The 117,495-nt window shown below is 44.5% G+C and overlaps 4 protein-coding genes across 4 annotated transcripts; 2 read left to right on the forward strand and 2 right to left on the reverse strand.

Annotated features, from left to right (window-relative positions):
- Positions 1–9,393: 9,393 nt before the first annotated feature.
- LOC311132028 (uncharacterized protein) lies at positions 9,394–22,817 on the forward strand (the record flags this gene model as incomplete). Its single annotated transcript, XM_084165194.1, has 6 exons — positions 9,394–9,490; positions 10,639–10,863; positions 12,396–12,536; positions 20,249–20,574; positions 20,951–21,199; positions 22,602–22,817. The coding sequence occupies 6 exons, from the start codon at positions 9,394–9,396 to the stop codon at positions 22,815–22,817; spliced, it is 1,254 nt and encodes a 417-aa protein (XP_084021320.1).
- Positions 22,818–25,105: 2,288 nt separating this feature from the next.
- LOC311132789 (chloride channel protein-like) lies at positions 25,106–77,588 on the reverse strand (the record flags this gene model as incomplete). Its single annotated transcript, XM_084166127.1, has 23 exons — positions 77,520–77,588; positions 56,049–56,352; positions 55,631–55,762; positions 51,997–52,125; positions 51,543–51,676; positions 51,360–51,437; positions 50,710–50,788; positions 50,336–50,461; positions 50,023–50,107; positions 48,037–48,138; positions 35,033–35,117; positions 33,574–33,729; positions 33,015–33,084; positions 32,693–32,803; positions 31,839–32,052; positions 31,506–31,639; positions 31,241–31,425; positions 30,776–30,857; positions 30,500–30,582; positions 26,435–26,482; positions 26,054–26,158; positions 25,805–25,891; positions 25,106–25,567 (listed from the first exon to the last, which is right to left on the reverse strand). The coding sequence occupies exons 1-23, from the start codon at positions 77,568–77,570 to the stop codon at positions 25,106–25,108; spliced, it is 3,042 nt and encodes a 1,013-aa protein (XP_084022253.1). The 5' UTR covers positions 77,571–77,588.
- Positions 77,589–86,104: 8,516 nt separating this feature from the next.
- Positions 86,105–98,118, forward strand: LOC311132791 (tyrosine-protein kinase STYK1-like; the record flags this gene model as incomplete). The annotated part of the gene is made up of 9 exons (XM_084166129.1): positions 86,105–86,159; positions 88,297–88,500; positions 95,186–95,419; positions 95,849–96,030; positions 96,725–96,802; positions 97,165–97,379; positions 97,482–97,522; positions 97,668–97,764; positions 97,923–98,118. The coding sequence occupies 9 exons, from the start codon at positions 86,105–86,107 to the stop codon at positions 98,116–98,118; spliced, it is 1,302 nt and encodes a 433-aa protein (XP_084022255.1).
- A 2,258-nt stretch (positions 98,119–100,376) lies between these two features.
- Positions 100,377–115,818, reverse strand: LOC311132788 (polyhomeotic-like protein 1). The gene is made up of 15 exons (XM_084166126.1): positions 115,753–115,818; positions 114,579–114,697; positions 114,244–114,354; positions 113,921–113,998; positions 113,553–113,690; positions 113,149–113,313; positions 112,774–112,855; positions 110,032–111,056; positions 109,805–109,928; positions 109,352–109,527; positions 108,454–108,544; positions 108,254–108,341; positions 106,653–106,806; positions 104,038–104,248; positions 100,377–103,696 (listed from the first exon to the last, which is right to left on the reverse strand). The coding sequence occupies exons 1-15, from the start codon at positions 115,769–115,771 to the stop codon at positions 103,545–103,547; spliced, it is 2,733 nt and encodes a 910-aa protein (XP_084022252.1). The 5' UTR covers positions 115,772–115,818; the 3' UTR covers positions 100,377–103,544.
- Between the last annotated feature and the right edge of the window lie 1,677 nt (positions 115,819–117,495).

The raw sequence follows: 117,495 nt of genomic DNA on the forward strand, positions 1-117,495 counted from the left end.
AATGGGAAATAGCTGAATTAGCTAAGCCTACACATAGAATCATTATGGTGTTGTTTATTTATATTACTATAATGTAAATGATACAGTGTGAAACGGAACTACTAGGAAATAAACCAACGGGAACATGAAAATGACAATGTCATGACATGAGTGTGAATATATCAGGAGAGAAGGAAAGGTCTACACTGAAAGGGTCTGTTTCTGTTTCTGTGTACTGAAGGTGTTTATGTTTCTGTATACTGAAGGTGTTTATGTTTCTGTTTACTGAAGGTGTTTATGTTTCTGTGTACTGAAGGTGTTTATGTTTCTGTATACTGAAGGTGTTTGTGTTTCTGTTTACTGAAGGTGTTTGTGTTTCTGTATACTGAAGGTGTTTATGTTTCTGTGTACTGAATGTGTTTATGTTTCTGTGTACTGAAGGTGTTTATGTTTCTGTGTACTGAAGGTGTTTATGTCTCTGTATACTGAATGTGTTTATGTTTCTGTGTACTGAAGGTGTTTATGTTTCTGTATACTGAAGGTGTTTATGTCTCTGTATACTGAAGGTGTTTATGTTTCTGTGTACTGAAAGTGTTTATGTCTCTGTATACTGAATGTGTTTATGTTTCTGTGTACTGAAGGTGTTTATGTTTCTGTATACTGAAGGTGTTTATGTTTCTGTGTACTGAAGGTGTTTATGTTTCTGTGTACTGAAGGTGTTTATGTTTCTGTATACTAAAGGTGTTTATGTTTCTGTGTACTGAAGGTGTTTATGTCTCTGTATACTGAAGGTGTTTATGTTTCTGTATACTGAAGATGTTTATGTTTCTGTATACTGAAGGTGTTTATGTCTCTGTATACTGAAGGTGTTTATGTTTCTGTGTACTGAAGGTGTTTATGTCTCTGTATACTGAATGTGTTTATGTCTCTGTATACTGAAGGTGTTTATGTTTCTGTATACTGAAGGTGTTTCTGTATACTAAAGGTGTTTCTGTTTCTGTTTACTGAAGGTGTTTATGTTTCTGTGTGCTGAAGGTGTTTGTGTTTATGTATACTGAAGGTGTTTCTGTATACTGAAGGTGTGTATGTTTCTGTATAATGAATGTGTTTATGTCTCTGTATACTGCATGTGTTTATGTTTCTGTATACTAAAGGTGTTTCTGTTTCTGTTTACTGAAGGTGTTTATGTTTCTGTATACTGAAGGTGTTTATGTTTCTGTGTACTGAAGGTGTTTATGTCTCTGTATACTGAAGGTGTTTATGTCTCTGTATACTGAAGGTGTTTATGTTTCTGTGTACTGAAGGTGTTTATGTCTCTGTATACTGAAGGTGTTTATGTCTCTGTATACTGAAGGTGTTTATGTTTCTGAATACTAAAGGTGTTTATGTTTCTGTTTACTGAAGGTGTTTATGTTTCTGTATACTGAAGGTGTTTATGTTTCTGTATACTGAAGGTGTTTATGTTTCTGTATACTGAAGGTGTTTATGTTTATGTATACTGAAGGGGTTTATGTTTCTGTGTACTGAAGGTGTTTATGTCTCTGTATACTGAATGTGTTTATGTTTCTGTATACTGAAGGTGTTTCTGTATACTAAAGGTGTTTCTGTTTCTGTATACTGAAGGTGTTTATGTTTCTGTATACTGAAGGTGTTTATGTTTCTGTATACTGAAGGTGTTTATGTTTATGTATACTGAAGGTGTTTATGTTTCTGTGTACTGAAGGTGTTTATGTCTCTGTATACTGAATGTGTTTATGTTTCTGTATACTGAAGGTGTTTCTGTATACTAAAGGTGTTTCTGTTTCTGTATACTGAAGGTGTTTATGTTTCTGTATACTGAAGGTGTTTTGTTTCTTTATACTGAAGGTGTTTATGTTTCTGTATACTGAAGATGTTTCTGTTTACTGAAGGTGTTTATGTTTCTGTGTGCGGAAGGTGTTTGTGTTTATGTATACTGAAGGTGTTTCTGTATACTGAAGGTGTTTGTGTTTCTGTGTACTGAAGGTGTTTGTGTTTCTGTATACTGAAGGTGTTTATGTTTCTGTATACTGAAGGTGTTTATGTTTCTGTATACTGAAGGTGTTTATGTTTCTGTATACTGAAGGTGTTTATGTGTACTGAAGGTGTTTATGTTTCTGTATACTGAAGGTGTTTATGTTTCTGTATACTGAAGGTGTTTATGTTTCTGTGTACTGAAGGTGTTTATGTTTCTGTATACTGAAGGTGTTTCTGTGTACTGAAGGTGTTTATGTTTCTGTATACTGAAGGTGTTTGTGTTTCTGTATACTGAAGGTGTTTATGTTTATGTTTACTGAAGGTGTTTATGTTTCTGTGTACTGAAGGTGTTTGTGTTTCTGTATACTGAAGGTGTTTATGTTTCTGAATACTGAAGGTGTTTCTGTTTCTAATCTGTACTGAAAGTGTGTGTTCATGTGTTTGGTGAAACTGCCACTCGCTTATGTAGGCCTCCTTCAATTTCCCATATACAAACACACTGCTCAACAGCCTGTTGAAGGCTTGACCTGTTCTGCTTTTGGCCAGAGTCCTGCCGTAGCTTGTTGTGCACTATTTAGCACTGCTCATCTTGTTTGTTGTTCTGTTCTATTGAGTGTCTTTGAGATATTGCATTACACAGGAATGACCCCCAATATTGATTTCATTAATAGTGCTGACTGACTGACTGACGGATGCTCGGTATTGAGCGGAACATGCTCGCTATGTCACAACACCGTATGGCTGATGACACGAGTTGACAGACGACTCGCAAGGTGACGGACATGGGGCCAAGGTGACTAGTCGATGGAGTTTGCTTGACAGGTGGTCATGGTTGAGCTGCTGCTGACCATTAGAGTGGAAGACTGCTAGTGGGCATACTGTAGGTGAAGAGGGGAGAGAGAGGGGCTCAGAGAGAGAGAAGAGGATGGGAGGAATGGAGAAAAGAAGACTAGAGAGAAGCATGGGTTGTGTTATAGTTGGGCATCAATGGTTTAGGGTGGCTAAGTGTTAACTTCGTCTCTGAGACATATCATTTGAATTAGTAGCATGATGTTTTGGTGGTTGTTCTTCCATTAATAGTTTGGAAAAGTTATCCAACTCTCTTTTTACCCAGAAGTTACCCACTGGGAACACACTGGTTGAATAAACGTTGTTTCCACTTCGTTTCAATGAAATTACGTTGAACCAATGTGGAATAGGCGTTGAATTGATATCTGTGCCCAGTGGGTATGTATTCCAGGTCCAATGTAAGGTTGACAGTATTTGTGGTAGCTCAACAGTTTTTATCAGAAAAGACAGTCCCCTCATATAGGCTACAGAAATCGATGCTGAAAGGTCAAGGGGCCATTTCCACAGGTTGTCACTTTGATTTCAAGCCCTGGTCTTACCGTGGCCATACCTTACCATGATAATAGCTGCATATGCGCTCAGAATAATATTTTTTCAGTACCTTGTCCCGCTAGAACTCCCTTCGGCACCAGTACTAGAGCTGAGATGAGTCAGACTTTGGCCTTCACCCTGAATCAGTGTCAGGGCGCACGTCACCCACCGTGTGTCACCACCAAGACGCCCCACTTGGCCCCAAGCGATCGCAAAAGACAGATGATGGTGGTCCCTAACATTCTGAACCACGAGATCTGTCAGGAGTGATCGCGGCAGTGGCCGACGATTCTCCCTTCCCCCGCTGTTTGCTATGACGGCCCGCGCAGCTTTTGGCTTCTGCTAGGTTGGTCACAGCAGGCTAATGCACCCGTAAGGAACTCGCTCAGTGCAGCGCGAGTGGCTAGCCCCTGCTATTTGGCCCACTGTGTGAACATAGTCCTACCCTTCCCCAGCTCAAACAATTGCTCGGAACAAAGCTTTTTTCCCCAACTTTGTAATTATACAGTTGTATCATAAAACTGCTGTGACGGTTGAGGCCATACCTCTCCTCTTAAAAGGTTCAATATCTGACTCAGATGTTTTGGATCATCAATGAATGAGGGAAAGAAAATTCTCTACAACGAGACAAATTCTACAGCAAAGTGGAGGAGGCTTAGTTCTCTATGAGGTCAAGAGGTCTGTCTGTCTAGTTTACTACACGCTGTTAGATTTCAGTGGTGCCTATGTGTGACGCGTACTGAGTATACGAAGAGGCAGGACGCAGACGCAGGAATTAACAAGGTCAAGGTTTACTTAACAATGAGCAAGAGAAATAACAAAGAATAAACAACAAGAAGCTTAACAATCACACACAACATCATCCAGAACAGTCCAAAGCTAAATAGAGGTGGTGATGAGATGATGAGGTGCAGGTGCGCTGGAGGTGATTAGGGTGCGTTGGGTTTCCATTCCGGTGTTGCCGAGGTGGTGCGCTCAGACCTGTGGCTCAGTAGACTGGCAAATCAGAGCGCCGGAGGGGAGCAATGGGAGGAGACGTGACACTATGAAGATTGAAGACCTCTTGACAGGCCAGGGTGACAAGTGTGAGGTTAAGATAAATGTGTTTGGGTCTGGGGGGTTTTGTGCATGTTTTACAGATGGATGGACCTTACACATGAGGTGGTGAGATGTGGCTATTTTTTAAAATGTCTAATCAACTGTGTACACAATTCACTGTTAGAAATATTGACCGTTCCTATGTGAAGATTCTTTTAACACCAACAATAAAACATTCACCACCTTCTCATTCCATTGGTTGAGATGCAGGCTTGATAACACACCATAGACATCAATTGATACCATTCATATATTGGCCTACTGGAACGTTCCACTCTCCTCCTCCTCATAGTTTTCTCATTTTTTCTCTGCCCCATCTCGGTATACCCTTGGTTTTCTTTTCCCCATTCCCCAACCCTCCCTGTCCTCCTTTCTCTTGTTTCTTTGAGTGCTACTACCTCTTACTCGCCCTCATTCTCCTCGGTTATCTTGGAGTTCCATCAGCTTTAGAGGTCTCTGGTGTGTGAGTGTCTGATGGAGGAAAATGGCCTCCAGGTTCCCCTGGGTGTCAACTCAGCTGTAGTTAAAGTGTTTCAATTCAGATTTTAGAACTCATTTGACTTTCTTTTATGTTTTTTGCCTGTTTAAAGGACACATTCAAGTGTTAAACGTGTTCAAATTTAGATGGGGCCCTTAGATAGTCATGAAGATGTGTTTCAATTTAGAACTCGGTTCGACTCCCCTTTTAACTGTTAAAATGTTAAAGTGAGATGTTAGGATATAAAACATTACAGACAAGTGTTTTAAGGATTTTGAATTCAATTAATGACTTTTTTCAGCTTATATCTGTGTGGAGAAGAGGGCACGCAATGCAGTGTCAATTTACAGTATGTGCCAATATAATATTACTTTACTATATTTTCTGTATTTTGGGTATAATAATACAGTATGCCTTACTAATAGTTTAATAATAATGAAAACATAACAGATTAGCATTTATTATGTATTTCACTGCATGTAGGCCTACTATCAAATGCATCCTAATGATCATGCAGCTGAAATATGACATACAAAGCTGTCATTCGAGGCCGTTTTTAACATAATCAGTATAGGAATCTAAAGATCTTGGCCCATAATGACACAGACTAGTTTTTCCTAATGTGCTAACAGTTGGTGCAAATAATAATCACATTTTAGTGCTTTGTGTGAATGTCAGCGTAAATGTTGGAGAGTGCTGTCAGCTCTACTCAGTAAAGGTTGCATAAGGCTGGCTTCATCTTTCTCTATCTGCTTTTCCTTTCTTTTTTTCTAGCAGCGGACGCTGTTCCCGTACGGAAAGATGGGGAGCAGGTATGAATGACATTTCGATATACAGTACATTTTATCCCGCTGAAGTGAAATATAATTTGTCTGGATTTTATACCATTCCAGCTCTACTCTCGAGTGCATTTCTCATTTATGTCAAATGGATCCTTGAGCCAAGATGGCCATCGAGGAAAAGTGTCATTTCATGGTTTCTCATATCTAGTAGTGAAACTGAGCTTGACTCGCTCACACTGCATCACTGAGAGTGCCATGACATAATGTTGCTCAGAGATGGTTTGTATTGAATTTCTCACAAAGGTCACTGGAGCCGGTCTCGAGAGCACAAACCATTACTGTACTATATATAATCTCTCACTCCAGGGACATAGCATATGATCCATTTTACTCCTTTACCACTGTTGCTGTTTTGTTTTTCTCTCTTTAAAGAGGCTATAAGGTTGAGTTCCAATACACAATGGGGCCTTTTTAAACAGAAAAAATACCCTACACAATGACAACCAACAAGACCACTGCAGATGTTTAAATACAAAGAAAGCATATTCTACTACACTTAATATGCTATTTTATATTTTATGGGACCCCCATCCCCATCTCTGTTAGATGTCCGACAAGCAACAAAACCCAATTTAATTTAGACGTTGTGATATTTTGTTTTTACCCCATATATGTCTGGATATGGATTGGCCAGTGGCCACCTATCTTTCGGAAATCCATCCACTTACTGATGCATGATTTTGCGATTCAAAGATGCCACAGTATGATGTCAACACAGCAGTGTCAGCTGACCTGAGGTTGATGCAGCCAGCAGCCTCGTAACACACAAGGTTAGAGAGACAGTATGCACTCCTCTGGACTGGCCAGAGTTTGATGGCAACAACACGACCACCGATGTCTGATTGACCGATTGAGACAAAAGTGCTTCACCGGGGGAAACCTGTTCCCAGAAATCACTGGGCCTGTTGCTAGGAAGAAGAAGTTCCAAGGACGCTGACGCCCAACTGCTCCTTGCTCGCCCTTCCTGTTAATGCACATTTTAACCATGATAAATCATTTCTAGTGACACCCCTACACCGCAAGCCCTCATAAATAAAGAGTAAGCACTGACCCCGGTCACTTTTTTTCAGTGAATAATTCAACATTTTGTGGGATTGGTTTATCACCATCCCAACTAAAGCAGACATCCTCTGGGCGGCTATCTTGGACTTCATGGGGCTTGCTAAATCACTCTGACAACTCATGAGGTGTTTTGTAAGAAGGTATTACAATCCAAGATTCACTTGCTGTTGCAATACATATTCCTATAGAAACAAACAAGAAACGGCAATACAGTGGAAAATGTTTAATGTTGACATTTCAGGCCTTTCTCCATAATACATATTCCTAGCAAGAATTTACACCAGGCCCCTGAGTATGTGGGAACGGAATCTAAAATGTATCTGTAAATCTCAAATCTACTCTGTTCAACTAGGTTGGACTGAGCAGTACTCATTATATCCAACCAACTCTCAACACCTCTCTAAGGCCAGCCTAATTCTTTATGACAAAATGCAATGGCCAATGGGCATTCTCCAGTAGGGCCACTTATCTGCCTGCAGAAGTTGCTGTTGGCCCTGGCAACTAGGTCAGAGTTGACCTCAAGCCTTTCCTTGTTATCATAACACTGGAGTACGATAGCCTGATGATGAGTTAGATTCCACAATTCTATGACTAGTGTATACTCCCAGTCGGTATTAGATAGAATGTCGCCAGCCTTGGGGGAAACAACCCATGGTTACCTTTGTGACCCTATTGGCTCACAGAAAACACTTGACCTTTTTCAAACGCAATTTTCTTGTTGTGTTCTTGTTTTAGCCAATTACAAAACTACATTTAAGAAAAGTACTTTTCAACATTGCCTGCTCCTGAGAGTTCTCACTACTTAGAAAAACGTAATATTGTAGGGCTTCCCTCATGCCCCTTTTTAATGATGGCGCTAGCAGCCATGTGAGTGAGTTCTAGCTACCGACCGGAACATTAAGCTAACCAAGACCAACAACACAAACATACAGACTATACTAAACAAGTTAAATGTCTTACCTGTGAGGAAATGTTTTCCACACACATAGCTGTGTGTAGCATACTTGGACCCCACAATTTCCCTCTCCCATACCGAGTAGCCTGAAGCCACAGGGCTGTTCTCGCATGCTCTATTTCCCTACGTGGGAGCACTGTGAACTGTATGTCGGGATTTTTGACCTGGTTACATGTATATTGAACAACACGCTAGCTCTTCGGCATGTTTTGTTATTTCTGTATAACAAAAAATATATGACGAAGTTGGCTCTTTTACAACGGGGGTCAATGGAAAAAATGTTTGTTTTCCCTAATTTGTGGCTGTGGTTGAGGGGAATTCCTTATGACGTGAATATTGACTTGGAGTATAGTAGGAGAATGACATCACACGGGGCACCATTTTATGTAGGGGATTTTCCTCACAAGGGGCACCATTTAGTCCTATTTATAAGAATGTGTTATGATAATATAAGATATTATTCAATTATGAATAATTAGTTGTATCCTATTATTGGGAGGGAATCACTACAAACACCAACACTGACTTCAATGGCAATACAACCGTTTTTTGTTTTGTTTTCCAATTTACAAAGCAGATGGTCAAGCTGATATGAGAGAATCTATTCCCTCACAGACAGTGAATTCTCATCTCTATTCTATCCTCAATTTATCAGTATTTAAATGCTCCCCGCCCGCCTCGTCCAAATCGCTCTTGCATTTTTTATATTACATCATTCATATTCTTTCTCTTCCTTCCTCCACCCACATCTTTAGTACTTTACTACTACTGGTTTCGTCCTGCGTATCTTTTACACACCTTATTTGTCAGTTTTGTTGTTGTTGTTGTTGTTGTTGTTGTTGTATTAAGTGTTCTTCTTTTAATCCTCCTCTCTGTTGCGTTCCCTTTCCCGCCTCCTCTACACACATACCTACTGTATATCTCTCCTGGCTTTCTTCCTCTCCCTCCCTCTCTCAGCATGGGCGTGCCGAGTTTTCCTGGGAAGGAATCAATGTAAGTCCTATGCTAATCTCTTCCTTTTCTTCTTCCTCCGCCCCGCCGCGTGGTTTGGCTCACTCTGTCTGTAGAGAAGCCAACGTTTTTGTCCTTCACGCTCTCCCCATCCCACATCCATCCCTCTCTCTCCCCGTCTCTCTAGCTTAGCGCTGCTACTAATCTACTGTACTGCCTGGGTTACATAGTATCTCCGGCTGGGAGATAACAAGCTGTAATAACCTTACCTTATCTACGGTAGCTAACTCTAGCTACTAGCATGATGCTCCTTTATGTATGAAGCATATGAATCACAGGCCCTACAGGTACAGTACACTGACTGCACAGTGACCTACTACACTACTGTGCTGGCGATCGCTGGTTTGACCAAAGTGTCGATATGATTTGGTATGTGTTGGATAATGTAATGTATCTTTTGCTTAATATAATGGTAGTTGAATTTGACGGTTAAGTAGGATTTTCCCCTAATTTCTTAATTTAATTTAATTGCATATCTAATCCTCAATCAACAATATTGTTTTACCCCCTCACAACAATCGGCCATTCCTCTCGCTTTTCCCCTCCACAATTCTTTCTTTCTTTCCTCCCCTCATCCCTTTCTACAGCTCTCTATGGAGGACACCACCTCCATCCTGCCTCGTCTGAAGAGGAACTCCAACGCCTACGGGATCGGCGCTCTGGCTAAGTCGTCACTGACAGGTGTGTCAGGTGTGTGTCTGTCCTGGTAGATGGTAAACCAACCCCATGTTGGCTCTGGACAGGAGGAGGAGATGGAGCCAACATGGTCGCCCCTGTGGGTGCCCTTTCTGTTTCACTCCCAGCCTCCCCATTGATATTTAATGCACACATCAATTTGCCGCTTATGGACAATTGATGGAATCCAATTACATTTGTTAAAATAAAACCACAATGCATATCCACAGGCGTGTTGGGAAATGTAGTGTTTTGTAGTGTGGCGTTTGTGGTGGTGGTGTGTGTTTATTGTGGTGGCAAGGCAGTTTTATGGCTCTGTGCTTGTCTGTGCCTTGTCTGTTGTGGTCGTGTCTGGTGCAGTTGAAGTACATTTGATTTGATATCGTGTGTATTTAACAGTCAGACTATATCGACCTTGGAATGATAAAGACCCCAAAACCATTACTTTCCTTACTCCCAAAATAACTGCATAACATTGAATACAAATCTACAATTAGCATTTTACCACTTCAAATAAATCAACAAAGCTTCAGCCCAGCATATCTGCTGTTGCTCAATGTATTCAGTTCACACTCAATTGATTTAATTAGATTTGTATTGTTCCGCCAAACACTTTCACTGAATGAATACGTCCCTCGTTATCGTCAGATATTTGCACTTTAATTAAGGATTTGTAGTGGTGCCTTTTCAGAATTATGTTTACAGCAAAGGTAACTTTTTTCACATTTTAATTACAAACAAATGCTTAAAGTCTAATGAATCTCATCTTCTTGATTAATTTCACGAGTAAAGACTCTGAATATTAATATGGTTCATAGAGTTCTGTAGTTCACCCTCGTTGCTCACCACAGACGACTGAGAGATTGATCAAGTCAACAAGCCATGACGAATAAAACAGACAGCTTTTAATAATGCAGTAAGCCCCATCTACATCCACTTCAATCTCCAACCACCCAGAGTTGCTGAGAGACATGCATGAAAGAGGAAGAAGCCATTTTGCACCGAATTCATTGCCTCCCAGAAAGAATACATAACCCATTAAGCATTTTCCACAGTTCCTAGCCCCTTTCACTTCCTGAGCCCAAATCCGTCATGGGAGGTGCCATATTCAGAAATGGAATGTGTTGTGAAGGAATGTCCCCCCCCCTCTATTCTTTATTTAGGCGTGTCCCGTTCCATGAAGGACAAAGTGACTAAGCCCACTGCCATGGCTTCGGGCAAAGTGGCTCACATGATCGAATGGCAGAGCTGGAACACACCATCCACTGGGACTGAGGGGACTGTGGTTGCCAAAATCCCAACCTCGCAACGTGAAAAGGATAGGCGGAGGGAGAGCGAAATGTACAGTGAACTCAGTGAAGGAGAAAAGGAGGCCCGCTTCACTGCAGGTAAGAGTGAAAATAAGAACCAATGAAATAAATCAACACGTACAGTGCATTCGGAAAGTATTCAGACCTCTTGACCTTTTCCACATTTTGTTACGTTACAGCTTTATTATAAAATGGATGAAATATCACATTTATTACAAATAAAAAATGGAAATATCAAATGTACATAAGTATTCAGACGCTTTACTCAGTACTTTGTTGAACCACCTTGGGCAGCGATTACAGTCTTGAGTCTTCTTGGGTATGATGCTACAAGCTTGGCACACCTGTATTTGGTTTCTCCCATTCTTCTCTGCAGATCCTCTCAAGCTCTGTCAGGTTGGATGGGGAGCGTCGCTGCACAGCTATTTTCAGGTCTCTCCAGAGATGTTCGATCGGTTACAGGTCCGGGCTCTGGCTGGGCCACTCAAGGACATTCAGAGACTTGTCCCGAAGCCACTCCTGCGTTGTCTTGGCTGTGTGCTTAGGGTTGTTGTCCTGTTGGAAGGTGAGCCTTCGCCCCAGTCTGAGGTCCTGAGCACTCTGGAGCAGGTTTTCATCAAGGATCTCTCTGTACTTTGCTCCATTCATCTTTCCCTCAATCCTGACTAGTCTCCCAGTCCCTGCTGCTGAAAAACATCCCCACAGCATGATGCTGCCACCACCATGCTTCACCGTAGGGATTGTGGCAGGTTTCCTCCAGACGTGACACTTGGCATCCAAAGAGTTAAATCTTGGATTAATCAGACCAGAGAATCAAGCGGTCTGGCCACTCTACCATAAAGCCTGATTGGTGGAGTGCTGCAGAGATAGTTGTCCTTCTGGAAGGTTCTCCCATCTCCACAGAGGAACTCTGGAGCTATGTCAGAGTGACCACCGGGTTCTTGGTCACCTCCCTGACCAAGGCCCTTCTCCCCCGATTGCTCAGTTTGGCCAGGCGGCCAGCGCTAGGAAGAGTCTTGGAGGTTCCAAGAATGATGGAGGCCACTGTGTTCTTGGGAACCTTCAATGCTGCAGACATTTTTTGGTATCCTTCCCCAGATCTGTGCCTCGACACAATCCTATCTCGGAGCTCTACAGACAATTCCTTCGACCTCATGGCTTGGTTTTTGCTCTGACATGCACTGTCAACTGTGGGACCTTATATAGACAAGTGTGTGCGTTTCCAAATCATGTCCAATCAATTGAATTTACCACAGGTGGACTCCAATCAAGTTGTAGAAACATCTCAAGGAAACAGAATGCACCTGAGCTCAATTTCAAGTCTCATAGCAAAGGGTCTGAATACTTATGTAAATAAGGTATTTCTGTTTTTTATTTTTATACATTTGCTAAAATGTCTAAAAACCAGTTTTCGCTTTGTCATTATGGGGTATTGTGTGTACATTGATGAGGATTTTATTTATTTAATCCATTTTAGAATAAGACTGTAACGTAACAAAATGTGGAAAAAGTCAAGGGGTCTGAATACGTTCCGAATGCACTGTAAATAAATGAGATTTGGAACCATGTATTTTACATTGTTTACAAATGTATCCCCTTGTTTCTCCCAGGATTAATGGCACAATTTGCCTTATCGGAGGCTACTTTGCTGGGCTGGAGATCTATGGAGGAAGACAGCCTTCGTGCTGGCTCCAACCAAGGCAGTGTGGCACACCTCAGTGAGACCAACCAGGAGAGCATCACCAGCAGAGGTACAGGACTACAAACATGGCTGCCACACTCTAGAAATAGGGCAGCCATTTTATAGTACAAACTACATTTCATTGAACAGCACTCATTGAATCTGTTCATCCAATGCCATAGTGCTATATTTAAGCAATAAGGCCCGAGGGGGGTGTGGTATATGGCCAATATACCACGGCTAAGGGCTGTTCTTAGGCATGACGCAATGCGTGGTATATTGGCCATATACAGTGGCTTGCGAAAGTATTCACCCCCATTGGCATTTTTCCTATTTTGTTGCCTTACAACCTGGAATTAAAATGGATTTTGGGGGGGTTTGTATTAATTGATTTACACAACATGCCTACCACTTTGAAGATGCAAAATATTTTTTATTGTGAAACAAACAAGAAATAAGACAAAAAAACAGAAAACTTGAGCGTGCATAACTATTCACCCCCCCCGAAGTCAATACTTTGTAGAGCCACCTTTTGCAGCAATTACAGCTGCAAGTCTCTTGGGGTATGTCTCTATAAGCATGGCACATCTAGCCACTGGGATTTTTGCCCATTCTTCAAGGCAAAACTGCTCCAGCTCCTTCAAGTTGAATGGGTCATACCACAGATTCTCAATTGGATTGAGGTCTGGGCTTTGACTAGGCCATTCCAAGACATTTAAATGTTTCCCCTTAAACCACTCAAGTGTTGCTTTAGCAGAATGCTTAGGGTCATTGTCCTGCTGGAAGGTGAACCTCCGTCCCAGTCTCAAATCTCTGGAAGACTGAAACAGGTTTCCCTCAAGAATTTCCCTGTATTTAGCGCCATCCATCATTCCTTCAATTCTGACCAGTTTCCTAGTCCCTGCCTATGAAAAACATCCCAACAGCATGATGCTGCCACCACCATGCTTCACTGCGGGGATGGTGTTCTCGGGGTGATGAGAGGTGTTGGGGTTGCGCCAGACATAGCGTTTTCCTTGATGGCCAAAAAGCTCAGTTTTAGTCTCATCTGACCAGAGTACCTTCTTCCGTATGTTTGGGGAGTCTCCCACATGCCTTTTGGCGAACACCAAACGTGTTTGCTTATTTTTTTCTTTAAGCAATGGTGTTTTTCTGGCCACTCTTCTGTAAAGCCCAGCTCCGTGGAGTAGCGGAGCTATGGACAGATACTCCAATCTCCGCTGTGGAGCTTTGCAGCTCCTTCAGGGTTATCTTTGGTCTCTTTGTTGCCTCTCTGATTAATGCCCTCCTTGCCTGGTCCGTGAGTTTTGGTGGGTGGCCCTCTCTTGGCAGGTTTGTTGTTGTGCCATATTCTTTCCATTTTTTAATAATGGATTTAATGGTGCTCCATGGGATGTTCAAAGTTTCTGATATTTTTTTGAAACAAGTAATTTTTTTCATTTCACTTCACCAATTTGGACTATTTTGTGTATGTCCATTACATTAAATCCAAATAAAAATCCATTTAAATTGCAGGTTGTAATGCAACAAAATAGGAAAAACGCTAAGGGGGATGAATACTTTTGCAAGGCACTGTATCAAAAACCCCCGAAGTGCCTTATTGCTATTATAAACTGGTTACCAACATAATTAAAAATAAATGTTTTGTCATAACCATGGTATACGGTCTGATATACCACAGCTTTCAGTCAATCAGCAATCAGCATTCTCCCAGTTTATAATGTGAAATTGAGAAAGGATGTACAAGTAACATTTGATAGCACATAGCTTTTAAAGCTGAGATCCACGATAGGCGCAACAGCGCCACTGGTTGCCCCAGGAGCATTTGTTATAGTTTTTTTGTTGTTGAGGAAATGAGCATCCAGCATCGTGGTCAAAATAAATTGTAGTACATACTCTGCTGTTCTATTGCGCGTGCAATGGTTTGCAATGATGTCTGAGGGGAAAAAACTGTGTTTGCTGTTAAAATTAACGTCTTTGTTGTTGGAATATCGCAAATGGATGTGGCAATATCAGCTTTAATGAATGAATTCCAGCTTTAATTAATGAATAAAACATTTTTTTTTATACTAAATTAAGCATTTACCTTTCCACAACAATATTAGTGCCAAATGCAAATACACATAATTTTGTTTATTTACACTACCGTTTAACAGTTTGGGGTCACTTAGAAATGTCCTTGTTTTCGAAAGAAAATAAAAAAATGTGTCCATTAAAATAACATCAAATTGATCAGAAATACAGTGTAGACATTGTTAATGTTGTAAATGGCTATTGTAGCTGGAAACGGCTGATTTTTAATGGAATATCTACATAGGCATACAGAGGCCCATTATCAGCAACCATCAGTCCTGTGTTCCAATGGCATGTTGTGTTTGCTAATCCAAGTGTATCATTTTAAAAGGCTAATTGATCATTAGAAAACCCATTTGCAATTATGTTAGCACAGCTGAAAACTGTTGTGCTGATTAAAGAAGCAATAAAACTGGCCTTCTTGAGACTAGTTCATTATCTGGAGCATCAGCAATTGTGGGTTCGATTACAGGCTGAAAAGGGACAGAAACAAATAACTTTCTTCTGAAACTCGTCAGTCTATTCTTGTTCTGAGAAATGAAGGCTATTCCATGCGAGAAATTCCCAAGAAACTGAAGATCTCGTACAACGCTTTGTACTACTCCTTTCACAGAACAGCGCAAACTGGCTCTAACCAGAATAGAAAGAGGAGTGGGAGGCCCCGGTGCACAACTGAGCAAGAGGACAAATACATTAGAGTGTCTAGTTTGAGAAACAGACGCCTCACAGGTCCTCAACTGGCAGCTTCATTAAATAGTACCCACAAAACACCAGTCTCAACGCCAACAGTGAAAAAGCGACTCCGGGATGCTGACCTTCTAGGCAAAGTTGCAAAGAAAGAGCCATATCTCAGACTGGCCAATAAAAATAAAACATTAAGATGGGCAGTCTGAGATATGGCTTTTTGTGCACCGGGGGCTCCTACTCCTCTTTCTATTCTGGTTAGAGCCAGTTTGCGTGTAATCGAACCCACAATTGCTGATGCTCCAGATACTCAACTAGTCTCAAGAAGGCCAGTTTTCAGCTGTGCTAACATAATTGCAAAAGGGTTTTCTAATGATCAATTAGCCTTTTAAAATGATACACTTGGATTAGCAAACACACCGTGCCATTGGAACACAGGACTGATGGTTGCTGATAATGGGCCTCTGTACGCCTATGTAGATATTCCATTAGAAATCAGCCATTTCCAGCTACAATAGCCATTTACAACATTAACAATGTCTACACTGTATTTCTGATCAATTTGATGTTATTTTAATGGACAAAAAATTGCTTTTCTTTCGAAAACAAGGACATTTCTAAGTGACCCCAAACATTTGAACGGTAGTGTATATGTCGTTTTGAAGAGGGATCATAATTGACTTGTGAGCTCCACATCCACTCTGTATTGGACTGTGCTCCTCCATATTTTACTGTGGAAGGCTTCCAGCCACTTTGATTAATCTTGTTTACTCCGGTTTGATTGATGTCATTTCCACTCCATTTGACAGGCTGGCTAGAGGTGCATCAGGGCTTTATGAAGAAATGTTTTGGAGAAACTCAAAATGGCAGCTGTGGCCCTGGGGTGTTTGGTTTGGTAGTGTAGTGTTGTAGCAGAAAACCCTGGGGGAGCTTGTAGGTTAACACAAGGACTTAGCCTGGCTCTCATTAACAGCACCATATGGGCCTATTCTCTGCCTAGACCAGGGGTGTCAAAGTCAAATGGACGGAGGGCCAAATAAAAAATTTAGCTACAAGCCGAGGGCCGGACTGTTCGAATGTTCATTGAAAAATTTTTAAATGACGCATATAGTCTAGTGAACCTAATTGAACCTACTGAAAACCTAACAAATATATTCCAATATGATCAGATAAATAAAGCAATATTTTCTTATGGCTCTGTCAGTAATCTTTAATTTTCAACAGACACAAAAGACAAATTTCCTTTATATAAAAATCCCCATAACATGAACATTAAATGAAAGAAACCGGTATTCAAGGCACCATCAGTAGCCTATATTTTCTATTTTAGCAAAAGTGGGCTAAATTTACTTCAAAGAAAAAAACAATAATAGCAATTTTCTATCATCCACTCAACTGAAATATTTTTAAAATATAATTGGATTGAAATACAATAAAATAAAGTGCAAAAATCTATTAATCAAAAACAACACTTTGTTTAAGGAGAAGTAACATGCAGTGAAAACAAATATTAAACTTTAACTTTTAAACTTGAACTGAGTAAAAACTCTAAATATGTGATTGCACAGTAATGTTCACTTGTTTGAGGTTGAGGGTGATACTTGGTGGTGTCCCATCTTTTCCACAAGTTCATCAATGTTCGGGGTAAGGCTCTGAGCTGAGGAAATCCTCAGAATTGAGTGGAGGTGTTCAGCAGTAAGTCGACTTCTGTGTGATGTTTTGTTCAGGTTCATCAAAGAAAACAGTTGTTCACACAGGTATGTGCTGCCAAACATAGACAACGTTTGAGCAGCCTGGATGCGCAGCTGGGGCATTGTGTCGGGGAGGAAACGGGCGAACTCCGCAGCACCCACTGCCGCATATTTTGCCCTCAGTGCATCATTGCATTGGAGGTCAATCAACTCCATTTGGAGGTTTGGTGGTGAGCTTTCCACGTCAACAGCAAATGGGTTACCGAGCAGTTCCAACCTGCTTTTTTGTGCTTCAAAGTCAGCAAATCGGCGTCGAAAGTCAGCGGCAAGCATACCTATTTTATCAGCCAACTGTGCGCTCGGGAACGCACTGGTAGAGAGCTTCTCTTTCATGGTCTGGCAGCTGGGAAAGTGGCTCAAATTTTCTTTCCGCATCTGCGTCTCCCACAGAGTCAGTTTGGTTTTAAATGCCTTCACTGTACTGTACATATCAGAGATGACATGATCCCGACCCTGCAGCTGCAAGTTCATTGCATTCAGATGACTCGTAATGTCACACAGAAAAGCCATTTCACACAGAAACATTTCGTCTCGGAGTTGTGTTGTGTCTTTCCCTTTGCTGTCCAAGAACAGACAAATCTCCTCACGAAGCTCGAAACATCTTTGAAGCACCTTTCCCTGGCTTAGCCATCGCACCTCTGTGTGATAAGGCAAATCACCATGCTCCGTTTCTAACTCCGTCAGAAATGCCTTGAACTGGCGGTGATTCAAACCTTTGGCTCTGATAAAGTTAACTGTGCGCGTGATGATGCTCATTACATGCTCCATTTTCAAGGCTTTACCGCACAACGCTTCCTGGTGTATGATACAATGATAAGCTGTCAGCTCACCTGTCGCGTTTTCCTCTTGCATCTTTTCCCGTATCTTCGCCACCAGTCCGCTCCTGTGTTCACACATCGCAGGTGCTCCGTCGGTTGTCAAACCCACGAGTACTCTTTCAGTACCGCCACACTTTCTCCACACAGAAGACACACAGGTTTTCCAGCTACCTCCGTGAACATATACTCCGACTCCCACCTTGTTTGAAACCCCCGGTTCTCAGTGTCCACCTTCCGTTTTGCCATTTTTGATGGGTATCTGAAAGTTAATTTTACTGTGATGCTGACGACTGCTGTGCCAATAAATATTGAAATGAAGCAGCCTACTGCTCGGTGCGTCACCGTTGCATTGTGGGAAATGTAGTATTGGTGCGTGTAAAAGATCTGCGGGCTGCCGGCTTGCTGCGGTCTGCGGGCCGGTTCTAATAATAAATCAAGATCATCCCAGGGGCCGTAAAAAACCTTCTCGCGGGCCGGATGTGGCCCGCGGGCCTTGACTCTGACATATGTGGCCTAGACCAATTAAAATCTGCTTATTATAGGCATTATGATAACTAAGGCACGGTTTGCCCATCGTCAAGCAAGCTTTAATTTTCTCCTTTAGATATGTTGAGCTTTAAATAAGTTGCCGGTGTATTTCTTGTCAAAATGGTGACACTGCTGTAAATATCTTCTGATATCTGGTGATACCGCTGCTTCAAGGGCCTTTGAACCCAACTAGTGTAAACCATTGTTATGGAAACTAAAGGCCACGTTTACCTATATCTACTGCCTTCTGTGATACATCAAAAAATCTCTGCTTTGTGCTCTGAGATTACAGTTTATAGCTTGTATCTAATCCAAAATGTAAACATATATATGTACAGTCGTGGTCAAAAGTTTAGAGAATGACACAAATATTAATTTTCACAAAGTCTGCTGCCTCAGTTTTTATGATGGCAATTTGTATATACTCCAGAATGTTATGAAGAGTGATCAGATGAATTGCAATTAATTGCAAAGTCCCTCTTTGCCATGAAAATGAACTTAATCCCCCCAAAAAACATTTCCACTGCATTTCAGCCCTGCCACAAAAGGACCAGCTGACATCATGTCAGTGATTATCTCGTTAACACAGGTGAAAGTGTTGACGAGGACAAGGCTGGAGATCACTCTGTCATGCTGATTGAGTTAGAATAACAGACTTGAAGCTTTAAAAGGAGGGTGGTGCTTGAAATCATTGTTCTTCCTCTGTTAACCATGGTTACCTGCAAGGAAACACATGCCGTCATCATTGCTTTGCACAAAAAGGGCTTCACAGGCAAGGATATTGCTGCTAGTAAGATTGCACCTAAATCAACCATGTATCGGATCATCAAGAACTTCAAGGAGAGAGGTTCAATTGTTGTGAAGAAGGCTTCAGGGCGCCCAAGAAAGTCCAGCAAGCGCCAGGACCGTCTCCTAAAGTTGATTCAGCTGCGGGATCGGGGCACCACCAGTGCAGAGCTTGCTCAGGAATGGCAGCATGCAGGTGTGAGTGCATCTGCACGCACAGTGAGGCGAAGACTTTTGGAGGATGGCCTAGTGTCAAGAAGGGCAGCGAGGAAGCCACTTCTCTCCAGGAAAAACATCAGGGACAGACTGATATTCTGCAAAAGGTACAGGGATTGGACTGCTGAGGACTGGGGTAAAGTCATTTTATCTGATGAATCCCCTTTCCGATTGTTTGGGGCATCCGGAAAAAAGCTTGTCCCGGAGAAGACAAGGTGAGCGCTACCATCAGTCCTGTGTCAAGCCAACAGTAAAGCATCCTGAGACCATTCATGTGTGGGGTTGCTTCTCAGCCAAGGGAGTGGGCTCACTCACAATTTTCCCAAGAACACAGCCATAAAGAATGGTACCAACACATCCTCCGAGATCTTCTCCCAACCATCCAAGAACAGTTTGGTGACGAACAATGCCTTTTCCAGCATGATGGAGCACCTTGCCATAAGGCAAAAGTGATAACTAAGTGGCTCTGGGAACAAAACATCGACATTTTGGGTCCATGGCCAGGAAACTCCCCAGACCTTAATCCCATTGAGAACTTGTGTTCAATCCTCAAGAGGCGGGTGGACAAACAAAAACCCACAAATTCTGACAAACACCAAGCATTGGTTATGCAAGAATGGGCTGCCATCAGTCAGGATGTGGCCCAGAAGTTAATTGACAGCATGCCAGGGTGGATTGCAGAGGTCTTGAAAAAGAAGGGTCAACACTGCAAATATTGACTCTTTGCATAAACTTAATGTAATTCTCAATAAAAGCCTTTGACACTTATGGAATGCTTGTAATTATACTTCAGTATACCATAGTAACATCTGACAAAAATATCTAAAAACACTGAAGCAGCATACTTTGTGAAGACCAATACTTGTCATTCTCAAAACTTTTGACCACGACTGTACTTCTCCCTTCATCCCTCCCTAACACAACAGACCAGGCGATGCATCACTCCTCGGCCGACATGTGGCCCAACACCTACGTCGCCCAGGGCCTCTATTGCCTCTCCTCCTCCGACGCCTGGGAGCCAATCAGTAACGATCCCTCGGGCGTGGCCTCGCCGGCCGCCTACATCATGGCGGGTGGGGGCGGAGGGACGCCCGGTGAGGGCTACGGCGAGGTGGACAACGTGGGGGGCTACATCCAGCAGCAGCAGCCCCAACAACTCACCCTGCAGCAGCAGAGCCAGTTGCAGCTCCAGCAGCTGCAGCAGATTCAGCTGTACCAGCACCAGCAGCTAATGCTCTACCAACAGCAACAGGTGAGACAGACTGGACTGGACTGCTTCATAGAGGACTGTCACCTGGTGGAGTTAGTGTTTCAATAACAACATGGAACTGTCTAACTGACAACCATTGTAAGACAGCAGTATGCTAGCAGTTTGTTAGTGTTATTAGCAAAAAATGTATCACATTTTTTAATCCTTCTTACTGTTAATGTAATGCTACCAATGCTATAGCGTTAATAACAACATGTGAGACCTACTAATTACATACAGAAATACTCATTGTCAAGAGCAACAGATGACTCATTTCCTCCCATTAGCCAAGAGCTATCGACTCATGGGGAGGTTTCTTGATAATGTAATTGTTTGTGTCATGAGAAAATTTGAATGAACTGTGTTCCCTTATCTACAGGCAATGGAACACAGGCTACACAGTGCAAACCACTCCCTCCAAGCCACGCCCAACAGCACTATCCACAGTCTGGGCCTGCCCACTCACCCTCGCCTGGCTGACCTATGGGGCTCTGCGCAGGTGGAGAGTGTCGGACAGATGAGCGGGCCAATGGGTGACATGGTTGGGGTTGTGGTCGAGACATTGGGGGAGGAGCCAGAGGAGGAGAGTGAATGCATTTCAGAGCAACAGGAAGAGGAGGAGACTAAGGTGAGCCATGTGGTTGAAGAAAAACGTGTTGATTTTCTGACTAGCGTTTTGTATTGCTTTAGATATTATCACACACATTGTTGCCTAAGCAGATTGAGCCAATCTGATATTGGCACTATTAACAGCAGGCCCAACAAGTAGCCAAGTCAAACGTTCAGCCTGCTGCACAGACCCTATGGGACACTCGAGCTCCTGGTTAAATAGTGCTTAGGAGTATTTTTAAACTCTCTCCATGATTAGAGTAGGAAGAAACAGATGTCATTGTTGTAAGAATTTGTGAGTGTACGACATTTACTATAGTAATATGTTCAAATATTGAATTACTTTGATATATTTAATTATGTTTTATTACGCTAAATTCCCTATGGTGTTACTACATTACACAGACTAACGTTTTCACCACAGAAGAATGACAGGAAATACACATCCTTTTTACCTCAGATTGGTGATGTTAGTTTTAAAGTTTATAGTCTTTGGTTTAGTACCAGTGTTTTTGCCATATGCGCCAGTCCAAAGTGGGACATAGAACGCAGCTGTCATTTTCAGAACCACGGTGGCTAGAAAACAATTGGCGCTCTTCCCATAAACGTCTCTTGCCTCACATGAATTCATGGATTTAAGGGTTAAGCTATCATTCAAATGAAAGCCAACCCCTGTCTCTATTTATTAACCGGTGTGAGGTGGTGATTCGTTGAAATTATCCAGCCAGAAAAGTGTTGTGTTTCCTTTTCTGTGTTGGCCATCTACCGAAATAATTTTCTCACAGAGTTATAAGTTGATAAAGGTCTACGATAGGTTGTCATCTATCGATAGATATATGTAGCATACCCAAGTTCATTGAGGTTTGTCTGTTAGAGTGCAAATGGTACATGTTGCAGTGGTTATTGTCCCAGTTCCAATGATTGAAATACAATATCGATGTGAGTGATTAATTTGCACTTGCTATTGATACGGTAGAACAAGCTAATCAATTCCAGTCTTGAGTGACCGCTTGGTAAATAGTGTGTAAGGAGTAACTTATGTATTGGTCTTCAAAATATCACAACTTATTTCAGCATATTGATCTAAAACCGGGGTTTTGACACTTGGCCAATGTATATTTTAGCAATATAAATGGTACTTTTAACATTATTTTCCAACAGGATTCTACCACTGAATGAGCCCAAAAAAGTGTTATGATTTATTGATTTTGATGATATTAGTGAAATCTTGAAAATATGTTTGTCATGGCTACCAAAAGTGTTTTACTTCAGTCTTACATCAAAGTCAGTCCTCCAGCCACAAGATGGCGTGCAAGGCTAATAAATGGGTTACGATGTACCCACAGGTAGAGATTTGACTAATCCTCACAGTTTGGTAAGTACAGTATAGTTGGTAAACCATCCATTTACTGTTTTCACAGGAAGATGAAGTTACGTTAACCTTGGAGCCAACTTTGACCCCGTCCCCGCTTAGAGAAGACGCCACCCCAATTGGAGGCACCAGTCCACAACTAGCACGCCCAGAACCAATGGCAGAGCGCATACCCTTTGTGGTCACACCCTGCATTGTCCAGTCGTTGGAGGAGAAGGACGAAGAGGTGGCGGAGGGGTCTATTGTTACCGTGGCAACCAATTGAGGGGGGCAGTCAGAGAGAGACTGACAAACAGGATACACTTATCAAGAATCAACCAGCTATACTACCCCCCTTACAGCTATTTACCCACTCTAAGACAGAAAAAACAGAAAGACTTTTCCTGGAGGAGAAAGTGTTGGTTATGACAATGATGAAAGAGCCACAGAGAACTTTAAAGACAACTCATTGACTGCTCAAATCTGTCGGTTTGCAGAAACGTAAGGATTTGTTTTGCAGTGATATTGAACTAAGGAAAGGAAATCGAAAGAATGGAGTTAAAGAGAGAAATAAAAAAGACACTGTGATAAATATCAGTGCAATATAGAGAATCACGAGACAACCAAAAGGAAGTGCATGCTTTTGAAAGTAATTTAACGATAATAGTAAACCGTATCCAAAGTAATAATATACAATAAGGATTTTTTATAAAACAAAAAAGGAAATAAAGTAATATGTATTATTGTGTGTTTGTTTGTGTATGTGTGCTTGCTTGCATGTATGTGTGTGTGAGTGTTCAAATGTATGAATGTATGTATGTACAGTATGTATGTATGTAAAAATATATATATATATTCTCGAAAAACATTCTTGTTGGCAGTGGTATTGTGTGTGGTGTTCAATAGTTTTACACACAAACTAATCTCTCGTGGACAGACGCACATAACATAATTTGATGCTATGGAATCTGGAGCGTTACAATCCTGTCAACAATATGGCTTTTCTGGTTCTGTTACTGGCGTCTTACAGTAGGCTTCACTACCCTCTGTCTGTCTCTTTATAACTGACTTATTGCTCTGTTGGAGGATATTGTTTTACTGCCTGTAATGTTGATGGCAATAGAAGTGAGAGACAGAAAAAGACTGGCGTGTGGGAGTGGAGCTGGGAACCACTCATTTGTTCACCAATTCATCAATATGACAAAGATGCCTCTATTGCTTTAAATGAACCGGCATGTTGCTTAGTACAAAGTTAACTCCAAAAGCCCATGGTCATTTAATATAATTTTAGTAGCATTAACTTTCATAGTAATAGTTTTATAATAGTTGTATTAGTTTTAATTTAATCATTTTATATTAGTTATTATGCTCTTCCAAATCCATATGCCATGAATAATCACAATAAAGAATTTGGCAGATAAGTTATTCACCTTTATTAACTACATTATTCATTGTTTATACATTCGGAGAAAGATCGGCTCTACGAAAAGATAAATAAATAAATACACGACTAAAGACAGACAGAGAAACGTAAACACGTGTGCTCACACATACTAGCGTACTGTACATACATACTGTACATTCATACATTAAAAAACAGATTAACAAAATACAATCAAAATCCTTTTCATTTAACAGACAGGAAGATTCATCTGTCCAACATCTGCAGGTTTAAAGACATAGGGAACAACCTGAGAAACTGTTTGAAGAAGAGAAAAATAGAGAGGGAGAAAGAAAAAGGGAAAGAAAGAAAAGTTCATTCATAATTCAACGACTTTTCAAATAAAACGCTGCGTCATTCTGTTTAGTTTTTCTTCTGTGCTCAGTGGTGTCAGAAGAACATCAGGGTTTTGTTTATTAGGACATGCAAAGGGTAACGTTTTACAATGTTTTGCCACGTAAATGAAAATGAGCCTTTCTTATTGGCCAAGGTCGAGGTAGTCCCCCCTGTTTCAGTCCGTTTTCCTACATCTGGTGCCTAATGACACAACCCTGTTTTTTTTGGGAGGTAGGAAAAGTCACCATCGTAAAAGTCACCAAGTTTCATCATCATGTCCTCAGTATGTGTTTGTTTTGTGTTATCATCAAGTGAGCGAGTAATCTAAATTACAGAGGGGGATGGCGGTTGTTCAGCTGGAGCCATAGCATCATTAAGTAAAAAACCTCTAGCATCATTACATCTGAGTTGGCTGTCATCAGTCTGATTTAACACGGTCATCTATCAACCCAGCATGGTGATCATAAAACTCCCTCACAAGTTGAGGATGGGTTTATTAAAGGTCGTTTTGGGGCCTTGTAGATTGTTTTGCTCATGGAGCACCACTGGTAGCCATTGTCTCCTGTTTAAAACCAATCTTAAAAGTCCTACTATCGAGCCCAGATTATTTCTCCTCATGGATTCACAGACATCATTCATCGAGAGAAGAAAGAGGGAGCGAGAGGGAACAGCGAGAGAGTTAAAAGAGGGAAAGAGCAATAGGGAGAGAGAGAAAATGGAGGGATAGAGAAAGACTAAAAGAGAAATTCACACCATTAAAAAAAACGTTATAAAAAAAACAGCATTCGTCTATAAGGCTAGATGGGCTCCTCATCACTCTCCTCTTCCACTTGCTGCTCTGCGACAGGCCGGAGGGTGGTGAGGGGGGTGGAGAAGGCGGCGAGGGGGATGGAGAGGGCGACGGTGAGGGGCATGGAGAGGGGCGAGGTGAGGGGGATGGAGAGGGGCAAGGAGTGGGGTAGCGAGGGGCTACTGTTGCTACTGCTGCTGCTGCCCGTTCCGCTGCTGCTACCACTGCTGTTCACCTCCACCACCTCCCGCTTCGTGCCCTCGATCCACACCTCCATCTCCTCCTCCTCCTGTGTCGTGGGAGGTGGCGGGGCAGGGGCGCTGGGGACGACGGGAGCGGGGGAGAGAGGGGAGGAGGGGGCTGAGGTTGCCTGGTGTTTGGATGACTTTCGGCTGATGTTGCGGAAGCTGGCCAGAGGGGGACGTAGCCGGACCCCGCTACGGGTTGAGCCCTCAATGGCCTTTTGGAGCTGGGAGAGAATGTGGTAGTGGGGACAGGGAAAGAAGAACACATTAGAAGAACACAACGTTGAATTACATGAAAATAGCATGATGAGTAGACTCATAAGGCAATATGACTCAACCCTTACTAAATTCTCAGATTGTCACAAGCATAAGATAATTAAATCCTGTAAAATAGAAATAGAGAGAGAAAGAGAGAGAGAGAGAGAGAGAGAGAGATAAAAGAGAAAATTACATTTTCTTACCTCTTTAAGTGCCACAACACCCACCAGTTTTCCGATACTGGTGACATAGGCATGACTCAGGCCCAGTAATGAGAAGAGAGTGTGGGTCTGGGACAGGCAGAAAAGGTCAGACGTCAAATTAGGCCTCAACATTTTGGTATGGCTTCTGTTCTGAGCAAATCTACTATCGGTTGTATTTCAGGTGTGTCTAGACATGATGTCAGATACTGTACCTCCAAATTGGTATGAATTGGCAGCACTTCAACCAACCTTGTGTAATGATGTCCTCTCTACCAGCTGGAAAGGGGAGGGATCTATTCGGATCTGATCAATTTCCATTGGCTTGTCCATCTCGGCCTCCTCCCATTCTTTGATCTGCACCAGCCAACCAGACACAAGGTCAACCAACACTGTAATTGGCTAAAAACACTCTAAAACGCAACCTTCAATGTCAACTGCCTCCATAAGAGATTTAGGGTTGTTGACACCTTTTAACCCTCTTATGGATTTCAACATTAGCCCAGACCCTTTTGACAAGGACAAAAGTGTAGGAAAATGTACAAGGCAGTCTACTTTAATAATTTGGTATGGCATCAGGAGAAGTACAGTTCTTGGGACTACACTTAAATGGACATGAATGAGATCAGTTACCTCTTCTGGTGTCATCGTATCAGACAGGGGAGGGTTGGCGCAAGATTCCTGATGAGATAGCGAGAAAATAGAGGGGGGTAAGACAAGACACTTCCTGAGTAACGTCATGCACACATTTTTAGTTGCCCCCATTTTCTTTGAAGCGTTTCAAGGAGAGGTGATGACAGTCTCTTCACTTCTGCTTCCCATAACTTAGCTGATTGCCGCTGTTCTTGAAACCAATTACTCATATTTGTCTCTTCAAAATATATAGAATCATGTACCCTATTTGGCTGAATGCAGTGTCAAGAATCATTTTGTGTGGGCTGCATGTTCATCGATGTACTCTTGTTGATTTTTTAAGCCAGGTGTTTATGTGAAATATAATGACAACTTAGCTTATCAGAATGAAATAGTCATGAGTTTGGGGTGTACAATTCAACCCCAAAGCTGTGCTAGCCAGTGGAAGACTCTACAACAACGATGGTCTTGGTGGGAAAATGTACAAATCAACATTGAAAAGAGAGATAGGACAGTCATTTGTGCAGCTAGGAAAAGTATGAATCCAATTCAAATCCCATACTTACAAGCACATCCTTGAGTATAAAATAGGAATGGACTTGGCTTTTCAGAATGAAATAGTCATGAGTTTTGGGTGTACAATTCAAATCAAAGGCTGGCTTATCCAATAGAAAACTGTAAAACTACGATGAGTGGCAAAATATTATGATCAACATTGAATAGGGAGATACAGTAGGTTGGTACTTACAAGTACATCCTTGAGTATCATTAACATACATTGTTTTTCATAATTTGCAGTATACATTGGTAATATGAAAAGCCAACCAGCCAGCCATACCAGGCAAATAATAACCATATTTCATATGCTGATTTCCATATTGTCACAATCGTTGACACGTGATGAAGCGGACCAAGGCGCAGCGTGATATGCGTACATACTTTTATTAGTGTACACACAACGAACCAAAACAATAAACGATACGTGAAGTCCTAGGTTAAATACACAAACCTTCCGGAACAAGATCCCACAATAAACGAGTGCCAAAAGACTGCCTAAGTATGGTTCCCAATCAGAGACAACGAGAATCAGCTGCCTCTGATTGGGAACCACCCTGGCCAACATAGAAAACACGAACTAGAACACAACATAGAAAATAACACATAGAAACTCCACACCCTGGCTCAACATATAAGAGTCCCCAGAGCCAGGGCGTGATACATATAGAACTCAGAGGGAATATGCGCCAACCAAACCTAACAGGGGAGGGGCCGGGTGGGCATTCCGCCTCGGAGGCGGATCCGGCTCCGGGCGTGACCACCACTCTCTCGCTACCCACCCGTAGCGCCCCTGGTCTGGCCCCGCTGGCCGGAGCTGGACTCGACACCGGTGGAGCGGATTGCTCAGGCTCCGGTGTGGAGCTGTGCCGGACTGACGACGCGCACCACTGCCTTGGTGCGGGGAGCAGGAACGGGCCGGACCGGGCTGACGACGCGCACCACTGGCTTGGTGCGGGGAGCAGGCACGGGCTGTGCCGGACTGACGACGCGCACCACTGGCTTGGTGCGGGGAGCAGGAACAGGCCGGACCGGGCTGGCGACGCGCACCACAGGCTTGGTGCGGGGAGCAGGAACAGGCCGGACCGGGCTGGCGACGCGCACCACAGGCTTGGTGCGAGGGACAGGAACAGGCCGGACCGTACTGGGAACAAACACCACTGGCCTTGTGCGGGGATCAGGAACGGGCCGGACCAGACTGGTAACACACCCCAGTACCTCTCGCCGTGCCTCTACACTCTCCTTCTCCCTCGTGACCAGTGGCCCCCGTAACCTGGCGGCCTCCTCTGCAAACCTGCCGAACCGCTCTATCGCGGCCTCCCGCTGCCTCGCCGTCCACGGTGTGAGCCCCCCCCTAAAAAATGTTTGGGCTTGTCTCTCCCCCGTGAACATGGCCTCCATGGCTCTCGCCAGACTCTCACTCTTCTCCTCCCACGTCCATGCTCTCTTCTCGTCACGCTGCTTGATCCAGTCGAGGTGGGATCTTCTGTCACGATCGTTGACACATGATGAAGCGGACCAAGGCGCAGCGTGATAGGCGTACATACTTTTATTAGTGTACACACAACGAACCAAAACAATAAACGATACGTGAAGTCCTAGGTTAAATACACAAACCTTCCGGAACAAGATCCCACAATAAACTAGTGCAAAAAGGCTGCCTAAGTATGGTTCCCAATCAGAGACAACGAGATTCAGCTGCCTCTGATTGGGAACCACCCTGGCCAACATAGAAAACATGAACTAGAACACAACATAGAAAATAACACATAGAAACTCCACACCCTGGCTCAACATATAAGAGTCCCCAGAGCCAGGGCGTGACACATATAGAACTCAGAGGGAATATGTTTGACTATGGAGCCTCTCTGAACAATATCCATTTGCAACTCATGTGAATTCAAGTCACACTCAATTAGATAAAGGAGTGGGTACATAGAGAGCAGAGCCCAGTAATGAGGTTCATCCCACGCAAATAGAATGGCTAAATATTTATATTTTACATTTGAAATATGGTTTTCAATCGAACCGCCAAGGATAGAAGCTATCTACATCTCAACAGCTCATTATCCCAGTAATTTATTTGCTGCTCAATTCTCTGCTCCAGAAATACTTTAGTGATCGTTAGGGAGACATTGTTGTGCGTACAGTAGTGCTGAGCGATTAGTGTTTTTTGAGGTTGGTTGGGTTTCGATTCGATGCTGAAAACAATTTGTTGTCCGTGCTACAGACGGCTATATCGGTCCGCTAATATAGGACTAGTAAAGGCCCAGTGCACTACTTTGGTGAATGTTTTTTTTAAATCCATTTTTTATATTTTGATTATTATAATTGTTTTGATTCAGATTTTTCAGGGTGTGGTGCGGCACCTTCAGCACCCCTATTTCCAACAGCCTCAATTTGTCGGGGTATGGACTCTACAAGGTGTCAAAAGCGTTCCACAGAGAGGCTGGCCCATGTTGATTCCAATGCTTCCCACAGTTGTGTCAAGTTGGCTGGATGTCCTTTGGGTGGTGGACCATTCTTTATATAAAGGCGAAAGAAACGCACACCTATTTAGGCGAGGTGCTGGCTGACGGCGTAAAACACTTGAAAACTAAAAGGAAAGCCACACACTCTAGGAGCTCAGATGCAATAATTTAATATCCTAATAACCAACGGTTCGACAGACAAGCTGTCTTCATCAGGGTATACCTTTATTTTTCAAGGACCATTCTTTATACACACGGAAAACTGTTGAGCGTGAAAAACCCAGCAGCGTTGCAGTTCTTGACACACTCAAACTGGTGCGTCTGGCACCTGCTACCATACCCCGTTCAAAGGCACTTAAATCTTTTGTCTTGCCCATTGAATGGCACACATACTGTACACAATCCATGCCTCAATTGTCTCAAGGCTTAAAAATACTTATTTAACCTGTCTGGTCAGTCTATGTCATGGAAAGAGCATGTTTTGTACACAGTGTATATTACATTTGTATTATTTGATGACTTTATTTCATTCCAAGTCATCATCTCATCTTTATAGAGCTGCTGCCTATGCCATCTGACAAAATCCCTATTTTAGTAGTTCTTCAAAGTAAATAAGGCATACTTTTATGACCGCTGAAAACAAATTACCAATCACTTAGATCATGTATTTTCAGGTAGAGATACTGCTCTCTGTCCCTCTCCGCAGACACTCAGACCGGACAAGTAGATACACAATGGATTATGTTTGTAGTTAATTGCCATGTTTTATGCGCTAAATTAAGTAGAATATTGGCCTGTTGGAAACTACAACTCCCTTCTCCATCGCACAGTTCGGGCTTGATCTGATTTATCTCTAGAGAAAATGTGCATTGACCTCACAGAAAAAAACTAAATGGAATTCAAATAATTGAACCAACGTTGGTCAATTAGTTGTTTAATAAAACCAAAAAATTACCAAAATGTTGGTTAATCGCTCAGCACTAGCGTAGAGTCACAGACACAGGCACAGACACTCTGCACACACACAGTTATAGACTACCTGTGACTGTCCCTCTGCCTGTCTGTCTCGGGAGGTGAAGATATTCCGTAGAGTTCTCCTAACAGACTGAAGATGGCCCTTTTCTGAAAAGGACAGATGATAAAATATGGATGAGGGTCAAAGTCTTCTACAAAGGTGTCTTGATGTTGAGATTGATAACTAAATAATTCAAAGCTGTATAATAATATGAATATACAATAAGCTGTATAATAATATGTGACATTCTGTTTCCAGGAACCCATAGAAGTATTGTTCCAGAGAGATGGTTCAACTCACCAGGAGCTGTGTGATTGGACGAGGGATCCTGTGGTTTAGGAGATGGCAGGGGGCCATTTCTCTCTTCCTGAACTGGGGTACTCTGGGAAATTTAACAAAACAGTCATTGTAAATTCATCACATTGACAGCTTAAATAATGACACAATACAATAAGTTCCTTGCCGCAAGGCGCTTCAGTAAGCGTTTTCCAGCTTGTCCCTGTAGAAGAACACTTTCTGGTTCCAGGTTGTCACCAAACAAAGAATCGTTTTAGAACCCTCCGAAGAACCTTCTTGGATGAAAACAGTTGCATGTAGACCCATTTAGAACCCTGTCCCTGTAGAACAACCCTTTTAGAACCCTTTTTCGCTGTACCTGCGAAAACATCTGCATATCTGTGTACGCAACCAATAAACTTTGATTGATTTTCTAAGAGTGTGTTTTTGATTCCTTATGAACATTTACCCTCGGTCTCTCTGACAAACCTTATCGCCACTCTCTTCATCCTCTTCATCCACAAAGGCAAAGGATTCCCAGCTGTCTTTGGCATACTGGTTCTGTTCCTGTAAACACTGTTCCTGCCTGAGGACCCGCCTCTCTGCAGAGAGCCACCAATCACAGAGAGCGTGGAGCTCTGACCGCTCGATGGAGCCCAATAGGATCATAGAATCTACAGGGAAGATAGTCACATGATGGAAATGAAGACACTGAAATGTATCCTCACGTTCATGAAAAACTCATTAATTTTACCTGTTGAATCCACTAGTGGTATCGTTTTGAGAGAAGTGGAATCCAGGAGGTGTATCAACTCCCTACAGGTGGACTGTAACGAGAGAAACTTCACTTTCCTAACCATGATGTCCTCCACAAAGATGTTATACTGGCTGTAAGTCAGAAGGAAATGGCAATCATTAATTCATGCTCAACACATGTGTACTACTGGTGTGTCTATGTTGAGGAATCAAGCATGCTGAGGCGGCCATATTGACTCAAACAACTCATTGTTTTAGCATGGGACCCTCAATGCAACTGGGCCCCCTTAGAGCCAACATGTCACCTTGGTTGCATGTTCTCTTTGCACACCTGATGTGTCCAAAGCCCAGCTCAGGGAGGTAAGGCAGTTTCTTGATCTGGATGATGGAGTCATAGAGCGAGGGCTGCAGGCCCTGGGCCACCATGTTGGCCAGGATCACCGCCACCATCATTGGCAGGATGTGGGAGATCTGGCCCGTCAGCTCGAAGCAGATCACTGCTGTGGACACCGTGTGGGTCACCGCCCCGGTCAGTGCCGCCGCTCCTGGGAGAGAGGAGGGAGAAGAGGAGGGAAAGGGTTGACGGAGGGAGAAATGGAAGACAGAGGAAGGGAGAGAGGGATGGGTAGAAAGAGAAAAGGGGAGAAAGAAGGCATTTGGAAGGGATGTGTAGATGGATGATCCACAGGAGAGGGGGATATAAAAGAGGGGGGAAGTGATGGGTGGATGGGCAAAAGATGGGAGTGATTCATGGAAAGAGGCAACACAGTACTCATAGTCGGTGAACAAGTACAGGAGGGATGGGAGGAGGGAAAGAAGGGATGAGGCATGGGGTGAAAAACAAGGGATGAGGGGTGAGGAAGAGAAACATTATATCAGGGACCCAGGGTTGAAAATCAGGGGGATGATTGATGTACAGAACGGCACGTGGGAATAGCGAAGGAAGAAAGGGTAAAAGGGGATGGAATGAAAGGAGCAGAGGAAAAGAGGAGGGGAGGGGGGTTTGTAGGGCAAGAGAGGGAAGATGAAGAAGATTAATGGAAGCATATAGGTTTATGGGTCACTGAGACAGCAGAGGACAGGAGAGGGGGAACAGACAGTGACATTTCGCCATCACACCAAAGGGGGATGACAGGCAGGCACTGACTGAGAGAGGGAGAGGAGGAGGTGGAAAGGGAGACTGACCAATGACTGCGTACCCTCCTGGGATGATGCGATACAAGATTCCATCAAACAGAATCCCGTGGGGGAAGAGGGCAGCCATGATCTCCCCCACCAGTCGGCCGAAAGAGGCTCCTGGGGAAAAAAAGACGATGGTATGGGAGGTGGAATGTCTACATTGCATGTTGGCTATCTGACATGTATCCTTTATGCAATGGTCATGTTCTGTAGTCCTACACTGGATCGCTCTCTGTCAATTTACATGAAAGAATAAATATAAAAAACTGATATGGAATTTGTGTTCATATTACAACTAATAACATGATAATGTTGTGCTTCTGTTTACCGAGTATGAACACAGGCATGAAGGCTCCAGAAGGGATGGGCATCGTCGTCGAAACAGCAGACATCCAAAACTGAGACATGGGTGGAATTCAATTAGTAACTGTGCAGAATTAATGCATCTTAGTACTTCCACAATAGCTTAGAGGTTTGACTGGACTTGAAAGGCATTTTTCACATAATAGACTACATTCCCGACTAGTCTTTTCGATTACATTTCTCCAATCCAATAATACCATTGTGACAAGATACAAATCAATTTCTTCTCAATGGGAAACGCTAATCATACTGATGCTAACACTCACAGTATTACCCCCTTATCCTCTAGTACACAGTGGAAATCTCTAGACAACTGTGTAAAGTGTGATACTGATGGAGCGTTAAGGATGACATCTCCACTACAGTCTCTCTGCAGAAGATTCTTATTCTACTGAGATGAGTGAATCAACCAGGAGTCTGTCATTGCACTGAGTGGCGCTATGTGCAATGTGTGACTATACCGACAAACGCTACGGGGTGGAAAAGAAAGAGAGAGGAGGGAGCGGGGGAATGAGGTAGGGTACCTTCATGACGAAGAAGAGGAGGAGGATGACGAAGACGCTGACGTCGGGGTGCAGCCAGGCAGAGGAGCGCCCCAGGCCGGGGGGAGGGGGGGAGCCCCAGATTTTGGTCCAGGTGAAGTTGTCAAACAGGGAGTTGATGCATTCTCTGGGCATCAGCTGGAGGTGGTATGAAAGAAGGGAAAGGAAGAGGGAAAAGTAATGGCAAATACTGTTAAAAAGTGTGAAGGAAAAATGGTGTTAAAAAGTGTTTATGAAAAATAGTGTTAAAAAGTGGTACTGAAAAAATAGTGTTAAAAGATTGAATGAAAAATAGTGTTAAAAAGAGTTTGGGATAAATTGTGTCAAAATGTGTAATGAATAGTTTAATATGTATCTAAATATAGAGTTATATTATGACAAAACCAACTGTACTGTAGTCAGAACTTGATCCAAATATTGCAGATGAAGATTGCTTTGTGTGCATCACATATGTCAACCCATAGGCCTATTCAATATATTGCCAAAAGAGAGGTTTTGAAATAAATACTGTACTGTGAGCAAAATGGTCAGTTTTGGAAACACCGCTGCATTTTAGCACCGTAGAAATGGGGCACAAGTACCGTCTTCAAAAGGTGCTAAACACCGTAGCTTGAGGGTGAAGATCCCACCACACACAGGTGTTTCTGGCTGCTTTAAACACACCTCATTCGCACTAACTAAGCAGTCTATTTTAAGGGGTCACAAAACACATGATTAACCTAGGGCTATTTCTGCATGGCTGAGCAAAGAGGCTTCTTCAATGAATATCCAGCTAATATTGAACATCTAGATTACTCAGTCCAGGGTTAGCCTGGGTACCAGAATTCTCATGAGAGCAGAAATATAACTGGTACTGGCAGCCAGCCCACTGGGCACAGACGTCAGTGCAAAGTCTAGTTTTGATTTACATTTGGTTGAGTTGTTAACTAACGTGAATTCAACAAAAAATGCCACCATGTCATTGGATTTAAGTTAAAAGTTGGGTGACAAAAAATACGAAATGCCCTTACGTTGATGACTTTTTTCAAATAATCCAATCAGTTTTCCACGTTGATTCGTTTTCCACATTGATTCAACGTCATCACATAGTTTTTTGGGTTGAAATTACGTGGAAACCACGTTGATTCAACCAGTTTGTGCCTAGTGGGTATTTCGAGTTATGAGAAAGCAAAGAATTCACAATTTATATATTTTGGTAAATAGTTGTACTCGTTAGATGATCCTATGAATGTTGCTCTGCAGGGATGTTTTTCATGATTGAGAATGGTAGATAACAGTCGCATTTTAGCCAAACAAAACAATATTGGTAACACTTTATAATAACTTATGCTTATTCAGTGTTATAAAGTGTTACTAACATGTTTTCAAGTCCCAATAAACAGGGACTTCTACAGAGCATGTTCATAGTGACAGATAAATACAATTGTATTTGAACTCTGACCTCTCCAGCCATGAACTGTCCAAATCCAGGGGGAAAGGTCAAGCTGGCTATCACTAAGGTCACAACACCGGGGAAAATCAGTCGGCTGGGGAAAGAAAAAGGATTAAAAAAACTCTGTTCCAACCCTATGTCCCTGTCGTTCTCTGTAGCTCGGCTAGTAGAGCACTCTTCGGCGCTTGCAATGCCAGGATAGTGGGTTCGATTCCTGGGACCACCCTATGTAAAATGTATGCACACATGACTCTAAATAGCATTGGATAAAAGTGTCTGCTAAATGGCATGCCTTCAGAAAGTTCACACCCCTTTACTTTTTCCACATTTTGTTGTGTTACAGCCTGAATTTAAAATGGATTACATTTAGATTTTGTGTCACTGATCTACACACAATACCCCATGTTAGAGGAGGGGGTCGCAGTTCCGGAGTGACACACTTGGTGTCATCCTCCGACAACCTTAGGCACCTCCTCACTCACAGTCTGGACTAATCAGTATCCTATTGGTGTCACCTGTGTCTACCTGTTCACCTGTGTATTTATGCCCTCACTTCCCTGTGTTCCCTTGCTCAGTTTTCTCTGTTAGTTTCTCTATGTCCAGCAGTATTACTCAGTGTCTGATCGGGGTGTTCTCCCTGTTTTGTTATTCGTTTCAGTCGTAGGTAGTATTTCGTGTTTTGGCTGTCAGACGGTTTTTGGAGACTTATTTGCTCCGACTTTCTTTTATTGTGGCTTCGGGACCACCAGTAAAGATCCTTGTTTCACCATCTCTGCCTACTGCCTACTGTATATCCTGCACCGCACCTGTGTCACACCTCACACCAACCCTTACAGAAAACTGAGCCAATATGGACCCAGTGGAGGCAGCACAGTATCGGAGCGCATTGGCAACACAGGGAGATATGCTGAACCAACACGACCGCAGCCTGCAGCAGATCATCGAGAATCTCCGCCAGCTGACGATCGCCGTGCAGAGCCAGGTGGACACCCGACCAGCCCCGGCAGCCAGCGGAGCGGAAGCAGCGGCAGCGGCGTCTCCAGTCTCGCCTACCACCTCCGGAGAGGTATGATGGACGTCCAGAGGGCTGCAGGGAATTCCTCACCCAGTGTTCCCTGGTATTCAGCCTACAACCCTCCTCCTCCCCGACGAAGCAGGGCTGGGTGGCTTACATCATCACTCTGTTGACAGGTCGGGCCCTTTCCTGGGCTACCGCGGAGTGGGAGAGCCAAACTCCGGCGTGCTCCGACTCCTACCAATTCACCCAGGAGCTACGCAAGATGTTCGACACCTCTCAGGTGGTGTCAGGGCACGAGGCCGGGAGGTGGCTCACGGCCTGTCGGCAGGGTGACCAGTAGGTGGCGGACTACTCTGTGGAGTTCTGGACCCGGGCTCGAGAGGCAGGATGGGAGGAGGCCGATCTGGTCGTCCTTTACGCGCAGGGGCAATCGGAGGGGATGAAGGACGAACTCTCCTTCAGGGAGCTGCCTGAGCTACTGGACGGCCTCGTCAAACTCTCGGTGTGGGTAGACAATCGGCGTCGTGAGAGGGCGCATGAGAGAGGGATGACGCAAGGCACGCCTCCGCGTCCCCCTATCAACCTGGAGGCTTTCCGCTGATTCAGGGAGGAGATACCTCAGGAGGAAACTATGCAGCTCGGGGCGGCGCACTTGTCCAGGATGGAGAGGCAGAGGCGTATGCGCCAGGGACGTTGCCTGTACTGCGGCCAGGCAGGTCACCACTGCGACTCATGCCCGGAGAAGCTGGGAAACGGGAGGGCTCGCTAGTATCGGGAGGGGTGCTAGCGAGCCGGAACCGAAACCCCAACTCCAGACACTCCCGGACTTTCAGTGGGCCCGCGCTGCGCGTGGGCGCATGCAATGGTGGATTCTGACACTGCGGGAAACCTGATGAACGCGGGCTGGCCCAAGGGTAGAGCGTTCCGTTACTCTCCCTCTCCAAGCAGTTTCGGTCATGGGCCTGGACGGCTGGCCGTTGGGGTCGGGCTTCATCACTAAGCGCAATGTCACCGTGCGTGTCCGGGTGGCGGGGGGGGCTATGGGAGGATATCCAGTTTTTCATTGTGGACTCTCCGGAGTGTCCCTCGTCCTCGGGCGCCCCTGGCTGGTCGCCCACAAACCCCGGATAGACTGGTTCACGGGGCGGCTCATCCTGGAAGGAGGCTCCGCCCCCATCCTGTGCCGGTCTCCACCGACCACTCATCAGCCCAAACCACCGTCCCAGACCACCTACCAGTCCTCACCTCTTCCCCAGGTCCCACACTCCGAACCGCCTACCGCCCTAGCGGCGGTTGCCACCGGGAGGACGGCGACTACAGACTCCGTCACCGGCCCAGACCTGGAAGGCGTTCCCTGGGAGTATTGGGATCTGGGGGAGGTGTTTAGTAAGAGGCGTGCCAAGGGCCTACCTCCTCACAGGCCATACGACTAAGCTATCGATCTCCTGCCGGGCGCCATGCCCACACGAGGTCGATTGTTTTCCTTGTCCCGGCCGGAGACGCTGGCCATGAGGGAGTATATCGACGAGGCACTCATTGAGGGGCACATCCATCCCTCTACCTCACCCGTGGGCGCGGGCTTCTTCTTCATGGGGAGAAAGGATGGTGGGCAGCGGCCGTGCATTGATTACCGGGCGCTCAACGACATCACGACTAAGAACCGCTATACACTCCCACTGATGACGACGGCATTCGAGTCGTTGCAGGGAGCCTGGGTCTTCACCAAGCTGCACTTACACAATGCCTACAGTGGCTTGCGAAAGTATTCACCCCCCTTAGCATTTTTCCTATGTTGTTGTCTTACAACCTGGAATTAAAATGGATTTTGGGGGGGGGTTGTATCATTTGATTTACACAACATGCATACCACTTTGAAGATGCTAAATATGTTTTATTGTGAAACAAACAAGAAATAAGAAAAAAAAAACAGAACACTTGAGCGTGCATAACTATTCACCCCCCCAAAGTCAATACTTTGTAGAGCCACCTTTTTCAGCAATTACAGCTGCAAGTCTCTTGGGGTATGTCTCTATAAACTTGGCACATCTAGCCACTGGGATTTTTGCCCATTCTTCAAGGCAAAACTGCTCCAGCTCCTTCAAGTTGGATGGGTTCCGCTGGTGTACAGCAATCTTTAAGTCATACCACAGATTCTCAATTGGATTGAGAAGTGGTCCTCTGTAGCTCAGCTGGTAGAGCACGGCGCTTGTAACGCCAAGGTAGTGGGTTCGATCCCCGGGACCACCCATACACAAAAAAAATATATATATATATATATATATATATATGTATGCACGCATGACTGTAAGTCGCTTTGGATAAAAGCGTCTGCTAAATGCCATATTAAAATTAAATTAAATTATTAAAATTGAGGTCTGGGCTTTGACTAGGCCATTCCAAGACATTTAAATGTTTCCCCTTAAACCACTCGAGTGTTGCTTTAGCAGTATGCTTAGGGTCATTGTCCTGCTGGAAGGTGAACCTCCGTCCCAGTCTCAAATCTTGGGAAGACTGAAACACGTTTCCCTCAAGAATTTCCCTGTATTTAGCGCCATCCATCATTCCTTCAATTCTGACCAGCTTCCCAGTCCATGCCGATGAAAAACACCCCCACAGCATGATACTGCCACCACCATGGTGATGAGAGGTGTTGGGTTTGTGCCAGACACAGCATTTTTCTTAATAGCCAATAAGCTCAATTTTTGTCTCATCTGACCAGAGTACCTTCTTCCATATGTTTGGGGAGTCTCCCACATGGCTTATGGCGAACACCAAACATGTTTGCTTATTTTTTTCTTTAAGCAATGGCTTTTTTCTGGCCACTCTTCAGTAAAGCCCAGCTCTGTGGAGTGTACGGCTTAAAGTGGTCCTATGGACAGATACTCCAATCTCCGCTGTGGAGCTTTGCAGTTCCTTCAGGGTTATCTTTTGTCTCTTTGTTGCCTCTCTGATTAATGCCCTCCTTGCCTGGTCCGTGAGTTTTGGTGGGCAGCCCTCTCTTGGCAGGTTTGTTGTGGTGCCATATTCTTTCCATTTTTTAATAATGGATTTAATGGTGCTCCGTGGGATGTTCAAAGTTTCTGATATTTTTTTATAACCCAACCCTGATCTGTACTTCTCCACAACTTTGTCCCTGACCTGTTTGGCGAGCTCCTCGGTCTTCATGGTGCCGCTTGCTTGGTGGTGCCCCTTGCTTAGTGGTGTTGCAGACTCTGGGGCCTTTCAGAACAGGTGTATATATACTGAGATAATGTGACAGATCATGTGACACAGGTACACTTTATTTAACTAATTATGTGACTTCTGAAGGTAATTGGTTGCACCAGATCTTATTTAGGGGCTTCATAGCAAAGGGGGTGAATACATATGCACGCACCACTTTTCCATTATTTATTTGTAAGAATTATTTGAAACAAGTTATTTTTTTCATTTCACTTCACCAATTTGGACTATTTTGTGTATGTCCATTACATGAAATCCAAAAAAAATTCCATTTAAATTACAGGTTGTAATGCAACAAAATAGGAAAAACGCTAAGGGGGCTGAACACTTTTGCAAGGCACTGTACAACCTGGTGAGGATTCGGGAGGGGGACGAGTGGAAGACGACTTTTAACACACCCAGTGGGCATTACGAGTACCAAGTCATGCCGTTCGGTCTAGCCAACGCACCTGCGGTGTTCCAGTCGTTGGTCAACGGCGTCTTCGTGTATTTGGATGACATCCTAATATTCTCAAAGGACATGAGTGAACACCAGCAGCACGTTCGGCAGGTCCTCCAACACCTTCTCCGTCACCAGCTCTACGTCAAGGCGGAGAAGTGCGTGTTCTACACAGAGACAGTATCCTTCCATGGGGTTCATCGTCACACAGGGACCTACAGATGGACCCAGCCAAGGTCAGCACGGTACTGGATTGGCCCCAGCCCTCATCCCTCAAGCAACTACAGCAGTTTTTAGGGTTCGCTAATTTTTATAGCCGATTTATTCGCAATTTTAGCTCCCTAGCTGCTCCCCTGACAGCCCTCACCCAGACGAGCATGTGCTCCTTCGCCTGGACCCTGGAAGTGGGGGAACGCATTTGATGCGCTTAAGCGGCGCTTTACATCAGCCCCGTTTCTAGGGCATCCTGATCCGTCCCTGCCGTTCATTGTGGAGGTGGATGCTTCAGACGTTGCGGTGGGAGCAATCCTGTCCCAGAGGTTCCTCGCGGATGGTAAGACTCACCTCTGCGTGTTTGTCTCCCGCCGGCTGTCCCCGGCGGAGCGGAATTACGACATTGGGAACCGTGAGTTGCTAGCAGTAAACCTTGCCCTGGGGGAGTGGAGGCATTGGCTAGAGGGGGCCGCCCATCCATTCGTCATATGGACGGACCATAAGAACTTAGCCTACATTCAGGGGCCAAGAGGCTGAACTCGCACGAGACCAGGTGGGCGTTGTTCTGCACCAGGTTCCGGTTCACCATCTCATACCGTCCGGGGTCGACGAACACCAAGCCTGACACGCTCTCCCGGCAGTTCGACCCCGTGGACCTGGTGGAGAGGGACGACCCCATTGTCCCCAATGCCCTGATTGCTGCACCAGTTTCATGTGGAATCGATAGGCTGGTCAGAGCAGCGCTACGGCGGGAGCCCGATCCGGGCAGAGGTCCATCGGGGAGGATGTACGTACCCAAGGCTGCGCGCTCGCGACTGCTTCAGTGGGCGCACGTGTCCGACCTCACCAGCCATCCGGGGGGTGCCAGGACATTGGAGTTCCTGCGTAGGAGGTTCTGGTGGCCATTGGCTGAGGGGGATACGCACGCCTTCGTGGCTCCTTGCCTAGTGTGCGCGCGCATGAAGAGCTCACATCAGCCCGCGGCAGCACTGCTCCGACCCCTGCCTATCCCCAAGTGTCCCTGGTCCCACATCTCTCTGGATGTCATTTCCGCCCTACCCCCTTCTGATGGATACACAGTCATCCTGGTCGTTGTGGACCGGTTCTCGAAGGCTGCCGACTTCATTCCCCTTCCAAAACTCCCATCGGCCCGGGAGACGGCTAAGTTGGTGGTGCAGCACGTTTTCCGGGTCCATGGCCTTCCCCTAGATGTGGTGTCGGATCGGGGCCCTCAGTTCACCTCCAGGTTCTGGAAGGCGTTCACCACCTGCCTCGGCGCTTCCGTCAGCTTGTCTGCCCGTTCGACTGGGGATGGAAGCCGGAAGACAAGCTGACGGAGGCGCCGAGGTAGGTGGTGAACACCTTCCAGAACCTGGAGGCGAACTGAGCACGTCAACCATGATCTGGAGGGGTTGCTGAGGTGCTACACCTCCAGCAATGTGGAGTCAGCGACTGGCGTTGGCGGAGTACACCCACAACACCCTTCTCTGCTCATCCACCTGCCTGTCCCCCTTCAAGTGCCAATACGGGTACCAACCACTCCTATTTCCTGAGCAAGAGGAGGAGGCGGCGGTCCTGTCGGTCCAGGCCCACATCAGTCGCTGTCGCCGCATCTGCAGGCAGGTACGGGCGGCGCTTAAGCGGGCCTCGGTCAGGTCTCAACATCAGGCCAACCGCAGGTGTCGCCCGGCCCCGGTTTTTCGCCCGGGACAGAGGGTGTGGCTCTCCACGCGGGATCTTCCCCTCCCAAGGGCATACCACCTGCAACTTTCCCCCACCATGCGGGTGCATCCCACATTCCATGTGTCCCTCCTCAAGCCTGTCGCCACCTGTCCCCTGGCTCCCCCGGCTCCCCCGCCTCGTCCTGTTCCCCCACTGTGCTTCGTCGGAGGACAGCCGGCTTTTACTGTGGACCGGATCCTGGACTGCCGAAGGGTGGGGAGGGGTCTCCAATTTCTAGTGGACTGGGAGGGTTATGGGCCGGAGGAGCGGTCCTGGGTGCCCAGGAGGGACATTCTGGACCCAGGGCTGATAACAACATTCCGTCACTCGGAGGCGCCGAAGTGAACGGCTGGGGCCATTACAAGAGGGGGTTGCAGTTCCGGAGCGACCCACTAGGTGTCATCCTCTGACAACCTTAGGCACCTCCTCACTCACAGTCTGGACTAATCAGTATCCTATTGGTGTCACCTGTGTCTACCTGTTCACCTGTGTATTTATGCCCTCACTTCCCTGTGTTCCCTTGCTCAGTTTTCTGTTAGTTTCTCTATGTCCAGCAAGTACCTGTACATCGGTGTCTAATCGGAGACCTATGCACAGGTACTTGAGAAGTGTTCTCCCTGTTTCGTTATTTGTTTCAGTCGTAGGTAGTATTTCGGATTTTGGCTGTCAGCCGGTTTTTGGAGACTTATTTGCTCCGACTTTCTTTTGTCGTGATAAGTCTGTTATTTTGTATTTTGGCTTCGGGACCACCAGTAAAGATCCTGCTGTATATACTGCACGACAACCTGGGTCACACCTCACACCAACCCTTACAACCCCATAATGTAAAAGTGGAGTAATGTTTTAAGAATCTTGTACAAAATGAAAAGCTGAAATGTCTTAAGACAGTAAGTATTCAACCCCTTTGTTATGGCAAGCCTAAATAACTTCAGGAGTAAAAATGTGCTTAACAAGTCAGATAAGTTGCATGGACTAATTCTCTGTGCAATAATGGTGTTTAACATATATTTTTTTCTGACTACCCCATCTCTGTACCCCACACATACAATTATCTGTTACATCCCTTAGTCGAGCAATGAATTTCAAGCACAGATTCAACGACAAAGACCAGTGAGGTTTTCCAATGCCTCACAAAGAAGGACACCTATTAGTAGATGGGTAAAAAAAATAAAAGAAACAGACATTGAGTACCCCTTTGAGCATGGATAAGTTATTAATTACACTTTGGATGGTGTATCACTACACCCAGTCACTACAAAGATACCTTTGGTGGCTCCTCAGAGGAGGAAGGGGAGGACCATCCTCCTCAGTGAATTTCAGAAAAATTAAAAAATATATATTTTTAAAACGTTATCCTTTTTAGATAAAACTATATAAATATAATCACGTCACAAAATAATTGATTATAAAACACTATTTTGCAATGAACATCTACAGTAGCTTCAACAGCACTCTGTAGGGTATCACCATGGTGTAGCCAGAAGACAGCTAGCTTCCGTCATCCTCTGGGTATATTAACTTCAATACAAAACCTAGAAGGCTCATGGTTCTCACCCCATTCCATAGACTTACACAATAATTATGACAACATACGGAGGACATCCTCCAACCTATCAGAGCTCTTGCAGCATGAACTGACATGTTGTCCACCCAAACAAAGGATCAGAGAATGAATCTAGTACTGAAAGCATAAGCTACAGTTAGCTAGCACTGCAGTGCATAAAATGTGGTGAGTAGTTTACATTTAAGTCATTTAGCAGACACTCTTATCCAGAGCGACTTACAAATTGGTGCATTCAACTTAGGATAGCCAGTTGACTCAAAGTTGACTCAAAGAGAGAGAAAGACAATAGTTGAACAGTTTTAAACAAATTCATTTCTTCCAAAATGAAGGAGAAGAGAGAGAGATAGCGAGATTTCGAAAACGTTTTTCACTTTCAGTTTAACTTACTTAGCTAGCAAATGCAGCTAGCTAGGTTAGCCTACTCAAATACCCTGCTCAAACAGAGGGATGCTATGTTAGCTAGCTGGCTATGACTATCCAACACAACACTGGAACTCTTCCAAGTCAAGGAAAGCTTTTGGTTTTACAAATGTATTGCCATCGGGACCCGCCGGTGTAAGTGCTAAACTGCTTACTGACTGTACACTAATGTTACTGTAGCAGTTTTACTAACGCATTAGTTCTATTAGCTATGTTGACTATGATGTTACTTTAGCTAATATGGTGACAGCTAATAGGCTGTGTGTAGCAGTTATGATATGGTTTGGCTTGGAAAAGTTTTTTCGCCTGGTCACATACAGCTGATTCGTTGTGCATTGAAGTTCACAAGCGAAGGGAAAAGTTGAGAGGAGGAGAGTGCATAGATGCGAGAAGGAATACAACGTGGCTGCTATGAAAGTGAACTGTGTTTACGCATGATCAGAGTTTTATTCATTCCACTAATTCTGTTGAAAAACATTTCTTAAACGAAAGCAAACGGAACAAAACGGGGAAAAGGCTTCTTAACAGCTTCTACCCCCAAGCCAGCTAATCATGGCTACCTGGACTATTTGCATTGTCCCCCCCACCCCACCCCCTCTTTTACGCTGCTGCTACTCTGTTTATTATCTATGCATAGTCACTTTAACTCTACCCACATGTACATACAGTGGGGGAAAAAAGTATTTAGTCAGCCACCAATTGTGCAAATTCTCCCACTTAAAAAGATGAGAGAGGCCTGTAATTTTCATCATAGGTACACGTCAACTATGACAGACAAATTGAGAAATTCTTTTCCAGAAAATCACATTGTAGGATTTTTAATGAATTTATTTGCAAATTATGGTGGAAAATAAGTATTTGGTCACCTACAAACAAGCAAGATTTCTGGCTCTCACAGACCTGTAACTTCTTCTTTAAGAGGCTTCTCTGACCTCCACTCGTTACCTGTATTAATGGCACCTGTTTGAACTTGTTATCAGTATAAAAGACACCTGTCCACAACCTCAAACAGTCACACTCCAAACTCCACTATGGCCAAGACCAAAGAGCTGTCAAAGGACACCAGAAACAAAATTGTAGACCTGTACCAGGCTGGGAAGACTGAATCTGCAATAGGTAAGCAGCTTGGTTTGAAGAAATCAACTGTGGGAGCAATTATTAGGAAATGGAAGACATACAAGACCACTGATAATCTCCCTCGATCTGGGGCTCCACGCAAGATCTCACCCCGTGGGGTCAAAATGATCACAAGAACGGTGAGCAAAAATCTCAGAACCACACGGGGGGGCCTAGTGAATGACCTGCAGAGAGCTGGGACCAAAGTAACAAAGCCTACCATCAGTAACACACTACGCCGCCAGGGACTCAAATCCTGCAGTGCGAGACGTGTCCCCCTGCTTAAGCCAGTACATGTCCAGGCCCGTCTGAAGTTCGCAAGAGTGCATTTGGATGATCCAGAAGAGGATTGGGAGAATGTCATATGGTCAGATGAAACCAAAATATAACTTTTTGGTAAAAACTCAACTCGTCGTGTTTGGAGGACAAAGAATGCTGAGTTGCATCCAAAGAACACCATACCTACTGTGAAGCATGGGGGTGGAAACATCATGCTTTGGGGCTGTTTTTCTGCAAAGGGACCAGGACGACTGATCCGTGTAAAGGAAAGAATGAATGGGGCCATGTATCGTGAGATTTTGAGTGAAAACCTCCTTCCATCAGCAAGGGCATTGAAGATGAAACGTGGCTAGGTCTTTCAGCATGACAATGATCTCAAACACACCGCCCGGGCAACGAAGGAGTGGCTTCGTAAGAAGCATTTCAAGGTCCTGGAGTGGCCTAGCCAGTCTCCAGATCTCAACCCCATAGAAAGTCTTTGGAGGGAGTTGAAAGTCTGTGTTGCCCAGCGACAGCCCCAAAACATCACTGTTCTAAAGGAGATCTGCATGGAGGAATGGGCCAAAATACCAGCAACAGTGTGTGAAAACCTTGTGAAGACTTACAGAAAACATTTGACCTGTGTCATTGCCAACAAAGGGTATATAACAAAGTATTGAGAAACTTTTGTTATTGACCAAATACTTATTTTCCACCATAATTTGCAAATAAATTCATAAAAAATCCTACAATGTGATTTTCTGGAGAAAAAAAATCTCATTTTGTCTGTCATAGTTGACGTGTACCTATGATGAAAATTACAGGCCTCTCTCATCTTTTTAAGTGGGAGAACTTGCACAATTGGTGGCTGACTAAATACTTTTTTTCCCCACTGTATTACCTAAATTTCCTCGACTAACCGGTGCCCCCGCACATTGACTTTGTACCGGTACCCCCTGTATATAACCTCCCTACTGTTATTTTATTTTACTGCTGCTCTTTAATCATTTTTTATTTTTTACTTAACACTTTTTGTCTTAAAACTGCATTGTTGGTTAAGGGCTTGTAAGAAAGCATTTCACTGTAAGGTCTACACCTGTTGTATTTGATAATACAATTTGAGTTGATAAACATACCTGAATTTGTCCAACATAAACTCTTGTTTGCAACTGTTGGACTAATGATTACACCCTAGATAAGCTAGATGCAGGCAAGAGTGTGCAAGGCGGTATCGAATGTGTCACTGTCTGTCCATGTGTCACTGTCTGTCATCTCACATTTTTGTCTCGACCTGTGTGCACCTACTTTGTAAACTTTCATTCATAGGCTAGGTTGTAGCAATCTCATGATGGGTATAGGGAAAACATGAGTATCATGTAGTAGCCTAAACCTATCACTGTTACATTGAACTGGATGAATGGAATATGAATGACAGTCATCCAATATGCTGTCATAGAAATAAGGCCATGCTCATGAAAAAAATGTAATCGGCCTCCCTCATCTTAAACGGCACTGACCGCCACCGAAAGATACAGGCATCCTTCCTAACTCAATTGACGGAGAGGAAGGAAACCACTCAGGGATTTCACCATGAAGCCAAATGGTGATTTTAAACCAGTTACAGAGTTAAATAGCTGTGATAGGATAAAACTGAGGATGGATCAACAGCATTGTAGTTACTCCACAATACTAACCTAAATGACAGAGGGAATCGAAGGAAGCTTGTACAGAATACAAATATTGCAAAACATGCATCCTGTTTGCAATAAGGCACTAAAGTAATACTGATTTTTTTTGTCCTAAATATAAAGCATTATGTTTGGGGCAAATACAACACATCACTGAGTACCACTCTTCATATTTTCAATCATGGTGGAGTCTGCATCATGTTATGGGTATGCTTGTCATCAGCAAGGACTAGGGAGTTTTTTAGGATAAAAGAAAAGGAATAGAGCTAAGCACAGGCAAGGTCCTAGAGGAAAACCTGGTTCAGTCTGCTTTCCAACAGACACTGGGAGACAAATCCACATTTCAGCAGGACAATAACCTAAAATGCAAGGCTAAATATACACTGGAGTTACTTACCAAGACGACATCGAATGTTCGAGTGCCCTAGTTACAGTTTTGACTTAAATCGACTTGAAAATCTATGGCAAGACATGAAAATGTCTATCTAGCAATGATCAACAACCAACTTGACAGAGCTTAGAGAAATATTGTACAATCAAGCTTTGCAAAGCTCTTAGAGACTTATCCAGAAAGACTCACAGCTGTAATCGCTGCCAAAGGTGATTCTAACATGTATTGACTCAGGGGGTTGAATACTTATTTAATCAAATTGTATTAGTGTTATATTTTCCATACATTTTTCTTCCACTTTGACATTACAGGGTAGTTTGTGTAGATTGTTGACAAAAAATTAAAATTAAATCATTTTTAAACCCACTTTGTAACACAACAAAATGGCGAAAAAGACAAGGCACTCTATCACTTTATGAAGGCACTGTATAACCCTCAATATAACTGCACCCTGTGCCATAATACTCACTTCAAAAATGTCCTGCTTCTCCTCCTATAAGATAAGATAACCTCCCTCTGTCTCCCAGTAGGACATGCCTAAGAACAAGCACCAATTTAACAGTCTCAAAGCTGACAAAATAATTACCCCCTCCTGGTCTCTGTTTGTCTAATTTCATCTTCCCTACAGTGTAACTATGTGCAGCTCTGACAAAAGCAGCTGCATTGGTTGCTGCTAAATCATTCATTTGTATTGGAGTGAGAGTGTGTAACTAGTTTCTTTTTCAGAGACCACAGATTGCTTATAGATGGATCGATCAATGTCTGGATGATGGTTTGATTGTCTGTTTGTTTTTGTAAAATGCACCAGTCGGCAACAATATTTTATTTGGAGAAAGACAATGGATGATTCTATTCTATTTATATTTCATTCTACTAAGTCCCTAGCCTGATCCTCCCCAATTCAGGTATGCATTTTCCTCAGGTGTCTCATCAAAATACATCCCCTCATCCCTGTAACTCACTGTCTGGTGAGGAAGCGTGTCATGGCATTGGGTTTCCTCATGAACAGCACCACCTGGCGGTTCAGCCAGACGAAGAAGGCCCCCAGGAACCCACAGGAGATCCTGCAGTGACAACCACCAGCACCTTTACCTCACTCACTCTCAAGGTTGACATTTTCTGAAGAATATACAGTATGTGTGCTTGCTTCAGATGTTAGTTTAGTTGGTGTTGATCTAGCCTGTACAGTCGTGGTCAAACGTTTTGAGAATGACTAAAGTATTGGTCTTCACAAAGTTTGCTGCTTCAGTGTTTTTAGATATTTTTGTCAGATGTTACTATGGTATACTGAAGTATAATTCCAAACATTCCATAAGTGTCAAATGCTTTTATTGACAATGACATTAAGTTTATGGAAAGAGTCAATATTTGCAGTGTTGACCCTTCTTTTTCAAGACCTCTGCAATCCGCCCTGGCATGCTGTCAATTAACTTCTGGGCCACATCCTGACTGATGGCAGCCCATTCTTGCATAATCAATGCTTGGAGTTTGTGGGTTTTTGTTTGTCCACCTGCCTCTTGAGGATTGACCACAAGTTCTCAATGGGATTAAGGTCTGGGGAGTTTCCTGGCCATGGACCCAAAATGTCGATGTTTTGTTTCCAGAGCCACTTAGTTTTCACTTTTGCCTTATGGCAAGGTGCTCCATCATGCTGGAAAAGGCATTGTTCGTCACCAAACTGTTCTTGGATGGTTGGGAGAAGTTGCTCTCGGAGGATGTGTTGGTACCATTCTTTATTCATGGCTGTGTTCTTAGGCAAAATTGTGAATGAGCCCACTCCCTTGGCTGAGAAGCAACCCCACACATGAATGGTCTCAGGATGCTTTACTGTTGGCATGACACAGGACTGATGGTAGCGCTCACCTTGTCTTCTCCGGGACAAGCTTTTTTTCCGGATGCCCCAAACAATCGGAAAGGGGATTCATCAGAGAAAATGACTTTACCCCAGTCCTCAGCAGTCCAATCCCTGTACCTTTTGCAGAATATCAGTCTGTCCCTGATGTTTTTCCTGGAGAGGAGTGGCTTCCTCGCTGCCCTTCTTGACACCAGGCCATCCTCCAAAAGTCTTCGCCTCAGATGCACTCACACCTGCTGCCATTCCTGAGCAAGCTCTGCACTGGTGGTGCCCCGATCCCGCAGCTGAATCAACTTTAGGAGACGGTCCTGGCGCTTGCTGGACTTTCTTGGGCGCCCTGAAGCCTTCTTCACAACAATTAAACCCCACTCCTTGAAGTTCTTGATGATCCGATAAATGGTTGATTTAGGTGCAATTTTACTAGCAGCAATATCCTTGCCTGTGAAGCCCTTTTTGTGCAAAGCAATGATGACGGCATGTGTTTCCTTGCAGGTAACCATGGTTAACAGAGGAAGAACAATGATTTCAAGCACCACCCTCCTTTTAAAGCTTCCAGTCTGTTATTCTAACTCAATCAGCATGACAGAGTGATCTCCAGCCTTGTCCTCATCAACACTCTCACCTGTGTTAACGAGATAATCACTGACATGTTGTCAGCTGGTCCTTTTGTGGCAGGGCTGAAATGCAGTGGAAAAGTTTTTTGGGGATTAAGTTCATTTTCATGGCAAAGAGGGACTTTGCAATTAATTGCAATTCATCTGATCACTCTTCATAACATTCTGGAGTATATGCAAATTGCCATCATAGAAACTGAGGCAGCAGACTTTGTGAAAATTAATATTTGTGTCATTCTCAAAACTTTTGGCCACGACTGTTTTTTCTAGATCTCTAATCTAGGAAGCTGAAGCAAGCACACTAGCAAGCAAAACCATTCACACCATCTCAGTTCTTAAAATAACTACCAATTTAAGAGCTTTATGGCACATAGACTGAGATTATACATTCATGTTGGGTTGTGACAAAGAACTACATACAGTGTGGTCACCGTGCCCTCACCACGCTCCTGGGGCCCCCTCTCGACCCTTTCTCTCACCCGATGATGGCAAATGCAGGCAGCTCCTGGAGGTCAAAGGGGAAGTCCATGCGGAACTTGGTGCGGAAGAGAGCAGTGATGGTGACTATGGTGGACGAGAGGACAGGGGGTGCAGGGAAATAGAGAGATAGAGAGTCTTAGAACTTATACATGCACATTATACTATTTATCATATATCGTGCCTTCAGAAAGTATTCACACCCCTTGACCTTTTTTGTTGTGTTACAGCCTGAATTTAAAATAGATTACATTTTGATTTCTTGTCACTGGCCTATACACAATACCTCATAGTACATGTAGTTAATTGACCTACCTGCATCTTTGTTGAACACAGAGAGCACTCTGAATATGAAGGCACTGAAGGTGGCAGCAAAATAACCTCTCCAGTAGTTCCTCACAGCAAAGTAAGTGGACGTCACTTCTATACTGAACAGCACCCCTGGTGGAACAACAGGATCAAAGCAAGAGGTCAAATATCAGTCAGATCATATCAGAAAATGTGGCACTTAATTCAAGTCTAGATCGCATTTTGACACTGAAGACTTGCTATGATGACCTGTCACAAATATAACTGAGGCAATTTCAACACTACGCCTATATTGATTGTTTCAGCTGATTTTGTAGCTTGCTTTATACTAGATGAATGGAAGGAGAATTGCTAGAAGGAAAAATAAAATAGTGTTGTACCTCCAAGAGGGGTACCGAAACAGCAGCCCACCCCAACTGCACAGCCAACTGTGAGGATGTCTGTGTAGCAGTATGGGCTCTACTGACACACAGAGAGGGTGACAGAGAGAGGGCAGCAGAGAGATAGAGAGAGAAAGGGGAGAGACGGAGAGAGAGAGGAAGGGACAGACAGATAGAGGGAAAGGGGTACGGGGATCCCATACAAGTAGACAAGGAACAGAGGGAGGAAAAGAGAAAGTCAATGGAAAAACACCTAAAAGTAGAATGCGAAGTGATCTGACAAAACTGTAATGCCCTTGTTGTTCTCATTTACATTTAAGTAGACGCTCTTATCCAGAGCGACTTACAGTTAGTGAGTGCATACATTATTTTATTTTTTCATACTGGCCCCCATGGGAATCGAACCCACAACCCTGGTGTTGCAAACGCCATGCTCTACCAACTGAGCTACATCGTTGCCGGCCATTCCCTCCCCTACCATGGACGACGCTGGGCCAATTGTGCGCTGCCCCATGGGTCTCCCGGTCACGGCCACCCACGACAGAGCCTGGATTCGAACCAGGATCTCTAGTGGCACAACTAGCACTGCGATGCAGTGCCTTAGACCACTGCGCCACTCGGGAGATAATGCTGGTCAAGTAACTGCCTACCTGATGGACTCCTGAGAAGAACGTCATACACTTGCTCAGCACAGCAGCACAGATGCTGGCGATGTGAACAAATGGGCCCTTGGGAAGCAAAAGTGGAAGACAAGTGGGCAGAAACAAGGAAACTTTTAATCGCTTTTTAGATAGCAATAATCAGGGAATCTGATGTGAGTGTGTGTAACCCACCTCTTTCCCCACTGGCATCCCACTGCCCAGACCTGCAGTCAGACCAATGACTTTGGCAGTAAAAGCCCTGAGAGTCAGATACTCCTTCAACACTACCCCTCTGAGAATGGTCTTCAGCTCAGGAATACCAGAGCCTGAGAGAAAGAGAAAGAGAGAAAAAGAGAAAGAGAAAGAGCGAGACAGAGAGACAGACAGGTCGGGGAGGTGAAAAGAGGTCAGGGAAGAGATAGAATTACAAAAATTTTGTTTTACAGGAAAACTAAATATATGTTTGACTTGGAACAACAAGAAAGGGTCATAACTCTTAATAGACAGTGAGGACATGGCTAGGTAGGTACATAAGCAGAGAAGGGAGAAGATCAATGGATAACAGATTGTGGGTAACAGGTCATTAAGGGTGGCAGGTGGTGGGAAAAGTAAGCAGTAAGCATTGAGTGCGCGAGCGGGTACACACCAATGGCTTGCGGAGCGACCAGGTGGCAAAAGAAGGAGGCGAACATGATGAGCACCATGGGATAGCTGACCCAGGCCAGGTACTGGAGCAGGACATTACCCCTCAGCTCCCAGTGAATCCACTTATACACTGACATGGGGACAGAGGCAGGGACAGAGGGATGGGAGAGGGATGGGAGAGGATTTGAGGAGAGGGGTGAAAGTGAGGCATGTGAAGGGTTGTGAGAAAAAGCAGGAAGGTAGAGGAGAAGGTGAGCAAAACAGAGGGGGTAAGGAAGAAGGGAAATAGTGAGGAGGGGGAGGAGGAAATGAGGGGAAGACAGAACACGGGGTGAAAATTAGGGAAGAGGATGTAGGATAAGGTAAGGGAGGTGAGAAAGGGAAGTTGGTTATGACAGGGCAGACACTGACAGACAGTTACAAAGAAAATACACTTTAAGATGCCCTTTTCTAGGGTCAAATGTCAATCCATTTGGACTGACAGATGTCCTTTTCCATTTGTAGATGTTTCTCTTGGCATTAGTAATATTCTGTAAGAGGGGCACTGACTTGCTGAGCTTCCCCAGGTTTCATTGAAATGTACACTGTAAAAAAAGATATTGAGATTCAGTCAAAATGACTCATTTTATCTAGCCAAGTCAACTAAATTTGCAAAATTTGTTGAGTTGACAAAATATTAAGTTGAGTTGACTTCAAAATGTCAAAGCTTATCAAATCAAATTGAGTTAGCAAAAAAACAATGTTTACTCAACTTAGAAATTCACAACCATGAAGTCAAATCAACTGAAGCAACATACGGTGCATTCAGAAAGTATTCAGACCCCTTGACTTTTTCCACATTTTGTTACGTTACAGCCTTACTCTAAAATTGATTAAGTAGTTTCCCCCCCCTCATCAATCTACACACAATACCCCATAATGACAAAGCAAAAACAGGTTTAGAAATGTTTACACATTTATATATATATATATATTTAAAAAAAAAAACGGAAATATCACATTTACATAAATATTCAGACCCTTTACTCAGTACTTTGTTGAAGCACCTTTGGCAGCAATTACAGCCTTGAGTCTTCTTGGGTATGACGCTACAAGCTTGGCACACCTGTATTTGGGGAGTTTCTCCCATTCTTCTCAGCAGATCCTCTCAAGCTCTGTCAGGTTGGATGGGGAGCGCCGCTGCACAGCTATTTTCAGGTCTCTCCAGAGATGTTTGATCGGGTTCAAGTCCGGGCTCTGGCTGGGCCACTCAAGGACATTCAGAGACTTGTCCTGAAGCCACTGCTGCGTTGTCCTGTTGGAAGGTGAACCTTCACCCCACTCTGAGGTCCTGAGCACTCTGGAGAAGGTTTTCATCAAGGATCTCTCTGTACTTTTCGCCGTTCATCTTTCCCTTGATCCTGACTAGTCTCCCAGTCCCTGCCGCTGAACAGCATCCCCACAGCATGATGCTGCCACCACCATGCTTCACTGTAGGGTTGGTGCCAGGTTTCCTCCAGACGTGACGCTTGGCATCCAAAGAGTTCAATCTTGGATTCATCAGACCAGAGAATCTTGTTTCTCATGGTCTGAGAGTCCTTTAGGTGCCTTTTGGCAAACGCTAAGTGAGGTGTCATGTGCCTTTTACTGAGGAGTGGCTTCCGTCTGGCCACTCTACCATAAAGGCCTGATTGGTGGAGTGCTGCAGAGATGGTTGTCCTTCTGGAAGGTTCTCCCATCTCCACAGAGGAACTCTGGAGCTCTGTCAGAGTGACCATCAGGTTCTTGGTCACCTCCCTGACCAAGGCCCTTCTCCCCCGATTGCTCGGTTTGGCCGGGCGGCCAGCTCTAGGAAGAGTCTTGGTGGTTCCAAACTTCTTCTATTTAAAAATGATGGAGGCCACTGTTCTTGGGGACCTTCAACGCTGCAGACTTTTTTTGGTACCCTTCCCCAGATCTGTGCCTCGACACAATCCTGTCTCGGAGCTCTACGAACAATTCCTACGACCTCATGGCTTGGTTTTTGCTCTGATATGCACTGTCAACTGTGGGACCTTATATAGACAGGTGTGTGCCTTTCCAAATCATGTCCAATCAATTGAATTTACCACAGGTGGACTCCAATCAAGTTCTAAAGGATCATCAATGGAAACAGTATGCACCTGAGCTCAATTTCGAGTCTCATAGCAAAGGGTCTGAATATGTAAATAAAGTATTTCTGTTTTTAATTTTCGTAAATGTGCAAAAATGTCTAAAACCCTTTTTTCACTTTGTCATTATGGGGTACTGTGTGTAGATTGATGAGAAAAAAATAATATTTAATCAATTTTAGAATAATGCTGTAACGTAACAAAATGTGGAAAAAGTAAAGGGGTCTGAATACTTTCTGAATGCACTGTAACAGTAGTGTTGACGGAAAGTGTCAAGTTCAGATGACTTCAACGTATGTTTGGGGAGCCAAACTCATTAGAATAATACCCAGCATGCTTTGCAACCGTTAATTTTTATATTTACATTTTGTACATTTAGCAGACGCTTCTATCCAGAGCGACTTCAGTTGAAGGTAGATTAAAAAAACAAACATGTAAAAAGTGCCAAGTAAAACGTTTCTGTCACTGTTACTGAGAATGCCATTGTAGTTAACGTGATTTGTTGGTTGGTTGACATTACTCAGTACACTTCAAAAGCTCACACATGATGAAGAGACAGATGGGAGCGTAATGTCCCTACTGAAATCTCTATTATATCATTTCAAAGACTTAGTCAGTTCTGAAATGTGTAATTTTCAAAGTAGTTGTTTCAACTGTATAGGAGGTTGACACAACTTTACATTTTAAGGCAGCCTGGTAGCAAACTTTGGTAAGTTGAAACAACATAGTTTTGTTTTTCTGACTAGCAAATACTTGTCCTCTACACTTAGGAATTTGTCAAAACAACTTGTGTAGCTTTGTTAGCACAACAAAAAAAATTATGTTGAAGCACATTGATTTGACTAAAAGTATCAAGTTCACTCAAGTTATTACATCCAAATTTGTCAGTTCCACTTACTTTACAAGGTTGAAGTAACTTTAGAATAAGTTAACTCCACACAAAATCCAGATTGGACTTCACATGACATTTTAAGGCAGCCTGGTAACAAACTTTTGGAAGTTGAATCAAAAATATTTTATTTTATTTTTATTTTTTACAGTGTACAGATGTGTTTCACCCACGTATCTGTACTCTGTAAAATGTACTCTGTGTTTATGAATAACATCACTGAGAGGTAGCATATAAAATTAGCACATTAGCGGTCCAAGAACAGAGCCTTGAGGGACTCCATCATACAAACATCACTAAACCCCCTAATATGGGTAATGACTGTAAACCTAATTTATAATTTCAAGTATAACGTTTTGTAATGTTTGTTTTGCAAGATTCATTTTGCATATCAGGATACCACGGAACTGTTTTGCAACACTTTTTGATAATCACTCTGCCTAACCCTCAACAATAAGCAACCAGGTGTCTAGTTAGATAACTATTTATGCTGTAAAAGCATTCATGCACCTGTATGAGTTGCCGGTTCAGTGGCTTGAATGCAAGCATTGTAAAAACATATCTCATCATCATAAAACAAGATTGTTTAGTGTGTTGCATTGTGGGTATTGTTGTACATTGTAGACTCTTGGCACTGGTGTAGTCCATGGTCCAGCTGACCAGCGCCATTGAGATGCCCAGCAGCACCAGAAAGATCCAGTCCTCTCCTAGCTTGGTGACCAGGAACCTCTGTACCCGCGCTACACAGTCTGAGAAAACACCATGACAGACAATGATTCACAACAAAGCTTCAACTACATGTATACTTTTTAACTATACAGTGTTAAAAGGTCATCAATTCTAAAATGAGATTTGATTTTAATACAACAATAACCAGTTTTGGTCAATGTTAATTTTCAACTATTAATCACTAGCTAACCCTTTTGAAAGTGTAACATTAACTCTGAGTATTGTGGGGCAATATAGACACTTTTAACTTGAACACTGTTAGAGTTCATTTAACACCTGCGACTTTACTGAGCACTGACTCCTCACCTCTACATTTTGAGTAGGAGCGGCGTTTCTTTATAGACAAAGGGTTGCCTTGCTCTGCAGCCATATGTGCATGTCCCCCCTCGTCCGAGTGATGCCGACCCCTGTGCCTGCTATGGTGCCCGTGTCCATGTGTGTGACCGTGGGGGTGGCCATGGTGGTGGCCGTGGTGATGGTGGCCATGGTGATGCTGCGGACGGTGGCCATGGTGAAGGTGGTGGTGTTTCTTCCATTGTCTCTCTGTTAGCAGTCGGGTGGCCTCTCTCCGGCCAGACCCACCCGGGTGCTCACAGTATTCCCCATACAACTGAAAGTGACAGGAGGAAGAGAGACTACAGTACATTACCCATATGTTCATGAGCAAAGGACTACAATGAAGACCCGCCGAAAATGTAGTTCAGGTAAGGTTTCCATTTTATTTTTGGAAAATAGAGAATAACAGTTTGAGATTTTAATTTGCACTGAATGTGTATATTTTAAAGAAAATATATATCATGCAGTATATACAGTTGAAGTCGGAAGTTTACATACACCTTAGCCAAATACATTTGAACTCAGTTTTTCACAATTCCTGACATTTAATCCTAGTAAAAATTCCCTGTTTTAGGTCAGTTAGGATCACCACTTTATTTTAAGAATGTGAAATGTCAGAAAATAGTTGAGAGAATTATTTATTTAAGCTTTAATTTCTTTCATCACATTCCCAGTGGGTCAGAAGTTTACATACAGTCAATTAGTATTTGGTAGCATTGCCTTTAAATTATTTAACTTGGGTCAAACGTTTCGGGTAGCCTTCCACAAGCTTTCCACAATAAGTTGGGTGAGTTTTGGCCGATTCCTCCTGACAGAGCTGGTGTAACTGAGTCAGGTTTGTAGGCCTCCTTGCTCACACACGCTTTTACAGTTCTGCCTCAGATTTTCTATAGAATTGAGGTCAGGGCTTTGTGATGGCCACTCCAATACCTTGACTTTGTTGTCCTTAAGCCATTTTGCTACAACTTTGGAATTATGCTTGGGGTCATTGTCCATTTGGAAGACCCATTTGCGACCAAGCTTTAACTTCCTGACTGATGTCTTGAGATGTTGCTTCAATATATCCACATAATTTTCCTTCCTCATGATGCCATCTATTTTGTGAAGTGCACCAGTCCCTCCTGCAGCAAAGCACCCGCACAGCATGATGCTGCCACACCGTGCTTCATGGTTGGGATGGTGGTCTTTGGCTTGCAAGTTACCCCTTTTTTCCTCCAAACATAACGATGGTCATTATGGCCAAACAGTTATATTTTTGTTTCATCAGACCAGAGGATATTTCTCCAGAAAGTACGATCTGTCAAAGCTGAGGTGTATAAGGTGTGGGAGTCAGGCGCAGGACACCGAAGCTAGTCCAACAAAGTTTAATAGTGAAAAAAATCGAGGCAACGATAAAGAAAAACGGCCTCAAGAAACACAGAGGCGAGCTATACGCAAGCTGTGCGTAAAACAATAAACAATGAAACAGATACAAAAACACGCAGCACTACGGACAGGCAAAAAACAACACACAACCTAACCAATACAACACAGGCAACTTATAGGACACGTAATCAGACACAAACGAACACAGGTGTGACAGACAGACCAAAGCAATCACACATAGAAACATTCAACGGTGGCAGCTAGTACTCCGGGGACGACGAACGCCGAAGCCTGCCCGAACCAGGAGGAGGAGCAGCCTCGGCAGAATCCGTGACAGTACCACCCCCCTTGACGCGCGGCTCCAGCCGTGCGCCGACCCCGGCCTCGGGGACGGCCAGGAGGACGCGGACCCGGGCACGTGGGATGCCCACGGTGGAACTCCGTCAGGAGGGATGGATCTAGGATGTCCCTCCTAGGCACCCAGCACCGTTCCTCCGGACCGTACCCCTCCCACTCCACGAGATACTGGAGACCACCCATCCGGCGCCTCGAGTCCAAGATGGTCCGGACCCTGTACGCCGGGGCCCCCTCGATGTCCAAAGGGGGCGGAGGGGTCTCTTCTATCTCATGTTCTTGGAGTGGGCCAGCTACCACCGGCCTGAGAAGAGACACACGGAACGAGGGGTTAATATTCTTGTACTCAATAGGCAGTTGTAACCTGTAACACACCTTGTTCAATCTTCTCAGGACTTTAAAGGGCCCCACAAACCGCCGACCCAGCTTCCGGCAGGGCAGGCGGAGGGGCAGGTTTCGAGTCGAGAGCCAGACTCGATCTCCCGGTGCGTATACCGGTCCCTCACTGCGGTGGCGACCGGCGCTCGCCTTTTGTTGACGGATGGCCCGCTGCAGATGGACATGGGCAGCGTCCCACGTCTCCTCCGAGCGCCGAATCCACTCATCCACCGCAGGGGCCTCGATCTGGCTCTCGTGCCATGGTGCCAGGACCGACTGATAACCTAAAACACACTGGAAAGGTGTTAAATTGGTGGAGGAGTGGCGGAGAGAGTTCTGGGCCATCTCTGCCCAGGGGATATACCTAGACCACTCCTCTGCCCGGTCCTGGCAATAGGACCTCAGAAACCTACCCACATCCTGATTGACTCTTTCAACCTGCCCATTGCTTTCTGGGTGGTACCCCGAGGTAAGGCTCACCGAGACCCCCAAGCGTTCCATGAACGCCCCCCAGACTCTGGAGGTGAACTGGGGACCTCGGTCAGACACAATATCCTCGGGGACCCCATAGTGCCGGAACACGTGGGTAAATAGGGCCTCAGCGGTCTGTAGGGCAGTAGGGAGACCCGGCATTGGGAGGAGACGACAGGCCTTGGAAAACCGATCCACAACGACCAAAATGGTGGTATTCCCCTGGGAGGGGGGTAGGTCAGTTACAAAATCCACCGAGAGGTGGGACCATGGTCGTTGTGGAACGGGCAGGGGATGTAACTTTCCCCTGGGCAAATGTCTAGGCGCCTTACACTGGGCGCACACCGAGCAGGAGGAGACATAAACCCTCACATCCCTAGCTAACGTTGGCCACCAGTATTTCACGCTAAGGCAGTGCACTGTCCGGCCAATACCTGGATGTCCAGAGGAGGGTGACGTATGAGCCCAATAAATAAGGCGATCACGAACCTCGAGCGGAACGTACGTCCGCCCCACAGGACACTCGGGGGGAGTAGGGTCGGTACGCAGTGCCCGCTCGATCTCCGCATCGACCTCCCACACCACCGGAGCCACCAGATACGACTCCGGCAGTATGGGAGTAGGCTCAATGGACCTCTCCTCTGTGTCATACCGCCGGGACAGGGCGTCTGCCTTACCGTTCTGGGACCCTGGGATGTATGTGATCTTAAAAACAAAACGGGTTAGGAACATGTTCCACCTAGCCTGACAAGGGTTCAATCTCCTAGCTGCCCGGATGTACTCCAGGTTACGGTGATCAGTCAGAATGAGGAAAGGGTGTTGAGCCCCCTCAAGCCAATGCCTCCACACCTTTAGGGCCTGGACTACAGCTAACAGCTCCCTGTCCCCTACGTCATAATTACGCTCCGCCGAGCTGAGCTTCTTAGAATAAAACGCACAGGGGCGGAGCTTAGGTGGCGTGCCGGACCGTTGCGACAGGACTGCCCCAATACCGGCCTCGGACGCGTCTACCTCTACTTGGAATGGTAATGAGGGATCCGGATGCGCCAGCACCGGGGCCGAGGTGAACAGGTTCTTCAGTTTGACAAATGCCCTGTCCGCCTCAGCTGACCACTGCAAGCGAACCGGACCCCCCTTTAACAAGGACGTAATGGGAGCTGCAACCTGTCCAAAGCCCCGGATAAACCTCCGGTAGTAATTAGCAAAACCCAAAAACTGCTGCACCTCTTTAACAGTGGTTGGAGTTTGCCAATTACGCACGGCCGACACACGGTCAACCTCTATCTTCACACCAGACGCAGACAACCAATAACCCAAAAAGGAGACGGACTCGTGGAAGAACAAGCATTTCTCTGCCTTGGCATACAAGTCATGCTCCAACAGTCTCCGCAATACTCGGCGCACCAGGGCTACATGCTCGGCTCGTGTAGAAGAGTACACTAGGATGTCGTCGATGTACACTACCACACCCTGCCCATGCATGTCCCGGAAAATCTCGTCAACAAAAGATTGGAAGACTGAAGGAGCATTCATTAACCCGTATGGCATGACGAGATACTCGTAATGACCCGAGGTGGTGCTAAATGCTGTTTTCCATTCATCCCCCTCCCTAATGCGCACCAGCGCTCCTGAGATCCAACTTTGTGAAGAACCGCGCTCCGCGTAAAGACTCCGTCATAGTCGCAATCAGTGGAAGAGGTTAACTGTACTTAACCGTGATCTGATTGAGACTCCGGTAATCAATACACGGGCGCAAACCCCCGTCCTTCTTCTTCACAAAAAAGAAACTTGAGGAAACCGGGGAAGTGGAGGACCGTATGTATCCCTGTGCCAAGGACTCGGCTATGTACGTCTCCATAGCCGCTGTCTCCTCTTGAGACAAGGGATACACACGGCTCAGTGGAAGTGCCGCTCCTGTCTGGAGATCTATCGCACAATCCCCCTGTCTATGAGGTGGTAGCCGTGTTGCCCTCGTTTTGCTAAACACAAGTGCTAAATCCTCATATTCAGGGGGAATGCGCATTGCGGGCACTTGGTTCGGACTCTCTACCGAGGTCGCCCTTAAGGAAACACCTAGACATCTCCCTACACACTGGGCAGACCACTCCATAAGAGCCCTCTGTTGCCACGCAATGGTAGGATCATGGGCGCTTAACCAGGGAAGCCCCAGCACCACGGGATATGCAGGAGAGTCAATCAGATAAAACTGAATGATCTCCTCATGACCCCCCTGCGTCGTCATCTTAAGTGGTGCTGTGACTTCTCTGATCAACCCCGACCCCAACGGCCGGCTGTCTAGGGCATGAACAGGAAAAGGGGCTTCTACCGGCCGAAGGGGAATTCCCAAACTATAACAAAATGCACGATCAACACAATTCCCAGCTGCGCCTGAATCTACTAGCGCCTTATGCTGGGAATGAGGTGCCACCTGTGGAAATCTCACAGGTATACACATGTGACCAACAGAGAGCTCTGGGTAAGTGGGGCGCCTACTCACCTGGAATGACTCCCCAGTGCGTGACCTGTTGTCCCCTCTCCCAGGAGACCCTCCCCAGCACCTGGCCGCGGTGTGTCCTCCACGGCCACAGTTGGTGCAGGGGATGGCCCCCCTCGGGCTCTCTCTCCTCCTCTCTCTAGCGCCAGCACCTCCGAGCTCCATGGGAACCGGCTCGGAGGTGCTGGAGGGTGGAATGGACGACCCCCACTTGGGACGTCCGCGGGTAGCCAGCAGGGTGTCGAGACGGATGGAGATGTCCACCAACTTGTCGAAGGATAGGTTGGTGTCCCTGCAGGCCAGCTCACGACGAACGTCCTCTCGTAGGCTACACCTGTAATGGTCGATGAGGGCCCTCTCATTCCACCCCGCATCCGCCGCTAGAGTCCGGAACTCCAGGGCGAACTCCTGTGCGCTCCTCTTCCCCTGTCGGAGGTGGAACAGACTCTCCCCCTCCGCCTTCCCCTTTGGTGGATGATCGAAGACTGTTCTGAAGCGGCGGGAGAACTCCGCGTAGGTGATGGTAGCGGCGTCTATTCCCCTCCATTCGGCGTTGGCCCACTCCAACGCCTTGCCGGATAGACAGGAGATGAGGGCGGAGACGCTCTCGTATCCCGAGGGCGCTGGGTGTATGGTGGCCAGGTAGAGTTCCACCTGCAGGAGGAACCCCTGACACCCGGCTGCAGAACCATCATATGCCCTCGGGAGCGAGAGCCGAATGCCACTGGGTCCCGGTGCTGAGAGAGGAGGACTGGCCGTTGGTGACGGGATGGTGTGAGAAGGCGTGGGCACCTCTCCCGTAACCAACCGGCGCAGAGTGTTGGATACCTCGTTCATGGCGGCCCCAAGTCGCCGGATCATGGTGTCTTGGTCGCTGATCCGATCCTCCAGCGACTTGGGTGCCGCCACTGCTCCTGCTGACTCCATACTGGTGTGTTGTTCTGTCAAGGCTGAGGTGTATAAGGTGTGGGAGTCAGGCGCAGGACACCGAAGCTAGTCCAACAAAGTTTAATAGTGAAAAAATACGAGGCAACGATAAAGAAAAACGGCCTCAAGAAACACAGAGGCGAGCTATACGCAAGCTGTGCGTAAAACAATAAACAATGAAACAGATACAAAAACACGCAGCACTACGGACAGGCAAAAAACAACACACAACCTAACCAATACAACACAGGCAACTTATAGGACACGTAATCAGACACAAACGAACACAGGTGTGACAGACAGACCAAAGCAATCACACATGGAAACATTCAACGGTGGCAGCTAGTACTCCGGGGACGACGAACGCCGAAGCCTGCCCGAACCAGGAGGAGGAGCAGCCTCGGCAGAATCCGTGACACGATCTTTGTCCCCATGGGCAGTTGCTAACCGTAGTCTGGCTTTTTTATGGCGGTTTTGGAGCAGTGGCTTCTTCCTTGCTGAGCGGCCTTTCAGGTTATGTCGATATAGGACTCGTTTTACTGTGGATATAGATACTTTTGTACCTGTTTCCTCCAGCATCTTCACAAGGTCCTTGCTGTTGTTCTGAGATTTATTTGCACTTTTCACAGCAAAGTACGTTCATCTCTAGGAGACAGAATGCGTCTCCTTCCTGAGCGGTATGACGGCTATATGGTCCCATGGTGTTTATACTTGCGTACTATTGTTTGTACAGATTAACGTGGTACCTTCAGGAAATTGCTCCCAAGGATGAACCAGACTTGTGGAGGTCTACAATTTTTTTCTGAGGTCTTGGCTGATTTATTTTAATTTTCCCATGATGTCAAGCAAAGAGGCACTGAGTTTGAAGGTAGGCCTTGAAATACATCCACAGGTACACCTCCAATTGACTCAAATGATGTCAATTAGCCTATCAAAAGCTTCTAAAGCCATGACATCATTATCTGGAATTTTCCAAGCTGTTTAAAGGCACAGTCAACTTAACGCATGTAAAGTTCTGACCCACTGGAATTGTGATACCAGTGAATTATAAGTGAAACAATCTGTCTGTAAACAATTGTTGGAAAAATTACTTGTGTCATGCACAAAGTAGATGTCCTAACCGACTTGCCAAAACTATAGTTTGTTAACAAGAAATTTGTGGAATGGTTGAAAAACAAGTTTTAATGACTACAACCTAAGTGTATGTAAACTTCCGACTTCAACTGTATACTATTATTATTACTACATACAGTATATGTACACGTAAAAGTTAATATATGTTTACATATGAAAATATATAAATAATGGGAACGTTCATCTATCATAGAAGAACATAAAATAAATAAACATTGTTTCAGAATGTGGGAGAGTTCAAGTGTCATAATGTACAGTGAGCTCCAAAAGTATTGGGACAGTAACACGTGTTTTTTTTTTGGGGGGGGGGGGTAATGATATTTATGCCTCTGTAACGTTCTATTCATTATTCACGATTAATTCAGGATTATCCGTAATCATGGTAGCATCCACATTAATATAGACATGTTTAGAAACATATTACATTCTTATTTACAATAAAAGTGACTCCAAAATGATACAATACATTATTTACCATTAATTTCTGTTGGGCACAAAATAATGGTAGCATCCACATTAATCCAAAGTGCTGGAGTACAGAGTCAAAACAAAACAAAGATTGTCACTGTCCCAATACTTTTGGAGCTCACTGTATTCTGGCAAACGGGTCATACAGAAAGACAAAACTCCTCAACATGTTTACTTTAAATCTCATTGAGAGGAAGCATGGGTCTACATTTGGAGTGATTACGTCTGGACTGCATCCAGACATCTGGCAAAGAGATAACTCCACCTCGCAACTCTCCCACACACAGACATGCAGACACACACAGAAACATGGACATACTTTCATAAACACATACATGCCACACTAAAATAATGTCCTATTATCTAGTAAATCTAATACCACATTACTTGAGTTTTACCATAGTGTAATTAGAATGTACATTTTTGAGTGATAGCCATTACATTAGTCTCTTACGGGGGTGGGGGGAGTAGGGAGTTGGTAAGCTACTATACCAACCAAAGATAAAGCCAAGATCCAAGGTATGTGATCCTTTATCAGACAAGACCAGCAGTGGGTTGTGGGTAAGTTCTTCACCCACTTTATAAATCATGATAGACACATTTCACAATTAAACTGGAGAGGTGGCAAATATTACATTCCATGCCAATTCTAAATGGAAGACGAAATTCTAATTCACTTGCATAAACGGTCAATCAAGTCTACTAATTACTATGATAGAAACACAATCAAATGGCAGACCATCTTGTAAATATCTTTTCCAAATTAACATTTCAATGGTCTTCGAACCTACACTGTTATTATTGTTTAATTTGCATGATATTGTTTTAGTGGCTCAATACATAACCTTCACCCTCAATTTAAACAGATGAACCTTTATCTATGTACATAATGATGGAATAACATAATGACGTTTGAGACCTGATTAATGTCATAATACAGTATAGTTAATGTGGGCTTCCATGTAAAACACAAATGATCTAATGATTCATGTTTGCTTATTACCGTGAAACTATGTGCAGCCTCCATTGTTGTAGTCTACATTTATGTCATTTAAAGCTATTCTTATACACTACATGGCCAAAAGTATGTAGACACCTGCTCGTCGAACATCTAATTCAAAAGTCATGGCCATTCATATGGAGTTGGTCCCCCCTTTGCTGCTAGAACAGCCTCCACTCTTCTGGGAAGGCTTTCCACTAGATGTTGGAACATTGCTGCGGGGACTTGCTTCCATTCAGCCACAAGAGCATTATTGAGGTCGGGCACTGATGTTGGGCGATTAGGACTGGCTGGCAGTCGGCGTTCCAATTCATCCCAAAGGTGTTCGATGGGGTTGAGCTCAGGGCTCTGTGCAGGCCAGTCAAGTTCTTCCCCCCGATCTCGACAAACCATTTCTGTACGGACCTCGTTTGTGCACGGGGGCATTGTCATGCTGAAACAGGAAAGGGCCTTCCCCAAACTGTTTCCACAAAGTTGAAAGCACAGGATCGTCTAGAATGTCATTGTATGCTGTAGCGTTAAGATTTCCCATTACTGGAACTAAGGGGCCTAGCCCGAACCATGAAAAACAGCCCCAGATAATTATTGCTCCTCCACCAGATGATGAAGCATGATTCATCACTCCAGAGAACACGTTTCCACTGCTCCAATGGCGGCGAGCTTTACACCACTCCAGTCGATGCTTGGCATTGCGCATGGTGATCTTAGGCTTGTGTGCGGCTGCTCGGCCATGGAAACCCATTTCATGAAACTCCTGACGAACAGTTCTTGTGCTGACGTTGCTTCCAGAGGCAGTTTGGAACTCGGTAGTTCCAAGTTCCATTGTTGCTCCTAGACGTTTCCACTTCACAATAACAGCACTTACAGTTGACCGGGGCAGCTCTAGCAGGGCAGAAATGTGATGAACTGACTTGTTGGAAAGGTGGCATCCCTCTGACGGTGCCACGTTGAAAGTCACTGAGCTCTTCAGTAAGACCATTCTACTGCCAATGTTTGTCTATGGAGAATGCATGGCTGTGTTCTCGGTTTTATACACCTGTCAGCAACGGGTGTGGCTGAAATATCAGAATCCACTTTTGAAGGGGTGTCCATACTTTTGGCCATGTAGTGTATCTGCTGCATGCAAAGTGAAGGCCTACATTGCAACTCCATACTATGGCCTTTTCTCAATTGGGTTTGCTCAACTCCTGCGTCCTCTCTCCTCCGGCCTTCCTCGCCTCCTTTTGAAAAAGGTCTAAGCTAATCGAGGAGAAGCAGCGAAGAGAGGGAACGTGGACGAAAATACGCTTGTATGAAAGGAGACTCCACTCGCGCCGCCGCGTGTCATCAGGCAAATTACGTTTACTGGGGTGGATCCCCAAATAAATATGTAACGTTTTTTAACTTGTGCATGCTTTTCTTCCCCGACAAAACAAAAGCTGATTCAAAGGTGGTTGTGGCAGATTTAGAAACTCTTCCGCAAAGTACTCAGGTAGAATACATATGACTATCCTCGATAAAAGGTGGCTGTCGCTGAAGGGAGGACACTCTTCCATTCGCCTACTAACGAATTGACATCTCCTCAACCACTCATCGGTTTCCGGGCCACGGAGGAGAGAAGACGGAGGAGAGCGGGTGGACTTTTGCCAAAATTAGAAAAGGCCTATGACAAAGTGGATGGTCATATTGACACAAAACATCCTCCTGAAATCAGACACACATCAATGTCAATGGGGTGTTGGGCTGCTTGGGACAATATGCAATATCGAGTAGAACCCACACACCTTTGTTCAGTGAACATTTTGATCAACTGATAAATGGATCTTTCTCACATAATTTACCATGGTACACCATAAGCACATAGACGTCATACACCAGACATCATTGAATTAGTGAAAAAAAAGCTTTTGTGGGCAACCAACAATCTGTTGTGCGGAGTCTGAAAAGCCTCTGATGTATACTATGAGTGCTTCGATACAAATAACATCTGCATAGTGCAGTTGATCTTTGGTCAACATTACGACAAGAAGTGACAAGTAGGCCTAGCGTTGACGCTTTGGGACGCCTTTCAATAACCTTTCAACACCTCTTAATGTAGTGTACACGTACAGGTCTTCCTCTGTGGGTCCTAGAAAGAATACTGTATGCCAGTTATAGTCATACACATGGAAATGTATAGCAAATAAATCACCAACATACGGTACATAACATGAGACGAAACTGAGCTGCACACACGCCATGACTTCCATTGGACCAGACATATCACAGTCAGTCTTACCATGGGATACATTGACAATACAGTGGGGGAAAAAAGTATTTAGTCAGCCACCAATTGTGCAAGTTCTCCCACTTAAAAAGATGAGAGAGGCCTGTAATTTTCATCATAGGTACACGTCAACTATGACAGACAAAATGAGAAAAGAAAATCCAGAAAATCACATTGTAGGATTTTTAATGAATTTATTTGCAAATTATGGTGGAAAATAAGTATTTGGCCAATAACAAAAGTTTCTCAATACTTTGTTATATACCCTTTGTTGGCAATGACACAGGTCAAACGTTTTCTGTAAGTCTTCACAAGGTTCACACACACTGTTGCTGGTATTTTGGCCCATTCCTCCATGCAGATCTCCTCTAGAGCAGTGATGTTTTGGGGCTGTCGCTGGGCAACACAGACTTTCAATTCCCTCCAAAGATTTTCTATGGGGTAGAGATCTGGAGACTGGCTAGGCCACTCCAGGACCTTGAAATGCTTCTTACGAAGCCACTCCTTCGTTGCCCGGGTGGTGTGTTTGGGATCATTGTCATGCTGAAAGACCCAGCCACGTTTCATCTTCAATGCCCTTGCTGATGGAAGGAGGTTTTCACTCAAAATCTCACGATACATGGCCCCATTCATTCTTTCCTTTACACGGATCAGTTGTCCTGGTCCCTTTGCAGAAAAACAGCCCCAAAGCATGATGTTTCCACCCCCATGCTTCACAGTAGGTATGGTGTTCTTTGGATGCAACTCAGCATTCTTTGTCCTCCAAACACGACGAGTTGAGTTTTTACCAAAAAGTTATATTTTGGTTTCATCTGACCATATGACATTCTCCCAATCCTCTTCTGGATCGTCCAAATGCACTCTAGCAAACTTCAGACGGGCCTGGACATGTACTGGCTTAAGCAGGTGGACACGTCTGACACTACAGGATTTGAGTCCCTGGTGGCGTAGTGTGTTACTGATGGTAGGCTTTGTTACTTTGGTCCCAGCTCTCTGCAGGTCATTCACTAGGTCCCCCTGTGTGGTGCTGGGATTTTTGCTCACCGTTCTTGTGATCATTTTGACCCCACGCGGTGAGATCTTGCGTGGAGCCCCAGATCGAGGGAGATTATCAGTGGTCTTGTATGTCTTCCATTTCCTAATAATTGCTCCCACTGTTGATTTCTTCAAACCAAGCTGCTTACCTATTGCAGATTCAGTCTTCCCAGCCTGGTGCAGGTCTACAATTTTGTTTCTGGTGTCCTTTGACAGCTCTTTGGTCTTGGCCATAGTGGAGTTTGGAGTGTGACTGTTTGAGGTTGTGGACAGGTGTCTTTTATACTGATAACAAGTTCAAACAGGTGCCATTAATACAGGTAACGAGTGGAGGACAGAGGAGCCTCTTAAAGAAGAAGTTCAGGTCTGTGAGAGCCAGAAATCTTGCTTGTTTGTAGGTGACTAAATACTTATTTTCCACCATAATTTGCAAATAAATTCATAAAAAATCCTACAATGTGATTTTCTGGATTTTGTTTTCTCAATTTGTCTGTCATAGTTGACGTGTACCTATGATGAAAATTACAGCCCTCTCTCATCTTTTTAAGTGGGAGAACTTGCACAATTGGTGGCTGACTAAATACTTTTTTCCCCCACTGTAAGTATCAGACTGTATCATACCTGTATCAGCTTTCACTGTCCAAAAAAACTCTTACCATAGAAATATGTTGGGGAAATTGTATCACTTCAAAAATAGGCCCTAAGGATTTATAATTATGAATTGAGCCAGAAAGAATATGTGGGGATGTTCTTTAATCAACACTCACATGAATAAATTACTATAGTATGCTATGGTATTAATACTATAGTATTCACTGTAGTGTTTTTGCTGACTTTACTGTAGTATTCACTGTAGTATACTTTAGTATAAATACTGTAGTAAAATATAACTGTGGTACATACTATAGTAATTACTGTAGCGTTTTTGCGGATTGTGTACACTACTATTTACTGCAGTGTTTTTGCGGACATTACTGTAGTATTTACTATAGTGTTTTTGTTTTATTGTCTTTGACGTAGAAGTGCAGGCTTTCTCCTTGAGGAAACTTACTGGAGAAGTACTAAAAGAGCACATTTTCCATAACCTGTAGGTAACAGCGTCGGGTGAGGTTGTGTCTCTCTCTGGCGGGAGGTAAGCTTGGCTTATATGGTGTCGAGTAAAGCTTAAACCATGTATTTAGATTGTAGGTAGGTAGGTAGGTATTGAAGTTAGGTATTGTAGGTAGTTAATCTAGGTAATTATTGTAGGTTATTGTAGGTAATTATTGTAGGTAAGTATTGTATTCGGCTGAGCCCGGTGAAGCACGAGGCTAGCTAACTAACTACCTGGACCAATAAAGCTAGCTAGCTAGCGGGTAGCTACTGGTAACTATTAGCAACTGTGGATAGTTGTTTCCCATGTTATTTCACGCTTAAGAGTACCTGTAATTATGCCAGCAGGCTACCTACCATTCAGCTGTTTTTAGAAACCTCATTATCTGAAGCGTTAACGTTAGGTAGTTAGCAGCTACTGTACTCGAAATGTAGCTAGCTTGTTGCTACCTGGATAGCTAACTAAACAATAGCTGGAACGACCTAGCTTTAATATTTGGAGACGCTTCCTCTCCGTTGGGACAGACGCGAACTGGCTGAATCAATTCAGTGGCTAGCTTTGCACTTAACTGGCTAACAGTAGCTACTAAGGGTAAGTTATAACCTACATTTATTTTTATTATATTTTTACATACTGGTAACCAGAGTCGTTCAAGGGAATTCGGGACTTGGGTCACTAGTTAACGTTAGCGTGGCTCTTTGTGTGTTCGTGCCGTGGGAGGAGGGGTTGGTTCGTTGGCAGAGAGCAATGGCTAGCTAGTATGCTAACTATTCTAGCTAACTAACTGGCTGAATAAGTTGACGACGTACTCATTAAAACTGTCAAAACTAACCCAAAACCTTACACAACGTTAGACACGGACACGAATGATCTGCTTGGCGTGTTAACACACTGGTGGTTTGTTGTAACCGAGTATTGGTGCTAAACCGTGTTATTGGAGGCTGGCATGCTAGTTGGCTTTGGCGTCATAGGATTCGGTGCCCTGTACCAAGTTAGCTAGCTGAATAAACTAAGTTAGAGTCTATTTCTAGAAAACATTGAACCGCTGTAGTTTACAACAATTATAATTTCTAAAGTGGAAGTTGGGAGAGTTATATTTGAGTGTTTCAGTGAAACGTAAGTGAGGGAGGCCCCGCTCTCTCGCTTTCCCAGATGTTTAGTTCATTTCATTCCGATCTCCTTTGCATTATTGTAGCCTTTTTCTGTAGCCTGTCAACTATGTGTATGTCTATCCCTGTTCTCTCCTCTCTGTACAGGCCATACAAACGCTTCACACCACGTGGCTGTTGCCACTCTAATCTGGTGGTCCCTGCGCGCACGACCCACGTGGAGTTCCAGGTCTCTGGCAGCCTCTGGAACTGCCGTTCTGCGGCCAACAAGGCAGAGTTCATCTCAGCCTATGCTACCCTCCAGTCCCTCGACTTCTTGGCGCTGACGGAAACATGGACTCACAGAAAACATTGCTACTTCTACTGCTCTTTCCTCGTCTGACCATGTGTTCTCGCATACCCCGAGAGCATCTGGTCTGCGCGGCGGTGGCACAGGAATCCACATCTCTCCCAAGTGGACATTCTCTCTTTTCCCCTGACCCATCTGTCTATCTCCTCATTTGAATTCCATGCTGTCACAGTCACTAGCCCAGTCAAGCTTAACATCCTTGTCATTTATCGCCCTCCAGGTTCCCTTGGAGAGTTCATCAATGAGCTTGATGCCTTGATAAGTTCCTTTCCTGAGGATGGCTCACCCCTCACAGTTCTGGGTGACTTTAACCTCCCTACGTCTGCCTTTGACTCATTTCTCTCTGCCTCCTTCTTTCCACTCCTTTCCTCTTTTGACCTCACCCTCTCACCGTCCCCCCTACTCACAAGGCAGGCAATACGCTTGACCTCATCTTTACTAGATGCTGTTCTTCTACTAATCTCACTGCAACTCCCCTCCAAATCTCAGACCACTACTTTGTATCCCTTTCTCTCTCGCTCTACTCCAACACTACTGACTCTGCCCCTACTCAGATGGTAATGTGCCGTCGCAACCGTCGCTCTCTCTCTCCCGCTACTCTCTCTCTATCATCCAATCATCTCTTCCCTCTGCTAAATCCTTCTCCCTCCGATCTCCTGATTCTGCCTCCTCAACCCTCCTCTCCTCCCTTTATGCATCTTTTGACTCTCTATGTCCCCTATCCTCCCGGCCGGCTCGGTCCTCCCCCCCTGCTCCGTGGCTTGACGACTCATTGCGAGCTCACAGAAGAGGGCTCCGGGCAGCCGAGCGGAAATGGAGGAAAACTAGACTCCCTGCGGACCTGTCATCTTTTCACTCCCTCCTCTCTACATTCTCTTCCTCTGTTTCCGCTGCTAAAGCCACTTTCTACCACTCTAAATGTAACCCTCTAAATCTAACCCTAGGAAGCTCTTTGCCACCTTCTCCTCCCTGCTGAAACCTCCTCCTCCTCCCCCTCCCTCGGCCCTCTCTGTTAATGACTTCATCAACCATTTTGAAAAGAAGGTTGACGACATCCGATCCTCATTTATTAAGTCAAATGACACCGCTGGTCCTGCTCACACAGCCCTACCCTATGCTTTGACTTCTTTCTCCCCTCTCTCTCCAGATGAAATCTTGCGACTTGTGACGGCCGGCCGCCCAACAACCTGCCCGCTTGACCCTATCCCCTCCTCTCTTCTTCAGACCATTTCCGGAGACCTTCTCCCTTACCTCACCTCACTCATCAACTCATCCTTGACCGCTGGCTATGTCTCTTCCCTCTTCAAGAGAGCGAGAGTTGCACCCCTCCTCAAAAAAACCTACACTCGATCCCTCTGATGTCAACAACTACAGACCAGTATCCCTTCTTTCTTTTCTCTCCAAAACTCTTGAGTGTGCCATCTCTAGCCAACTCTCCTGCTATCTCTCTCAGAATGACCTTCTTGATCCAAACCAGTCAGGTTTCAAGACTGGTCATTCAACTGAGACTGCTCTTATCTGTGTCACGGAGGCTCTCCGCACTGCTAAAGCTAACTCTCTTTCCTCTGCTCTTATCCTTCTAGACCTATCCGCTGCCTTTGATACTGTGAACCATCAGATCCTCCTCTCCACCCTCTCCGAGTTGGGCATCTCCAGCGCTGCTCACTCTTGGATTGCATCCTACCTGACAGGTCGCTCCTACCAGGTGGCGTGGCGAGAATCTGTCTCCGCACCACGTGCTCTCACCACTGGTGTCCCCCAGGGCTCAGTTCTAGGCCCTCTCTCATTCTCTATATACACCAAGTCACTTGGCTCTGTCATATCCTCACATGGTCTCTCCTAGCAAATCGCATCTCTGCATGTCTGGCAGACATATCAGTGTGGATGTCGGATCACCACCTCAAGATGAACCTCTGCAAGACGGAGCTGCTCTTCCTCCCGGGGAAGGACTGCCCGCTCCATGATCTCGCCATCACGGTTGACAACTCCATTGTGTCCTCCTCCCAGAGTGCAAAGAACCTTGGCGTGACCCTGGACAACACCCTGTCGTTCTCTGCTAACATCAAAGCGGTGACCCGATCCTGCAGGTTCATGCTCTACAACAGTACGACCCTACCTTACACAGAAAGCGGCACAGGTCCTAATCCAGTCACTTGTCATCTCCCGTCTGGATTACTGCAACTCGCTGTTGGCTGCGCTCCCTGCCTGTGCCATTAAACCCCTACAATTTATCTAGAACGCTGCAGCCCGTCTGGTGTTCGACCTTCCCAAGTTCTCTCATGTCACCCCGCTCCTCCGCACACTCCACTGGCTTCCAGTTGAGGCTCGCATCTACTACAAGACCATGGTGCTAGCCTACGGAGCTGTGAGGGGAACGGCACCTCCTTATCTTCAGGCTCTGATCAGACCCTACACCCAAACGAGGGCACTACGTTCATCCACCTCTGGCCTGCTTGCTCCCCTACCTCTACGGAAGCACAGTTCCCGCTCAGCCCAGTCAAAGCTATTTGCTGCTCTGGCACCCCAATGTTGGAACAAGCTCCCCCACGACGCCAGGACAGCGGAGTCACTGACCACCTTCCGGAGACACTTGAAACCCTACCTCTTTAAGGAATACCTGGAATAGTATAAAGTAATCCTTCTACCCCCCTACCCCCCCCCCAATATTTAAAAAAATAAATAAAAAAATAAGTGGTTGTCCCACTGGCTATCATAAGTTGAATGCACCAATTTGTAAGTCGCTCTGGATAAGAGTGTCTGCTAAATGATGTAAATGTAAATGTAAATGTAGGACTCGGATAGTTCAGAACTTCTGCTCTTTTCTATAACCTGTAGGGAACAAAATATATGGTCTATACTTGGCATGTAGGTTTCTCACAAATTGTGATATGGAGGGGAATGGGCAGAGTACATACAAATTAAATACTGTGTTATTTACTATAGTTAAACAAGTGTGGTATTTTTTGCAGAAATTACTGTAGTATTTACTACAGTGTTTATTGTGGATAATACTGTAGTATTTACTATAGTATTCTACAGTATACTACAACATTCTATAGTAAGCACTACCCGATCGAGGGATACTACAGTGTGTAGTATAGCATTCTACAGTTTACTATAGAATTCTATAGTAAGTACTGTAAACGGTAAACAGTAATATTTTTCATGTGGGCACTTTCCCAGCTGCTGTCTGCAGATTCTGTGGACAGTATGTACTAACCATGAATCTTTTAAAACAGTATGTTGTTGGATTTGAATGACTGAATTCAACACAGTTATCAGTAGCAGGCTTAAGGAGATTATGTGTCCACAAAATCCATGTGACTGTAGTCATGGATTTACTGGGAAATACTAGCCTCCAGAAAAAGAGTCAGAAATACTTTCAGTCCCCTGAAGTGTAGCAGTAAAAGCTTGTTATGCCACTTGTTATACTATACCAAGGAGGAAGGAACCTCTCTCCACTGACTCACCCCTGGCAACTAGTGCAAGGTGGGGTTAGCTGAAACACCATCCTGCAATTGAGTGAAGATCCTCTACACACCATACTCAAAAGATAATAAAGTTAATAATGACAAAAGAACATGTCTAATAATGTTTTATAGAAACATTTGGTTTTATTCTAAAGGATCCATACTGTATGTTTGATTAAAAAATCTGTTTGGGGAACTTGAGGAAATTCTCCCCCTGCAGATTCCCTTTTTAGCGAAAGACGTACCACAATACTTTTTCCTCACTCCTTTCTTTTTTGCCCTATTTTTATCAGGGTCCTTATGTTTCCTAGTGATTTCTGTACAAACTCCAAGGCTGTCTCTCACCTTCAGGATATATTGTGGTAACATAACATCTTGGCAAACTCTTGTGACAGGAAGGCAAATCTCTTTGATGCTCACTCTAACAAAGGCCATGGGCGAGTTGGAATCTTAAAGATTTCACCACATATATGTCTAGTAACACACAGATATATTCACAAACATTTACTAGGCATTTACTTAACTAGCATCTAACTGGATCTAACTTAGGACAGTCATGATATCAACTAATTGGTCCATGGCTGTAATGCATGCCTATCATATGGCTATTGGCTATTCTACACAATATACTATACTGCAACTACAACTACTAATATACTACACAGTAGGTCACAGTAGGTCATATGCTAAAGGTTTTGTAACCATTGTAATATTATTACAAAATGGTTAAAGTCCCCATCAGTTTGCTTGTCTATACATTATGTGCCTGATCAGTCTTGTAAAGTACCTATATCAACACCTTATCAACAAGCTGGTCAATTGAAAAGTTCAACATATTTGAACGGTCAACATATTCAAATTAGAAATTATACCTGTGTGCCTGATACACGTGTTTTATCCCATACCATCACGTCGCTGCTCTCTCACAACTCCATCAGTCATCCTCTGTCTTTCCCTACCTCTGTCAGTACATGTCATCCCCCTCTTTCTCCATATTTCTCCTCCCCTCCGAGCCCCTCTCTCTCTTCCGCCTCTACACCTCATGCTCCTCGAACAATTTCTGTCTCTCCCCCCTTTCTCACCGGGTGTAACTCTACCCTGGGAGTTAAATTTAGCACCGGTGTGACCCAACGTTCACCGCTACACACTTCTCCACACCTCTCACTCTCTCTATCTCTCGCCCTCCGGGTGTATCGCTCAATCTCTCACTATCTGTCTGCCTGTCCGTCCCGCTGACCCTCAAGGACTTCTGTAAGGGGAGTTTGGTATGTGTGAATGGACCACGACATCTGGGCATGTTTGTAAAGCGGAAAGCGAGCACGTTTATTATAAAGTATATAGAGAGAAATCAATCACTGCCAGTGTCAGGTTTTATCAACACTGCAAAATAGATTTAATCTCAAAGAACATATCCACTCATAATCATCATAACGGCTATTTTTGTAGTTCTCACAATGAAGGCACATACCCGGACACACCTGTGAGATAGGTAGGGTGGATTGAAATCAGAGAAAACAACATGAGAATAGATTATGACTCATGAGCTCTGCCTTATGACAGTTACGGATTCTATCTGTACGTTTTCAGTAACAGCTTGACAATGTAATGTGAAGAATTACATGTATTTCACTGTCAAGCTGTTACTGATAACTCGGATGGATAAAATACATAACGGTCATGTTATGAATAATCACTGTTAGCTGTTGCAGGGCCCTCCACTGCACGTCGGGCCTGACAACCCCCTTAACCGTATTCACAATATAACATGTACTCAAGTGGCAGCCTAATGGCACCAGCAGTGACACCAAAATATAAGAAGTAATTGTAGTAATAATAGTAGTAGTAGTAACAAATAGGAATCTAACTATCTACTTTCCCAATCTGCCTGCCTGCCTGCCTGCCTGTCTCTGCCTGCCTGCATGCCTGTCCGTCCGTCCGTCCGTCTGTCTGTCTACCTGTCCGTCCGTCCGTCTGTCTGTCTGTCTGCCTGTCTCTGTCTGCCTGCCTGCCTAACTGCCTGCCTGCCTGTCTGTATGTCTGCAGGTCCATCCATCTGCTGGTCTGGTCGTCCTACAGACGCATGACATCTATAGCAATAGGCCACATGACAGAGAGGTTTTTATTTATTTTTTTATTTAACCTTTATTTAACCAGGAAGGGTTGGACAATGTTGTGTGACACCACTCTTATGTCATGTAAAGTCATATGTAATACACACGAAGGTCTTCAAAAATAACCTCCAGAGTATTATTAACCGTATACATTCTCCGCATTTCTGTCAACAACTCTCCACATAACTCTCTATTGTGCCTGGCAATGGCATCTTGTTCAATTTGATTGGGAGCCCCCTGCGTGATCTAATTTCTTGATCCTCCCCAGCACAATGACAAGGAGAACAGAAACAAACTCCCGCTCAAAAAAAGTTACACTTCTCAATATAGCTCGGCTCCCCGCGTGACAGTGTAAACATACGGTTTTCACAGCCCACATGGCCCACACTAACACACACAGGTGCACACACGTGCACGCACGCACGCACGCACACGCAGGACATACAGTACATGCATGCACACACCCGTACGCATGCAGACACACGTGTAGACACACACACACACACACACACACACACACACACCACCATGTTGACACACAGACTAACAGCCGATGGCCTTAGCCAAAGGCCCACGGTATACTGTTTCCCTGTTAAATTCAATACGCTACACCAATTTCCAACCTGCGTGTTTCTTACGAATCAAAAAAACATACTGAACGTCCAATGGTTTAAGTCCCCCCAGATGTTTTGGAACACTCTGTTCCCCGGGGTCATCTTAGACTACGTGACGAGCGGAGATTACAAGCATATTCCACATGCATGATCTGGTTTCCCCTTTCCCACAATACACCACACTGCTGTAAACCTAGATTTATCTCCATGGATGAAATCACATTTCTCCCACGTCTATCTGAGAGCATGGAGAGGCACTTACCACCATACAATACCAAGGAGATAGTTGAACTAACAACCATCTATGTCCTCCTAAAAATGCATTATGTTTGTGTGTAATAAACGAAAGGATTGAACGGTGGAGAGGTTAATGAACAGGTGGCCGAGAAAGTGCGAGAGAGAAAAAACAAGACGGCGAGAGAGAGAGAGAGAGAGTTAAGACGGAGACGGAGACTGAAGGTGTGTGGTCCTCAGGCACACATACACCTGTTGCCATGAGCCTGTTGCCACAGTTACAGACCTGCTAAGAGGTCTCTGTGACCACCATGACAGTGTTCCCCCCATGCTCCCTATGCACAGACAGTAAAGAGCAGGGACGACCCGATATGTCATGCAAGAGATTGTGCAAGATTAATTTCAGAGTTAGAGATGAAGCCACAGAGATAGATAGCATTACACAGCAGTATACTGAGAACAAATGGAATGAGATAAGAGGAGAATTTACCAACAGTTACAGAGGGATAGGAAGTGAGAGGAGAGTGAGAGACAGAGAGATAAAGAGAGAGGGAAAGAGAGGAAGAGAGCGTGGGAGAAAGAGAACTGACCAGGGTCTGTTGGTATCTCAGAGCCTTCCTTTCCGACGCATCTGCGGCCATTGACACACTGTCACTGACCCAAAAATAAACCTGCTGTCTGTCTCAGCATTTCCAGCTCTGCGTCCGGGCCGGAGAGAGCGCACAGGCACACACACACCGGAGACACACACAGAGAGATAGATACTCTCTCACGCTCTCAAACACACATTCTGACACAGTGTAAACGAGACCTTGCAGCAGATCCCCCCCTCCTTCCCTCCACCACTTGGATTGCCCACCCCTGTCCTGGTAAGCAGTGCGTGTGAACGAGCAGACGCCTCATGCCTCACTAACCCATCTCTCTCTCTATCGCTCCCTCTATCAGATCAGATAGGCAGCTCAGACTATAGCAGTGGCTAATGGCGTACCCATCCTAATTTGAATAGAGGTACAGCACGGTAGGCGGGGAAAGAGAGAGAGAGAGAGGGTTCATTTGGGCATGGCCTGCTGTGAGGGATGTTCCTCGTTGGAGTTGGCATTGTTGGGTTTGGAGCGTTCAGGGTCTAGCAAGGTTCAGGGTTTAGCAACTGCTACTGTCTGGTCCAGCAACTATACGGATGAGAGTTGAGAAAACAGATGTTGATATGCGATGCCCGTCAAATAGAAAAATATCCAAGGAGTTCAAGGCACTACTGAACTTCATTAAAGACTTGATTATCTTGGCATTCGAAAATAAATTAAAATGCACAGAAAGGGGAAAATTACATACTATGGTAGAGGTAGGGAAAGCACAGAGGTTTTCACATCACAAGATGTTTTCAGAGCCCTTTAAAACAGACCCTGTAGCTCTGATGTTTTGGGTGTTTAAAGTAAGTGTAATCTGAAATATTCTGTTAACTCATACCCAAATAATGTTGTTCACTCATCCTATACTCCTATGCGGCCAAAGCATAAACTGGAGAAAAAAACACTTAAAAAACCCCAGCTCAAACTTGTATCTCAAACAGATGTTTAAAAAAAGCTTGCTATTTCCTCATAGAGTATGATGTCATACTCCTGAGGAGAATGAGCTCACCAATCAGCGTTCTACAGGAGCATGAGCTGGCCAATCAGTGGTTTACTCGCGTGAATATTTTTAATGACCTTCTTACGCCCACACCATTCTGTTGTTGGAGTACGCCCACACCATTCCAACACAGAAAACCTGATTTTTAACATACTTAATAACCTGTTTTTGGAAGGAAAACTATTTCACTCATATTTTAAGTAAATATAAGTCATATTTCATAGAAATCTGGAAACACTGGACAGTTACTTTAACAGTTAACAGATGGACAGCAAGCAGTTCCCATGGATGTTTGTCCGATGGTGTTGGAAAACTGCTGAGTGATTATAAAACACAAAGGAAACACAAACATGACATTGCAAACCACACACCCTGTATTCCAGTGGAGGCTGCTGAGGGGAGGACAGCTCATAGTAATGGCTGGAATGGAGTCAATGGAATGGTAGCAACCACATGGAAACCATATTTGATACCATTGCATTGACTCCATTCCAGCCATTACCATGAGCTGTCCTCCTCTCAGCAGCCTCCACTGCTGTATACAGTACCATACCACTGTAAGGCAGGACATAATTCCATTGCCTCTCATTCATGAGCAACAGTGACAGTGCACCAAAAGACTGATTCTACCTAAGTTACTTCCCCAATGTCCTCAGTGCCTGTGATTGTTGATAGGAGTGGATAGACCAGTTTCACTTTGGGAAAAGTAATGGAGATGGGAGGTGTTGGTATTCAAGACTGGACACTTTGAGGCACTGTGAATCGACCACACCTTTGATGGAGACAGGTGATAAGGAGGAGACAAAAATAGTTTTAGATAGTTGTGAGCAGTGGTGTAGTGGTCCCTGGAGAAGTGGGTATACTCTCAGTATTCACCTTTTTTTTTTTTAAGTAGTCCAGAAAAAAGCCCTGTTTTAGAAACAGTGACATGTAAGACTATGATTTAGTTTACCCAAAAATATGTAATTTCTACTTGCACACTATTATAAAATGATCATGACTTGATTAGGAGCAGTTTGTAGTTACTACTGGTCACAAGAGCAGCCTGGATGAATGTAAAATGTATTTATCATGAGGCAAACAGGAAATGGTGTTTCGATTATTTTTTGCACATTTATTTAAATAAAATACTTCAAATCTGAAGGTGACAATGCATCCTTGTTCATATTGCTATATGCTTTGTTTTGAACATGTTCATTTACCGGTAAATCATTCAACAAAATATGTTACAACAATATTTAGTTAACAATTAACAAAAATATATGCATTAACAACACATCAACAGTGATATACTCTCTCAACCCAGCACTGGGTTTCTGACCTTTGCTCATACTACAGTATATTCCAGACAAATTTGCTTTCTGCAGGAGCTTTCACACTGCACTGTCTAGAACGCACCGAAGAGGCAGCACGATGGCTCTTCAACCAGGTCCTTGTATATTTTCTAGGATCAAACTTGGAAGTTGGTGGGCCGTTGATATTAATCATCATCAAGTTTGATATGTTTGAGATCAGAAGGACAGCCCTCTTGTCTGAGCTTATATTGTTCATAAGGCTAAAATTCCTCTCACACTCTGCTGTACCGACAGGGAATGTTTTCATACAGTTCATAAGTGGTTTTAGGTCCTTGGGCTCACTACTGGGCTCTTCCAGTAGGTCCCGCATCCCATTCAGTGCTTGGTCTGTGCACAAGTTAAATCGCTTGCACAGTCGCTTAACTTGTTCTTCACCATGGCGGATGCTGGGCTTTGATGGCCACTTACTCTGATCAAGGATGCTGAGGTCCATGATGGTCTCATCTTCAAAAGACAAGCGTTTCTCCAGATTGTTCACAAGGCTTTGTAAGAACTGGCCTGGATTGATAGACTTCAGCTTTGCATTTGTTTTCAGGGCTATAGACCGATACTCCCCAGTCTGTTTTGCTTCTAAAGCCTCACTATATTTCTCACCTGGACTCTCTTTGAATGACTGGATCACTCTGATTGAGCGTTTCAGCAGATGCTCTGCTCTGAGGAGCGTTATAGAACGAGACTGAAGCTCCTGTGACAGGAGACTTAGTTCATGGAGAGTGTCGTACATGAGGCCAAGGTCACAAATGAATTCTGGACTTTGAACACGGTCTAACAAACCTCTGTACATCTGCCTCTCTTTGGTGGACCTCATCTCATCACTGCAAGCATTTTTAAAGTGCTGCACAAGAGCTCCCAGGGATGTCCAAACAGCACGAACAGTCCGAAAGCTACTGGCCACCCAGCGTACATCCAAGATTCTGCCAATGCGAAGAAGTTGTGAGCCTACTTCAGCTGCTGCATTAACAAGTTCACGTTCATTTTTGTTTGACACACTATACAGAGAGTATAGCTTCTGGATAAAAGTTTTAAAGTGATTGACAGAGTTTACCTCATCAACTGCATCTGACACAGCAAGTTCAAGTCTATGGTTCATGCAGTGCCATACAAAAAGCTTTGGGAATCTCAAAGTCAGTCTGGTTGCTACTCCTGACTTCTTTCCTAGCATGACACTGGCTCCATCAGATACAAATGTTACCCAGTTTTCATGAAGCCACTCTTCTGTAAAGCCAGCATTAGTTAAACAGGTGAGTAACGCCTGTAATATGCCATCTGCTCTCTGATTTTCCAGTTCAACAAGTTCCAGGAATATGAACTCAGGGCTTTCTTCTTGAATTGATGCTTTAATAGAAACTGTCATGACAGCTTTGTGACTTAAAGAAGATGCCTCGTCAATTAGGACAGCTAACTTACTGGATGATGCTATAATGCTACTGATGATTTTGCTCTGCATCTCACTAGCAACATGTTGTATTATTTGTGTTGCACTGTAACGTGAATGAAGTATTGAGCCCATTTTTACACCATTCAGTTCCTGCAGCTCAATGAGGCTCTCATGGTCAGAAAAGGGTCGGTTCTTTTTGGCCAGATGGTAGGCTGTTCGAAACACAGCTTCAGTTTCCTTCATGTAGGACTCAGTCATAGTCTCCACTGCATTCTCAATGGCAGCTTCTTTCTGTTGCTCTGCCACCTTCACAGCCTGAGTGTGGGCCTTGGACAACGCATGTTTCCTCACCTTATTTCTCAAGATTGACAAACTTGTTGTTCTACTTCCCTGGCCAGACACTTGAATTTCAAAGTTCATCCATTCTCTTGAGAGCGATACACCTTGTCCTTGCTCCTTGTCGATCCCAATGGAGTTCACACTGCTACAGACCAGACATCCTGCGAAGCATAAACAAACAATGTAACTACTCCTGTATCCACAGCTGTACGTGTGCATGGTCCTTTACACACACACACACACACACACACACACACACACACAAAGTTATCTGTGCCCACTGTTTCAGAAGTTACCCAAACTAGCAATCTACCTAAACTTACCCAATTTTTTGTTTTTGGATCCCAACCAGGGGTTCTTGGATTTGAAGTCTTCTGTTTGTTTAGCACTCCACAGGTCTGGCCAGTCATTATTGATGTCTACAGACAACAACAAAACTAATTATGCATCTCCCTGTCTCTCTCTCTCTCACACACTTACACACACACACACACACACACACACACTACTGTGATCACAATAGTCATCAGCAAGACATGGGTCCCCCTCTTTACATTAACAATCTGCATAACCAAGTGGAAATATTTTCAGCAAGTGAAGCTGAAGCATACAGGAGATTAGTGAGTGAAATACTTGGGAGAGTTTATTTAACAAAAAAACAACAAATTTAACACAAAATGTTATATAACAGTAGCATTGTAAAAAACAAACATGGATACAGACAAAATAAATAGAAGGGCAATAAAATAAATAACATCACACAGAAATTCAAAATGAGGCTTAATCTGTCAAAATCACCTTTTGTTACAGTGTGAGGCTTCACTTTTCAATAAACTGGAGATGCAATTTACTGCCTGTGTGTTCTGACCTGGTGGTGGTAGACTGGATCCTTCTCTATGCTCACACTGACTTGCCTGGCTAGCTCCCGGTTGAGAGCTGCCAGGGCTGCTGGTTTTAGGGGTGGGGTCTGCCTGGGCCTGATCTGGGCCTGATTTGTGCCTCTTTACAAAAAAGTCTGCAATATCTCCCTTCCTTTTCATGGTTACCTGTCCCTATACAAAATAAGACAGCCTGATTAGACCTCAATATTGTTTTAGGCTGAATCTTAAACTATTTGTCCCCATTCTTGTGTTTTAACTTACTTAAAAATCAACTACCAGCTTAGCTACTATGCAATTAAACTAGATCATATAGGTTAGTTAGGGCTAAGTAACTTGGCTAATGTTATAATTTAGGGCTTAGTAACTTGGCTAACGTTATAATTTAGACCTTTACAATAATAAACAAGCTTCATAAACATTGAGATAATCAGTTTCATCAGTCTGGTATGAAATTCTTATGAACTGGGTTGATTAAACACTTACTGAAAACCAACAATGCCCCGGTTTCCCCACATTATCCCAATCTACGTAGCTAGCTTCATAACGTTAGCCGACTCGCACTAACTATTGGCGGCAACATCTCTTCTCCTCTAAATGTGCAGTCACTGGCAATTTGCCAGTAGTTTAAAATAATGATTCATTTGGAAACCACCTTAAAACTTACCTCAGAATGATGTCTTCCATCAACTGGGGTGGCACACCGCCGCTTGTGTCCTTTCTTCATCCGTTGTTTGGTCTGCTGCCGTTATCGTAGTCAAGTGGCACCGGCACCTGAGTTTTTTTTTTTTTTTTTTTCACTGGCACCTGAGGTATTAGCGATATTTTCCTCGGCATGACCCGCCCTACTCTGCCTCTGATTGGCTCATCAGTCCTCATGCCTAAAGTTAACCAATCTAATCAGTGAAAGCAGCGAGTACCAGCCAATTAGAGGCAGAGGAGGGTGGGTCATGGCTTCACTATCCCCGAGGAAGAAAATAGGCAATCTGACTCACAGATATTACTGAATGATGCGCATCAGGGGGGATTTAGAAGTGGGTATACGCAATGCTGACTGAAAAATAAGTAGGTATACGCCGTATACCAGCGTATACCCTGGACTACACCTCTGGTTGTGAGGGCATCACAAACCCACACACTGTAGCACTTTATACACTAAAGAGCAGGTGATAAGGGTGAGGAGGAAAAGGTGCAGGAGAGGGCAGGGCTAATCTGGGAGAGTTACAAAGCAGAGAGACACAATGCAACAGAAGAGAGAGATTGACAGATAGAGAGGCTGGGAAAGTGGGAGATGCCAACTGCCACATGCTGGGATTATAATACAATGGAGGGTGATAGACAACTGTTAATATCAAAGATGAGATTCTACTGCTGCTTCTTATGAGGAGAGGACATAATACCATTCCACAATCATTGAGATTCAGCCTTACACAGGGAGAATGCCACGTAAGTTGACACAATAAAATAAGTGAATAAATGTACACTTTTGGTTCAAATAAAGGGTAGAATACATTGTCGGTTAAAATACAAGGTCAAATATCCTAAATGTTCTATGTTTAGTATCATATGCAGGATGTGTATGTGTGTCGGGTTGTGTGTGAGAAATGCATGTCAAAGAGCAATGCCGCCAGACTGGTTGAGTGACACAAACATACAAAGAGGTGAGTTAGGGAAAACACAGAAATGCTGTCAGAATGTGCTTCCTAACAACACTGGAGGAGTGTACTGTGAACGTGACTCATTATTGTTACCTGAGAACAGTGACAGAAATAGGTGACAAAACACACCCAAAGCCTATATTTAACCTGATATAACCACATCCATGTAGACAGTAGTAGAGTGAGTTTCACGATCGATTATGAAATAGGATGCTGTGGATGAGAGGGGAACAGGTGACTTTCAAAGTGTTGAGTTTATCACTTTTAATTTGATTGATCCTTTATTTAGACAGGTTGTGATTTGTTTAGGTTGTGTTTATTTAGACAGGCAGGTAGCCTAGCGGTTAAGAGCGTTGTGCTAGTAACCGAAAAGTTGTTGGTTTTAATCCTTGAGCCGACTAGGTGAAAAATCTGTCGATGTGCCCTTGAGCGAGGCACTTAACCCTAATTGCTCCTGTAAGTCGCTCTGGATAAGAGCTTCTGCTAAATTACTTAAATGTAATAAAGTAAGGTTTGACGGACAAAGCATGGGTGCCAATCTGTTTCTATGGATGATATTCTAGTATTCTAATCCTAAATATGAATATATAAACAACACAACTTGCATAAGTGAACTGATTCTTAAGGTGACAAAGTATTTGATCACATTTGCCATTTTGAACATTTACCATGGCCCACTCTGTCCTCTCAAGTTGATTCAAATTGTAGTTCCATTTGAAAAACAAATGTCCAGAGAACTATCAATGGGCCTCTAATTGTTCCATACAACCAGTTGTTGTTTTATCTCTGCGGTGACAAATGAAAACAGGGGCTGAGTCTGAACTGGCACCCTATTCACTATGTAGTGGGGCCCATAGGGCTCTAGTCAAAAGTTGTGCACTATATAACGAATCGTGTGCCATTTCAGACATAGCCACAGTCTCTTCCTACTATCTAGCCCCTAATAATTACTTCTCACACTGACCTGCCCTGAACTTGCCTACTGAATTTGAATAATGCTATCCTGTCTACCTTCACTGATGGTAGGAAGAGGATTTGTCTACGATTCCATTGGAGAATAATAGTCAGCCAGTCAGCCAGCCAGTCTGTCTTAGCATTTTTCAAACATCATGCCCAAATCATGTCAAAATAACTTCAAATAGCGGTGTCATCAGATAATTAATAGTGAACAATAAAAGTCAGACTGTGTTTGATAATGAGGCCTATAGATTGTGAAGTTGAATGTGACATATTGTACTGTACCCAGACGGGCCAGGCCTATTGTGCAAACAATGCTGCGGTACCAATGCCCCGGCATGCCCAACCCATCCAGGTTTTTAAAAAATGTCTTTAGGACACATATCCCAAATGCCAAGTGTGGGTTAACGCTCTAGCCTTGCCAAGTTGATGCCATATTGGACGCACCTTGCTGAGCTATTAATATTGCCTTCTTATGCAATCAGTGTGATTATACTATAGCCATAGTCACACTACTGCACCTTAAGTTGCCTCACCATTCAGACACTATCAGATCTACCCAGATACCATAGTTACGTATCTAGGGCTAATCTAGGTTATGCATTCAACAATTGAGATTACATGATAAGTAATACTAGCAGTCAAAAGTATACGTATACAGCATAACAAAAACATGTACCAGGGTTAAAAATACTCACATTGTCATTGTTATCAATGGGGGGGAAAGTTCAAGACATGCAGCATGGAGTGAAATGGAAATTGTATGTCAAGTATACAAACTGTACAGTCCCTTTCCCTAAAGTAGCCATTGATTAGCCTAGATGAAGCGAATGGACTCCAGATGTCCTTACATGTGTCTTGTGTGACAGTGGAAGTTGTTGGACACTCCATGCTGTGTCATTACAGCCGAGGGCTTTATGAGGCTGCTGACCGATGGTAATCTAATGATGATATAGCCGTGCGTGTGTGTTCCCCCTCCTCAGGATGTCATCCTACTCTGATGCCGATAATCAGTGTCAACCGGGGAACACCATCTGTGGTTAGTGCTCCTCTCCTCCTCTCTCCTCCTCCTTTTTTTCTCTACCTCTCTTGTCTTTCCCCTTCTACAACTTATTGTATGCGCACAAGCTGTTGGGACTCCAAGCCAAATGCATTGATTGAACAGACTCCATCAATTTGGACTCTTTAGATTCGATAGACAATATTATGGAAATGCTAAGGAAATGTTTAACTATGTGACAGTTAGCTGTCCATTGATATATTCTGTTTAGGTGAGTTTTGCTAGTCTTCCCATCAGTGTAAAAAGTGGGATTTAACATTCTGTCACAAACTGGTTGTCCAATTACTGAGATTGTATTTGTGCTTACAGTACATATGATCAACATCACAGTAAATACATTTGATAAATATGGCAATGTCCCTAGGTGGAGACTGTTGTTCCCTTGCCCAGCCTTTACCAAACAGAGCTGTAACAAATATGTTGCAAACAACACGATAAAGCCACTTCAAACGTCTAGAAAACACCTTGGGTACATAGAATAGATAGCAGCAGAACTGTGAAATAAATATAGATAAATGTGAAATATAGATAGGAGGGGGTGGTTTTATTAGGCTCCAAACACAGGACAAAAAAGACCTAGACTTGCCCAATAAGAAACACTCATTATGTTTCCGCTGTGTGCCCTAATACAATACTATACAATACAATATTTTTTATCCATTATACAAAGATAAGAGAAATGTGTTGTGTTTGCTGTCACAGTACTCAGATCCACCATGCACACAAGACAGGCTGGGAGCAGCACAGGGTCAGCCGCATTGTCAGCCGCAATGTCAGCCACAGAGCAGCGCAGGTTAGGAGAAATACAGTTCAGACTCCCCAGAAGCTTTTAAGGAACAAGAACAGCTGATTTATGATGCATCATGTTTCACCTGAAAATGAATCAAAACCAGATTGTTAAGTTCTTAACAACTGGCTTTAAGCATTCCAGTGACTGATGGCACACAGTAGCTTGATTTAGCTAAACAATCAAGGTGTGGTGCAAACCTACTGCACCACCTACACATTTTTCAGTATGCAATTTAAGGAGCACTTAAAGGCCCAGTGCAGTCATGTGATTTTCCTGTGTTTTGAATATATTTCCACACTATGAGGTTGGAACAACACTGTGAAATTGTGAAAATGATGATAATGCCCTTTTAGTGTAAGAGCTGTTTGAAAAGACTGCCTGAAATGTCAGCCTGTTTTGGTGGGATGGAGTTTTGGCCTGCCTGGTGACATCACCAGGTTAGTTAATAGACCAATAAGAAAGATAGTTCCAAATCTCTCTGCCAATAATAGCTAGTTTTCAGTTTTCACCTAACCCACTAAGACCACTCCCAGACAGTCCTAGCAAAATTCTTGCTTGAGAAATTTATCTTTGCTAAGAAGCTATTTTTGTAAATTTTTTACCATTTTAATTGAAAACAATCACAGTAAGGTACTTCATTGTTAACCAGAAAGGATTTGAAATTGAGATAAAAACGGCTGCATTGGACCTTTAAATGAAAGGAGCGTAAATAAGTAGCATATGAAATATGATAGGAATGATGAGCACTAAATCACACCTGACAAACAGTCTGAAATACATTCCTATTGGCATGTACTGTTCTTGCTACTTCAAGTCTATCCTACTCAAAACAAACCCCAGACCACACCTGTTTGCTTTTAAGTGTCACGTAGTACACTGAATGTACAAAACATTAGGAACACCTTCCTACTATTGAGCTACACCCCCTTTTGCCCTCAGAACAGCCTCAATTTGTCAGGGCATGGACTCTACAAGGTGTCGAAAGTGTTCCACAGGGATGCTGGCCCATGTTGATTCCAACGCTTCCCACAGTTGTGTCAAGTTGGCTGGACGCCCTTTGGGTGGTGGACCATTCTTGATACACACGGGAAACTGTTGAGCATGAAAAACCCAGCAGCGTTGCAGTTCTTGACACACTCAAAATGGTGTGCCTGGCACCTACTACCATACCCCGTTCAAAGGTACTTAAATATTTTGTATTGCCCATTCACCCTCTGAATGGCATTCATACACAATCCAGTGACATCAATAAGGGATATTTTTTCTCTCTCTCTCTCTCTCTCTCTCTCTCTCTCTCTTCTCTCTCTCTCTCACACACACACACAGATGTCACAGTGTATCAACAGGAAGTGATCATTGTGCCTGTCCTGCTCCTTGCGAGCTTCCTGGTCACTCTGCTAATCGTTCTCCTGATGAGGTACTGCCCTGGAAAGGGAAACCGCAGACGACCCACCATAACCCTAGCCCGACCACACAGCACTAGCAGGTCGAGCAGACACAGCGCCAGACAGAACCTACAGGGCATTGAGGGTAAGTTGGTGTGCACATTGATGTTATGCCAATGAGCTTGACTGATGAGTCAGCACAAGTATCTCCCACTCTGTTCAAGTCTCTCTAGACAAACGGCAATGTATCAATGCTCCAGCTTAACACATCTTTACAAGTTGTGTTGTCAGTTGGGACAGAGAAGACGAGTCGGAAATGGGAAGCGCGTCACCAGTAACGTTACTGCCATAGCTAAACATGAGCACAATACCCGCCAGCATTTTAATCCCCGCCTACCCAAACTTATGATTTGTTGGGAGTTTTCTGTCTGATGAGGACCCTCCCGTGAAAAAAACATTCTCCCCCCTTTCGAAATGTCATATAGATGCCGTCATCCTCCCCAGACCTTGTGCCGTTGCTGCCTAGCTTCCCACTGGACAAACCACGTCATTTCAAAGTGGAAATGTGGGTAATATTTGGTTGAGACATTGATCAATGAGATTTCAACCTTTATTCACCCACTCAAAAAGAAAGCAAAAAGTTTGGTGAATTCCCAATGTTTTATCACTATGCTTTCAACCATCTAAAAACACAACCAAATTCCAATGGAAATACAATGTCAGATATTTTAATGTGTTATCACTGTGCTTCATCTAATAGCACAACCAAATGACTGTCACGATCGTCTGAAGGATTGGACCAATGCGCAGCGTTGCGAGTGAACATGATGACTTTATTAATCCAAAGAAACCACGAAAAACAACAAAAGACGATACGTGAAGTTCTATACTGAAACACACTAACAACAACACAGAAACAATAACCCACAAAACAAAGGTGAAAACACACAGAATATATATGGCTCCCAATCAGAGATAACGAGCCGACAGCTGACACTCGTTACCTCCGATTGGGAGTCATCGACCAATCACCACATGACACAAACAAAATGAAACTCACCCATACCACACACCACCAAATGAAACACACCCAAACACAAGAAAATGAACAACCCTGGCTCAATATAAACGTCCATAGAGCCAGAGTGTTACAGTACCCCCCCCTAAAGGTGCGAACTCCGGGCGCACCAACATCAGGACTAGGGGAGGGTCTGGGTGGGCGTCTGTCCATGGTGGCGGCTCTGGCCCCGGTCGTGATCCCCACCCCACCACAGTCACAACCTGCTTTGGTAGCCTCCTCCCAATGACCACCCTCCACCTAACCCCACCTGGACTAAGGGGCAACCCCGGACTAAGGGGCAGCATCGGCCTAAGGGGCAGCACCGGGCTAAGGGGCGGCACCGGACTCAGGGGCAGCACCGGACTAAGGGGCAGCACCGGGCTAAAGGGCAGCACCGGACTAAGGGGCAGCACCGGACTAAGGGGCAGTACCGGACTACGGGGCAGCACCGGGCTAAGGGGCGGCACCGGACTCAGGGGCAGCACCGGACTAAGGGGCAGCACCGGGCTAAAGGGCAACACCGGGCTAAGGGGTATCACCTGACTAGATGGCGGATCCTGGCTGGCTGGCTCTGGCGGATCCTGGCGGGACGGCTCTGGCGGATCCTGGCGGGACGGCTCTGGCGGATCCTGGCGGGACGGCTCTGGCGGATCCTGGCGGGACGGCTCTGGCGGATCCTGGCTGGACGGCTCTGGCGGATCCTGGCTGGACGGCTCTGGCGGATCCTGGCTGGACGGCTCTGGCGGATCCTGGCTGGACGGCTCTGGCGGATCCTGGCTGGACGGCTCTGGCGGATCCTGGCTAGACGGCTCTGGCGGATCCTGGCTGGACGGCTCTGGCGGATCCTGGCTAGACGGCTCTGGCGGCTCCTGGCTGGACGGCTCTGGCGGATCCTGGCTGGACGGCTCTGGCGGATCCTGGCTAGACGGCTCTGGCGGATCCTGGCTGGACGGCTCTGGCGGATCCTGGCTGGACGGCTCTGGCGGATCCTGGCTGGACGGCTCTGGCGGATCCTGGCTGGACGGCTCTGGCGGATCCTGGCTAGACGGCTCTGGCGGCTCATGGCTGGCTGACGGATCTGGCTGCTCATGGCTGGCTGACGGATCTGGCTGCTCATGGCTGGCTGACGGATCTGGCTGCTCATGGCTGGCTGACGGATCTGGCTGCTCATGGCTGGCTGACGGATCTGGCTGCTCATGGCTGGCTGACGGATCTGGCTGCTCATGGCTGGCTGACGGATCTGGCTGCTCATGGCTGGCTGACGGATCTGGCTGCTCATGGCTGGCTGACGGATCTGGCTGCTCATGGCGGGCTGACGGATCTGGCTGCTCATGGCTGGCTGACGGATCTGGCTGCTCATGGCTGGCTGACGGATCTGGCTGCTCATGGCTGGCTGACGGATCTGGCTGCTCATGGCTGGCTGACGGGTCTGGCTGCTCATGGCTGGCTGACGGGTCTGGCTGCTCATGGCTGGCTGACGGATCTGGCTGCTCATGGCTGGCTGACGGATCTGGCTGCTCATGGCTGGCTGACGGATCTGGCTGCTCATGGCTGGCTGACGGATCTGGCTGCTCATGGCTGGCTGACGGATCTGGCTGCTCATGGCTGGCTGACGGATCTGGCTGCTCATGGCTGGCTGACGGATCTGGCTGCTCATGGCTGGCTGACGGATCTGGCTGCTCATGGCTGGCTGACGGGTCTGGCTGCTCATGGCTGGCTGACAGGTCTGGCTGCTCATGGCTGGCTGACGGGTCTGGCTGCTCATGGCTGGCTGACGGATCTGGCTGCTCATGGCTGGCTGACGGATCTGGCTGCTCATAGCTGGCTGATGGTGCTGGCTGGGAGACTGGCGGTGGAGGCGGACCCCAGCCTCGGATTGCAGTCAACATCTCCAGCAGGGCGGCTCCCATCTGCAGGAGCTGCTCTTCCTGGTCCCGAACCCGAGCTTCCAGTCTAGTATGGGCTGCGTCGGCTCCTGCTGATTCCATAGCAGATGTATGATTCTGTCTGGCGGAAGGCTCTAGCGGCTCCTGTCTGGCGGAAGGCTCTGAAGGCTCATGGCAGACGGACGGCTTTGCAGGCTCAGTACAGACGGGCGGCTTATGCAGCGCTTGGCAAACGGGCAGTTCAGACGCCATAGGGCCGACGGGCCGTTCAGGCGCCGTTGGGCAGACGGCAGACTCTGGCCGACTGGTAACGCACCCCGTAGGATTCGTGCGTGGAGCAGGAACAGGCCGGGCTGGGCTGGCGACGCGCACCTTATCCCTGGTGCGAGTGGCCGGAACAGGCCGGGCCGGGCTGGCGACGCACATCGTGGACCTGGTGCGTGGAGTAGGAACAGACCGGTCCGTACCGGGAACACCCACCATAACCAGACCAAGCAGCGTGTTCAGGAGCCATCGCTGGCAGATCGCCGTGGAAACCTCGACTGGATCAAGCAGCGGGACGAGGAGAGAGGATGGACGTGGCAGGAGATGATTGCGAGTCTGGCAGGAGGGAGAGAGGCCTGGGCCACGGGGAGGAGAGACCCCCAGGAAATTTTTAGGGGGGGGCTCACGACGTCGGGGCAGCAGGTGTACGGGTTAGAGTGGTGCAAAGCGTTGGCAGAGAGGGCCGCCAGGTTAGGGGGGCCACTGGGCACAGAGGAGAGGGAAAGTGTGGAGGCACGGCGAGAGGTACTGGGATGTGTTACCAGTCCGGTCCGGCCCGTTCCTGATCCCTGCGTGGAGCCAGTGGTTTGTGTCCCCAGTACGGTTCGGCCTGTTCCTGCCATTCCCACCAAGGCAGTGGTGCGCGTCGTCAGCCCAGCCCGGCCTGTTCCTGCTTTACGCACAAAGCCTACGGTGTGCGTCTCCAGCCCAGCCCGACCTGTTCCTGCCACTCGCACCAAACCTACGGTGTGCGCCGCCAGCCCAGCCCGGCCTGTCCCTGCCACTCGCACCAAACCTACGGTGCGCGTCACCAGCCCGGCCCGGCCTGTTCCTGCCACTCGCACTAAACCTACGGTGCGCGTCGCCAGCCCGGCCCGGCCTGTTCCTGCCACTCGCACTAAACCTACGGTGCGCGTCGCCAGCCCAGCCCGGCCTGTTCCTGCCACTCGCACTAAGCCAAGGGTGCGAGTCGTCAGCCTGGTCCAGCCCGTTCCTGCTACTCGCACCAAGCCAAGGGTGCGAGTCGTCAGCCTGGTCCAGCCCGTTCCTGCTACTCGCACCAAGCCAGGGGTACGAGTCGTCGGCCTGGTCCAGCCCGATCCTGCTACTCGCACCAAGCCAAGGGTGCGAGTCGTTAGCCTGGTTCAGCTCGTCCCTGCTACTCGCACCAAGCCAAGGGTGCGAGCCGTCAGCCTGATCCAGCCCATTCCTGCTACTCGCACAAAGCCAGGGATGCGAGTCGTCAGCCTGGTGAGGCCCGTTCCGGCTCTACGCATCAAGCCTAGGGTGCGTATCGTCAGCCAGGTCCGGTCCGTTCCTGCCGCACGCGCCAAGCCAGGGGTGCGCGTCGTCAGTCCAGATCCTACCAGCTGGGTTAGATCGGACCGGGGGCGCTACGGGGGGATTGAAGAAGGGTGGTGGTCAAGCCCGGAGCCGGAGCCGCCTCCGAGGAGCAACACCCACCCAGCCCTCCCCTATTTGGGGTGTAGGCGCGGTCGGAGTCCGCGCCTTTAGGGGGGGGTACTGTCACACTCTGGCTCTGGGACTTTTTATGTTGAGTCAGGGTGTGTAGATTTCCGTGTGTTTTGTACTGTGTTTAGTGTCTAGGTGTTCTCGTTCTATGTTTGGTCAGTGACTCCCAATCGGAGGTAACGAGTGTCAGCTGTCGGCTCGTTATCTCTGATTGGGAGCCATATTTAAACTGTCTGTGTTCACCTTGTGGTTGTGGGTTTTTGTTTCCTGGTTACATGTTCCGTGTGTCAGTATTTTGTAACTTGAGGACTTCACGTATCGTCTTTTGTTTTGTTTTCGTGAGTACGTTATTTAATAAATCATGTTCACTCGCAACGCTGCGCATTGGTCTCCTCCTTCAGACGATCGTGACAATGACCTGGATTGCAGTTGAGTTTACATTAAAAGTACATTGTGCAAGTGATCAAGGCTGTTCAAGATTCTGTACAGATTATTATAGCAATTGTGAAGATCTCCACAGATCTGCGATCTTTGCATGCTAACTCAATATTAGGAAGGGGTTCCTAATTTTTGGTATACTCCGTGTAGGCACGTCTCCATCTCAACCAATAATCAAAGTTGAAGAATAGGACTAAATCATATCAAACTTTATTTAAAGTGTATTTAAAGTTGAATTTGATTTAATTTAGTCCTATTGTAGGCCTAAAATAGTATAATTTATTATCTATGACTTATGAAGTATGGTTACATTTGATTTGCTTTGTTAAACCTACCATTTGGAATGACTTTGATAGTAACAGTGAATATATTTAGCTACTAAGAGATCTCTCAATAATCATTCTCACAATAGCACATTGGTAGTAGTCAGTGACAAATATAAAAGCTGGGCTTGGTTAAAACCCTGGATGGGAGACCAAATGAATAGTTGTAAATCAACTCTCCAGCAGGACATGCTGCCCAGTCTATTGTTTTTTAATTCTGATAGTGGATATGACGTTGAAGATCTGACATTGTTTCAAAGGTACAAATGCAACATATTTTAGGTTTGTCTATATTGAAAATGGGTTACAATGATGTCATAATCCTGTGGTTGAAATGTCTCCCTCAAAACAACAGTTCATTACCTTTTTCAAATCCAATGTATTTTCAACTTAGATTCCACATCACAATACTTTGACAAATTACGTTGAAACAATGTTGATTCAACCAGTTTGTGCCCAGTGGGTTACGATGCTCCAAGGTCTGAGATATCCTAAACTAACTCTGTAGTCGAACTACAGTAGTAAGTATTTACAAACTGTATAAAACACATATTTAGTCAATTGCTTCAGCACAATGATTGCCATATGGTTTATTTGAGGCTTTTAATGTAAATGTTTGACAAAACTAGACAAGCTCTTGTCATATATTCATCTACTGGTGTATGGTGTATTTATCTACTTTAAAAAGCCTGCATAGGCAGAGACTGATGTTTGTTTTGTAATGCATGAGTTGTATCTCTAGGTCTCATGTATACAGTGGTGGAAAAAGTACCCAACGATACCTTAATAGAAAATGACTGAAGTAAAAGTGAAAGTCACCCAGTAAACAAACTACTTGAGTAAAAGTCTAAAAGTATTTGGTTTTAAATATACTGTACTTAAGTATTGAAAGTAAATGTAATTGCTAAAATATGCTTAAGTATCAAAAGTAAAAGTATAAATAATTTCAAATTCCTCATATTAAGCAAACCAGACGGCACAATTTTATAGTTTTTTTAATTTATGGATAGCCAGGGGCACACTCCAACACTCAGACATAATTTACAAACGAAGCATGCGTGTTTAGTGAGTCCGCCAGATCATAGGCAGTAGGGATGACCAGGGATGTTCTCTTGATAAGTGTGTGAGTTGGGCCATTTTCCTGTCCTGCTAAACATTCAAAATGTAATGAGTACTTTTGGGTGTCAGGGAAAATGTATGGAGTAAAAAGTACATGATTTTCTTTAGGAATGTAGTGAAGTAAAAGGAAAAGTTGTAGAAAATATCAATAGTAAAGTACAGATAAAACTACTTAAGTAGTACTTTAAAGTATTTTTACTGAAGTATTTTACGCCACTGCATATATATAATTTGATATATGCGTAATACCCATCTCCTAACCTACAGCTCCTCCTGAGCTGAACCCACTGGAGCATGAGGAGTTACCTATGACCACTCCGACCCGGCGTGACGCCCCAGCCACGTTGTCTGCAGTACCGGAGCCACCCAAAGAGAGACAGCATGGCTCTTTCAACCTGGTCACTCCGCTGCCCCTCTCCTTCTCTGTCAAACCAGATGACTCTGTCACCCTCTACAGGGCAAGGATGGACAACAGAGACGTGATTCTACGGACACTTAAAGGTCAAATGCTTTGATATTCATTGGAGTTATAAAATAGACGCTCCCATCCAGAGACTGACAGTCAGTGTATTGTAAGACCTTGAGGCTTATATGAGTATAAAACCTGAAGTCTTGGGAATGTTATCTTGCCTTTGTGTTACTATAAAATCTTGTGATCATAATTCGATATTCAAATCAACAGACCTAGGCCAACCCATAACAAAACTGACTACATTTCCCATGAGTAGCCTAGTGCTAGATAAAGAAGAAAAAAATACTACTCATTCAGTGTGTTTGAGGGGATCAGTTTGAGGAAGGCGAGACGTAGAATCTCTAATTTTTATAATATGATGAGTAGTTATTTGGATGTAAGGTGATTTGTGGATCAGTGATTCTATGCAGTCTGACTGCAATGTAGTCAATCTCAAAACACACCTTTTCTCCCCCCAGAAACAGCCGATGACAGCGAGCGCCAGTCCTTCCTGGGCTTTGCCTCCTTCCTGTCTGAGCTGGGGCCCCACCCCTTTCTGCCTGGTCTGATGGGCGTGGTGTCCCTTCGTACCCCCCTCATAACCGTGATGGAGGAACTGGAGCACAGGGACCTGCTGGGGTTCCTATGGAGGTGTCGACAGGTATGGTACTCCCATAGAGTCAGATAGAGGACTCATCTTTATATCTGTGCCATTATAGCGTCTGTGACATTATAGCATCTGTGGCATCATGTGCAGCGTCATTGAGGCTACAACCCATAGGAATCCCCACCCAATTTACTACTTTAAAATGGGCGAAGCATGGTGGAAGCCCTCAATGGCAATGTCCATGCTAAAACGGCTTATATCCGTGATGAGTCCTCTATCTATCTCTATGGGTACTCCTACATTACCAAATAGCTGGGGGTGTTCTGTAGGGAGAACACAGTTTTAAACAGAGTGAAACGGAGAGGTAGCCTACTTGAACTTGTCCAATGAGAGATTATTGTTTCACCAAAACGTTTTGCTATGGACTGAAGTATACTGAACACTACCCTGATATGTTAGGGAATGGTCCTAGCTAGAAATCTGTCTGCACAACATAAATTGTAAATTGTCATCATGTTTTCCTGAAAATTCAAGTTGTATTTACATTTACATTTTACATTTTAGTCATTTAGCAGACGCTCTTATCCAGAGCGACTTACAGTTAGTGAGTGCATAAATTTTCATGTGGATCTCAAGAGGCTGAGCAAACACTCTAACTCTGTTATCATATATATATAGACTACAGTGAATATGGACATGATCATTAGTGATAGTGGGAATGGATACTCACAGTGCTGTTTCTTGGAAGGAGACAGGTGTGGAGTCCCCATGCAATATCACAGAGAAGCGCATCTTCACCATGGGAGGACAAGTGGCTTCTGCTCTGGTTGGTCTCTCTCTCTCTCTCTCGTTCTTCTTTCCGTCCATCAAGTGATCCATCCATCTCTGTCATTATGTCTACAATTGAAAATGATAGTTCAAGTTGAGTGCATATGTTATAAAATGTTAATTTGATGATTCCATCATTCTTATTCAGAAGTGTATAGGCACTGTGACAACTGCTGATGTAAAAAGAGCTTAGAAATGCTCACTTGATTTGAACCTATGAGTAAGGGCCAAGAATTTTACCTGTGTTAAGAAAAAACTCCTGGTCATACCTACTTGATTCATCTGTATGAATGGCTTTTATATGCTTGAATGTCCCATAACCATTGTAAAACACAGCATCCTCTCTAATTGTGTATTCAGGAATACCTGCATGGTCAGAGCTGTATCCATGGCAATGTTGGAGCTCGGAGCGTGCTGGTTGGCCGAGACCTGACGGCTAAATTGTGGGGATTTGGTCCAGCATACCGTAGGAAAACACAAGCAGGAACTCCAGGAGAGCTGCAGAACATTGAGATGAGGAAGTGGCAGGCTCCAGAAGTATTGGCAAGGAGACCTGTCAGTCAAAACAGTGACGTGTAAGTCGCCAATCTGATTGGACATATCCATTACACAAATTATCAAAAATACATATGATTTTTTACGTCGACAATTAACTCTCCAACCACCCTTTTTTCCAGCTGGTCTTTTGGTATCCTGCTCCATGAAATAGTGACGCTAGGTAAATGCTTTTCTAAATAAATAATGTATCATTACTGGTCTACTGAACTGTTATAACCATCACAAATTAAAAACATTAATCTCATTATTATAATGTTTATCATGTATACATGCCCTAATTTATCATTTATTCCTCCACTTTGTAGGTGACCCACCATTCCCTAAAGTTATGGCCAGTGATCTTCTTCAATACCTCCAAAGAGGAAAGACTCAGAAGAGACCAGCTAAATGTTCTATCTCACTGTAAGAGAGCACATTAAGTAATAATACATGAATAATTACCTAAAAACATATGATTATAATAGTGCTATAATAGTTATTTTCGACATTGGTAAAAATGGCCACAATGATTACCACAAAACAAGTTACATTGGTTACAAAAGCTACTGTACCTTTTTCAGGTATTCCATAATCAAGTCCTGTGGCCAGTTCGCACCACACGAGCGCCCTGCATTGGCTGAGGTGATCCAGAAACTCCAATCAGGAGAGAAGAGTGCCAACAATAGGACAGTTCTTCGAGTGCCTGAGCCACTGGGCATTGAGAAGTACCTGCGGGAGGCGGGATATGGAGAGGCCTACAATTACGTTGTTCTCTGATTGGCTCCTGGGCTTGTCGTTTAAATCAAGGTCTACACTACGTTCAGTTTTGCTTTACTCACATTATCATGAAGACTGCTGGAAGAGCGTTTTAAAGGTCAAAACAACAAATCTTGTTTATCTTTAGGTCGCTTACTGTCCTCAATACAATGTGAGAGACTGATGAAACACATACAGAACCGGTCAAAAGTTTTAGAACACCTACTAATTCAAGGGTTTTTCTTTATTTTTACTATTTTCTACATTGTAGAATAATAGTGAAGAAATCAAAACTATGAAATAACACATATGGAATCATGTAGTAACCAGAAAAGTGTTAAACAAATCAAAATATATTTTTCTATTTGAGATTCTTCAAATAGCCACCCTTTGCCTTGATGACAGCTTTGCACACTCTTGGCATTCTCTCAACCAGCTTCACCTGGAATGCTTTTCCAACCGTCTTGAAGGAGTTCCCACATATGCTGAGTACTTGTTGGCTGCTTTCCCTTCACTTTGCCGTCCGACTCATCCCAAACCATCTCAATTTGGTTGAGGTCGGGGGATTGTGATGCAGCACTCAATCACTCTCCTTCTTGATAAAATAGCCCTTACACAGCCTGGAGGTGTCTTGGGTCATTGTCCTGTTGAAAAACAAATGATAGTCCCACTAAGCCCAAACCAGATGGGATGGCGTATCGCTGCAGAATGCTGTGGTAGCCATGCTGGTTAAGTGTGCCTTGAATTCTAAATAAATCACAGACAGTGTCACCAGCAAAGCACCCCCATACCATAACACCTCCTCCTCCATGCTTTACGGTGGGAACATGCAGAGATGATCCGTTCACCCACACCGCGTCTCACAAAGACACGGCGGTTGGAACAAAAAATCTCCAATTTGGATTTCAGACCAAAGGACACATTTCCACCGGTCTAATGTCCATTGCTCATGTTTCTTGGCCCAAGCAAGTCTCTTCTTCTTATTGGTGTCCTTTAGTAGTGGTTTCTTTGCAGCAATTCGACCATGAAGGCCGGATTCACACAGTCTCCTCTGAACAGTTGATGTTGAGATGGGTCTGTTACTTGAACTCTGTGAAGCATTTATTTGGGCTGCAATTTCTGAGGCTGGTAACTCTAATGAACTTATCCTCTGCAGCAGAGGTAACTCTGGGTCTTCTATTCCTGTGGTGGTCCTCATGAGAGCCAGTTTCATCATAGCGCTTGATGGTTTTTGCGACTGCACTTGAAGACATTTTCAAAGTTCTTGAAATGTTCCGTATTGACTGACCTTCATGTATTAAAGTAATGATGGACTGTCGTTTCTCTTTGCTTATTTGAGCTGTTCATGCCATAATATGGACTTGGTCTTTTACCAAATAGGGCTATCTTCTGTATATCCCATCTACCTTGTCACAACCCAACTGACTGGCTCAAACGCATTAAGAAGGAAAGAAATTCCACAAATTAACTTTTAAGCTGGTTGAGAGAATGCCATGAGTGTTCAAAGCTGTCATCAAGGCAAAGGATGGTTATTTGAAGAATTTCAAATATATAATAGGTGTTCTAAAACTTTTGACCGGTAGTGTATATACTTATATTGTGTATTTAAAGAGTAATATATGTGTATTTCTATATTTGTCCACTGTCCCACTGAATATCTATGTGGCTCCAAAGGACAACTAAATGAAGATTCCCTGCTTGCTGCAGGTTCTAATGCCAGTGTCTTCAAAGGCCCTACCTGGGTCTCTATCCCACACTAGCTCTATAATTCTACATGTAAACTGTGGTCACTCGCACTTTAACCCTTTAAACAACCACAATTTATGAAATAGAAATGGCTAAGTGTCTCATCATAATAAAACCTAGCCCAGCAGGGAAGGTAAAACTATATTTTGTAAAAAAAAAATCCATTAGTCCACTTTTAATACAGTCCCAAAATGTTTTGCATGTCAGCAGTTTCCAAGATGCAGCATTGGACTTTTAAGAAGCAAAGTGTCACCGGCCACATCATCATGATGATGCAAAATGCATTATAGATGTATATTATACATAATTTGATATTTCCCTTTCAGGCATCTGTTGTTTACCAAAGCAAAGTGATCCATTCTTTCTTGTCTTATTTGAGCTGGGATCCCTGCCTAACATATATGCCTTCACAAACTCTGAAATCTTAACCAGTCAAAGGACTTTGAAGTAAAGAGCACAACTAGCTATTACACACAAGTTCAGTCTACACAACACTCATCAAATCAGTTGCAAAATAAAAGCACTACCACTCCTGCATGTTGTCCTAGTAGTTTGTTTATTTTTTTGCATGATATTGACCTCGCCTTCTCCAAGCTTAAAACGTAAACACACAATTAGCAGAGCACCTAATCATAAGGAAAGCTATGAGGAAGACCACAATCCAGGGTCATGTTCATTAAGGCATGCAGAGGGAAAATGAGTGTTTCTTATTGGACAAGTGCAGGTAGTCCCTTCCTGTTTCAGTCAGTTTTCGTCCGTTTGATGCCTAATGAACACGACCGTGGTGACATTTTCTGTCCACTACTGTAAATAGCTCTTGCTGTGTGTAAAACTGCAAAGATCTTACAAAAAATACTAACATTTCAAATAGACAGGAGGGTACAGTGAGGGAAAAAAGTATTTGATCCCCTGCTGATTTTGTATGTTTGCCCACTGACAAAGAAATGATCAGTCTATAATGTTAATGGTAGGTTTATTTGAACAGAGGTCAGACGTTTTTTGTAGTTGGCCACCAGGTTTGCACACATCTCAGGAGGGATTTTGTCCCACTCCTCTTTGCAGATCTTCTCCAAGTCATTAAGGTTTCGAGGCTGATGTTTGGCAACTCGAACCTTCAGCTCCCTCCACAGATTTTCTATGGGATTAAGGTCTGGAGACTGGCTAGGCCACTCCAGGACCTTAATGTGCTTCTTCTTGAGCCACTCCTTTGTTGCCTTGGCCATGTGTTTTGGGTCATTGTCATGCTGGAATACCCATCCACGACCCATTTTCAATGCCTTGGCTGAGGGAAGGAGGTTCTCACCCAAGATTTGACGGTACATTGCCCAGTCCATCGTCCCTTTGATGCGGTGAAGTTGTCCTGTCGCCTTAGCAGAAAAACACCCCCAAAGCATAATGTTTCCACCTCCATGTTTGACGGTGGGGATGGTGTTCTTGGGGTCATAGGCAGCATTCCTCCTCCTCCAAACACGGCGAGTTGAGTTGATGCCAAAGAGCTCGATTTTGGTCTCATCTGACCACAACACTTTCACCCAGTTCTCCTCTGAATCATTCAGATGTTCATTGGCAAACTTCAGACGGGCCTGTATATGTGCTTTCTTGAGCAGGGGGACCTTGCGGGCGCTGCAGGATTTCAGTCCTTCAAGGTGTAGTGTGTTACCAATTGTTTTCTTGGTGACTATGGTCCTAGTTGCCTTGAGATCATTGAGAAGATCCTCCCGTGTAGTTCTGGGCTGATTCCTCACCGTTGTCATGATAATTGCAACTCCACGAGGTGAGATCTTGCATGGAGCCTCAGGCCGAGGGAGATTGACAGTTCTTTTGTGTTTCTTCCATTTGCAAATAATCGCACCAACTGTTGTCACCTTCTCACCAAGCTGCTTGGCGATGGTCTTGTAGCCCATTCCAGCCATGTGTAGGTCTACAATCTTGTCCCTGACATCCTTGGAGAGCTCTTTGGTCTTGGCCATGGTGGAGAGTTTGGAATCTGATTGATGGATTGCTTCTGTGGACAGGTGTCTTTTATACAGGTAACAAGCTGAGATTAGGAGCACTCCATTTAAGAGTGTGCTCCTAATCTCAGCTCGTTACCTGTATAAAAGACACCTGGGAGCCAGAAATCTTTCTGATTGAGAGGGGGTCAAATACTTATTTCCCTCATTAAAATGCAAATCAATTTATAACATTTTTGACATGCGTTTTTCTGGATTTTTTTGTTGTTATTCTGTCTCTCACTGTTCAAATAAACCTACCATTAAAATTATAGACTGATCATGTCTTTGTCAGTGGGCAAACCTACAAAATCAGCAGGGGATCAAATACTTTTTTCCCTCACTGTATATAATCTGAAACACGTTTGGAAAACTGCAGTAGCCTATGGGACGTTATCACTTGGATCAGGTGTACCTGTACCTCAGATCCTCATAGATTATTGCTGCTACCTCACGTACATTGTAAAAAGGAAGGTTTATGATATAAGTCCTGTGCACCAATTGTATTTTTTTTTGCAAATTTCAGCAGACAGAAAATGACACCCTCTATTTGTCAAATTTCCTTAGGCCAATATATTTGCTACTCCTCAGTAATGGTTGGCAAAGGCAATGGTCCATTGCTTTACATGACCTTACCATACTATTGCTCGCAAAAATAAGGAATGATATGAAACACGTTATTCATTGTTTAGGGACGACTCTGTTCTAGTTCTATTTTCGATCATCGAAACTACTTAAAAAGGCCACAATTTCCACAGAGAGATAACGCAATGATTCTCTACAGCGTAAACAAAGGCAGTCCAGCCAACAAAGGTATATTTAAATATATAGGCAAATATTACACACATATATAGGGTTTGCTCACTCACTCACTCACATAATGTAACATAATACTCTACATTGAAGGTCCACGTCTTGTGGGTAGAAGCCTCATTTTTTCCACTTTCATTCTGTTTGTTTTGACAAAATACACTACATGACCAAAAGTATGTGGACACCTGCTTGTCGAACATCTCATTCCAAAATCATGGGCATTAATATGGTGTTGGTCCCCCCTTTGCTGCTATAACAGCCTCCACTCTTCTGGGAAGGCTTTCCACTAGATGTTGGAACATTGCTGCGGGGACTTGCTTCCATTCAGCCACAAGAGCATTAGCGAGGTTGGGCACTGATGTTGGGCAATTAGGCCTGGATCGCAGTCTGTGTTCCAATTCATCCCAAAGGTGTTCGATGGGGTTGAGGTCAGGGCACTGTGCAGGCCAGTCAAGTTCTTCTAAAATTCATCCCACACCGATCTTCACAAACCATTTCTGTATGGACCTTGCTTTGTGCACGGATCATTGTCATGCTGAAATGGGGCAGCTCTAGCAGGGCAGAAATTTGACAAACTGACTTGTTGGAAAGGTGGCATCCTATGACGGTGCCACGTTGAAAGTCACTGAGCTCTTCAGTAAGGCCAATCTAATGCCAATGTTTGTCTATGGAGATTGCATGGTTGTGTGCTCGATTTTATACACCTGTCAGCAACGGGTGTGGCTGAAATAGCCAAATCCATTCAATTGAAGGGGTGTCCACATACTTTTGTATATATAGTGTATAATACAATCAACAGGGACCCCACTTAACACGGTTTAAAAAGTCTTTAAACGGCCATATTGTCACCTCTTCTTCTCTTTCTCCATCCCTCCTTTCCTCCTTTCATCCTTCCTCTCAGTCTCTCAGGTTGTTGATGTGGGCACAGATCTTGAGGGCGGGACCGAGCTTGATGTTCATGGTGGACATGAGATGCTCCTCTCTGAGTAGCAGCAGGGCCTGTCCGTCAATCTCCTGGGACAGGAAATGGGCAGCCAGCTCCTCACAGCCTGGGAGAAGAGAAAAGGAGGAGGAGGAGAGACGGAGAGAGGTTCGGAGTAAGAGAGGGCGAGAGAGAGAGAGAGCGAGACGGGAGACGGTAAGCAAGACAATAACATTAATAGCATTTACAATGGTGAAAATATAATAGCAATGGCATGCTCTCTCTTTATCATAGAATAATACAGGGATTTAAAAAACTAAAAAACAAGTAAGATAACTGTTTTAAAGATTTCAAAAGTCACAACAACACAGAGTAGCATTTGGGTGTTGTTGCATGACAAGGCATGTCCTTCTTTACTGTATCAACCAATGATGTCTACAGTATGTAGCTCAGCTCTGTGGTACCAACCTTGCAGAGATGATATGAACTGAGACACTTCCTCCACACTCCACTGGGCGGGGCTGCCGGGCAGGAAGTGGGGTGCCGCCGAGCCCTCCAATCGGAGTGTGGGGGGAGGCTGGTGGCAGGAAGAGGAGGAGGCCGGGGAGAGGGACATGGGGTCGTCCTCTTCCTCCTCGCAGCTGGAGACGTCGTCCGAACGGCTGGACTCGGAGCGGCACTGTAGACAATGAACCAGGACTGTATGAGAGGTGAGTTTACAACAGGGTAGTCACTGGATGGCCATGTCTCTTCAGCAATGTTCCCCCTAAGCTGCACCTCCCCCGGGACTGCCTCGCAGAAATATCAACCCACAGAGAGAAGCACGAGATTGAACTTTCTAGAGCAGTGGTCACCAACCGGTCGATCGCTACCGCTAGCCAATCGGATGGCTCAGATGACCGTGTTTGCAGTAACGTAGCAGGCATCAACGAAAGCTACAGCAAAGTTGATACTGTGAGATTTCAAAACGTTTAAACCAAGACTAGAGAGAAACTGTCAACGAATACAGCAAAGAGATGCTGTTTTTATGAGTGAGTTCATGTTTAAGTTCTTACTCAGCATTGTCAAGACTTTGTATACAATACTTTTATTAGCCATCAAATGTGCGTTCTTCCTATTTCCAATCAGCGCTACAACAAGCACTGCAGCAGTAATGAATGAGTAGGAAAGTGTATCTATAGGCTTGTTGTTGTTATTATTAGCGGCTTGGGTCTTTTTTAATATATTGGAGGAATATTTAACTTAACAGCATGAATTTGTGCATGAAGCAGAAATAATGCGATGCGACTCGAGTTTCGCCATCAGCTGGAAGACGGTGTCCCTTTTTGGTCAGTGTCAGTGGAGGAAAGGGAGAGCGGAGGGATGTTGAGAGGCGGACCATCAGTCTGCTGTTCTCTCCCTCCGCTGAGACTGATCATCAGATGCAGGCACCATCAGCCCAGTAAAATAAAAATAAAAAGCAAATTATTTAAATGTATGCTCACTCAGCTGTGCCTCACAATTAATACAACATCTGATCTATTACCGGTGTGATCATATAGCCTACCTCAAATGGCCTGAACAACAACGCATTGGCAGGGCAATTCAAGCAAAGCCAATATGCAGTGATAATGTATTGGGCTTATAGCTTACTGCACAAACCTCATTGCTACAGTACTGTTTTTAATTGGCTAATGTTGCATAGGCTTAAGTTTTTTAAGTCATGTAAAAAAGAAATCTGAGCGGTAGATCTCTGCTTACATTTTGACTCAGAAAGTGATTTTGACTTAGAAAAGGTTGGTGACCACTGTTCTAGAGTTTTCCCTGTTAACACTACCAACGTTTCCCTTTACTGTGGCAATTGTGATCGATTCAACGCAATATTAGCCACTTTCAATGCAACATACTGAAACAAAACAAACTATGCAAGAGATTTTATTGTAGGCAGAACGCATCTGAGTAGGATTCTATTGCATTGACACCCTCTACACAGCCCGTACTCTACACAGACCAGTGCGGCATAAACAATCAGAGCTGCTGTAGGCCTATATGCAAATAGACCATTGCCATATATGGATCTGTGCCATTTACTTTGAACTGGACTGTGTTTACAGTATGAGCGGTAATGAGTAGATGTGCTTGTTTTGAGATCAAAGCAAGAGTTGCCACGTATCCACGTGTGCACATTTTGTTCATATCCTTTGCTAGTTAGTGAGTTGTTAGCCCAGTTATAGATAATTTGTAGTCAGCAATAGGGGAGTGATTGCTTCCTACAAGAGCACATTTTACATTTACATTTTAGTCATTTAGCAGACGCTCTTATCCAGAGCGACTTACAGTTAGTTAGTGCATACATTTTTCATACTGGCCCCCCATGGGAAACGAACCCACAACCCTGGCGTTGCAAGCGCCATGCTCTACCAACTGAACTACAGGATGTGTACATTTCTAGGCATCTTTGAAAAGCGAGTCAGGTAAAGAGCTTTTTTTTTCTTAAAGGGGCAGTGTTGTATTTTGAGACAGGCTTGAATAAGCTAAGTAGCCAATAGGCAGAGGGTAGCATAATTCGTCTGATTCTCTGTAATAATGGTATGATAATAATAATGCATTTCATTTTGTAAAGTGGTTTCTTGCATCAAACAACACAACAACATTTTCAGTCACCTCCTTGTCTCAAGGACAAGTGGATAAACAGGTTAATGTCAAGTCCTGCATGTTTTTATGAAAAGTCTCATGGATTGTAGGCCTACATTGAACACTATAGGCTGAATGATAGAACAGCTATTTCCATGTTAAAATGTTATGGGATGCATTTTCTCCATTGTTTTTGATAGTAGGCCACTCTGGTAGGCCTACAATATGATCAAATAGCCACAGTAGCCTACATAGCCTCTATTAAAACTGTAACTTAAAGTGGTTATAGCCTCAGTTTTCACAGTAAACGCGTGCAGGAATATGCAAAGAAAATCACTACGTTCAAGTTTGCGCTCAGCAGACCTAAAAATTACTCAGTGCCAGAAAATATTAGAGGGTACATTGCTCTTCAGTCATCCATGCCAGCTCAAAAACAAGTGTACAACTATCAATGATGAACTGACCATTACCTTGACTGGTAAGGGTCTCCCGGCTATTTTGGCACTGGCGATCTCGGAGCTGGTCCTGTGGGGAACCCTCCTCCTCAGGACTCCGTCCTCGTCAGAGTGGGAGAGGTGAACCCCCTGTCGCAGGCGGAAGTGCTGGCTGCAGCTCACGTTATACCTGGAGCAACATGGAGACATAGTAGACATACACTGAGTGTACAAAACATTAAGAACACCTGCTCTTTCCACAGACTGACCAGGTGAATCCAGGTGAAGGCTATGATCCCTTATTGAGGTCACTTGTTAAATCTACTTCAATCAGTGTAGATGAAGGGGAGGAAACAGGTTAAAAAAAAATGATTTTGAAGCATTGAGACAACTGAGACACGAATTGTGTATGTGTGCCATTCATAGGGTGAATGGGCAAGACAAAAGATTCAAGTGCCTTTGAACGGGGTATGGTAGTAGGTGCTAGGCGCACCGGTTTGAGTGTGTCAAGAACTGCAACGCTGCTGGGTTTCTCACGCTCAACACTTTCCCGTGTGTATCAAGAATGGTCCACCACCCAAAGGACATCCAGCCAACTTGACACAACTGTGGGAAGCATTGGAGTCAACACGGGCCAGCATCCCTGTGGAACACTTTCGACACCTTGTAGAGTCCATGCCCCGGCGAATTGAGGCTGTTCTGAGGGCAAAAGGGGGTGCAACTCAATATTAGGAATGTGTTCCTAATGTTTTGTACACTCAGTGTATACTGACATATATACTGAACAAAAATATAAATGCAACATGCAACAATTTTAGTGAGTTACAGTTCATATAAGGAAATCAATCAATTGGAATACTTTAATTAGGCCCTAATCTATGGATTTCACATGAATGGGCAGGGGCGCAGCCATGGGTGGGGTGGGCCTGAAAGGGCATAGGCCCACCCACTTGGGAGCCAGGCTCAGCCAATCAGAATGAGTTTTTCCCCACAAAAGGGCATTTTTACAGACAGAAATACTCCTCCGTTTCATCAGCTGTCCGGGAGACTGGTCTAAGATGATCCCGCAAGTGTAGAAGCCGGATGTGGAGGTCCTGGGCTGGCGTCGTTACACGTGGTCTGCGGTTGTGAGGCCGGTTGGACGTACTGCCAAATTCTCTAAAACGACGTTGGAGGCGGCTTATGGTAAAGAAATTAACATTAAAGTATCTGGCAACAGCTCTGGTGGACATTCCTACAGTCAGCATGCCAATTGCGCCGCTCCCTTAAAATGTTGACATCTGTGGCATTGTGGTGTGTGACAAAACTCCACATTTAAGAGTGGCCATTTATTGCTCCCAGCACAAGGTGCACCTGTGTAATTATCATGCTGTTTAATCTGCTTCTTGATATGCCACACGTGTCAGGTGGATGGATTATCTTGGCAAAGGAAAAATGCTCACTAACAGGGATGTAAACAAATTTGTGCACAAAATTTGAGAGAAATAAGCTTTTTGTGCGTATGGAACATTTCTGGGATCTTTTATTTCAGCTCATGAAATATGGGACCAACACTTTACATGTTGCGTTGATATTTTTGTTCAGTATAGTAGACATACAGTATACTGCAGTGACTTTGTACTATTATACAACTATACCTCTTGGAACAGGTCAAGGAGCAGAAGCGCTTGGTCCCTCTAAACTGTCTGGCTGGGGCAAAGCTTTTGCAGTACTCACACTTCAGGACTGGGAAGAGAGAACAGAAAAAAGGGGGTTTAAAGAACTATATGAATTACAGTTTGTAGTCAAACCAGTGGCTTTGATGGAAACGTGACTTAGACTATGGTCTGAGCTTAACCTGTAGCTGTATTCACAGTCTCAGGCTGACTGGCATCTGGATTGTCCATGGCCAAATCTTCTCCAGCTGGCTCTTTCACTGGCCCACTCACCTGTCAATCAAAATACAGGAACAAAATGTGTTGTGTACAACATTACTGATTAAAGGGAATTATTGATAATATTGTTTTGATCTAAAGTACATGTCATTATTTACATCAGATGTTATACAGTGCATTCAGAAAGTATTCAGACTTCTTGAATTTTTCCACATTTTGTTACGTTACAGTCTTTTTTTTCTCAGCAATCTACACACAATACCCCATTATTAAAAAAAAAATACTGAAATATCACATTTACATAATTATTCAGACCCTTTACTCAGTACTTTGTTGAAGCACCTTTGGCAGCGATTATAGCCTTGAGTCTTCTTGGGTATGACGCTATAAGCTTGGCACACCTGTATTTGGGGAGTTTATCCCATTCTTCTCTGCAGATACTCTCAAGCTCTGTCAAATTGGATGGGGAGCGTCGCTGCACAGCTATTTTCAGGTCTCTCAATGATCAATGGAAACAGGATGCACCTGAGCTCAGTTTCGAGTCTCATAGCAAAGGGTCTGAATGTTTATGTAAATAAGATATCTGTTTTTAATTATTTATACATTTGCAAAAAAAAAATCTAAAAACCTGTTTTCGCTTTGTCGTTATGGGGTATTGTGTGTAGATTGATGAGGACATTTTTTTATTTCATCCATTTTAGAATAAGGCTGTAACGTAACAAAATGTGGAAAAAGTCAAGGGGTCTGAATACTTTCCGAATGCACTGTATATCCCCAAAGGGTATGAATGGACGTTGTATTGTATATGAGAACTACAACTACTCTAAAAATGACAAAGCCTAAGGTGAATACTGTACATACAGGGAAGGGTTCAGCTCCCTCCTGGATGACGAAGCCCTCTATGAGGTGGGTGAGGACGTGGGGTTTGACCACAGCCTGTGGAGGGGGGGCTCTCTCCCCCTGGCCACCCCCCATACGGGGCACCGAGAGGGCAGGGGAAGGAGAGGGAGAGGGGGAGGGAGAAGGTGGACAAGGGCCTTGAGAAAAGAAGGGTGAGGGCAGAGAAATGATTTTATCATATATTTTGGAACAATTTGAGCAAGTCTGCCTGGCCACAGTGTCTAAATCTATGCAAACGTGAGGTTTTTGGAATCATGTATAGGTATTGATCAAAGGGGATTTGACATGTTGGTGGCTGGGCTATGGTGGAAAATTGTCTCCCTGCACTCTTATCCTTCCAGTGGTCGTAAAAGAGAGGAATGAGAAAGGCTAAGTATTTAAGACAAGTGGGCACATTCGTAGCTGACTCCTTACCTGCTTCCATGGCGGAGGAGGAGAGAACAGGGGAGTGTTCACTTATTGGAACAAGGTGGGGAGGAGGGGGACCATCTTCCTCATTGGCTGCGTCTGACTCGGATTTCCTCTTCATCGCCTTACCCTGAGAGGAATGTCATTATTTCACAAATGGACTCAACAACTACTACGTAGTTTAGAAAAATCTGTAATTTGTAGTGTCATCAGTGCTATCAGTGCTACCTCACCTGGGGAGGCTGAGGACACACAGACTCTCCATTGGCAGCCACTACAGTGGATGCATTGCTTGCCTCAACCAACGGCAGGGGTAGAGTGATGGAGGAACGGGAGAGGGTGGGAGGAGAGATGGCGGCCTGGGACTGAGAGGAGATGCTGGTGGCCAAGGTGCAATTTTGATTTTGATCCAGCCCAGGGCTCTGATTGGCTTGCGCTTGCACGTGAGAAATGTGGGCCAATGAGAGGGCTTCCTGGGCTGATTGAAGGCTCTTTAGACCTGCCCCTCGGCCTATACCCCCTCCCTCTCTGGATGCGATGGAGGACACCATGGTGAGGAGGCTGGCGCTGCTGGAGCTATTTAGAAGGGTAGCGCCGTCCTGGGAACAGGCGTTCCGGGCCTGGACCAAGGCCAAAGCCTGGGGGTTTCCTATGGAGCTCGGCCTGGCCCCTACTATCTGGACTGGGATGTGCGGCGGAGGCTGGGCGGCACTAGTCTGCTTGTTGGCAGGGGGAGCGGGGAGGATGGGAGGCGGGTTGCGGGAGGGCAGTTGCAGGGGCAAACGGAGACCCTGTTGAGTTTTCGGCTGGATTGGAATGGGACCGTTCCCATGGCCTCCTTTGTCATTAATAGTGCTTTTCTGCAGAGGCTGAACCACCAGCGTTTGAGTACTAACATTGGGCTTGATGGTGGCAGCACCAACTTGGTAACTGTGGGACTGGGTGGGTGCACTGGAGGTGGGCACCAGAATGTGCGTTGCCGTGGAAGCGGAGTTTACCGTGGTGATAGCCCCGCCCCGGCCAAAGTTGGGTCCGGAAAGGAGGAGCTGTGAGAGTGGGACAGAGGTGGAGGGTGAGGAGGGGGTGTTGGAGTGGTGGTTGCCCGTCTTGAGGTTGAGAGAGGACAGGTTGGCGTTGGAGCTCTGGATGTAGGTGGGGATCTTGATGTGGGACTGTTGCTGTTGGGTTGGTTTAGTGGGAGACTGCGGAGTGGACTGGTTGAACTGCTGGTGAGATGACTGGATAAGGGAGTAGGTCGCTGGACAAGAATGAGGAAGGAAATGAATAACCAACAGGTAAGTAAGTATGATAAGTATGTAAGGCTAAGTACAGTGCCTTCGGAAAATATTCAGACACCATGACTTTTTCCACATTTTGTTACGTTACAGCCTTATTTTAAAATTGATTAAATTGATTTTTTTCCTCATCAATCTACACACAATGCCCCATAATGACAAAGAAAAACAGTTAAAAAAAAAGAAATTGCACATTTAATACAAATAAAAAACGGAAATACCTTATTTACATAGGTATTCAGACCCTTTGCTATGAGATTAGAAATTGAGCTCAGGTGCATCCTGTTTCCATTGATCATCCTTGAGATGTTTCTACAACTTGATTGGTGTCCACATGTGGTAAATTCAATTGAATGGACATTATTTGGAAAGGCACACACTTGTCTATATAAGGTCCCACAGTTGACAGTGCATGTCAGAGCAAAAACCAAGCCATGAGGTCAAAGGAGTTGTCCGTAGAGCTCCGAGACAGGTTTGTGTCGAGACACAGATCTGTGGAAGGGTACCAAAAAATGTCTGCAGCATTGAAGGTCCCCAAAAACACAGTGGCCTCCATCAGTCTTAAATGAAAGAAGTTTGGAACCACCAAGACTCCTCCTAGAGCTGGCCGCCCGGCCAAACTGAGCAATCGGGGGAGATGGGCCTTGGTCAGGGAGGTGACCAAGAACCTGATTGTCACTCTGAGAGAGCTCCAGAGTTCCTCTGTGGAGAATGGAGAACCTTCCAGAAGGACAACCATCTCTGCAGCACTCCATCAATCAGGCCTTTATGGTAGAGTGGCCAGACGGAAGCCATTCCTCAGTAAAAGGCACATGACAGCCCGCTTGGAGTTTGCCAAAAGGCACCTAAAGACTCTCAGACCATGAGAAACAAGATTCTCTGGTCTGATGAAACCAAGATTGAAGTCTTTGGCCTGCATGCCAAGCATCATGTCTGGAGGAAACCTGGCACCTTCCCTACGGTGAAGCATGTTGGTGGCAGCATCTTGCTGTGGGGATGTTTTTCAGGGGCAGGGACTGGCAGACTAGTCAGGCTCAATGGAAAGATGAATGGAGCAAAGTACAGAGAGATCCTTGATGAACACCTGCTCCAGAGTGTTCAGGACCTCAGACTGGGGTGAAGGTTCACCTTCCAACAGGACAACGACCCTAAGCACACAGCCATGGCCAAGACAACGCAGGAGTGGCTTCGGGACAAGTTTCTGAATGTCCTTGAGTGGCCCAGCCAGAGCCTGGACATGAACCCGAACGAACATCTCTGGAGAGACCTGAAAATAGCTGTGCAGCAACGCTCCCCATCCAACCTGACAGAGCTTGAGAGTATCTGCAAAGAAGAATGGGAGAAACTCCCCAAATATAGGTGTGCCAAGCTTGTAGCGTCATACCCAAGAAGACTCAAGGCTGTAATCGCTGCCAAAGGTGCTTCAACAAAGTACTGAATAAAGGGTCTGAATACTTATGTAAATATGATATTTCAGTTTTTTATGTTTAATACATTTGCAAAAAATGCTAAAAACCTGTTTTTGCTTTGACCTTATGGGGTATTGTGTGTAGATTGATGAGGGAAAAAAAAACAATTTAATCAATTTTAGAATAAGGCTGTAACGTAACAAAATATGGAAAAAGTCAAGGGGTCTGAATACTTTCCGAATGCACTGTATGCTGCGAATTCACTCCCCACCTGTTTCACCTCTCTCTGGGGTTTCAGTCTTGACCCCGACCCCCTTGGGACTGGAGACACATCGCAAAGCCAGGTTCTGCACCTGGCCCAGAGAAAAAGGGGGAGATGGGTGTATGAGGATTGACGGAAAGAAGAGGCCAGAGAGAGGGGCGCGAGAGAAGTACAAGCAAGAGTTTCACCAATTTAAGAGTACAATACTGTAGTTTTACTGCAAATATTCTAGATTTTGACTGGTCCCAGATCTGTTTGTGCTGTAATGACCACAGGAACTGGCAAAACAACACCAACAGATCTGGACGAAGCTATTCTAGATTACATCACTAAAGCAGGACTCACTCCAATGCTCTCAGTCACAAATACAAAGTTGATCCATACCTGGTCATTGTCTGATTGGTTCCTGGAGGAAGTAGGTGTAACTTCCTGTTGTTGCTGCTGCTGAGTCTGTGGCTGCTGGGTGACTGTTGCCATGGCAGTGGTTGCCGTGCTACCAGGCATAAAGATGAGCTGTGAGGAGAGGGGAGCCCTCAGAGACCGGTTCACCTATAGTACAACAAAAGAGACTGTCAACAGTCCTTTCATGGAGGCAAATGACAAAAGCAGATACAATACCGACACTCCTTAGCCAAGCCCGAACCACACCAAGCTAAGCTGTACTGTGCTGACCTGGTTATGAATCCACTGAAGTGGAATTGAAACTGTGCTGAAAATATCTGAGCCAGCAAGGTTTTGTTCGGGTCGGCCTTATAGTGTGAATCAGGCAATGGTGCATGTGTTCTCACTCTCAGATACATCTGTCCCTGTCCTGCTGCACTTCCACCCAGCAGCACTGATTGGCTTATGGTGGATGTCGCGGAAGAGCCTGGGCCTATAGTGCGGGTGCTGGTTATGGCCCCTCCCCCAGAAGTGGTTACATTCACCTGAAGAGGAAATAAATAAAGTGTATTTGAAAACAACCAAAGCAAACTGTATTGACTATTTCGGAGAAAATGAAACAATGCAAGTGCCAGTAACTCAAATATATAAAATGTCACAGGTGTTCAAACTGAAAATTATCAAATATCACTGGAGTTCCCTATTTGAAGCTGTATTTGTGTCAATGATTGTAGGCTGTGCTAGTTCTGAAAGAGGCATGTATGTGTCAACGTACAGATGTGACTGTTGTGCTGGTGGTCTGAGAGGTGCTGTTGGTGGGAGGGCTGGACTGGCGACTGGCAGCAAGGGTGGCCTAAAACAGGGACAACAAGGAATAATGCCAAAAGCCATTGCCATAGTTTAGAGCTGAAAAAAACAGACTATTTACCAAACCTCATGATGATGTTTCAACATATTGTACTGCCACCCTATAGCCTAAACATTCTGCCTTTTAAAATAGCAAACCAATCATAACCTGACAATGTCAAAACAGCACCCATGTCCCCTATTCTGAGCATGCATTATTGGTAAGGGCGGTTCATAAAGATGGTTCTTTACCTGTTGTACTGCAGCCAGGTTTTGTAGCTGGGCACTGTTGATCTGTTGCTGCAGCATCAGCTGCTGGAAGTACTGCGCTGCATTGGGCTGCCTCTGCAGCGCCTGAAGGGCCTTCATTTACACAAGATAGAAAACAGGGAGAGGGAGTAATGAAATTGCACTGTCAATAGCCTGCAGGTTGATATACGAGCGCTTACATAGTGAAAATGAGATAACTATGCTACAGACAAGGATTACAGATGATCCTGTGTGACACTGAGTACAATATCTCAGAAAAAGGCATAGGCTATGCATAATATCCCCATTCATATGCAAGCACACCCACACGTACTGACCTGCACAGCCTGTCTCTCGTACAGGGACATGGAGTTCATTTGAGAGGGGCGGGAGTTCACCCCTGATGGAGTGGTTCCATTGGTAGAGCCCTGGTTTTGGTCCCCATCTGTCTCCATCACTGAGGAAAACAAGATAAGCTTTCAATCAAATGCTGCCTAGAAAGCAATGTCAAAAGACATGGCTATCAGTCACTGGTTGAAGGTAAAATATTATTCACACTGCAGCTTTGTGGAGCAGTAAGGTGTGGAATATATCTGTCATGCCTGGATAACTAACATCTGTATTTACATGTTGACAAGATATTGTATATATCAATCAAGAATGCCATTCCTTCGTTCACTCCTTCACCTGACTGCTTGCAAACATTTGATTGTCATGCAACATAAATTCAATACATCTCAGCTAGTATTACATGCATTATTAGTAGCTTGCATTGTAAAATATTATTAGCTAGCTAGCTATCCACATATTATGCAGCTCACTTGTTTCACTATAATTAAAAGCAAGTTGAGTGCTGCTAGCTAGTACAGTATTTAACTAGCTAGCTACAGTAACTAGTTGCAGACAGTGCTAGCACAAAAGCTAGTTACTGTAACTAGCTAGCTACCCATGAGCACCGTCTGCTGCAAATCCCTTGCTCACCGTGGACGTTGGCGTATTGCCACCTATGTTTCTCTCTCGACTTCAATGCGTAGCAGTATGCAACAATTCCTTTTGCACGACGATATTACAGTACATTCAATTAGGTTGTTGATAGTTTGCATAAATTTGGGTGGAGGACAACGCCTCCTTCTGATGTTTGTTCTTTTCCGGCGCAATGGAATGACGTAGGTCACGTGCCAAAATGTGTAACAACAACATAGTTACAACGTAATATCGACCTGCAATAGCAACACGGTTAATATGTCATTAATTGCGACAATGTATGTAATGCCTCCTGTTACACTGTAGCTGCATCATGAAATAATAACTCGAGCAGCCTTGTGCATCCGCTACAATGAGCTTGATTACCCCAATTTTGTGACCATACACATTTTCCAGAAATCATTGTTTGATGTATGTAAAATGAACGAAACCGTTTTAACTTCCTATTAACTAAGATGCGTTTATAAGTAAAACTACCGTTACATTTGTATTTTAAAACGAGGTAAAAATAAAAATAAAAATACTTACTTTGGCCACTTTCTTTCATTCGAAGCTTCAAGCTATAAACCTGTCACTCAAAATGGTCTCTGTCAGCATCACCTAGTCCGAATCATGTTTAAATACTATGTCCATATGAAGTACACAAACACAACCAGGAATTGCTGTGTGTAATGCCACCTGGTGGATGTCATAAAATAGGTTAACAACACATTTATTACACCTTCACACCCAGAATTGATTGATTGATTAAACCAAGCAAGATGCTGACTTTGTATTTGCCAAGGATAGTATCTGAAGGTATCAAAGGTTTTGTGTTTGTTAGATGTGGGATATTTTATTTAACATTATATTCATACATACAAACATAAGTGAAACGAATACATGTAGCAAATGAGGGTGCATGATTGTTGTTAGTTTGTTGTAATGTTTAATTGTCTCAAAAGCAATTTCATAGCCAGATTTATACTGTTTGTGTGATACATTTTCCCAATACAGGAAAATTATCAATTGGATTCAAAAGTGTGCTTTTCTGCACTTCGCATAATCTTGATATATATGAATTAGACCATATTTTTTATTCAATATCAAAATTGATTAGTTCATACATTTTAATTTCAATTGTTTATGGCAGACTATAGATCTTGCTTAAATGCCCTTTGTTTGGTGCCTCGTGGAGAATAAGAGTACAAGATTTTGGAAGCAGGAAGAACATGTTCACACACACATACAGTACACATTAGCTGAAAGGTGCTGAAGAGGCACAAATAAGCAGCAGAAACATGGAACTCACAAACACAATCACTCAAAGCAAACGGAAGGCCATGAAACACAGGCCAGGAAAAAAATAGACATAAAAGCAATACCAACAGTAAATGGGTAAAAACCCATCTCAAAACAACATGGTTTTCTGACGTAAAATGGAACAGATCTCTGTGATAATATAGGATACAATGATCAACAAAAAAGAAAAACACTTTTTTTAGACCCACACTGAGGACAACATAAGGCGCACACTAAACAAGTGGAAGGCATGTGGAAAGTGGAAGAGGGGGAGAGTGAGGTTAGTAGTGTTGTGGAGTAGTGGTATAGGAACTGGGTTTTAATTTCCAGTGTACATTTTGACATAAATAATACTTTAACCACAAAGTTAATAGAGCAATGTGTCTCAACACTTCAGTGTACTACTAGGAAACAATCTAAATAGTTGTTCTCTCTCTTTCCTTCTCTTTTTCACTCATTGGACGATGGGCCAGAACAAGTACACATTCAACCACTGCAATACATATTTACAAATAAATACTCTCCTAACTGTGTACAGTAAGTGAATGTGCATAAGGTAGCTGGGTATGGTTCAGTTAGTACAGTACTGCGGTCTTGTTAACAGTAGTGATGGAGTGCTGCCATCGAATAATGTTTTTTCCTTGGAGGAGAGGTCAAATACTGAATACTACCATCAAAGGAATGTATTTTCCCAGTGCAACACATACATATACCCACTATATATTATATTAATACAGAACAAAGCCATGACCCTGTCCTCTTTCTAAGCAAAGTAAATAGTGAAAGTGCTTGGGGCTTACTACATATAATTTACACAACCACAAATAAATATATAAAATGTTGTAACACATTTATCTACTATATCTATACAATAAAATCTTTGAATAAATTAATATTTTTTAACAATGTTCCACATGGTAATCTTCAGACAAAGGTTCACAAAGTAGAGCATAGACTCAAAATGGAGTCATTCAAAAGCATTTTGCACAA

The sequence above is a fragment of the Coregonus lavaretus genome (genome assembly GCF_964263955.1).
Source record: "Coregonus lavaretus genome assembly, chromosome: 7".
Taxonomy (NCBI): domain Eukaryota; kingdom Metazoa; phylum Chordata; class Actinopteri; order Salmoniformes; family Salmonidae; genus Coregonus; species Coregonus lavaretus.

Excerpts from the sequence above, each read along its gene's own strand:
- LOC311132788 (XM_084166126.1), bottom strand. Across the intron at positions 109,528-109,804 it reads CTCCTCCGCCATGGAAGCAG|GCCCTTGTCCACCTTCTCCC; the intron begins GTAAGGAGTCAG and ends TCTTTTCTCAAG. Across the intron at positions 106,807-108,253 it reads TCCTTGACCTGTTCCAAGAG|GTATAACGTGAGCTGCAGCC; the intron begins GTATAGTTGTAT and ends ATGTTGCTCCAG.